General features: G+C 37.8%; 1 protein-coding gene across 2 annotated transcripts; it reads right to left on the minus strand.

Moving 5' to 3' along the window:
* Nucleotides 1-7,719: 7,719 nt before the first annotated feature.
* cntnap5b (contactin associated protein family member 5b) lies at nucleotides 7,720-78,548 on the minus strand. Of its 2 annotated transcripts, none has more exons than XM_065244624.2 (24): nucleotides 78,154-78,548; nucleotides 58,749-58,859; nucleotides 53,030-53,223; nucleotides 49,634-49,781; nucleotides 43,199-43,402; nucleotides 41,185-41,369; nucleotides 40,413-40,556; nucleotides 36,717-36,993; nucleotides 35,847-35,990; nucleotides 32,429-32,600; nucleotides 26,712-26,818; nucleotides 24,060-24,179; nucleotides 22,868-23,068; nucleotides 19,157-19,313; nucleotides 18,831-18,958; nucleotides 18,549-18,719; nucleotides 15,098-15,316; nucleotides 14,655-14,894; nucleotides 13,552-13,776; nucleotides 11,427-11,560; nucleotides 11,130-11,217; nucleotides 10,624-10,827; nucleotides 10,488-10,541; nucleotides 7,720-10,401 (listed from the first exon to the last, which is right to left on the minus strand). In XM_065244624.2, exons 1-24 carry the CDS (start codon nucleotides 78,245-78,247, stop codon nucleotides 10,199-10,201), a joined length of 3,924 nt encoding a protein of 1,307 aa, XP_065100696.1. In that variant the 5' UTR covers nucleotides 78,248-78,548; the 3' UTR covers nucleotides 7,720-10,198. The 2 variants fall into 2 exon arrangements, with proteins under 2 accessions (XP_065100696.1, XP_065100695.1); XM_065244623.2 differs by having other exon boundaries at nucleotides 10,488-10,550.
* Nucleotides 78,549-144,179: the final 65,631 nt, after the last annotated feature.

Below are 144,179 nucleotides of genomic sequence, written 5' to 3' on the forward strand. Positions count from 1 at the left end.
TCTTTTTTTTTTTATAAAAAAGTTAATACCTGTGGAATGGCTTGAGGGTTACACTGCAAAAAATTACTTTCCTACTTAGTATTTTTGTCTTGTTTTCAGTAAAAAAAAAAAAAAAAAAATCTTAAATTAAGATGTATTTTCTTGATGAGCAAAATGACCTAGGAAAATAAGTCTAATTTTTAGACAAAAAAATATAAAAATTTAAGCATATTTGTGCTTAAAACAGGCAAAAAAAGCCAATGGAATAAAAAAATTCTTAAATTAAGTATTTATGAAAAAAGTAAACTTATTTAAAGAAATTTTTCTTATTCCATTGGCAGATGTTTTGCTTGTTTTAAGCACTAATTTACTTAAAGTTTATATTTTTTTGTCTAAATTAGACTTACACTGCAAAAAAAGATTTTCAAGAAGAAAAACTCTTAGTATTTTTGTCTTATTGTCAGTAAAAATATCTAAAAATTCTAAAATTAAGATGCTTTTTCTTGATAAGCAAAACGACACAAGAAAATAAGTCTAGTATTTAGACCAAAAATATAAATTTTAAGTGATTTTGTGCACAAAACAAGCAAAAAATAAAAATAAAATCTGCCAATGGGGTAAGAAAATTTATCTTGATTTTTTTCTTGAATTTAGTGTTTAAGAAAAATTTTCAAGATTTTTTGCTTACCCCATTGGCAGAATTTTTTTTTTTTTTTTTTTTTTTGCTTGTTTAATGCACAAAAAAAAATCACTTAAATTTGATATTTTTGGTCTAAAAGCTAGACTTGTTTTTCTTGGATCTATTTGCTCATAATACTGAAAACAAGACAAAAATACAGAGATTTTTTTTCTTGAAAATCATTTTTTGCAGTGTATTTTCCTAGATCATTTTGCTCATCAAGAAAATCCATCTTAATTTAATCCATATTAAATAAATTTATTTTTATTGAAAACAAGACAAAAATATAAGAAAGAAAGTATTTTTTGCAGTGTAGTAAATTATGAATTTTCATATATGTATTTTTCAACAAAATATTTTATCCAAGTAGTAAAAAGCATATTTAAAGCATCAGATGGCAGCTGGACTACTATGTAGTCAAATACATGTACATATTTTTAAAGTAGTTTCATTATCATCAGGGTCGGCATTACTTATAAGCAAATTTAAGTGATTTTGTGCATAGAACAAGCAAAAATCTGCTGATGGGGTAAGCAAAATTTTTTTTACACTACATTAAAAAAAATTGCTTACCCCATTGGCAGATTTTTTTTGCTTGTTTTATGCACACAATCACTTAAATTTGATATTTTTGCTCTAAAAACTAGACTTATTTTTTGGGTCGTTTTGCTCATCAAGAAAAAGCATCTTAATTTAAGAATTTTTTTTTTAGATATTTTTCATGGAAACAAGACAAAAATACTAAGAATTTTTTTTCTCGAAAAGAATTTTTTGCATTGTAGGGCCTCAGGCTTGGAGGCGGGGCCTCCATAACCGCTAAAAACATGTGCGCTAGTCCACCAATCACTACTGACAGCAATAGACAAAGTTATAAGGCGAGTTCGACTTTATGCCAGGGGACTTTAACGTAGGCGGATGACATCAAAGTAACGCGAAAACGATTGATAAGCAGACTACTCTGGTATGATTTATCAAATAATCACTTTTGTGGTACTTGCCTGTCGGTTTTTGCAGCGCCGCGGTTGAAGAAACCTAGCATATATGTTGAACAACATTCAAAACTCTGCAGCTGACTGATTGCACATGATGCAGGTATTTAAAATTATTGTAACATATTGTAAAAATCAACTTGGCTTTGTTTATGATTGTTATGGTTATCTGATGAGATGAATATATGAAAATGTAGCTGGATTCTGGTCCAATGAAAAGCAGAGATCAGCGAAATGTTCTGTTGCTTTTTGTGATAGTTGCTGGTTGGGACAAAAATACGAAAACAGCTTTTATCATTTGCTGAATATGCCATGCCTGCTTAGTACACTCTGTTACATGTAATGAAGTCTAGAATCAACAAAATGTCAAGTGGGTTTAGGATCTGCATCCAATTATTGCTATCTTTGCATATCTTTTGCCAAATTGCCTGTACCTGTTTTCTCAAATGAAAGCCTTCGAAACGCTAAAAGCACATTAGCAGATGCCAAACTATTACTTAGTCTCTCGCTGTAAACAGAATGATTTTTCACTTGTTTTACTATCATTATGATAAGTACGATGACCCCAATGTCATTTTATATGTAAACAGAACAGCTTTTGCTGTTTGGAAGAGGCAGCTGTCAGCGTAACACAAGAGAGACTCCAAAACAGATAATGAACTTGATTATAAATATATTTATACAGCTTCAGGCAAATGTGCTTGTTCTCATGTGGTTCTGCATAAGTGAGTGTAAATCGTTTTCATGTTTCAGAAGTGAAAAAGATTATTAAGAGGTCTTGTGGTTTTCGACTGGAAGATAAATCAATTTAAATCATTAAGTTAAAGACTTATCTCATGTTGACATTACAAGCGATACGTAGCATTCATTTTAATGAAGAACTGGCGACTTCTGGCGACACAAGTGACAGTGACTGTTGGCGGACAGGAATGGGGCGTGTCCAGTAATGCGACAAAGTTGTGAACACTTCAACTTTATGCAAATGACGACCGACTTTCGTGAGCGACTATCATTGAGAGTAAAGCAGTGGAGGTCAACTGTCCAACGTTTTCCGGAGTATAAGTCGCATTTATCAAAAATGCGCCATAAAGAAGAAGTAACATATACTGTATAAGTCGCAGTGGACTATACGTCGCATTTATTTAGAAAATTATTTCACAAAATCAAGAACAGACATTTAATCTGGAAAGGCAAGTTATTCAACTAAACAATGGCACACAGGCTGAATAGATGTCTGTAAGTTAACGTAACATTATCAGTTATTTACACGATACACAATAGCATACAGAACATACCTGAGAGGTTGAAAAGGTTAAATTAACCGAACAAGCCAATGAGCATCAACTTCGCAGGCTCTTCATTCCACATAACTGAATTCATTGAATTACATAAATACAGAAGCAGCATATAGCGGACTCTCGCGGCTGTAGATGGTAATGATGTCTCTTGGTTCATAAATGTCAAAATTAATTCATACAGACTTACAAGTCGCCCCTGACTTTAAGTCAAAGGACCAGCCAAAGTATAAAAAATGTACTTATAGTCCGGATAATACGGTATCTCACGAAGTGGCAAATTTGTATGAATTCGTACGACCGTATTTGTACATTTTTGTACGATTTGCCTTTGCCCTGTGACTTTGGGTTTAGGGGCGGGGTTTCGTAGCCTGGTCCAACCAGACTCTCGTACATTCATTTCATTTGTATAGAGAGTCTGGCCAAGCTCCATTGAAAAGCGTTACTTCCATTAAGGAGGGTCCATTGTTGAAGTTTAAAACTATTGGATCTGCCAAGAGTCACTCAGGATCTGCCAAAGCCAATCGCTAACGTGTGGTTGTGACGTATATCATGCACCGAAACCGTCCGGAAATAACAAGTACAAATAATCAGACCAACAAAACTTTGCAAACCTGGTTCCTGCTCCGGCTTTAACTTCTGTATATTCGGCAGTTTTGCAACAGCGGACCGAATAGCTTTTCTCACGTCTTTCTCCGCTGCCATTACTGAACTACAACTCAAACTGACGCACGACCTCAACGTCATCGTTCTTAGCCACCCCCATCTGTTCGCTGATTGGTCCTGCAGATTTTTGCAGGAGAAAACGAAACTCTACAGAGCAGTCCCAGACGTACTGCTGAAGCGAAATGAAAATTAAACGGAAGCACGTAGGAGGGCGGAGCCAGGCTAGGGGTTTCGAACTTGTTCTTTATAATTGTACAATAATTGTACGTTTTGCGCGATTAACTTTGTATGAATTCATACGAATTAGCCAACTTGTAAAATATGCATGAATTACGTCAAGAAATGTCATTAATACTGTGGACTGCTTTTTTCATCTATGATGTCCATCTCACTTCGGACTGTGCCTGATGCACCATGATTGCCATTGTTATGGTTTCGTCTTTAATCAGCTCGCGCCCTGATTCGGTATCATTTTGTTTCACTGTGACAATTTACAGCGTGCGTTTCTCCTTGAGGTTCCCCCACACAACAGGATTTCTGATCGTAAATATTCAACATGCTGAATATTTCCGATTTGCGATCGGAGCACATCCGACAGGCTTCCGAGTAGGGCTGCATAACGATTAATCCCGATTAATCGTTTGCAGAATAAAAGTTTTTGTTTACATCATATATGCGTGTGTACTGTGTATAATAATTATGTATAAATAAATATACACACATGCATGTATAATTTTAAGGAAAAAATATTTATAGATTAAATATTTATATATAATATAAATTATATATAAATATAAAAATTTTTATACACATGTAAATACGCCTTAAATACCTACATGCAAGTGTATTTATTTATGCATAATTATTATACACAGTACACACGCATATATGATGTAAACAAAAACTTTTATCCTGCAAACGATTAATCGGGATTAATCGTTATGCAGCCCTACTTCCGAGCAGATTCAGATGTTCTTAATACACCGCGCACTACAAGAAAATCTAATAAGATAATCAATTCAACCACAAAGATGATCAGGATTTTACACAGGATTGTCATAAGGGGTGAAATCTGCCCAAATTCAGCCTGATTATCTTGTGATGTGTACAACAGTGACTGGTTGACAGAAAGCAAGAAATTCCCATTATAAACTATATATTTGTCTACTTTCAGGAGCAATTCGATTTTTTTTTGATAACGCAAATGGTTGAAAAGTTACTGTAAAATTATTGTGACGACATGTCTGGTTTAATAGGGTTAGAACATGACAACACCAAAGAATGCACATATTGGCTTATATATTTTTTAAATGTTTTTGGCTTTGGACCTGCCAGCAGTGATGTGTGGATGTTTACACTGCATATTCCCATTTAAGAGAGAGAGAGAGAAAATGTACAACCACATTCATCAGCGAGTTGGAGAAAATATTAATTTCGGATCCTGAAATCGCACAGGAAGTAAAAATGATTTAATGAAAATGGTGACACGACTCTCGCCTTATCTTCCCCAAACAGGTCGAAAAGTGGAAATACAGTGTCCTGGATTTTGCTTTCTGTTAGTTGATACACTCAACCTTTTGTCCTACAACTTGTTAAATGGTCGCTGTTGACACCATATATCTTTCCGTCTGTCTTTGTGCATTAGGGACTCTCTACGTTACCTCTCTGCATTTACCTGCTCTTTATTTTCCATGACAGGCGGATACCTGATACAGTCTCCAAAGTGCTGTCAGCACACGGGGTATTATGGATGAATGTTCAATTCCCCTCCAAAAGCTTTTAACAGACCTTGAATTATCTTCCGGTTTCTTTCGAATTCAGTGTTGGAACACACAATGAATTCCAATGAAGCTTGGGTTGCATTTGTTGCCTGTAAAGAAAATTTGATCAAGATTGTTGCCCTCAGTCTCACTTTCATTTAAAGACTAAGTGCGATAAGCAAAGCCAAACTTAGATTTTTAAAAGAGACTCAAGGTGTAACCCCTTCTCTTCTGAGTTTTTGTTCCAACAAAAAACTTGTAATCAACGAAACACGATTGCGTAGCCCCGCCCACAGTGAAAGCTCATTGGCCTAAGGGGGCTTGCACACTAAAGCCTTTACGCCTGCGGTCACCTTGTGTTTTCAATGGAAGTGCGCGTTTTTCAAAAACGCTAGCAGCTAACGTTTATTTTCTGCGCTGCACTGCAAAAAAATATTTTTAAGAAAAAAATTACTTGTTTTCAGTTAAAATATCTAAAGATTTCAAAATTAAGCTGCTTTTTTTTCTTCAAAATAAGACTTTTTAGACCAAAATATCAAATTTAAGTGATTTTGTGCATAAAAAAAGCAAAAAAAATCTGCTAATGGGGTAAGCAAATTTTTCTTGAATTTAGTGTTTAAGAAAAATGTTCAAGATTTTTTGCTTACCCCATTGGCAGAATTTTTTGCTTGTTTTATGCACAGAATCACTTTAATTTGATGTTTTTGGTCTAAAAACTAGACTTATTTTCTTGGGTCGTTTTGCTCATCAAGAAAAAGCATCTTAATTTAAGAATTTTTTTGATATTTTTACTGAAAACAAGACAAAAATAATAAGAAGTTTTTTCTTGAAAATCATTTTTTTGCGGTGTACTGTGTAAATGCAACAGAAACAGTATGTTTATAAATTCAATGACATGTGAACAATTTACAAGCGTTTTTATTTAAGAAAATATCCAATATTAATTAATGCCATTAAATGATTTGTGTGATTGTTGCGCCTCCCAAGCTAATTGGCATAAATGTGGACGCTAATATAGTTAACGTTATTATGTGAACGGCTCTTTACTTTAACTCACCCTAAGTAATCTAACTCCAACATTTTTGTCATTTCGAAAACAATTTCACAGCCATTCAACATTTGACACTCGCCTAATGAAAGTGAGCCCATGAGGACAAAACTCTTTGTTAGTTCTTGTCAAGACCAGGACAGATTTGAGATGCATGTCAAAATCTGTTTCAACATATCTATTCCTATATCATAAATATTCTGAGGAGGAAAAGAAAAGAGACACAGAAATATAGGACATGAAGCTATAAAAATGTCTCTGTTTATTATTATTATTATTATTTTTATTAAATATACAATTATGTACAATACACCTGTACATTTCTAATCATAGAAAACAAGCTCCTAATAAATCATAAGAAAACTGTATATTATATCAACAAGTTTTGACTCATAACACAGTTTAAAGGCAACCGAACTTCGTCTGGTTTTTGTTTTGATTTCGTCCTTGTTCAATCTACCGAGGCAATGCAACTGTCCAGATAACAGTGTGACATATTCGCTGTGGGAAAAGCTTTCTGGCAGGCTGGACGTTCATGGTATCTGAGATAGAGAGCAGCGCACCTCACACGTCGGCAGCTTTATGCACCCTGTGAGTTTCATCTTAAAGGGACACTACTTTTTTGAAAACATGCTCATTTTCCAGCTCCCCTAGAGTTAAACATTTGATTTTTACCTTTTTGGAATCCAGTCAGCCGATCTCCGGGTCTGGCGCTAGCACTTTTAGCATAGCTTAGCATAGTCCATTGAATCTGATTAGACCATTAGCATTGCGCTAAAAAAATAACTAAAGATTTTGGATATTTTTCCTATTTAAAACTTGACGCGTCTGTAGTTACATCGTGTACTAAGACAGACAGAAAATTAAAAGTTGCGATTTTCTAAGCAGATATGGCTAGGAACTATACTCTCGTTCTGGCGTAATAATCAAGGACTTTGCTGATGTAAAATGGCTGCAGGAGGCGCAATGATATTACGCAGCAGCCAAAAATATTCCCCTAAGTACCTTTCAATAGCAGGGGACTATTTTTGGGCAGTGCGTAATATCACTACACCTGCGGCAGCCATTTTACATCAACAAAGTCCTTGATTATTACGTCTGTTTGTGAGTATAGTTCCTAGTCATATCTGGCTAGAAAATCACAACTTTTAATTTTCTGTCAGTCTTAATTCACGATGTAACTACAGAAGAGTCAAGTTTTAAATAGGAAAAATATCGATTTTTTTGTGCAATGCTAATGGTCTAATCAGATTCAATGGATTGTGCTAAGCTATGCTAAAAGTGCTAGCGCTAGACCCGGAGATCAGCTGAATAGATTCCAAAACGTTAATAATTAAATGTTTAACTCTAGGGGAGCATATTTTCAAAAAGTGGAGTGTTCCCAAAATAACCTTGGTTAATTTTCGTAAGGGTCATGACTGGATTTGTGAACTCACACTTTGTAGAAACGTCAACAACTGATGTTTCTTAAATATCCCATGAAATCAACGGCATAAGGTTTTGTGCATTTTAATCCATGTGTGGACTGATATACACACATATAAAATTAAACCAAAAACACTGATGACTCATCCTGCACTACACTGCATTTCGTCCAATCAAATCCTCCTTATATTATGATGCCCATTATTCAACTTCACTGGCCATTTTTAGTTTATCAAACACAATTTCATATTTTATAATGCATTGACAAACCATACTTATCTATTTCAGTCTGTACTGTGCTTTAAGAGACAAACATCATATCTCCAACTCCTCAGAGCTGTTGAAGTTGTTGGGAATAAGCTTCCTTGGCTTTGCGTCATTTTCAGAAGTATTAATATCTGAGCTGAGAGATTCACTACCTCTGTAATCTATTGAGAGAAACCGGTCGTTCCAGCTGGTGTTTATCTACGCCGAGATGGATTTAGCTGTACACCGGACTCGGTTCTGAGCCCAGGGCTGTTTGAAAGAGGATCCATCATCTCCGTGCCACTGCAGGAGTGACATTTACATAGATCACGGCTAGATAAATATCTAGCATTACTGATTCTTTGTCCCGACTCCACTGGAAATGACAAACGAGGGGGTTGGGTGGGGCGATGATTAGATAACGCCTTAAAGCTTCACACTGGGTATCATCGGAGGGATCTGTACATCTTGACCCTTTCACGTGCTATTCTGGTTTTTTTTTTTATTTTATCACGTTCAGTCCGGGAACCAATTATGTTTGGATTACATCTCTTGCCGGTATGTCAGCAAAGAGGAAATCATAATATGATCTAAGATGCATTTGAGGATCACACGGGAAAGGCCTTGCAACTTTTAACAGGATGTGAATGATATTTCGACTCCATTACTCGTGCAGAACGCAGTAAAGCATTAAAACCAGGAGCCAGCCAGAATAAATTCCCATTATTACAGTCTACAAGCGTATTGCGGGATGCTTGCACATTGCAACCCGATATTCATCGGTGATTAAACAAAAAACCTTGTTTTCATTTCTGCTCAGCCTGTGGTATACAGCAGTAAAATATGACACAAATGTAATTTACTGTATTGTTTTCTGGAATCATAGGGACATTATATTAGAGCCGTTGTGTAAATAGGATGTATTGTTGCATTTGCAACCTATTTACAACGTTTCTATCAACCAAGATTATAGGTTGACAGAAATGTTGCTTCTGCAGAAGACAAGGATATGCGCACATAGACCCTGATATTGAGTTTTTTTATATCATTAATGCCTACACGTTCAATAAACAAAGATATCCATGAGCGAGTTTAAATTCGATATAAAATCAAAAAAGATGTTATTTACTTAATAAATGTAGCTGGTTTCATTGAGTTATTATGATACATCAGTGCAAAAAATGGTGCGTCTTAAAACTGGCGAAAATAACATTACAATAACAAATCTCAATAGATTAAATAGACCCGCTCTACGTTACGTTTCACCGAATAAATCATCTATAATACTCATCTATATAATAAATGTCATCACTTCATTTAAAATTAGCTCACATTACAAAAACGAAAGACGTTGTGAATGCCATTTCATGTTGTCTTCAAATAAGGCAACATGAATGCGATAAAAAAAGAGGACGTGAAGGAGGCTCACTGGTAACATCACCCTCTTTATTTGCATCAGTACATCGAGTTCGCACTTCGTGTAGGATTAATAAAACACCAAAGCCGGTCGGATTTTCACGGCCCGCATACCGAGCGTTTGTTTGTCTGCCAGAGTGACTCGCTTGTCCGCGCAAACGCCTCTGTAATCTCTTTGTTGTGTGGTTAAATAATTAGCCCTAGAAGCAAAAGAGAGTCGCTCCAAACGTTTGTTTCTCCATCGTCAGCGGAGGGCTGAAGGCCATGTTTGTGTAAAGCTCCAGAGCTTTGAAGCCACCTGATCTTTTAACTCTGCCGAGTAAGACTCCGTTGAGGACGAAGCGAATCCGTTTATTTCCACCATAATCCCGCTTGCTTGTCGCAGATATCCGTCATCGTTTTTATGCGGCAATGTTATCCGGTCCTTGCCTCTGTTGCACGGGGGGTGTATTAGTTTCAGTACCAACATTCCCGATCCTCAATTCTGACCACCCGCCCTGCCTGGGAGCCTATTAAGGGCACTAATATCTGTAATAGTAATATCTATTCCCTGAATCCTGGATGCTATGAGAGTGGTTGGGAAGGTGAAGGGCACTGGCTGTGTCCACTTGGCTCAGTCGATTCCCACTTGCTGTCCGCAGAGTTGGCGTCACAGGCAGGGTCAGAGCGACTCAAGTGAAGTTTGATGTCACAGGTCAGATGAAATACTCTTTCCTGCTGTCTCTCATGGCGCTGTGTAAATCCAGCTCGGCCCGGTACCTGTGTTCTGGCCTGGGTTGGTGATCTTTCTCCTTGACCGTAGCCATCTGCCGGGTACGGTCGTGTCGATGGCGGTAGAGGAAGCGGGTCATCACGGCCACGGCGCAGAGGGTAATGAGAACTACTGCTGCTATCAAACCTGTCAAAGACAGAATAAATATTTGTTGATATAAATACTTATAAATGTGCTTTTAGGGCCCTTGAGGAGAAGGGTGCAGCTCGTACCTCCGATTACAGCCGAGTCATTTTGTCCAGCGTTTGGAAGATTTTTTCCAGTGTCTGCATGATCTGACAATAAAAAAAAGAGATTTCAAAATGGCCAATATCACCTCAAATTATTTTTTTAAAACTCTAAACCAACCTGATAAAGATCTGGATGAAGATTTATCCGCCAGCTCGCCACAGTTCGACTCGACCAGATTACCGAGGACGCTGACTAATGAGCTTCCTCGATTCAGAATGGCTGCCTTGAGGGGAGCCAAATGATTAAATTGAACCGACGAAAGACAGCCAATGAAACCTCTCGATCCGGCTTGAAGCACTTCCTCATCTAGACCAGCTCTGCCTATGGAGGAACAAGAAGATGGTACCTTAAATATGACAATTTTCTTAAAAATTGCAATTTAGTTATTAGTCGATAATATTTACCTTTATGTTTGCGCATCTGGCAGATGCTTTTATTCTCAATTACTTATTTATTTAATAATATTATTCCCCTATATATTGCAATTCAGTGTCAGCGTGCCCAAACTAAGGATTATTGACTATCAAACCATCTCAAGGTGGTCTAGCCTGTCGAATTAGCCAGTTAAGAAGGGATTTTTAACACCTACGGCTTTAATCTTGGAGTTTAATTAAACTGCCTACCTGTGACTTTCCCCAATGTCAAAGATCTTATCGTGACCAACTCTTTGTCCGTTGACAGGCTGTATTTTACACTGGTATCTCTATCAATCTGAGAAGAACAAGAAGGAGAAAGAGAGAGAGAGAGATGCATCAAGTTCAATATACTTTACTGTTGCGTGATTCTTCAAATACATTTTGTTGGCGTGGGGTGCAAATCTTTTTTATGCTTTTGATTTATAATACATTCTTGACACTGCGACTGCACAAATATTCGATGTTGATACACAAAACGAAGAATTGGATTTCTTCCCTGCTCACCTGAACATACATGTCCTTTCCCTCTCTATGGATCTGCACTCGATGGAGCTGTCCGTTGGCCAGGTTAACAGACGCTGGCGTGAAGACGTCCGGTTGTTTCTCCCTGTTCAGCCGATACCAGATCTGCAAACTCCCTGCCGGACCCAACGAGACGTGAGACGGACAGGCAATGTGCGACATGAGTGACAGAATCAAATAGCAAACACTCTCGGACGCCTAATTACGTTCCTCGCTGATGAGGGTAATTGCAGGCTTGACCGCTGTTGTGAAATATGACAATCGCATGAAAAGATGCTCCTCTCCAATCATCAACAACACCATTATCATCATCGCTGCGGTTATCACCCACAGCTTTAACGTAATCAAAGAACAGCCCTGATTGGCTGGGACCAGACTGTGATTTTCACGCACATGTCATTACGGGATGAAAATGTCAAAGGAAATTTAGGCATTCTGTATATTTCGTTCACAAGTTCAGGGTCACTTACTGTTAGATTTTTCAAAAAAAAATTTTTCCATCTATACTGTCTGTCTGTCAAAGTGTCTGTCCGTCTATCTATCTGTCTATCCGTCTATCCGTCTATCCGTCTATCTATCTATCTATCTATCTATCTATCTATCTATCTATCTATCTATCTATCTATCTATCTATCTATACCTTTCTGTCTGTATGTCTGTCTTTTTGGTCTGTCTGTCCATCCATACGTCCGTCCATCCATACATCCACCCATCCATCCATCCATCCATCTCTGTCTGTCTGTCTGTCTGTTTTTGTCTTTATATCCATCTGTCTGTCTGTTTGTCTGTCCGTATGTCTGTCTGTCTGTCTGTCTGTCTGTCCATCCATCCATATATCTATCTATCCATCCATCCATCTATCTCTGTCTGTTTTTGTCTTTATATCCATCTGTCTGTCCGTCTGTCTGTCTGTCTGTCTGTCCATCCATCTATCTATCAACAGTCTGTCTCTGTCTGTCCATCTGTCCATCTATCTATCTATCTATCTATCTATCTATCTATCTATCTATCTATCTATCTATCTATCTATCTATCTATCTATCTATCTATCTATCTATCTATCTATCTATCTATCTATCTTTGCCTTTCCATCTGTCTGTCTGTCCATCCATCCATCCATCTATCTATCTCTACCTTTCTGTCTTTCTGTTTTTGTCTTTATGTCCATCTGTCTGTCTGTTCGTCCATCCATCTATCTACAGTGTCTGTCTGTCATCTGTCTATCTATCTATCTCTGCATTTCTGTCTGTCTGTCCACCCATCCATCTATCTCTGTCTGTCTGTCTGTCTGTTTTTGTCTTTATGTCCATCTGTCTGTCTGTTTGTCTGTCCGTCTGTCTGTCTATCTACAGTGTCTGTCTGTCAATCTGTCTATCTATCTACAGTGTCTTTTTGTCTGTCCATTCATTCATCCATCCATCTATCTCTGCCTTTCTGTCTGTCTGTCCGTCCGCCCGTGCATCCGTCCATCCATCCATCTCTGTCTGTCTGTCTGTCTGTCTGTTTTTGTCTTTATGTCCATCTGTCTGTATGTTCATCCGTCTGTCTGTCTATCTATCTACAGTGTCTGTCTGTCCAGCTGTCTATCTATCTACAGTGTCTGGCTGTCCATCTGTCTATCTATCTACAGTATCTGTCTGTCTGTTCATCACTCCATATATCCATCCATCCATCCATCCATCCATCCATCCATCCATCCATCCATACATCCATACATCCATACATCTATCTATCTCCGTATGTCTATCTATCAACAGTCTGTCTCTATTTGTCTGTCTGTCAATCTGTCAATCTATCTGCAGTGTCTGTCTGTCCGTCCATCTATCTATCAACAGTGTCTGTCCGTCCATCCGTCTGTCCATCCATCCATCCATTCATCCATCTCCATATGTCTATCTATTTACAGTCTGCCTCTATCTGTCTGTCTGTCTGTCTATCTATCTACAGGATCTGTCTGTCTAATAGACATAATTCCTAAAGCTAGCCCTTATTTTACAGGAAAATATAAGAATATCTTTTTCATTCATGAAATCTAACCTATACAGGTAAGATCCACCCATATATTTATGCTTGAGATTTACATAAAAGAGAAAAATTATTTAGATACCGTTGTGTGCCAGAATAACAGCCATGTACTGCTGATGGTAGGTGTTGACGGTCAGAAGCATGGCGGGCGTCTGAGTCGTGAGGAAACTGAAGGCGACGCTCTCTCGCGAGTTGCTGTTCTGGGCGTAGATTGCAGAGGACTGCCGACTGTGGTTGCGCATCACGGAGAAAGGCTCCTGGAAGGTGTAGGTCACAGATGAGCCGCTTTCAAAGGACACGGAAACTTCTGCAAGGGAGAAAAACACAAAAGCGGGTGAGCACCGCCGGGCAGATCCGAGACAGCGATTGGCCTTGTTTTCTTTTCCCATTTGCATAGTAATGGGGTGTCGAACGCCAAGGACGCGAAATGGCCAGAGTCCAAAACTGAGGAAATGATTTAACTTTAAATGAATGCATAATTATGCTTGGACTTAAACTGACCCCTAGGCATCACGCGGTATTCATTTACTCATAATATTATCTGAACAGAAACACCATCCCTCTGGAGTCCAATAAAGCGAAGCCAAGTACACGCTCTCATTCACCGAGAATTGAATGGTTTGCTGTCTGGCATATCAGAGGATCAAATGTGATAAAGGGTGTATTGACGGAAGAAGGATTTAGCATTGAGCGTGATGGACATGGAGGGTCCGCTGGGATTGGTCAGGTTGAAGCTTATTGAGAAGAATTCATCCAAACAACAGTGGCTAGCGGCCACGGAGAAAGAAATGGCAGAATCGCTCTCGATATCTCATATTTTATCCTGCTCGGCTTTGATCAGGTGCGAATATAAGCCTGACGCTGTCTTCATAAATCAAGGCTACCAAGCTCTTAAACTTCTTGCTGGAACGCTCTTTGATATACCAGAGAGGCACGGTGAGTTAGCAAAGTTTAAATTGCTTTTGATGAGATACTGGACCTTTATCCCATACAATCGACAATAAGAAATTCTAAAAACGTGAAAAAAAAACAAAAGCACAACAATTTGATGAATAAGAAAAATGCCCCATGGTAACCAAAGCCAATCTGATCGTTCCTTATAAGCATGTGGGAAATAATTCCCCTTACTTAACAAAAATCTGTCTGACCAATAAAAAAACAACAAAGACATTTGTAATAATGTACCTTTCTTGCAGTTGGGTCCTCCGTAGGCCGAATGTGTGCAGTCACAAACGTAGCCGCTGCTTTTCTCTATACACTTTCCTCTGTTATGACACAAGCTGTTTTGGCTGCTGCAGTGTCCCGGGCAGCCTGAACTGACACCTGGAGTCATTTTAGCCCGTTCCTCGAGGTCAAGGGTCATCCCATTGATGTTAAATGACCTTATACATCCCAGAAACCCTCTTTGTCTTGAGGACGTGCCTCCTGGGGGTTAAATACAAAATATCTTCATACTTGACGAAATAACAAACCCCCCAAAGCATTTCTAAAACTAAGAAATAACTGCAAATCAATATTCTAATAATTTGCATACAAATCTTATTAACAACAACATCTGGGTGGCATTACACAGGTATTATTTCTCCGCTACCCACTGGCACAGAGCTGTCACTCGTGGATGTGCCTACCAATAAACAGCTGGCTGTTGAGCTGAAGGTGGGTGTGGCCTTCAAAAGGGGCTTCCAGGAAGCGCAAGGGCAGCTGGTCTACTTGCAGCGACGCCTCCTTCACGTTCCTCTCCGCTCGTACGTAATGCCACTGCTTGTCGTTCAGCGGCACGTGAGACTTTACCGTCAAGACCACAGGACCGTTTCCGACGTCAAACGTGAAGGTTACCACAGAGGGCGCTGTGGAATCGTATTGCAAAAGGAAAGAAGAACGTCCAAATGCAAAAAGTTTATTTAAGTGCTTTCATTTATTAGCGAACAAATATAGCGCTATTTCTAATATAATCATATTAACTAAATGTAACATATTAAAAACATTGTGAATAATGATAAAAATTCATAGGAATGCACAAATACAACATTTCAGTTCCGGTTCAATATTCGATTACTTACAAAGACATCTGCCGATACTAATAAGATACTGATAGTTTTGCTTTTAGTCCTCGTTTCAAATTATTACGTTAGAAGTGCATACAAACTTTAATTCTGTTGTCATTGTCACACAATTCAAAATGATCACATTGGCTGTTTCAAACTATTTGCCGATGTCCGAAAGTAAGAAAAATACCCATGACGATAACTATTATAGGCCAATATATCGGTGCCGATATATCCTTAATAATTAATAATAATTGGAATTAAACTTAATAATAAATATTAAATAATAATTTGAAATCCGACATCAAACGTGAAGGTCACCACAAAGGACACTGTGGGAATCGTATTGCAAAGGGAAAGAAGAACGTCAAAAAAGACCAAATGCAAAAGGAAAAAATTACTAGCAAATAAATGTAGTGCTATTTCTAATATATTCATGAGGATTTTGCTAGCTATATGTAACAACATTGTGAATAATGATAAAAATTCATAGGAATGCATCGATACATTATTTCAGTGCCTGTATGATATTTGATTACTTACAAAGACATCTGCCGATACTAATAGATACCGATAGTTTTGTTTTTATTTCTTGTTTCAAATTATTAAGTGCATACAAACTGCAATTCTGTTGTCATTGTCACACAATTCAAAATGATCACATTAGCTGTTTCAAACTATTTGCCGATGTCCAAAAGTACCCATGCTGTTAACAATTATAGGCCGATATATCGGTGCCGATATATGCTTCATAATTAATAATAATTGGAATTAAACTTAATAATAAATATTAAATAATAATTAGAAATTACTTTTGTTTCTTGTAAACAATTTTGTAAATATAAACAAAAATATAATATTTTCCTGGAAATTGTGTGTGACGCGCCAACACATTTTTGTGGACCATTTTAACCAATAAACTGACACACTTAGTATCATTTCACATACAACAACATCTGAACAGTCCTCTTCCTCCATACTTGTAAACATTGGAGTGGAAGTTTAGCGTATGTACGTCAGGCGTGACCTTTCGAAGTAAATACGTAATACATAAGGTCGCGCTGGTGCCTCACACGGCTAGTGCAGGAAAAGAAGTTGTGGTCTAAAAGCAGGGCTTAAAAACGAAAAAAATTATCAATCGTTTCACTCCGAGCAGAATCGATATTTTAACGTTTCCGTTTTTGCGTTCCTCATTGAACATTTACGTTCCGAAAACGGTTTACTTAGAAAAAATACCGGTTAATAACGTTATTTTAATTCAGGCTATACTTTAACAAAAGCATGCATACAGACTAATTTTCACACAAAAATAATAACATAACACATGATATAACTAAACTTCAACATTTCATTAATTGTTAAAACCACAAAAGAAATACCTGCATTCATTTTAAGTATAAACAGCTGAAAAAAACGACCCGTTTTCAACCATGTCTTTTACTGGTTGAAACCGCAGCATACTCTGCTGGATGTTTATGTTAAATGTGCCTCTGTAAGTTACCTCAGTGATTCCCGGCTACTGTACTTCTCCCCCACATCCTTCAATATTGCAGACAGACTTGTTAAGACTAACGAATAATAACAAAAAGGAATTTCTTGGTGGAGACCCATCTAAAAAGTAATTGACAGTGGTATAAGTCCCGTGGCTTTTTTGAGTTACAGTTTGCATCTTCATATTTCCAAGCAAGTTTTAACTTAAACATACCTCTGAACATTTGATGGGTAGCTTTGTGGTTATTTAAGACAAATGCTATCGGGCCGGAGACTCGATGACTGCTGCGCGGGCATTTCACTCACGCTATGTGTCAAAGTCACATGTTGTACTGTTCAAATCATGATTGGTCACTGATAAGTACAATATTAAAGAAAACGATAAAATAACGTTATTAACTGGTTAATGGTCATTTTAAATAAACGTTTCTGTTCAGAACGATTAAAATTGATTTCGTTTTAGTTTTCGTTTTTGTTCCTGTTAAAATTTCGTTCGTTTCCGGTTTTCGTTTTCGTTCCTTGAACCGGTTCAGAGCCCTGTCTAAAAGTGCATATTTTTTATTTTTCTTGCCAAAAATGACAATCTTTTTGCTAGATAAGACTCTTATGCCTTGGATGGGATCATTTAGTGGCCTTTAAAACCGAAATTTTAAATTGCATTGAAACTGTAAACTGTTGATGTCTATTAAAGTCTATTAAATTGAGAAAAATCTGGAATGTTTTTCTCAGAAAACTTTCTTCTCGACTGAACAAAGAAAGACATAAACATCTTGGGTGACATGGGGGTGAGTAAATTATCAAGAAGTGGAGTAATCCTTTAAGTTAAATCTTGCTGTTTGAATTAAAAAATAAGTTAAAGTCCAGCACATGTAACTCTGCCCTATGTGATTGTGAAGGTGAGTCGAGCCCTTTCAATTTTCATGTTTACGGTGTAATCATCTCTTTTATATGCACGAGCCGTGTACAGGGAACATTTGATGGAAAAATAGCCTTTGTAATTGCTGAAAAAAAATGAAAAGATGAAGGCAGGCAGAGGGATGAAGATGAACGGCCTCGCTGAACCGTGTACAGTAATTACACAGCAGACGATTTCAGAGGCGACCGAATACAGCGGCACTGTTGAGTAAAACTGCTTTTTTAAATGAAATTGGCTGCATCCTTCTACTGTTTTTGAGTGAAAACTAATGCTGTGCTATTAAATAGGAGCACGCTTTATGATTTTATTTGCACACTTAGGCATTAACTAGGCGTATGGTCTGAGCGAATGAATCTGAATGATGTGTTGGGTCTGGATTCACACTTAAGGGGCAATTTACTAAAATGAATTACATTGCATTGTTTTAGCATCAGAATCATTTACGCAATTGAGGTTCATGTTCATGGCACACAATTGTTTGAAATTTGTTAAAGGAAATTGTGTTAGTGTAGCTCATCCGGTAGTGCATTATGTTAGGAGCACAAAAGTAAATGGAACACACATGTAAGTTGTTTTGAATGAAGGTGTCTGCCGAATTCATAAATGTAATGTAATGTAGGTGCGTACCACTGAGCTCCAGTCTGATGAAGTCTTTCACGCCCAGGTTCTCCAGGAGGACTCCTGAAGGTGCCGTTGTTTTGAAATAGAGCGAGATGTCGGCGCTCAGCTCGGCCTGGAGCGTCGGGAAGTGCAGGTATGAGGACTCCTGGTAGAAGGAGGCAGAATTCCACAGGAACCCTGAGATCACAGGAGATTCAATTAAATGAAATCTGAATCTTCTTATCTCAATATTTAATGATCACTCTGGATTTAGGAGTCTCATGACTCTAGGCTTAAAGCCTTACGTACTATCACCGTAGCATTGGAGAGATCCCACCCTGTAGATCGCTTCTGACCCCGTACGATTTGTGTCGCCCACCAAGATCTCGGTCACTGGTAAGTGTTCTTTGTAGGACAGAATTCCTGTGTCATTTTCCCTGTTGAGAAAAAAACAACAGCTGTTTTAATACCGGGTTTATGTGGCTGGTCACCTGCCACCATGGTTTTTCTTAACACAAACATTTGCTAAGATGATATCGATAGAAAATAAGTGTAAACATAGGATCACAATAACTAAAAACTGAAAGCGCACGGATGCTTGAAAATAAGATTGACCCATACGAGAATGTGTGTACCATGAGCTACGGTCAGCGTCGCAATTGCAGAAATGGTTCATGTCGATGCAGTTCTCATCCAGACTGCAGGCGCATTGCTGGACCCCGGGGAGAAATCCACCCCAGTACGTCCTTCTCTCGCCTGCCCGATCCAGCCACCAGGACAAGGGCGTCCCATCTGAAGCAAATAACAACATATTTCTTCATTTGCCAATGAAGGTGACATACACCACAACTCAAGTACAGAAGATATTCAAATATCGATCCATCATGATATTTACTATTGTAATGCAACAACTCATATTGGGTAATGAGTCAATATTAGAGATTCATAAAAGATAGACAGATAGACTTACAAACAGACAGATAAATAGCAATCAGACACAAACAGACAGACAGACATGTAGACAGATGGGGCACAGGTAGATGGTTAGGTGGTTAGCAGAGAGACACGTAGACAGTTAGATAGACAGACAGACAGACAGACATATAGATCAAAGACAGACAGTTGGGGGACAAGTAGATAGTTGGGTACATAGCAGACAAACAGACAGACAGAAACAGCCAGACAGATAAACAGATAGAAAGACAGGTAGACAGACAGATAGAACAGACATATGAGGATGGACAGACAGACAGATAGCAGACAGACTTAGAGAGAAGACAGAAAGAAAGACAGGTAGACAGACGGGGGACAAGTAGATAGTAAGGTAGATAGCAGACAGACAGATAGATAGACAGAAAGACAAAGACAGCGAGACAGACAGTTAGACAAATGGGGACAAGTAGATGGGTAGATAGCAGACAGGCAGGCAGATAGATAGATAGACAGACAGACAGACAGATATATAGCAGACAGAAAGACAAAGACAGACAGTTGGGGGACAAGTACATAGCAGACAGACAGACAGATAGCAGACAGACTTAAAGAGAAGACAGGCAGAAAGACAGGTAGACAGATGGGGGACAAGTAGATAGTTAGGTAGATAGCAGACAGACAGATAGATAGCCAGACAGATAGCAGACAGAAAGACAAAGACAGCGAGACAGACAGTTAGACAAATGGGGACAAGAAGATGGGTAGATAGCAGGCAGGCAGGCAGATAGACAGACAGACAGACAGACAGACAGACAGACAGACAGATATATAGCAGACAGAAAGACAAAGACAGACAGTTGTGGGACAAGTACATAGCAGACAGACAGACAGACAGACAGACAGACAGATAGATAGCAGACAGACTTAAAGAGAAGACAGGCAGAAAGACAGGTAGACAGACGGGGGACAAGTAGATAGTTAGGTAGATAGCAGACAGACAGATAGATAGCCAGACAGATAGCAGACAGAAAGACAAAGACAGCGAGACAGACAGTTAGACAAATGGGGACAAGAAGATGGGTAGATAGCAGGCAGGCAGGCAGATAGACAGACAGACAGACAGACAGACAGACAGTTATATAGCAGACAGAAAGACAAAGACAGACAGTTGTGGGACAAGTACATAGCAGACAGACAGACAGACAGACAGACAGATAGATAGCAGACAGACTTAAAGAGAAGACAGGCAGAAAGACAGGTAGACAGACGGGGGACAAGTAGATAGTTAGGTAGATAGCAGACAGACAGATAGATAGCCAGACAGATAGCAGACAGAAAGACAAAGACAGCAAAACAGACAGTTAGACAGATGGGGACAAGTAGATGGGTAGATAGCAGACAGACAGGCAGGCAAGCAGATATATATATATGGATGGATGGATGGATGGATGGATGGATGGATAGATAGACAGACAGCAGGTGGACAGACAGACAGATAGATAGCAGACAGATGGACAGACAGACTTAGAGAGAAGACAGACAGACAGACAGGTAGATGGGGAATGGATGGATGGATAGATAGATTGAAATTGATAGATAGACAAACAGACAGACAGATAGACAGACAGACAATAGACAGATAGAGAGGTAGACAGACATACAGGTAGATAAGGAGATATATAGATAACAGACAGATATACACAAGCAGATAGCAGGTAGACAGACAGACAAAGAGAGTGATGGATGGACAGACAGACAGACATATAGATAGAAAACACACAGACAGGTAGGCAGATAGCAGACAGACATACAAAAACAGAGAGACAGACAGTTAGACAGATGGGGACAAGTAGATGGGTAGATAGCAGACAAACAGACAGATAGATAGATAGATAGATAGATAGATAGATAGATAGATAGATAGACAGACAGACAGCAGATGGACAGACAGACATATAGATAGCAGACAGATGGACAGACAGAGAGAAGACAGACAGGCAGACAGGTAGATGGGGAATGGGTGGATGGATGCATAGATTGAAATTGATAGATAGACAAACAGACAGAAAGACAGTCAGACAGACAATAGACAGATAGAGAGGTAGACAGACATACAGGTAGATAGGGAGATATATAGATAGCAGAAAGATATACACAAGCAGATAGCAGGTAGACAGACAGACAAAGAGAGTGATGGATGGACAGACAGACATATAGATAAAAAACACACAGACAGGTAGGCAGTTAGCAGACAGACATACACAAACAGATAGCAGGTAGACAGACAAACAGACTGATAGCTGACAGACAGGCAGACCTTTACACTACAGTACTTAGAATCTAAAATGTTAAAAAATACATTTGAGAACATTAAAAAAAGCTAAATGTATGATTTTGGCAGTGTACAATGTTAGATTTGGCATTTGGCTTTTCTCAGAGGTTAACACAAGTGAAAAGACATTCCCAGCAGATTCAGAGACTCTTCTACTCATACATTTAGCATTTACTGCACATCTTGTATTACTGCAGAGGAAATCTGGACAATTGTATTTTTGCGCTAAAGACACCAAAGTGCTACAATCTGGACCCTAGCTCAAATCTCATTATGCAAATTCTCTGTACCCGGCACGAGCTGATGAGCAATTTCAAGCAACGCCTAGTTCATAAATGTCACAGTTTTCCATCAATTAATATTTTAATTGGATTGTGGTCAAGTCAGATGATAGATCTGAATTAAGACCACTTAAGGTTTATCATCCAATGAGGTGGGGCGTTTTAATCGAAAACACAGGCTCGAAGGACACAGATAGACTCTTCAGATACTGAACACTGATGAGTGAAGCTTTTCTTGCAAGGAAAGAATTATCGGGAAATATCAAGCAGCACTTTATATTACGTTAGGTCATTGAACATTATTGGATTACATTATATCCTGCCTAACAAATCATTGCTTAAAGGTGCACTGTGAAACTTTCAGCAGGATCTCTTTGCAGAAATGCAATATAATATACATAACTCTATTATCAATACCTTACATAATGAATTATTACATTTTTATCTAAATATAACGCGTTTCCCCTTACATGTAAGTCACCATTTTGCACCACAATGTTTCTACAGTAGCCCTAAATGGACAAACTACTCTACAGAGCGCATTTTGTCACTACGTTGTCTCAGACGACAACATGTTTGTCCTGTGGCGTGGCTACCGTAGCTTCTCTATGCGTTTCGAAAGGGAGGGGTGAGCTGGATTGAGCAGCTGGTTGCAATTCGCAATCTCACAGCTAGATGCCGCTAAAATCTACACACAGCACCTTTAAAGTCTCAGTAAACAGGAAGTCGCGATCGACTTTACTTCTGTATTGTGATGTATTTATGAGCAAATACATAAAGTAAATGTAAGTAATACCAACCCCATGTGTTGAAGAGGCGGGACTTTCTACACAGATACATCACTTCCTGTTGGCACTGTTCAGACCTGGCCACGAGCGTGCGGAGCTGCTCCAGAGTCGCGCTGTAGTTTAGCGTCCTCACGTGAGGCTTCTGGGGCGACGACCCTTGAACTCGTACCATCTCTGTGCTGTTGTGCTTAACTACGGTCCAAACCTTGTCATCTACAAACCAAACCCACACAAACATGCATTTATATGGGAACATGCAATAGGTGAATAATTGCAATTAGCTTTAAAAAAAAAAAAAGGTGTGTAACAATACTCCCAAACCCATGTGAAAGTTGATTCTCGGCACGCACCGGCATGCAAACTCCCCAAAACTGGGTTTATATTTACCCACCCTGTGTTGGCATGTGCCAGGTGTTCAAGTACTCTACATCATGGGGCACGGCTTACTAAAGTTTGTGTGCCAGTTCAAATGTGTGTAAAGAGGAGAGCAATGCTTTATTACAATTCTGCAGAACATATTTCAAGAAAAAAGTCACATGTATAACAGCCTGACAAAACAGACCCAGCCCTGGTTTCCCTGTACCGTCTTTCTCCACCACGGGGACACGGACAGCGCTGGCAGAGAGCGCAACATCCATCAGCGATCGGACAAGTTCATGGTCTGATTAATGATTCGGCCTTCGCGAGGACTCGAGCGAATTTCCCTCTGGCCAAAACTTCCTTTGAACAATTCAACAACCCTGTGCCTTCAAGAACTCTCAAACCACAAATAATAAGAAAATATAGACTCGCAGGTCCTGCGTGTGGTTTCCACGCCATTAGCGGCGCCAAATGGAACTGCGGAAATAATGACAGCTTTCCAGACAGGTTTCCCATAAGTTTCTACTGCTCATGCCATGTTTTGAAAGAGCCAAAGTGTTGAGGCTTTTTTTGCACATGAAGGTGGAAAAAAATAATTCTAGGTGATAAAATGCCCAAGTGAAAAATCTGTTGATTGTTTACTTCCTAAAATGAGTGAAAATATATCTATGTGTGACCCTGTCTGTGAAATCCAGGCTAAAGTCTCATAATCGAATAAAGAAATTTGTAGCATCAAAGTTTGATTTCGATCAACGACATGATTCAATATTAAAGATATCAAGGTTATATTTCACTGAATGTTCTTTACATTATGTAGGATGATTATTTTCCAATGAGGTCTCACCGGTTATGTTGCAGTAAACGACGGTGGATTTAAGCGGTCCACTTCCATCAGGATCGATGGAGAAGAAGCCCGAGGCACTTCCTGTAAGCCTGTGGGCTTCACAGGAGGGTTCAAAGATGGCTGATGGAAAAAAGCAACAAGCATGTCAAGTGAGTTCATGTTCAGCCTCATCCTATGGTAAATAAAAATGAGTTTGTAGAACACACCGTTTTATTTGCTTCACGTTTTTAAAAGAATGACTATGATTACAATAAAAACAGTACTTTTTATTTCTCATAAAATGTACATACACAAATTTCCTGCATTCATTCTTCTGTGAGATAAACCGATAAACAAGCCTGTGAAATTGTACAAAGACTATAACAAAAAAATTATACTATAATTTTAAGTTTAAAGAATTTAAGATAAAGAATTTAAAATTTAAAGTCTTAGACTTAAACATTTGATAGTTAATTTATTCATTTATTTCCATTTCTTTCTTTTGCTACCACACACATATATTTATGCTTTATTTGTTAAAATTAAATAAATCCTGTCAGGATCCTGCCAGATCCTTGTTTGTATTTAGATCTAGTTCAACATGGCAGGGTTCTGACAGTACAATGTTTCATGTGGCAGATACGTGGTTTTAGTATTGGTTTATTCTGACCACGCATTTTCCGGGTCTTGTCACTTTTTCCCCGATCCCTTACTTGTGATTCTTTTCAGGTGTGTGTCATTTAGTTTTCCCTATTTGAAGTCCTTGTGTTTGGTGTCTTGTACGGGTTCGTTTTGTCCTGTGTGAGTACGTTGTCATAAAGATCTAGTCCAGTTTATGTTTGATCATCGTGAAGTTTTGTGTAGTTTAGTGTATTTAGTGTTTACTCTGTTTTGTTTGCCCCCTCGTGGGTTTTGTTTTCCTGTTTTTACCCTGTTTCGTCAATAAAGTCCTGTATTGTCTATTCACGTCTGCACTTGGGTTCATTCATCGTCCGATTCCTAACACATCCGTTATATTAGTTAAACTTGGCGTAGTGATATGGAACTGTAATGTGGTATACAGACCCGGAACTACTTCTTAGGTGTGCGTTTACTAAAAAATAATGCACACCCGTAGAACACTTGTCAATCAATCAGAATGAAGCATTTAACAGCCCTGTGGTATAAATGTATTTATATAATTAGCATTACTAAAGGAATATTCCACTTTTATTAAAAAAATTTAATGTCTTGAAACACCATAGTTTTTCAATATTTTACTATGTTCTTACCTCAACTTAGACGAATTAATACATACCTATCTTTATTCAATGCGTACACTTATCTTTGTACAGCGCGTCATGAATGTGTTAGCATTTAGCCTAGCCCCATTCATTCCTTAGGATCCAAACAGGGATGAATTTAGAAGCCACCAAACACTTTCATATTTTCCCTATTTAAAGACATGAATAGTTACACTAGTAAGTGTGGTGGCACAAAATAAAATGTGGCAATTTTTAAACGGATAAAAATGAGCGCTTAGTTTGCAGCACTTCGACATCGGGCGCAGTATTATTGACGGTAAGTTTGAGCAAGAGGGGGAGTAGTCAGAGTGATGATGTTACTGAGCGCCAAGGTCAAAGTGCTGCAAACTAAGTGCTCTTCGGCCATACAATATAGTTCTCATTTTTATCTGCTTTAAAAATCGCCACGTTTTATATTGTGCCACCATACTTACTCGTGTAACTACTCATGTAACAGTCTTTAAATAGAGAAAACATGGAAGTGTTTGGTGGCTTCTAAATTCATCCCTGTTTGGATCCTAAGGAATGAATTGGGCTAGGCTAAATGCTAACACATTCACAACGGGTGAATGATTAAGTGTACGCATTGAAAAAGAAAGGCATGTATAAATTTGTCTAATCTGAGGTAAAAACATAGTATAATAATGAAAAATGGTGGTGTTTTCCTTGAATAGACTTTTTTAGACCTCAACAGTTTCAATGCATTTTAAAATTGCAATCTCAACGAAGCTTCAAATGGCTCTAAATGATCCCAACCGAGGGATAAGGGTAATTTTCGGCAATAAAAATTAAAATGTGTACTTTCTTGTCTTGCACTAGCCGTGTGACGCACCAGCGTGACCTTACGTATATTACATAATCACGTCGAAAGGTCATGCATGACAAATGCCGACTACCACTCCAGTGTTTAAAAAAGTGGAGAAAGAGGACCGTTCCGACATTGTTGCATGTGGAATGATACCAATTAATGTCTATGTGTCAGTTTATTGTTTAAAGTGGTCCGCAGGTGTGCATTTCACATATGTGACGCGTGACCTTTCGACGTGATTATGCAATATGTAAGGTCATGCTGGTGCGTCACGGCTAGTGCAAGACGAGAAGTTGTGTTTTAAAAGTACATATTTTTTGCAGAAAATCACAATTGTTTCACTAGATAAGACCCTTTATGCCTCGTTTGGGATCTTTTAGAGCCCTTTGAAGCTCCGTTGAAACTGCAATTTTAAACTGCATTGAAACTGCAAACTGGTTGGGGTCCAATTAAATCTATTAAATTAAGAAAATCTTGGAATATTTTCCTCAAAAAACTTCTTTTTTGCAAGTTTGTAGCTATTAAAAACGTAAACGATGTTCTCAAGCACTGTTTTTGATGTAATTGCGACCGTTTGCTTACAGTTATGACAGGTGGCTCCCGTGTACCCGGTTCCCGAGCAGTCGCAGAAGAACGTGTTCCAGGACTGAGAGCATTCCCCCTCATGTTCGCAGTAGCTGGGAAGACATCTGAGGAAAAAATACGACCCAGAAACTTCACCGTACTTACAGAGACGGAGGCAAATAAATTACAGAATTACACAAATCACGTAAAATGGCACACAGCGACATACGGTACAATATCAAGCCGTAATCCGTTCTGTGCTCAGGGGGGAATGTGAAGTAAGGACGTGGCATCAATCAATAAGCACAAGTGACTATTAGGAAATAGATGGGTGAGTCTGAAAGCTCACGAAGAAGGATGCATCAATTCTGCGACGGGCTGAATACGCACTCAAGGATGAGAACGCTACTGAAAGATTGAGATTGTGATGAAGACCGGAACCGAAAACTCTTTCTCTATTTCTTCCAAACATCTAGCTTTTTGTCAAGCAGGTACAGTGACTGTTGAAATGATTGACGACTTTGTGTATGCGCCGTTGAGGTTATTAACCGTCTACAAATTCAATTTCTCATAACAAATGGGGTATTTATTGTTTAATCTCTCTCATCGTCAGGTAAACACGTAAAAAAGTTTAATGAATCCTTAGCGGCAAACAAATGACTTCAAAAGGGAACCACAGATGATTTTCTTTTTCCAGAAACACATGCACGGATGCTTTCGAAAATAAGAAACTATTTAATGCGAGGCATATGCTAAATACCTGCATGTAAAAATGCTAATTGAAACCGCAACACGGTGGGCTCCCTTGCTAAAACCATCTGGGTATGCATTTAGCTGTAAAATGACAACCTCGAAACGTTGTCGAATCGGAAAGGTGCGTTAATGTTGAAATAGTGCCTGTCACTAGAGAAAATGTAATCATTAAAACGACTTGTCATATGCTGTACAAAAACGAACTTGGAGGAAGTTTACGATGCGTGATGCAACCTTGATTTATTTAGAAAAGAGGGCGAACAAAAGATCAGGATAATGAGAAGTAGAAAACACAGCTGTCAGACGCCGTCACGACAAATAACTCATCTTCACGTAGCGTGAGATGAGAAAAACGAGTAGGGGAATGACAGTCGCCTCGCATCGTGAACCCCAGGATTGCAAGCGTGTCTGAAATCCGACGAAGGTCGACACTAAATCGAATGAAACAGCCCCACCCCCCAAAAAACGTTTGAATACTTCTTTAATTGTGTCATTTCTGCAACGTTAAGCACTAGAGGGCATTATTTTGGAAAAAGGTTAAGAGGTACATAATCTAAGAAGCTGGTGGTGCGATATCGCAAATCTTCATTCAACCAGAGAGCGGTGTGTGATTAAACATTCACTTTCTCCTTCTCATTTCAGGGCATGCTTAATTCTGAGCAGCAGGGCATTGTGGGTAAAAATGACTCATATGTTTGGATCCATCCACAAATGGGTTCACACCCACAGGCGCTATCCAGGGCAACGGGAGGAGGATTGTTGGCGGGAGAAGTGGCGCCTTGGCCTAGTGGCCGCTGTCCAAATCTCCATCGATCTTCCTGGACGTATCAAACCGCAGTCAGCTGGTGAGCACAGGGACTTGGGGCTCAGCTATAGGTTAGACAATGCGATAAAGAGACGAGCAGACAGAACAATAGCGAGATCCCCACCAGATATGAAGCGAGGAAGATAGGTAAGGCTAGGTCTCCAGGAATGATTTAGGACGGCGATCAAAGGTCACTAGAGCGAGGACTTGTTCTAGAGGACAGCCAAAATACACGAAAGGCATCGGCTGTCTTCATTTACGGCGGTTGATAAGCTTTATTGAACCGAAAACAGAAGCCCGCATTTTACAGCTTTGGTGCTCAACCCGTGCCTTGCGAGCCTCATGTGGCTCACTAATGACACCGTGACGGATCGCAGGCTCATTTCGCGCCCAAATCGTTTTTTAACACGTTTTTGCCTCAGATTGATAGTCATAATGACAGTGTTTTGTACCATTAAAGTGCCTCGACCCCGAGCTCTGCTAAAAGACCAATCGGAATAAACGTCACTACATAGCTGCGAATAGAAAGTAACCATCATGCTTTAACTTAAGACGCTGCTTATCAACCAATCAAAAATGACTAGTTAGCCATGGCTAAATTTCATTTCGACACAGGTAGGAAGAAACCCTTGGGTGACATCACACTGTACTGTTAAATACGGTATAGGGGTTTCGGTAATGGTCCCGTCTGTACAATTAAGTTAAGGTTGGTTTGGTTCTGGTCAAAAGAGCGTCTGAAATACTGTTTGACAAGCAGGCATCAGACCGAGAGGGTTGTGGAGATGCGCCTGGAAATGACTTTTCCCCCTGGAGCGTTCACAGCACGTTGGCACAGCTACAATCACAATTCATCCACACGCCGGCTCTGCCAGCAGTCATCTGCCCGGGTGCCAGGCATGAGAATTTGCCCTGTGAGGAATGCGCCGCACGCTGCCAGAAAGATCTGCAGAGACGGGACTGACGGAGATAAAATTTACAATCTCTCTCACTGCCTGCCTCTCTCTCTCTCTCTCTCTCTCTCTCTCTCTCTCTCCTCTTCTATGTCGTTAACTCTCTCATCCACACAAGGCTGTTTTACTTGACTTTTACCTCAACAGTCTTTCTGTTTATTTGTTTAATGCTCTTACTCTAATCTGATTATAGCTCCGTGTCATTTTTGCTTGTTTTAGTTTATTTGTTTTTCTCTTTTATTTATTGTTTGTTTATTTTTAATTTTATTTAAGCTTTTTTAGTTTCTTTTGTTTATTCTTTTTTGTTTGCTCTTTCTTTTGTCTGCATATTTTATTTCATTTGCTTGTATTCCTTCCTTCTTTCTTTCTTTATTTCCTTCTTTCCCTCACCCTTTCTTACTGTTTCTCTTTCTTCCCTTTTTCTTTCTTTCCCTGATTTGTTCTTTCTTTCTTTCTTTCTTTCTTTCTTTCTTTCTTTCTTTCTTTCTTTTATCACTCGTTTGTTCTTTGATTTTTCCTATATTTTTCTTTCTTTCCTTCCTTCCTTTTTTCTTTCTTTATTTCCTTCTTTCTCTCAACCTTTCTTACTGTTTCCCATTCTTTCTTTCTTTCTTTCTTTCTTTCTTTCTTTCTTTCTTTCTTTCACTCATTTGTTCTTTCATTCTTTCTTTTATCACTCGTTTGTTTATTGATTCCTCCTTTCTTTTTCTTTCTTTTCTACTTTTTTTCACCCATTTGTTCTTTCATTCCTTTTTCCTTCCTTTCTTTTTCTTTCTTTCTTTCTTTCTTTCTTTCGCTGATTTGGTCTTTCATTCTTTCTTTCTTTCTTTCTTTTATCACTTGTTTGTTCTTTGATTTTTCCTATATTTTTCTTTCTTCCCTTCCTTCCTTTTTTCTTTGTTTATTTCCTTCTTTCTCTCAACCTTTCTTGCTGTTTCCCATTCTTTCGTTCTTTCTTTCACTCATTTGTTCTTTCATTCTTTCTTTTATCACTCGTTTGTTTTTTGATTCCTCCTTTCTTTTTCTTTCTTTTCTACTTTCTTTCACCCATTTGTTCTTTCATTCCTTTTTCCTTCCTTTCTTTTTCTTTCTTTCTTTCTTTCTTTCTTTCTTTCACTGATTTGGTCTTTCATTCTTTCTTTCTTTCTTTCTTTTATCACTCATTTGTTCTTTGATTTTTCCTATCTTTTTCTTTCTTTTTTCCTTCCTTCCTTTTTTCTTTCCTTATTTCCTTCTTTCTCTCAACCTTTCTTACTGTTTCCCATTCTTTCTTTCTATCTTTCTTTCTTTCTTTCTTTCTTTCTTTCACTCATTTGTTCTTTCATTCTTTCTTTTATCACTTAGTTTGTTTTTTGATTCCTCCTTTCTTTTTCTTTCTTTCTTTCTTTCTTTCACTGATTTGGTCTTTCATTATTTCTTTTATCACTTGGTTTTTCTTTTTTTCATTCTTTCGTTTTCTTTCTCTTTTCTGTCTCTCAGCCTTTCTTTCTGTTTATTATTCTTTCTTTCTTTCTTTCTTTCTTTCTTTCTTTCTTTCTTTCATTCTTTATTGCTTTCTTTTCTGTCTCTTAACCTCTTTTGCTTTTTTTGTTTGTGTGTTCTCTCGTTCTTTTCTTTTGTTCATTCTTTTTCTTTCTCTTATCCTATCTTTTTCTTCCACTCATTTGTTCTTTCGTTATTTCTTTTATCACTTGTTTGTTCTGTGAATCTTCCTGTCTTGCTTGTTCATTATGTTTCTTCTCTCATCGTTTCTTGCTTTCTTTCACTCATTTATTCTTTCAATCCTTCTTTTATCACCCGTTTGTTCTTTGATTCTTCCTGTCTTTTTCTTTTGCTTTCATTATGTTTCTTTCTCTCCTCCTTTCTTTCACTCATTTGTTCTTTCTCGCTTCCCTTTTTTCATTCTGTTTCTTTCATTCTTTCTGTCTTTTTTCTGTCTTTTTTCTGTCTCTCAACCTTTCTTTCTGTTTATTATCTTTTCTTTCTTTGATTCTTTATTTTTTCTGTCTCTTAACCTTTCTTTCTGTATTAGCCTTTGTTTCTTTCATTCTTTATTTCTTTCTTTATTTTTTCTGTCTCTTAACCCTTTTTCTGTTTATCATCTTTTTTTCTTTCTTTCATTTTTCACTTGTTTGTTTGTTCTCTCATTCTTTTTCTTTTGTTCATTCTTTTTCTTTCTCTTATTCTATATTTCCCTCACTAATTTGTTATTTCGTTCTTTCACTCTTCCTTTCTTTTTATTCATTCTTTGTCTTTCTTTCTTATCTTCTATCTTTTTTCACTTCATTTTATTTTTGTTTGCTTTTTTCTCTCATTCTTTTTTCTTTTGTTCATTCTTTTCTTTTCTTTTCTCTCTCTTTCTTCAACTCATTTGTTCTTTTGTTCTTATTTTCTTATTTTGTTAATTCTTTTTCTTTCTTTCTCTGTTTCTTCTCCCCCTCTTCTTCGCATCCCTTTCTTTGTCTAACCAGCTTTCTTTTTTCTCTTGCACTGTAATTCTAACCTGTTTTCATCCACCCTGTTTATCTCCCACTCGTGTGCACATGTGCCATAAAGCAGACTGTGAAAAACAGGCCAGGCTGCCAAGGGATGGAGAGATAATGGAGAAACTGTCTCATCTGCTCATTCCCTCTATCCATTCAAATATGTCATTACATCGTTCGTGGCAAAAACAAAGGGTGATGCACAAGAACACATACAGTATCAAGAGCGAGCCATGCAGTGCACACACATACGCAAATACAAATGTCAAAAGCAAAAATGTACTTTAATTACCAACAAAAAGTGTGATCTCACTTATTCCAATTTGCAAATCACTTCTAATTTATTGCACTCTTTTAAACAGTGAACAAATGTGCTGCAAAGGTTACGTCCTTGTTAGTTGCTCTTTAAAACTTTGCCCACGGCTTTTGCGCTCGCTTGCCCAAATTATACCAGCGTTAAACAAACTTTAGCTGTATGTGGTTTGTTTGTTATTCACAGAAACATCACAACATCTTCCAGCCCTCCTGGGCAAGGTGTGAAACATTTTTCCACATTTGAAGTTTCATGCAGAAAAGGTGAATGCCAATTAGCTTGCAAATCACCGCTGTGGATTTTAACATGGCGCTCGCCCGTGTTATGAAACTGTGCTTGTTTGTTGTCTCATTATCTCAAAATGGGCGAACTGGAATCATTTATTTAAAAACGCGGTCATCATTAGCATATCAAAAAGAATGGATACACACCGGTCGCGAATGCCGCAGATGTCAAACTGGATCTTGCTGTAGTTTCCCAGCAGGCCTTGCTGTACCAGGTACAAGTTGATAGGATGGTTGTTCACGACAATAGAACGTATGCAGCCTTGATAGGTCACTGTTGGATTCCGACATCCCTGATTGGCTAACGTTGGTGGGCAACCTGTTAAACACATTTATTTAAATACAGTTACATTTGTATAAAAGTTTTTGTATACATTTATTCATTAAACCGAAAACCACAATGTAAAGAGCAAGGATTTGAAGGTATATTTATCTTCTCACTGATAATATTTTGGCTATATATCAGGTGTATTTATTTTCTCAGCGATTATGTTTTGGCTATATAATCTCCATCTGTCATAATAAGTGCTATATCAGTCAAGATAAGCTGACGTTGGAAATGTTTTATAAAAAAAAGGCAAATGTAGATGCAGAACACACCTGGCTGCCATCTGCTTTGTCACTGATTAAGCAATAATTAAGGCAACCACTGCTTGAGAATGAGTACATCATTAAAAAACAAAGCCTATTTTAGACTTTAACTTTATTATAAATAAGACCCTCCCATATTTTCTCCGCCTCAAATTAGTCCCTGCCTCTATACAATTGCTACAGCCCCGACCATAAATATGAATATGCCAATTAGTCCCTGCCTCTACTTAATCGCAGAAGACAGGACCATAGATATATATGTACATAGATGCTACATTCGGCAGTTTGAGACACATATAGCTGCAAAGTCCAGTTTCTCTCAATCGTACCAGCTCAGACCATAGATGTGTATGTACATAGATGCTACATGCGGCAGTTTTAGACACATATAGCTGCTAAGTCCAGTTTCACACAATTGCACCAGCTTAAACCATAGATGTATATGTACATAGAGGCTACATTCAACAGATTTAGCAAATACGCAACATTCAGCCGTTTTAGACACATATAGCTGCTTAGTCCAGTTTCACTCAATCGCACGAGCTCAGAACATAGACAAATATGTACATAGATGCTACATTCAGCAATTTTAGACACATATAGCTGCTAAGTCCGGTTTCACGCAATCACACTAGCTCGGACCATAGATATATATGTACATAGATGCTACATGCGGCAGTTTTAGACACATATAGCTGCTAAGTCCAGTTTCTCTCAATCGTGCCAGCTCATACCATAGATGTATATGTACATAGATGCTACATTCAGCAGTTTGAGACACATATAACTACTAAGTCCAGTTTCACACAATTGTACCAGCTTAAACCATATATAAATATATGTACATAGAGGCTACATTCAACAGATTTAGCAAAGACGGAACATTCAGCCGTTTTAGACACATATAGCTGCTTAGTCCAGTTTCACTCAATCGCACGAGCTCAGACCATATAAAAATATGTACATAGATGCTACATTCAGCAATTTTAGACACATATAGCTGCTAAGTCCGGTTTCACTCAATCACACTAGCTCGGACCATAGACATATATGTACATAGTTGCTACATTCAGCAGTTTGAGACACATATAATTGCTAAGTCCGGTTTCACTCAATCATACCAGCTCGGACCTTACATATACATGTACATAGATGCTACATTTGGCAGTTTTAGACACAAATAGCTGCTGAGTCCAGTTTCACTCAATCGTACCAGCCCGGACCATAGATATATTACATAAATGCTACATTTGGCAGTTTTAGACACATATAGCTGGTAAGTCCAGTTTCACTCAATCATGCAAGATTAAACCATAGATATGTATGTAAAGGCTACATTCAACAGATTTCACATAGATGCAACATTCAGCCGTTTTAGACACATATAGCTGCTAAATCTGGTTTCACTCAATCGCACCAGCTCAGACCATAAAAATATATGTACATAGATGCAACATTCTGCAGCTTTAGACACATATAGCTGCTAAATCCAGTTTCACTCAATCGCACCAGCTCAGACCATGGAAATATATGTACATAGATGCAACATTCGGCAGCTTTAGACACATATAGCTGCTAAATCCAGTTTCACTCAATCGCACCAGCTCAGACCAATATGTACATAGATGCAACAATCGACAGCTTTAGACACAGCTGCTTAGTCCGGTTTCACTCAATCGCACCAGCCTGGACCATAGATATATATGTACATAGATGCTACATTGTGCAGTTTTAGACACACATAGCTGATAAATCCGGTTACACTCAATCGCACCAGCTCAGACTATAGATATATATGTACATAGATGCTACATTCTGCAGTTTTAGACACATATAGCTGCTAAATCCGGCTTTACTCAATCGCACCAGCTCAGACTATATATATATGTATGACCATAGATTCAACATTCAACAGTTTTAGACACATATAGCTGCTAAATCCAGTTTCACTCAATCGCACCAGCTCAGACTATAGATATATATATGTACATAGATGTTACATTCAGCGGTTTTAGCCGTATAGCTGCTAAATCCGGTTTCCCTCAATGGCACCAGCTCAGACCATAGATATATATGTACATAGATGCTACATTCGACAGTTTTAGACACATATAGCTGCTAAGTCCGGTTTCACTCAATCGCACCAGCTTGGACCATAGAAATATATGTACATAGATGCTACATTCAGCTGTTTTAGACATATAGCTGCTAAATCCGGTTTCCCTCAATGGCACCAGCTCAGACCATAGATATATATGTACATAGATGCTACATTCGGCAGTTTTAGACACATATATTGGCTAAGTCCGTTTTCACTCAATCGGACCGTAGAAATATATGTACATAGATGCTATATTCAGCCGTTTTAGACACATTGCTGCAAAAAGTCCGGTGTTATAATGCACAATGCAAAGATTTTAAGGAGTGAATGGAGAGATGGACGTGTGCTTAGTTGTATAGATTTTGCATTTAGGTTTTATATTTATATAAATTTAGCAAATCATTAGCCATACATTTATATAATTTTAAATTTCGATACGATTGTGGGGTAAAAAAATGAACATGATTTCCATCTAGGTCAACAAATAATCTTTTTCCTCACATATTGTATTGTGTATGGTTGTGTACGTGACTAACACAATTTGAAACTCATTTAAGTATCTTTATATCGCTCTCAAGGAAACTACAACAAAGCACAAAAGTACATAGGTGGATTCATTTGATAACTCCTGTACGTATCACTAAATCTCTGTAAAAACTCTTTGAGTAGGAACATAACAACACTTTATTATATTTGCTACACATCCTATAGTATAAAACAATGACTGTGATTACAAAAGCTTAATTAAGAACCAATACAGTGGATGTGGTGATTAACAGCCCCCACAATTCAGTCTTACATAAATGACGCTCATCACCTTCTGTCACTGCCTCATTTCCAACCAACGCATTTAATTATAAAACGATCACCCACCTCCAATTAACACGCTCTTCCCGGGCTGCGCGCTCTCTTTCAGCTGCATGGTGGACGCCGCCTCATCGTCCACAGAGAGAGACACCTGCAGTCCACCCACGCTAATGGACACCGCGTGCCATTGGCCGTCACTCAGAGCCTGACCTGTCGGAGGCAGACACAGAAGTGTGTTACATCTCAGAGCCTGTGCATTAATCACGGCAGGTGATTGGCAGATCTGGGGTTTGCGCGTTGGAGCTCGACGAGTTAATCTGCATATGTCAACCCGCCGGAGAAGCCTCCATTCCCCCCGAGAGAGAGACGTGCGGATTCGGTTTGGCGTCGGCGATGGCAACCTGCCAGGCAACCGCATCCGAAATGCCGTCAACTTGCCGGTGCACCTGCCAGGGAGTGTTTTACAACTAAAAATCCTGTTTAAATATTCAGTGAATGTTTTATTGTGGGGAATGTGTGAATTTTGTTCACAGGCTGTTTGGAGAAGTGCATAACATTCCTTCCATATTCACCGTTTTACAAATATGAGCTCATTAGATTTACTGTAGAGTAGACAAAAGGCCTCCTTACATTGCATTGTAGAGTATTTAATAATAACCTTATAAATAAATGATGAATTTACATAAAAAAATTATATTTTCAGACAATATAATCTTACTTGAAAGGGACTTATTTCGCCATCTGGAAAATGTATATTTCACAATCTTGGAAAACAGTGGCAACCTTTACCGACACAATGCAACAAAGTTGAACACAGCTGTAGCATAAGATTGAATCTGATAAGAGTAAAGATGGAGTATCAGGCTCTTGTAATCTTTTTCCTACGAGATCAGCAAAACCTACCTAGACCCACATAAACAGACAAACACATCTTACCAATGACTATGTCCGAGCTTTGCAGTGCCGATCTGTGGTGCGTAAGTCTCAGTTGCCCATTAACAAGAATCAACAAGAGCCTCTCGGTTTCTCTCCTTAACCAGGTCGACAGTAACATCCCCTCCCTGTTCCACGTCCGGAACTGGAACGTCACGGACAACTCTTCCGCAGTTCCGTCCGTCACACCGTCCACGGGAAGTGACAGGAAACTGCTGCTGGAGCTCAGGAAGGTGGCGGAAACCAGCTGTGGCTCTGAGCAGGTAAAGGTCACATTTCCCTGAAATTGAAAATTGAAGTTGGCGTGGATGTTACACAATGCAATATAATATAAATCTTTTGGGTTAAGAACAATTTTTTTTTTAAAAAAAGGTCTCTACGTTTTTAACCCCACCCAATCTAAATCCAGGGAAACTTTAATGCATTTGACAGGTTTTGCCCACAGGTAAGCAGACTAAAACAATATACAAACACAAAAAATCAATTGTAAGGTCTTCAATGGAAACAGGATAGCGTTCAGCATTTAGACCTATAGTCCGATAGTGCCGGACTGTATAGTGGACAGTTAGTTCATTGATCTGTGCTCTTGCGTGGTCTCCATCTAACCGACTCCAGACTGTCGGACCGCCGCACGAAGACCACTGGAGGACAAAAACACGTTTAGGGTTTAAGGTGAGGTGGCATTGGAGAGCTTGTAGGAAAGAGTAGCTCCACAGATATTTGCACACCTACAAAGCTTGCAGTGAGACCCTTGGCCCCATCTGGGAGAAAGTATAGACACCACATATTGCGGCTAAATACAGTCGTGACTCCTTTTCTGAGTGGTTAATCTATCTATTGAAAAATTGTCTCGGAAAATTAAAGTAGGGAACCCGAAACCGGTCAAACCGTGGACATGAACATATCTTACACTAAATCTCTGATCCTGGTTAAAACAAACCTATTAAGATTCATTTCGTGCAATCTCACAGACATAAAAACATCGTAGACTTCTTGACCCCGGTAATGCCAGATGCGGCATATGCCACATTGCATATCTGACTCACTATGATGCCGCTAGTTACACCAGAGACACAATGCCTCATTGCCTAGACCTAATTGAGCCCCAAAGGCCCCTTAGGAGCCCCCGCATTCACCTCGCCGAAAAACTACTGCATAATTGAGGGAGAGAGAGCATGAGGCGATGTCCGCTGTGAAATTCTCAGAGGGTGGCGGGACTAAGTGGAATTTGGGCCTCTTCGTTATTAGTAGAGCGCTCTCTCGCCAAACTCCTTTCTTGTCCATTAAAAGACGCTATATCCAGCATGTGGGCCGGATTAATGGCGGAAGTGATTAGCTGCGCTTTGGTGTAGTCGACTGCAATGATACGACACACGATGACAAGCCATTAAACATCATCGCGGCTGGGAATGGACGGTAACAATGAGACCGTAAGAATGCTTTATTTAGAAATGATTGTCATTACCCAAGACAGTGAACTTTGAAAATGCAATACAATAAAGTCGAACTATAAGGTTTGTACTAAGAACATCATATTGGTCTTATTGCAAATAACAATTATAAACAAAAACTGACAGTGGATGAAAAAGTTGGATTGCCCGGGCCACAATGAAAACTCATTGGTCTAAAATGCAAAATGCACTAGGACTTTTTTTTCCCGAACATTGGTGTCTCATATCACATTGCTGCTTCTGCACTAATACTGTTTAAATGGACTTTAAACAAAGCAATATTTTGATTTTTGAATGTTAAAATACCTCCTACAAGATGTCAGGTAGGAGCCGATTTGAGTTTCAGACCCATCTCTCTCATTAAAATCTCTTTCATTTCGAAATGACTGTAATTTGGTCCCCAGACCCTTCGCGCGGTAGCGAATCCTTTTACGAGGCATTCGTCAGCAAATCACTAATGAGGCGTAATCCAAGTCCTAGAAAACGGACTGCTCACCTTGTAAAAGATATTTTAATGATCAGGTTCTCTGCTTTGTTGGAATAATGTGGACAAAACCACAATTCACTCTTGCAAAAAGCTCCCTCGTGTCATATTTTATCGACGATGAACTCCCCCACCAAAAGAAAACCGCTGTGCTTTGTTTTTTCTCATGCGGAGAACTGAGCTAAAATGCATTTCTTAAAAAGCACAAGGAACTAACAATGCTTGTGCAAACAGTGACTTTCTTACTTAGAATTTTTGTCCTGTTTTTAGTAAAAATATAAAAAAAATCTTAAATTAAGATGTATTTTCTTTATGAGCAAAATGACCTTGGAAAATAAGTCTAGTTTTTGACAAAAAAGTAAATTAGTACCAATCCCCTAAGGTGACATTGGAGTAAAAAAAATCTAAAGTTTAGTTTCATGTGCTCTCGTGAAACTTTCATGTGCTCACGCAAAACCTTCATGTGCAGAATTTTTTTTTTACGTTTAGTTTTGCTTGCTCACGTGAAACTATCGCGCTCACGTGAAAGCGAAAGTTTCATGTGCTAACCCGAAACTAAACGCGGTAATTTCATGTGCGCACATGATAGTTTCATGTGAGCACGGGATAGTTTCACGTGCGCACAAGAAACTAAACTTTGTTTAATTTTTGCTCCGTGTTCCCTTAGGGGCTCCGTAAAATTAGTGCTTAAAACAAGCAAAACTGTCAAAGGAATAAGAAATAAATTCTTGAAATAAGTTTACTTTTTTCATAAACACTTAATTCAATACATTTTTCTTATTCCATTGTCAGATTTTTTTTGCTTGTTTTAAGCACAAATTTACTTAAATTTTATATTTTTTGTCTAAGAACTAGACTTATTTTCTTGGGTCGTTTAGCTCATTAAGAAAATACATCTTAATTTAAGAATGTTTAGAAATTCTTACTGAAAACAAGACAAAAATACTAAGTAACAAAGTCATTTCTTACAGTGCGGAAAGGTTAAGATGTGAAATTGGTATATTTTCCATCATACACTGCAAAAAATGACTTTCTTACTTAGTATTTTGTCTTTTTTACAGTAGAAATATCAAAAAATTCTTAAATCAAGATTATCTTATGAGCAAAATGACCTAAGATAAGTCTAGTTTTTAGACATAAAATATAAACTTTAACTAAATTAGTGCTTTAAACAAGCAAAAAATCTGACAATGGAATAATTAAAATATTCTTGAAATATTAGTTTTTTCATAAACACTTAATTCAAGAATTTTTTTCTTATTCCATTGGCAGATTTTTTTTTTGCTTGTTTTAAGCACAAATTTGCTTAAATTTAAAAAAATTTTGTCTAAAAACTAGACTTATTTTCTTAGGTCATTTTGCTCATCAAGAAAATACAACTTAATTAAGAATTTTTAGATTTTTTACTGAAAACAAGACAAAAATACTAAGTAAGAAAGCCATTTCTTGCAGTGCGGAAAGGTTAAGATTTAAAATTGGTCTTTTTTTCATCATACACTGCAAAAAATTACTTTTTTACTTAGTATTTTTGGCAGATATTTTTGCTTGTTTTAAACACAAATTCACTTATATTATTATTTTTTTCTCTAAAAACTATACTTTTTTTAGGTCATTTTGCTTATCAAGAAAAAGCATCTTAATTAAAACATTTCTATTAAAAACAAGACAAAAACAAGACAAAAATACTAAGAAAGTAATTTTTTGCAGTTTATATGCCTGCAACAACTAAAGCATCAAAAATAACCATAAGATAAATATTCTCACCACACTGTAGATTTGAGGTTTGCGTCGCTTGGCCAAGTCAATGATGTTGACTCCATTGTAATAAAGGTTTTCCATACATCCATGGAAGTTCTTCCTTAAAAACGTGCCTGGCTTTCCAGGTAGAGGGATGCCTCCGAAGCTGAGCTTTGTGAAATGAATGGGACAGAACAGCATGGGAAAGGTTTTAAAACACAGCGATATGCTTTGCATCTAAGTTTTTTAAAATGAGTTGATTCTGCAATGCTACCAATCTTTAAACCAACATGTTACAGGTAGACAAGACAAATGGCGGCCAATGACTTCTTTATCGAGGGCACACGATGCCAAGCCCGTCAAACATGCATTTACCCCATCATGGGTGGCTCGTCACGTCAAAAATACAGTATATGTTCGGCGCGTCATGTGAACTTATGCATCACGCGTCATGTCAAAATACGTTCCTGCTTCAGACGCTACGAAGGGGTTTATGATAAAAGAGACGCTGGGGTTTGCCAGATACTCATGTGGAATCAGAGTTTAGTGTTAAGTTAGTGTCTTGCGAGTATTTCGTGAACGTGAGCATCTACTTATTCATAAATCCGTTCAACACGTGTGCAGCAGGCACGTATTTCGACATGACACGTGATGCACATAGGTTCACATGACGCACCGGACACCTATTTTAACATTAGGAGCCACACACATGGCACTCCGAATACATATTTTGAATTCCCGCCACATTACATTATACAGTAATGCAATACATTATAAAAGTAAACAAAAACATTCTCACCTCGTAATCGACCTCCAGCGAATCGTCGAGGCCACCTGTCCTTACTCGTCTGGTTAGTTTGTCTACTGTGAAGTTAAGTTGTTTGTTAAATCGCTCGATCAGAACGGTGTGCCAGTGCTGGTCGTCCAGTAGGCTACCCAGAAACACAGAAACATGGCCACTCCTAGCATGGGTCTTAGCATCGTCTAGAGAGAGGAATATTAATTGAAATAAAATTAATGTTGGACAATAACATGTATTTCCTCATGTTTAGCTTCTTTACACTAAAAATTCCAAGATCTCTTTTATAAGAGCCATTATAAACCCAACCCCCAAGTCATTACCGCAATGCGAAGAAAATGACACTTAAATCGTTAAGTATTGTATACACCATAGTTATATTTGTTTTACGATCTTCATTTATGCTGATGTAAACCTAATACTCCAGTAGTACTATAAAAAGTAATCAGTAAATAAATAATTACTGAGAATCGCATAAACTTAAAAACTAAATGCATTATGCAAATGAGAATTTAGGGGTAATTGTCATTAAAATGTCCCAATGCAAAGGCCGTATTTATGCAAATGATTAAGGAAAACATTGTCCTGATGAACAGCATCAGCATAATCGCATCTCGGTGTACTTGAGCAATCAGAGCTCGCCGCATGCTTAACGTAAAATACGGCAAATTCCTTCTGACTGCTGGTGCTAATTGAAGACGAGACTCTGGGACTTTAAAGCAGCCCTCACGACGGCCCGCTACACTTCTGTGCGATAATGTTGTGGATTCAACCTCTTAAATGAATCAAATCTTTGTTTCCCATCCACCTCCCATTTGATTGCAGTAAGATGTCGCGTTTCATCTTGCGGCAATGACTGAACAGCTCTACAAAAACCAAACATGTGGAACAATCTAAACACTGTGAATCTCACAAGGGTCTCAAGTGCATTTATAGTTAAAGCATTTGCCCTAAATAGTACTGTATGTGAGAATTAGTGCATCTCAAATGCATTGCAAGAAAAACGGTACATGACGGTAACCTTTAAAAAGGTCCTAATATGTAGAATTTTACGTACATTTGAGGTACCAATATGTATCTACGAAGTTCTAAAATACCAGATGAATTTTTTGTACCTGTGACATTTTTTGTACCTATTTTTTGATTTTGTATTTATGCTAATTTTATGCAATAAAAAACAAACATTTGCACCATTTTTATGAAAGTTAAGACTGAATGGACCTGAAAATGTCAAATGGTGTAACCGGCAATTGCGCCAAAGAATGAGAAATATTAAATATTTGATCCACCTTGATGGCATGTAAACGTAATCATAAAGAAATAATTTTATTAGTTATTTGTAAATGTAAATTTGAATGCGTTTTTGTAATATTTGTCCTGACATATGCTGAAAACAGCTCTGTTTTCTAAATAATCTTTGACAAAATGATGTAAAAATGTAAGTAAAAAAATCATATTACACTAAACTAAATGATTATATTTTATTCCACATTTTTTTTACGAATATATTTATATTTTCATGTAAAAAAAATACTAGTTACACCAAGTGACACAAACTGGTTACACCACATTGACATTTTTGCAGTTATTCCCCAAATTAAGAGTTTCGTTGCAAACTGAGATAAATCCGTTTTTTAACATTTTTGTCAAAACATGTTTATTATGTTATCATGTTATTATTTTGTTTTATGGTGCTACTTAGCTGTATTTTTTAAGTTATGAAGGTTTAAATCAAAACAAACCAACTGCAGTTGAATTGATATCAATTGGAATGCACAACAAAAAAAACAAGATTTCTGAAAAATAAAAAAAACGGAGTTATCTCGTTTTGCAACAAAACTCTTAAAATATATTTTTTCAAAATGAAATAAAACCAGAAATTTTTAACTTGGTCCTCAAAAAAGTAAATCAGCAAATATATTTTGAAATTTTAACCCTATGACATTTAATTGAACCATACGGACACAAAATAACTAACATCACGTCATAGACTTATATGCAAACTTTCCCTTACCCAGATTAATGTGTAAGGCCAGTCTGCCCTTGTGTAGCTCCAGTGTGATGTAATCGCCCCGTTGCCCTTCGCCATGAACAAGAACCCCATCCGCACGCTGACTCTTGAACCGCAGCGAGATTACATCTTTTACCGTGCTGGTGGATTTCTGATTGAAGCGGTACAGCAGAGAGCTCCTGCCATTGAAGTCGGCAACGTCTGACTCTGAGCACGGAAAAACCAAATCTTAATCATTAAGAGAAATACTAGAGATTATACATTTAATTGTAATCTAACAATAATACAAGTAGATGCAATATTGCACTTGAATTTCGAAGGCGACGTAAAACAAAACTGACCTTATTTGCCTTTCCCTTAAAAACTTTCTCTGATATTATTAAGTCACATTGAAGTCTGACTATATAGTATTTATATATTTTTATCAGTATGTGTGTTCGAACCGAGCGGCAACCTTCCGATATCTCTGGTGAAGCCAATACGCAAGTGACTTAAACTGCAATTCCTTGACTGGCCGCTAGAGGCAGGCTCCAAAAAGGGAGTCAATTCCCATAGACCACCATGTTAAACCGCCCAACTTTACATTAGAAAATAATATGTTTACAGCCTGGCACAAAAAGAGTTTTCGGTCTATATAGCTGATTTTTCCCCTCATGACATCTTTTTTTTAACTCATCCTTTTAAATTATGTTAAGCCGTAAAGTTGTGCATAATTAAGGGCGTGGCCACTTGAGTGATGGGACAACTGCCACTGCTGTCACTACCGTAGAGCTAGGCGGGCAGCTTCACCCACGTCCCACCTCTTTACCCATTTTCGGTTACTAGCAAGTGATGCGCAGCCAAGATGGCGACTGCAGGCTCCGCCCACTTTTGTCTACAAAAAGATCTTCAAAAGCCTATGGGTAATGTCACGGACACTACGTCCATACTTCTTACAGTCTATGGTTCGAACCCATGATCCTTTGCACTGCTAACACAATGCAATACCAGTGAACTACAAAGGACATTTTTGTGATTTCATTAACCACCTAAATAGCAAGATACCTTAGCAAACAGCATTTTACTATTATCATAGCCAAACATAATTGGAATTTAGACATCCTATCTTATCCTCATAGATCAAAAATCCATCTTTATGTAATATCCTACTTAGCATTCACTCAGAAAGATGCTTGGTAAGCTCACAATGTCTGATCTAGGGTCCCTTATGTCTATTTTTCTGTATTGTTAAAGGCTCTACATTTTGGTGCCACCTAGAATCGTTTAAAGGATATATCACATGTTTAAGTGCTATAATTGGGTCCCTATTGCTTGTATCAACCTAGAAAATGTGAAAAAGATCAACCCAGAAACTTAGTTTTGGTAAATCATTCATGTTGAAAAATAGGTCATTGAAATTTGGCTCCCCTTGTGATGTCAGAATGAGATAATACTGGGGCACTGCCATTTAGTGTAGAGATCAGCTCATTTGCATTTAAAAGGACACACCCCAAAACGGCACGCATACAAAGTGGCAATTTTAACATGTTATAATAAATTATCTATATGGTATTTTAAGCTAAAACTTCACATATTTACTCTGGGCACACCAACGATTTATTTGACATCTTCTTGTGAAATGTCCCCTTTAAACTTTTCCCTCTAGTTACAGTCCAGTTCAGGACCTAAGCAGTGGAATTCATTTTATCCTTAAAAGGTTTGCTCCAAAAATATGCCCGTTTTGAAGCAAGCCTTCAGAACAAATACCATCTCAAGTAATAAAAGGCAGAAATGTGGATTTTGACCCGGGCGCAGAGGTCAGACAGTACATTTCTCTTTCTTTCTTTCTCCATCTCCCCTCTCCAGACGGAACGGGCGCGTAGCCACGCTGAGCGCGAGAGACTGAGGCTAACTAGCCGTGACAGGCAAAGCCGAGTGAAGAGCTCAGAGCCGTCTGCTGAGGACCAACGCAGAGGGTCCGAGAACACAAGCAACTGCAATGAGGCCGAGTGAGATAAAGTGGAAAAAATTCAAAGAACCTGGAGTGCCAAGACAAACTTTATTTAAAGTCACATGCTTTTTGGACAACATAGGCCAAATCATCCCAGAACATCATGATCACCTTGAGAAAAACTTAATAAACTAGACAAGACAGGTTTGGGAAAAAGCTAAACATATGCATGCTGTATTACATAATCCTTCCTGAAGGGAAAGAACAAACATTGCAAAGTTCAAATTCTCTACTGCGGGTGAACTCCGCCAGACTTTTTGTAAAACACAACACACAGATGAATACGCTGTTTTATGAATTGTTTATGAAATTACTGCAGAATAAATAACGTTCTAACCTTTCGGTTTACCTTGCTGCTACGCCAACGCGAAATCCACAGAAAGCTCTTAAAACTTAAAGGGATAGTTCACCCATGAAAAAATGAAATTGTGTCACCATATACTCCCCCTCATGTTGTTACAAACCTGTATAAATGTCTTTGTTCTTATGACCACAAAGGAAGATATTTTGAGGAAGGTTTAAAGTGATCATGAGCCCCATTCACTTCCATAGTATTAATTTTTAACTACTATGGAAGTCAATGGGGCTTTAAACAAAAAAATTATACAGGTTTGTAACAACATGAGTGGAAGTAAATGATGACACAGTTTTCATTTTTGGGTGAACTATCCCTTTAAGTTTCTTGGTCAAATTTGTACACGCTCCCAATACTTGCGTTTGCTTCTTAAAGTGTTGAAATGAAATTTAAAGGGATAGTTCACCCAAAAAAGAAAATGATGCCTTCATTTGCTCACACTCATGTTGTTACAAACCTGCATAAATGTCTTTGTTCTGCTGAACACAAGTGAAGATATTTAGAAAAAAGTTTGTAACCAGATCTGGGGCACCATTGGATTTAATTGTATTTTTTCTGCTATAGAAGTCAATGGGGCTTTATACAAAGAAATGTATACAGATGTGTAACAACATTAGGGTGAGTAAATGATGACACAATTTTCATATTTTCATGGGTGAACTATCCCTTTAAGATTCATTGTTAAATTTCAACACGCTCCCCATACTTGTGTTTGCTTCTTAAAGTCTTGAAATCGAATTTAAAGGGATAGTTCACCCAAAAAAGAAAATGATGCCATCATTTGCTCACACTCATGTTGTTACAAACCTGCATAAATGTCTTTGTTCTGCTGAACACAAGTGAAGATATTTAGAAAAAAGTTTGTAACAAGATTTGGGGCACCATTGGATTTAATAGTATTTTTTCTGCTATAGAAGTCAATGGGGCTTTATACAAAGAAATGTATACAGGTTTGTAACAACATTAGGATGAGTAAATTATGACACAATTTTCATTTTTGGGTGAACTACCCCTTTAAATTTCATTGTTAAATTTCTACACGCTCCCCATACTTGTGTTTGCTTCTTAAAGTCTTGAAATCAAATTTAAAGGGATAGTTCACTAAAAATGAAAATTATGCCATAATTTACTCACCCTTGTGTTGTTACAAACCTGTATAAATTTCTTTGTTCTGATGACCACAAAGGAAGATATTTTGAGGAATGTTTGATTCGATCATGAGCCCCATTCACTTCCATATTATAATTTTTTGTACTATGGAAGACAATGGGGCTTTATACAAAGAAATTTATACAGGTTTGTAACAACATGAGGGTGAGTAAATGATGACACGGTTTTCATTTTTGGGTGAACTATCCCTTTAAATTTCATTGTTAAATTTCTACACACTCCCCATACTTGTGTTTGCTTCCTAAAGTCTTGAAATCAAATTTAAAGGGGTAGTTCACCAAAAAATGAAAATCGTGTCATCATTTACTCCCCCTCATGTTGTTATAAAACCTGTATAAATTAATTTGTTCTTATGACCACAAAAGAAGATATTTTGAGGAATGTTTGAAACAAAAGCGATCATGAGCCCCATTCACTTCCATAGTATAATTTTTTCTGCTATGTAAGCCAATGGGGCTTTATACAAAGACATTTATACAGTACAGGTTTGTAACAACATGAGGGTGAGTAAATGATTTCACAGTTTTGATTTTTGAGTAAACTATCGCTTTAAGTTTTTATTGTTAATTTTCTACACGCTTCCTATACTTGTGTTTGTTTCTTAGAGCTTTGAACTCAAATTTAAAGGGATAGTTTACCCAAAAATCATTTACTCACCCTCGTGTTGTTACAAACCTGCATACATTTCTTTGTTCTTCTGAACACAAGTGAAGATATTTAGAAAATTTTTGTAACCAGATCTGGGGCACCATTGGCTTCAATAGTATTATTTTTTTCTGCTATGGAAGTCAATGGTGCCCCTGATCTGCTTTGTTACAAATATTTTTCTAAATATTTTCATTTGTGTTCAGCAGAACAAAGAAATGTATACAGGTTTGTAACAACATGAGAGTGAATAAATGACAACAGAATTAAAATGTTTGGGTGAACTATTCCTTTAAAGACGGGATGCATGATCTCTGAAAGCCAGTGTTGACTTTTGAAATCACCTACACAAACACGCCCCTAGCCCAATAGAACCTGGACATTCTTTTAATAGATCCGCCAATATATATGCAACCCAGGCAACGATGTTGGTTAGTAGAAACGCCCCTTACTGCTGATTGGCTACAAGTGTGTTTTGGTACTCAGCCCGACTCCCTTTTCCAAAGTGTTTTTCAAAAATCATGCACCCCGCCTTTAACCCTATTTACTATCCTCACACACATTTCTAATCATACTGTGCACAGTTCATCTGTGCCTTTTTTTTCATTTCAGCTACCAATAAGACTGCAATGAGAAGTCCTGTCTGCTCTATTAAACACATAATACTACATTTTAAAAAGATTTAGCACAAAATGTGAAAATTTGGGCAGATTTGCTCCTTTACACACACAAACAAACAAACAAAGCTAGCCACAAACCCAGAAGCTGATCTCACTTTATCTACAGGTCTCTTGGTGGTATCCCCGCAGCAGTGCACAATGTGAATTAATGGCTCGCACTCGGGGACGCACGCACACAATGATCTATACACTCGCATGCTTCAGCTACACACTCCCCATTTCGGACAGACGCACGCAAACTGTTTATTCCACGAAGCCGCGGCCTTAAATTGCAGTTAGCAGCAAAGGCACTTGACAGATTTAAAACTAATTGACTTCAGGAGCATTCAGCAGTGCATGAATAAGGCCAATGCACCACCGAGGACGTTCAAGCTAGCCTGAGAGAAAGAGAGAGAGAGAGCATGCACTGCCGTGAATATGTGTGTGCGTGAGCTTCCTACATTTCAGACGTGTTTGAATGCTCTTTATCCCGTTAGGGACGCCAAGTATTTTCACTTTTATGTTTCTTTCTTTCGTTGACGTTTAGGTCACCAGATACGTTCATATCACACTTTGTGCTAAAACCGGGCGCACAGCTTGAAGCCATTAGGTATACAAAGAGTATGAGCGCCGGGCTAATTATAAATGTAATTACCCAACGCTAATTCACTGCCCGATTCACCCGCCGCTCCTTCGGAATGTGCTTGTGCCCTCGCCGCTAATGCTAATGCTAACCTGTCAACGCTCTGACTTTGAGAAAGCGCTAGCGTCTGGGGTTATCAAACTCTATTACTGAAAACTGTGTGGTCAGCACCCACTTATCATGTTTGATCAACGCGGTAAACCGAGTCGCCCCCAGCGGTGTCACATTCCGCCCTATCTCTCCAAATTAGCGTCTACAGAATAAACACAGCGGCGATAGGTCGGCGAGTCAAGCTTTGAATCGACAATGGACGTGGCTAGCGCGCAGACTGCAAATGCGGTCGACCTGAGGAGAGATGGGGAGAAAGAAACAATGAGGGTGATAAAAAAAGAGAAAACAAGCACAGGCAGAGCCGCTGTTATAAATATTTCAGGAGCGAGGCATGTGTACCCTTGAGGTAACCGATTGATTGTTACGCTGTACTTTGATACAAGGCAAAGTCTAAACCAACTGCAGTAAAAACACTGTGAATTAGCAGCATCTTAAAAAACACACGAAGCACTAGAGTATTTCTCGCCTGCTGGCTTTGGCAATAAAGCATGCTGTTAAGCATGTTGTGGTGTCAGACGCCAAGAGATTGATGCACAGCTTAAAGGTATCGGTCACATTCAGGGTCGTTGCTCGAATTCATGGGACCCAGGTCATTTTATAGGTGGCCTTGGACTATTGTGACGTGAGGTCAATCTGTGACATTTACAGCCTGTCTTAGCTTGACGTCTTTCTTTCGCTTAACTCGTACAGTGTGTAGTTTACTTAATTTTAACTTAACTGCGTACGAAAAAGATTTGAATGGAAATGAATGGAACCCAAAATCCAGTGTGCCAATGCCTTTGAATTTTTAAGGATTAATCTACCATAATTCTTAATCAAGTCACAACTCCAGGAAGATCATTCATCTCACAAAAACGGTACTTACTGTATGCACAACCGTAGACCTCGATTCTGAGGCCTATCCATCCCCCGGGACTCCAGTCCAACGGCACGAACCGTAGGAACCGTGTTCTGATGGAGTGCGAAAGCTTATGGTGAACAATCCCATCTGAATTTGTGTTTCCTGGGAACGTCTGCAGTGGTAAATTAAAAGGACAAAAAAGAAAAACAAAATTGTTTACAATCCTGTGCAAATAATGTTTTACATGATTTATGCATTTACCAGATGCTTTCGCTTTAATTCAAAGCGACTTGCAGTGCATTGTAAGGTATAACTACTTTACTGTATGTGTTCCCGTTTATCAAATTAGGTAAATTCAATTCAATTTTATTTATATAGCGCTTTTCACCATTGTTTAATTGTTTCAAAGCAGCTTTACATTAATAGAAGCAGAAGAAAACACGAAAAAATCATAAAACATAAGCAGCAGAATACAGCGGTTAAGATTTACCGTACTAGCGAGCGTAGTAATAATGTAACGTATGTAAGAGGGTGCTAAGTTAAGCCAATGTGAGCAGACTCCCCAGGGGTTGAAAAAACCCCTAGGAGAAAAGTCCTAAGAGGGAAAAACCTTGGGAGAGAGCCAGACATAGCTGATTCTACAGAGGATATATTATATAATAGGTATGATTTTTTACAATTTTATGAGGATTAAAACATAATCTACACTCACCTAAAAGATTATTAGGAACACCAAACTAATACTGTGTTTGACCCCCTTTCGCCTTCAGAACCGCCTTAATTCTACATGGCATTGAATCAACAAGGTGCTGAAAGCATTTTATAGAAATGTCGGCCAATATTGATAGGATAGCATCTTGCAGTTGATGGAGATTTTTGGGAAGCACTTCCAGGGCATGAAGCTCCCGTTCCACCACATCCCAAAGATGCTCTATTGGGTTGAGATCTGGTGACTGTGGGGGCCATTTTAGTATAGTGAACTCATTGTCATGTTCAAGAAACCAATTTGAAATGATTCAAGCTTTGTGACATGGTGCATTATCCTGCTGGAAGTAGCCATCAGAGGATGAATACATGGTGGTCATAAAGGGATGGACATGGTCAGAAACAATGCTCAGGTAGGCCAAGGCATTTAAACGATGCCCAATTGGCACTAAGGGCCTAGAGTGTGCCAAGAAAACATCCCCCACACCATTACACCACCACCACCAGCCTGCACAGTGGTAACAAGCCATGATGTCCCATTCTGTTTACGCCAAATTCTGACTCTACCATCTGAATGTCTCAACAGAAATTTCCAGTCTTCAACTGTCTAATTTTGGTGAGCTCGTGCAAATTGTAGCCTCTTTTTCCTATTTGTAGTGGAGATAAGTGGTCCCCGCTGGGGTCTTCTGCTGTTATTGCCCATTCGCCTCAAGGTTGTGCGTGTTGTGGCTTCACAAATGCTTTGCTGCATACCTCGGTTGTAACGAGTGGTTATTTCAGTCAAAGTTGCTCTTCTATCAGCTTGAATCAGTCGGCCCATTCTCCTCTGACCTCTAGCATCAACAAGGCATTTTCGCCCACAGGACTGCCGCATACTGGATGTTTTTCCCTTTTCACACCATTCTTTGTAAACCCTAGAAATGATTGTGCGTGAAAATCCCAGTAACTGAGCAGATTGTGAAAATACTCAGTCCGGCCCGTCTGGCACCAACAACCATGCCACGCTCAAAATTCAAAATCACCTTTCTTTCCCATTCTGACATTCAGTTTAGAGTTCAGGAGATTTTCTTGACCAGGACCACACCCCTAAATGCATTGAAGCAACTGCCATGTGATTGGTTGATTAGATAATTGCATTAATGAGAAATTGAACAGGTGTTCCTAATCCTTTAGGTAAGTGTATATGTTTACATAAACGGATAAGTAGATTAGATGGGGCATCCTAGCTACAGGAACTGTCTTGTTTGTGAACTTTGTGCATGAACAAAGTACTTGCAGCTAGCCTTTCATTTATGCTACAGTTGTAACCATTAGCTGTGTACAGTTTTAGCTCTCCTTACCAGGGGGTCAAGGTTTGGTTAGTTAGCATGGGCAGTGAGCCTGCTGACACATCCATTAACTATAACATTATCCAGGCAAAATGCATCTTTCTTAATTGATGGTGCACAAAATTAGCCATGACATAAAAATGACAAACATTTCATTACAATACAGCACATATTGTGCCACAGCCTGATATTTTGGAAGGCTTAGAGCGTGAAATTAACTTATATTTGTCACAGTTTAATGTCTTAGCTCAGGAGAGTCGCAAGTGTGGGTCTTGGGGCCGTGCGCGTTCTTGTGTTACCATTAGACAATCTGGATTTTAAAGACTTCAATTTATCGCAGCTAATGGGTAATGCAAATATAAACCAGTATTAGAGTTTACCTCACATACACTCCTCTAAAAGAGAAGTTCTTCAATTGTCTGTAAATTGAGCTGAAATCTAAAATTTGAAAAAACCAACACGAAAAGGTTAGCAGGGAGCCGCAGGCTGCATGGGTTTCTTAAAGCTGGCCTCAAAGCGCCGCAGCTAATCCAAACATCCAGGTTTAGAATAGCTTGGGGTGATCCCCGCAGCCATGCCACCTAACAGAAAAACAGGCAGGACTGAGGGGTGCCTGGAGCTCTTAAAAAACGTTCCACGTCTTTTAATCTTCCACCTCATTAAAATGCTTTGCACCTTCAAAGACCTCCATTAAACTATTTTCTCAAACTAATCAGCACCCTTTCTTCCCCGCCGGGTGGAAGATAAAAGAGGCGAACATTGAACAATCAGCATACAAAAAATAGAAATAAAAAGTTGGTTGGTTTAGCGCTCATGGTTTCTTTAGCAGACGCAGATGAGATCAGCCTTAAATAAGAAAGCAGAGGAATGATTGACCTTCCAAATAACTAGTATTGATTCAGGGAAAGCAGACGAGGCCGTGTTTGCTGTGAGCGTTCGGCAACGCAGCCGACGTCTCCGCTAAAACAATCGATTTCAAAGTCGTCATTGAAAAGAAACGTAATTTAAGGATGACCATTGAGGTCAGGAGACCATGAAATAAGTTTTGCCATGGATATAAAACACACGTCAGTCAAGACCGGATGCGTATTTAATCTTAGTTTAAGCGATTAAATGAAATTGGAGTCGGTCATTAAAATATTTAAAACTATTTCATGGGTGGCTCACGTTGGAAGGGGAACCAGGTGCGAAAAGTGTCCGAAAGCATGGGAGGGGATAATTGAATTTTATCCTTTTGGTTAAAGACACAGAAGCTTAATGGCAGTGCAGGTCATAAAAGCCCCCCCATCCGCATTATCCGAAAAGCTTTCATTGTAGCTTATTTTCGGTGGAGTGCTAATGCATTATAAATATAGTAAGAGTTTGGATTATTTATAAGAGTACTCACCCCTACATTGTCCTCCTGTCTGAACTGCTTCCAAGCTCTTCCCGTGTCGCTGTAAAGCAGCATGTAGCTCGTCACCCAATCAGGGCTTCCGAAACGACCTTGGGTTGCCACAGCTGTGACCTCGACCCTTTCCCGCAGATCCACCTGTAGCCAACGTTGTCTGTCTGTCCGTTCTGGACCCCAGCCGCCTCCTCCTACCATGCGCAAAAACACATGGTTTAGGGCTCGTTCTTACTGTTAGGCAACCTATTTGAAGACTAATCAAATAACTGCATTATTTTTATCAATCTGTTAGTTTTGTTTAAAGCCGACCCTTCGTTTGGATGTTATTTAAAAAATGTGTTCTACTTGAATCGAGTAGCGCCACCTTATTAACCAAAGCGAAACTTTTAATTAAAGACAGAAAAGGTATAAAGCAGCCAGAATCGTCCTCGAATGCCAAGTGTGCTTCTTTAAAGCCTGTCTGCGCACACTAATTAGCCAAGGAAATGTAACTTACATTGGCACCGTATCTGTTAACATCACAGTACGAATAAATGGGAATTCCAGTGCTGGTGCAAAACACACAAGGATGATTTTCTGGCATAAGCACGCTGAGTCTCGATGGATGTCAAGCAGTACAGTGAATCACGCTCTTGACCTGTAAGTCAACCGAATTACTATCGAATCAGCCTTTGAATGCCGAGATACATTTTTTAATACTTAGTAACAAATCGGTGTACTACATTATTTATTTATGTCATTCGAGAATCTGGTTAATCTACACACAGGTTGGGCAGGGACAACATGGCCTAACCTGGGATATGCTTTGGTCTGTAAGAGCCCACCAAGCAATAGCCATCATTTTACCATCTAGGTTAACTATAGCCCTGAAATAGTCTGGCTATGAATAACCATCGTCTAGCCAAAATGTCGTTTTTGCTGTATATTATTCATTTAGGTGTCTATACCATGGTAAGAATTTGATAATAAAACATTACCATAATATAAAGTATATATAAGTACCACAGTACTACCATAGTACATTTCTGGAGTGTTTTATCTGTGTACTCTTTTTTTTTTGTAAAAAGACCATCAATGAGTCACAAAACACCTTATAAAACCGTGGAAACAGCTCCAGTAAAAGCTAATGTTAGATATATTTTCCCATTTGTTGTTAATAATGTTCAGAAAATAATTGAAGAGCTTAGATGCAAAACCCTCTAAGTGCGTCCAACATGTTTTCTTGTAAATTAGCTTTATTATCAGTCTCTTAATGGATTGTGACAAAAAAAAAAAAAACTGGTATTTGTGAATTCGGGATTAAGTGGATTTGAAGCAAAAGTATTTGATGGATGTATAATATGTGTATTTTTGACAGAGGTGGCATTTAGCGCCTCTTGCATCTGAGCTCAATTATTCGGTCAAGCAATACAAATGTAAAAACAGGTCACATGTGCATATACAGTCTTGTTCAAAATAATAGCAGTACAATGTGACTAACCAGAATAATCAAGGTTTTTAGTATATTTTTTATTGCTACGTGGCAAACAAGTTACCAGTAGGTTCAGTAGATTCTCAGAAAACAAACAAGACCCAGCATTCATGATATGCACGCTCTTAAGGCTGTGCAATTGGGAAATTAGTTGAAAGGGGTGTGTTCAAAAAAATAGCAGTGTCTACCTTTGACTAGGGATGTCCCGATCCGATCACGTGATCGGAAATCGGCCCCGATCACGTGGTTTCAGACTCGATCGGAATCGGACGTTACCTCCCGATCAGGACTCGGATACATATGCAGGGTTTAAAATCCATTAAGTTCTCGCTCTGCTCCGCGCCAGTGTACGCGCTGCGCTTGTGCGTGTGAACTGAAGAGAATAGGCTTGTTCGACTTCATCTGGCTGCCGGTTCTTGTGGTGCTGCATGACGTCAAAGTTCCACGAGAGCGATTTAAAAGCAAACTCCTCCGTATGATTTCGCGGATCACTCTCGCGGTAGTTTGACGTCTCTCGGCTGTCGATTGTTGCGGCGCCGCATGAAGTCGAACAAGCCTATTGACGTGCTTTCATTCATAGGCTTCACACTCGTGCGTGCAAGGAACCCACGACAAAACCGCGTTTTTACCGCTCATTTAAACGACGCGTTGATCGTTATTGTCAACATGTGCTCAGACGCAGTTCCGCGTCTCACTCAGAACCTCAAGAACGCGCATTCGCGCAGGATCATTTGACATTACTGTAGAGATGAGAGAGAGAGAGAGAGAGAGAGAGAGAGAAAGAGAGGTAAGAATGGTGCCCATGTCGAAAAAACTTAATAGAAGTCTAGAAACAAAGTATTAAAGTATGTATAGCCATGTCACTCATCTCATTACAAAATGTTAACTAGATAACTCGATACAACTGATTGTATAGTTTAATAAAATAATGTATTTTGATTATACAAATGAATCACGACCTAACTGTAGGTATTTTTTAACTAACTGCTGACCAGCTTAGGGAATCTCTATGGCTAATTTATAAGATATATTGCTGAATCAGTATGTTGTTTTTCTTGTTAATTGAGTCTTTTTGGGTAGCCTATCTTATGCCTAGAATGAGTCAAGGAGGTTAAGTCTTATAACTTCATTCAAAGTTTGATCAATTGTGCATAATGACATGTGCACCAAATGCATATAGGGTGTCAGACTCATAGATTTGCATAATTTAAAGTTCAGGTTTTAAAGTTTGGGTCAACATGTGGTACAGCTTTAAAACTGAAACTTATAAAATCCTATCAGAGATACAAAATGTCATTGAAACACACCCAGTGGCTTTGCTGTCATCAGGATTAAACATGTTACCCATCGAACCCTCCCTCCCAGAGCCTCCCTACAAAACAAACCCCAATTTAACCCCTGAACATATATACTCTATAGTCATTATTTTTTAACACATCTGTAGTTATGCGCTGGAACATAAGGAACATCCTGGACTGGTTCTGTTTTTCGCTCTTCTTTATTCTTTTTTTTTTAATGTATTATAGAAGTATCGGATCGGGACTCGGTATCGGCAGATACTCAAAATCAAATGACTCGGACTCGGACTCGAGGGCAAAAAAACCTGATCGGGACATCCCTACCTTTGACTGTACAAACTCAAAACTATTTTGTACAAACATTTTTTTTTTCTGGGATTTAGCAATCCTGTGAATCACTAAACTAATATTTAGTTGTATGACCACAGTTTTTTAAAACTGCTTGACATCTGTGTGGCATGGAGTCAACCAACTTGTGGCACCTCTCAGCTGTTATTCCACTCCATGATTCTTTAACAATTCATTCACATTTCTTGGTTTTGCTTCAGAAACAGCATTTTTGATATCACCCCACAAGTTCTCAATTGGATTAAGGTCTGGAGATTGGGCTGGTCACTCCATAACATTAATTTTGTTGGTTTGGAACCAAGAGTTTGCCCGTTTACTGGTGTGTTTTGGGTCATTGTCTTGTTGAAACAACCATTTCAAGGGCATGTCCTCTCCAGCATAGGGCAACATGACCTCTTCAAGTATTTTAACATATGCAAACTGATCCATGATCCCTGGTATGCGATAAATAGGCCCAACACCATAGTAGGAGAAACATGCCCATATCATGATGCTTGCACCTCCATGCTTCACTGTCTTCACTGTGTACTGTGGCTTGAATTCAGAGTTTGGGGGTCGTCTCACAAACTGCCTGTGGCCCTTGGACCCAAAAAGAACAATTTTACTCTCATCAGTCCACAAAATGTTCCTCCATTTCTCTTTAGGCCAGTTGATGTATTCTTTGGCAAATTGTAACCTCTTCTGCACATGCCTTTTTTTTAACAGAGGGACTTTGCGGGGGATTCTTGAAAATAGATTAGCTTCACACAGACGTCTTCTAAGTGTCACAGTACTTACAGGTAACTCCAGACTGTAAGTAATGAGATGAGTGACATGGCTATACATACTTTAATACTTTGTTTCTAGACTTCTATTAAGTTTTTTCGACATGGGCACCATTCTTACCTCTCTTTCTCTCTCTCTCTCTCTCTCTCTCTCTCTCTCTCTCTCTCATCTCTACAGTAATGTCAAATGATCCTGCGCGAATGCGCGTTCTTGAGGTTCTGAGTGAGACGCGGAACTGCGTCTGAGCACATGTTGACAATAACGATCAACGCGTCGTTTAAATGAGCGGTAAAAACGCGGTTTTGTCGTGGGTTCCTTGCACGCACGAGTGTGAAGCCTATGAATGAAAGCACGTCAATAGGCTTGTTCGACTTCATGCGGCGCCGCAACAATCGACAGCCGAGAGACGTCAAACTACCGCGAGAGTGATCCGCGAAATCATACGGAGGAGTTTGCTTTTAAATCGCTCTCGTGGAACTTTGACGTCATGCAGCACCACAAGAACCGGCAGCCAGATGAAGTCGAACAAGCCTATTCTCTTCAGTTCACACGCACAAGCGCAGCGCGTACACTGGCGCGGAGCAGAGCGAGAACTTAATGGATTTTAAACCCTGCATATGTATCCGAGTCCTGATCGGGAGGTAACGTCCGATTCCGATCGAGTCTGAAACCACGTGATCGGGGCCGATTTCCGATCACGTGATCGGATCGGGACATCCCTAGTTTTCCCCTCTCCAATCAACTTTTTAATCAAAGTACGCTGTTCTTCTGAACAATGTCTTGAACGACCCATTTTCCTCCGCTTTCAAATGCATGTTCAACAAGTGTTGGCTTCATCCTTAAATAGGGGCCACCTGATTCACACCTGTTTCTTCACAAAATTGATGACCTCAGTTATTGAATACCACACTGCTATTTTTTTGAACACACCCCTTTCAACTAATTCAACTAATTGCCCAATTGCACAGCCTTAAGAGCGTGCATATCATGAATGCTGGGTCTTGTTTGTTTTCTGAGAATCTACTGAACCTACTGGTAACTTGTTTGCCACGTAGCAATAAAAAATATACTAAAAACCTTGATTATTCTGGTTAGTCACATTGTACTGCTATTATTTTGAACAAGACTGTATATTTTATATTGCATGCACGTATTTTACACATATTTTGACCCTTACATTCAGAAATTATTTGTTTTATAAGATATAATTAACTGTTACGAAACAAACCTGCAGTGGGTTAAACAATGGGAAGTTATTGCAAATCTGTCCAATAAAGGGCACCTATTTTGCAAAATCAACTTTTACAAGATGTTTGGACATAATGTGTGTTGTCAGCGTGTGAACACAACCACCCTATGAAAAAAAATCCACCCATTCCTTGTTTTTGTAATCCCTGTTTAACCAAAGCAGTCTCATTAGCCATGCCGTTTTGATTCTTTTATCAATATGAGGTCACATTGATAAAGCCCTGCCCACTTACAGTACTGCATTACCACAGTTTCTACCCTCAGCGAGTTACTCTGTCCATCTCAAACTGTATTAATCAGATCTATTTTAACTGAAAACGCTCACTGTCTTTTTGAAAGAGAGTGAGGAGCTGTAGCTCATTTGCATTTAAAGGTACAGACATTAAAATAGTTTTTTTTTTTTGGACATGCTATAATAAATGATCTGTGGGGTATTTTGAGCTGAAACGTCACAGACACATTTTGGGCACACCTGAGACTTGTATTACATCTTGTAAAAAGTCCATAATAGGTGGCCTTTAAGGTAGAAAATTCCTCCTTAAATTAACAGGCACACAGTTCCGCAATTTAAAGTATGGCTGCTTACCGTCTTTTCTGTTAAGTTTGGCTAAATACGGCGACTGGCTGTCAGAGGAGGATGTTGAGCCCTGGAACGATGTGGGGGGAAGAGGCGAGACGAGCGGCCCGTTGCAGTGATCTAAAACAGAAAATGATGATTAGCCAATCAGATTATGAACAGTCCTGCTATGGGGGTCAAGCTGGAAGACCAGCTAAAACCAGCTGACCCACCAGCTGTGCCATGTTGGGAGGACAAGCTTAAACGAGGTACTTTCATCTAAAACCAAACAAGTTTCCAGCCTGGTCAAGCTTGTGAGTCATCTGGTCTTCCAGCCTAACCAGCTACCACAAGATAAAAACCTCTTTAAAACCAGCCTAGCAGGCTGGGAGACAAGCTAAAACCATCCAGACAAACTTTTCTGATCTTTTCAGTAGAAAATTTACAGACTGATCTCACATAAGTCGTGTTATAGTCACCAAAATTTGATGGCACGAAATTCAGCTTTTTTCCGTGCCTCGCACAAATTTCTATAAATAGTTTTTCGTGTGTGTTGCATGACTTTCTTTGTCGTTTCGTTGTATGTATTGTTTTCTCATTGTATTTCATATTTGCTCACCATTGTCGCTTGAGGTTGTGGTTAGAACAAGCGTGCCGCACAAGCCCTGAAAAGTGAAGCCAAAACGTCTCGATCGCCCCCTAGTGTCTGGTTCCTATAGGTCATAAAGCCCGCCTCCCCATGTTATTCAATGGGACTTGAGACCAACTTAAAAATTAGAAAGCTTTTTTTCCAAAGCTGGTTTCTGTCATTTACTGTAGTTTTTATCACGCTGATGTACATTCAAATGTTGGTTTTTGAAATAGGTTTGTGTTAAGTTATTTAATGATATAAAAACGGTGGTGTCACGTCATAATTGACAGCTGTGATATCGTGTGATATGCGCTTTCCACGAGTACAAGGGCGGGGTCTGGATTTCGCGGCTTCACTTCCTGCTCACTACTGCGCATGACTGGTCCCGAAATCGCTACTGCGCAGACTCAAGACCCAAGATGTCAACGCCATATCGGGACACTGGCGGCTTCACTTTTCACCAATGGAAGAGAGCGAACAGGCGTCGTCCTCTTTTTTTTCAGGCTATGGGTTAGAATCACTTTAATTTTTGAAAACCCAGACATCAACTCTAACTCCAACTCCAGGCGAGAATAGTTTTAAAAGCAGAAGAAAAACATGTAGAAACCATTACATAATAGTACATCCTAACCCAAACCCCAAATCTAACCCCAAGCGACAATGATTTAAAAATAGGGGGAAAAGGAAGAAAACAATAAAATGTTACGAAAAAGAAAGTCGTGCCACGGAAACGAAAAACTTTGTGCGAGTGTCACGAAAAAGACATTCGTGCTCAAGGCACGTAAAAAAGCTGAATTTTGTGCCATGGACACGAATAAATTGATAACATTTTGCGTGAATATTGCAGAGCCCCTAAGGGGACATGGAGCAAAAAATAAATAAAGTTTAGTTTCATGTGCGCAAGTGAAACTATCGCGTGCTCACGTGAAAATTTCGCGTGGGCACGTGAAACTATTGTGTGTGCATGTGTAACTATTGCGTGCACACGTGAAACCTTTGCTTTTCACGCGAGCACGCAAAACTAAACTTAAAAAAAAATTCTGCACATGAAGGTTTCGTTTGAGCACATGACAGTTTCACGTGAGCACATGAAACTAAACGTTTTTACTCCAATGTGTCACCTTAGGGGCTCGGTAGAATAAAACACGACTTTCCGTGAGAGCATATTGAAAATGTATTAAAGCACATGCAAAAGACTTAAATCGCAAGTGATGGAAGCTGTTTTGAAAACAATAAGAAAACCAACATTGTTTGTGCAACATTGTTTACGTTACTAATAGACGTAATGTGACCAGTAAGATTTACATTGCTTAATGGAAATAACCAAAATAATGTTTTCTTTAATGTACACAACGTTCTGGATGATGTCATGTTGGCTGCAGGGGAAGGAATGTCAACCAGTAGCCAAAAATGTTTACGTGCTGCAAAAAAGGTTCAAGAAGTGATACCTTAAAAAGTAACACATTACAACAAAAGCGCTTTTCACAAATTTGCATTCTGTCAAAGCAGCTTTACAGCAAATACATATAAGTACAGACAGTAGAGACAAGGAAAAAGAAGCGTATGAAATATTAAACAGTAACTCTGTACGCACAGTATAAGTAAGACCAAAACTTGGTGTGCAAACAATCCAGTCGATTCCCCAAAAGTTAAAATCTCATATATTATTATATTTATACATAGAAATATGCACATAATATTGTAAATATGTATTTATGCTTCATGTTTACTTTAAATGTTAATCTTGGATAAAGTTAATGATTAATGGACCAGCATGGAAGCAGTCTGTGGTACTTGTAACGGTAAACTTAATTTACAAATAGACTATGAGACTTAAATCCTCTGATTAACATATAGACAGACAGAGAGAGAGAGAGAGAGAGAGAGAGAGAGAGAGAGAGAGAGAGAGAGCATGTGTCAATGGCTCTCCGAGTCTCGCTTGAGTGTTTGTGGAAGCTGAACTGATTTCTCAGCTAATTAACCTTTGAAAAGCTTTCTGAATGAGCCTGACATCTAATACTATCACTCACAGCATCCAAATGTATTCCTCAGAGACAGGAAGATAAAAGAGAGAGAGAGAGAGAGAGAGAGAGAGAGAGAGAGACATAAGGATGAGAAACACATGAAACTGTAAGCGTCGGGTAAGGTCACAGGAAGGAGAGAGGCCAGGAGCAAAATCTGGCCCCTTCATCCCCATTACCACGGTTTTGAGGGAGGTCGGACATCTCTGAGCAAATAAGCCATAAATGAAACGTCTTCCTCGGGCTCTGCCGTATATTTAGTTTGGGAAAAATCCCTAATGAGAAGCCCTCCAAAGCAGACGAATCCTTTTAAAACCCCACCCCATGATGCATTTTTCAACAGTGTGTCTGTCGCTATCCAGCCATCTTCTCCTCTCCAAGCGAGTAAAGCCAGCAAATTGAGCAAGTGATGTTACTGAAACTCATAAATATGAATGATGGAGATGACTGACAGGGAATTTCTATCCGTGCCAAGCGATTCTTGGCGGTGATGGGCGTGCGGAGCGAAAAGCACCGAGCTGGTGGTGCTGATGTCCACTGGCTGAGACGTCTAGATTAGATTTTCCTTAAGCGGAAGGGAGGCGAGATAAAGTTAGGGACTGCTTAACACCTGATGCTTTAAGGGTAAATGCCTGAGATAGAAATTGATACGGTGCTTCATTCAGTGCTTGACAGATATATGCATTTTAAAAGTGTAACAGCAAATTCATTTATATCAATTTGGACTCGACTGCGTGAAATTGTGTGTGGAGGAGCATCACTTCTCAGACATTTGCAAAAAAATTTATTCGTTTTTAAGAAATAATTCAACAAAATCTCTCATAATTTAAATGTTATAATTTCATGCCATCGCTGATGTATATGACTATTGTTTTTGGTTGAATACAAACTAATACTTTTTATATTAAAATGCGCCATCTTCCTATATGTGGGTCAACAATGTGAATCTCCAGAAAGAATAAAAACCAATGTTGATATCGATATGCCTCCATATTTTATCCTTGTGCTTTGGTATTTAACAAATTTGACTGTCTTTCGCTGCAAAAGCCTCTAATGGTGCATTCACACCAGCAGCGGTAGAGGCGGCAAAAACGCGTTATTCGCACGTAGTTGGATGCTTGAACATTTGAGTTTACTCGCTTCATTCACGCGTGAAATTCTAGTAAATCGAGAAATTCATGTTAAAATTTGCGTCATGGGAGGGGCTTCTGCGACTCCGCTGAGACTCCGCTCGCTTCCTGAACTACAGCAAAATCCTGATTGGTTAACGTGGTGCGAAAATCCGCTAAGGTTTAGATTTTTCAACTTGCGCGTTTCCCGCGGCCCGTTCAAGTCGCGCGAAACGCGCCACAGGATACCTAATTACGTCTTTGCATTCACTTAACATGTAAATCACTCGCGCTTGCTACCTCTACCACGTCTGGTGTGAACCCTGCATAAGTGGATGCAAGCATTTTTGGCCAAAACCTCCACTTCTTTAGACAAAACAATTGCAAAATCACTAAAGATGCAAACTACTGTAGAAACAATGCTAATGATCAAAGTCAGAATGAAGAAACTGAAGCACACATTAGGGGACGCTGTGTTCCATGAGACTGCCCCATTCGGATTGTATTAAGATCCAAGTACTCACAAGGGACCCCATTTTGAATGTGATCCACGGTTGTTTGTGCATTATCTCAGTTTTGACAGAGATGGCATTTACAGTAGACGGTCTTTGCATCTGAACTCTTTAAATATTAACCCACTGTAGTCGTTTGGATTACTTTCATGATGTGCTTTCTAAAACACCATGTTGAGGTCCATAGAGTAGATAAAATGAGGGCAATTTAATATATTCATGTAAAATCATGTGTTATTCATGTGTCCCCAGCAGAATAAGGAAAGACATATACATCTAGGATGGCATTAGGGGGAGTAAAGTGAGTGATTTTCATATTTTGAAGAACTGTTCCTTTAAAGGAAAACACCACCATGTTCTTACCTCAACTTAGACAAATTAATACATACCCATCTTTTTTCAATGCATGCACTTAATCTTTGTACAGCGCCTCGTGAATGTGTTAGCATTTAGCCTAGCCCCATTCATTCCTTAGGATCCAAACAGGAATGAATTTAGAAGCCACCAAACACTTCCATGTTTTCCCTATTTAAAGGGATAGTTCGGCCAAAAACGATATTAAACCCATGATTTACTCACTACCAAGCTGTCCGAGTTGCATATGTCCATCGTTTTTCAGACAAACACATTTTCGGATATTTTAGAAAATATTTTAGATCTTTCTGTTGATTAAATGTAATGTTATGGGGTCCAGCAATAGTCCACGACCTTCAAGTCCAAAAAAGTGCGTCCATCCTTCACAAATTAAATCCAAACGGCTCCAGGATGATAAACAAAGGTCTTCTGAGGGTAATCCGTGCGGTGTTGTTGTAGAAATATCCATATTTAAAATGTTATTAACGTAATTAACTACCTTCCGGTTTCGCCGCCATCTTAGACTCAGGAGAGAGTATTAGCGTAGTGTACGCACTTTTCTTAGTGACGTATGACAAATTCGGAGGGCGGGGGACAGAGCAGCAACAGAGAAACCGCTGTATGCTGCATAAGCGCTCATCCTGAATGCGGATGACTCTAAGATGGCGGCGCTACCGGAAGGTATTTATTTTCGTTAATAAAGTTTTAAGTATGGATATTTTTACAACAACACCGCGCGGATTACCCTCAGAAGACCTTTGTTTATCATCCTGGAGCCGTTTGGATTTAATTTGTGAAGGATGGACGCACTTTTTTTGGACTTGAAGGTCGTGGACTATTGCTGGACCCCGTAACATTACATTTAATCAACAGAAAGATCTAAAATATTTTCTAAAATATCCGAAAATGTGTTTGTCTGAAAAACGATGGACATATGCAACTCGGACAGCTTGGGGGTGAGTAAATCATGGGTTTAATATCGTTTTTGGCCGAACTATCCCTTTAAAGACTGTTACATGAGTAGTTACATGAGTAAGTATGGTGGCACAAAATAAAACGTGGCGATATTTTAAGTGGATAAAAAATGAGAACTATATTGTATGGCGGAAGAGCACTTAGTTTGCAGCACTTTGACCTTGGCACACAGTAAAACCATCATTTCTGACTCCTCACCACAGAATTAAAGAAGATATAATGTAGTAATATGTGCTCAGGAGATTGTGATTGGCTGTTAATTGTGTGGTGTGCAGCGTACTGGAGAGAAAGATTGTTTATGTGCGCTAGTAAAATAAAGCCAGAAATGTTCTAATCTGTATCATGACAGAGTATTATCATTTCATAAAAATAAAAAAAACAATGAGACCTTTTTGATTTTTGCGATTATTTTGCGACAAAATAATTTATGCAGGATCGCAAAATAATGCGTTATTTTGTTGATTTGGCGCAATCGCGTTAATGGAAAAAAACTGGATTTTTCTTAAACTAAAAAACAACAACATTTCTTTGTTGTTTGAAACAGGAAACAGAAGCACCATTGACTTCCATTGTAGGAAAATTACTACTATGAAAATCAATGGTGCTCCAAAATGGTTTGGATAAAAACATTGCTCAAAATATTTTCATTTAAAAAAATTAATACAGGTTTGTAACAACATGAGAGTGAGTAAACGATGACAGAATTTTCATTTTGGGGCGAACTATCCCTTTAAGTCTCATGCTTTGTGAAAATGTCTCTCCAGAGTTGTTTTTCTAACATAACAGATTTAAGACAACACATCCACCGGTCTTAAAATATTTACATAATTTACATACAGTGCAAATCATTATGCCAAAAATAATAATTGTAATCAAATACAATAAGCTGATTAGTGTTTACATGATTGGCTAATCATGATAATATTAATCTCAGTTTAGCTCATTAATTAGTGAAAGCTGAGTGTTTTCACATATGCTTGTAATTAATAAAACTGTTTAATGAATCAAGAGCAGCTTTGTTTACACACACACACAACACATACGAATAGCAATTTATGAGAAACACAAAACCCGGCGATGTTTGCGGACGCACACACGGCTGCTTGTTGAACTGTATAAAACATTGTTTTTCTTTATTTGACAAACACTCGGCACGTAATTGTTTCTACCGGGATCAGATGGATTGTGTATGAATACGATGACAGGCCGATGGGATGGGAAAGATTAAATTTTTATGTTTACCTTGGAAATTGTGCTAGTCAGCACTGCATTTTCTACTGACATATGCATGCTGTGAAATTGATGTTTATGGGTAGAAAAAAAAACTTAGCGGCGGAGGTATTAGCTTGTTTTGCTTGCTAGACAATCAGACGACGCAAACTGTTAGTATTGTGAGAAAAACGGAAGAAAAACACAACATGTGTGCCAAGCTGTATTCTCGACTGTTAAGTAAATGGTCGGTATTGAAACACATACAATTGTTAGCCGACGCAGGAATCCACGAAATTGCAGACGGCAGTTCGGAGCCAAACCCCCTTCCTTTGCGATATTTTACGCTTTATTGAATCTAAAAGTGGTCAGGTGCGAACGCAGTACGACAGTCTATTTTTCCCGAGCCCAGCTGTGCTTTTAAGAGTCTCCACCTTTAATGGAATTCCCTGGATGTTGCTGTGTACCCGAGCTGTGTGACTGAACATACGATTTAATGTAGTTCTCAAAAAGCTTTTCTCACATTGAAATGGGTCTGGTACCTCCAACAAACTTTTTCAACGGACGCATAAAGAGAAAGCAATAAGGGGGGAAAAGTCAAATAGGAAATGTTGAATGCCCGGACACCAACATGCTGTTGAACGTGTGAAACACTAATTTAAATCCTGTCTGGGACTTTGCACGCTCCCGGAGTGTCCTAGATCTTTTGTACACGGTACACAGCTTTTCCTTTGAGGATTACTGCATTTATTTGGCTTTTTGGAACCAAGGTATGTACTTTGTAAGTTGCTTTGGATAAAAGTGCCTGACAAATAAAAGACACTTGATATTTAGGAATCTTAAATCGTGCATGATTGACAAGCAACAATCTTGACATTTTAGGAAGTTTAGTTGTAGATTAGCTAATAAAAATTGTTAACCCACTGTATACGCAATGCTTTCTCACAGCAATTCGTATGTATGGGCTGAGGTGGCTTTTGCCCCATGTCGTTGGGGTATTCGGTGGGGTTTTTTTTCATTTATGATAAAATACACACCAATTCTTGTGCGATCAAGCTGGGATACGACAGCACTCCACGTTCTGAAATGTCCCATTTACAATATCACTCGAAACCTGGTGCCCTCTCTCGCAGCATTCTGGGTAATTAAACTCGGGCCACGTTTTTTGCCCCCTCTTCAAGTCTGGCATTTAGCGCTGACCTGATTTTCGTAGTGGTTGCCCATGGCAGCGACGGCTGATGTAATAGAGGAAAATGAAAGTGAGGCTATTATTTAAAGCTGACAGCGACACAGACGCTACTCACTTCCTCTGTGAAACACGGCGCTCACCTCGGCAGGTGAAACACAGTGAGACGAGTCTCGAATGGATGTAATTTATTTCACAGAATGTCAAACTGGCTTTGTTAAGTTTTGAATTCATATGTTCTGTTTGTTTAAAGAAATGTTGACCTAAAATAAAGATCCAGACATGATTTACTCACTGTAATGGCATTCAAACATATGCTTCATTTTGTTTCTGTGGAACACAAAAGAGAATTTTTTGGGAACGTTTACAGTATTTCAAGACCGTAACCATAACTTGAAAATTGGGGTGACCAAAACATTCACATATACACTCACCTAAAGGATTATTAGGAACACCTGTTCAATTTCTCATTAATGCAATGATCAAATCAACCAATCACATGGCAGTTGCTTCAATGCATTTAGGGGTGTGGTCCTAGTCAAGACAATCTCCTGAACTCCAAACTGAATGTCGGGTTGGGAAAGAAAGGTGATTTAAGCAATTTTGAGCGTGGCATGGTTGTTGGTGCCAGACGGGCCGGTCTGAGTATTTCACAATCTGTGCAGTTACTGGGATTTTCACGCACAACCATTTCTAGGGTTTACAAAGAAAGGTGTGAAACGGGAAAAACATCCAGTATGCGACAGTCCTGTGGGTGAAAATGCCTTGTTGATGCTAGAGGTCAGAGGAGAATGGGCCGACTGATTCAAGCTGATAGAAGAGCAACTTTGACTGAAATAACTACCCGTTACAACCGAGGTATGCAGCAAAGCATTTGTGAAGCCACAACACGCACAACCTTGAGGCGGATGGGCTACAACAACAGAAGACCCCAACAGGTACCACTCATCTCCACTACAAGAAAAAGAGGCTACAATTTGCACGAGCTCACCAAAATAGGACAGTTGAAGACTGGAAAAATGTTGCCTGGTCTGATGAGTCTCGTTTTCTGTTGAGACATTCAGATGGTAGAGTCAAAATTTGGCGTAAACAGAATGAGAACATGGATCCATCATGCCTTGTTACCACTGTGTAGGCTGGTGGTGTAATGGTGTGGGGGGAATGTTTTTTTCTTGGCACACTTTAGCCCACTTAGTGCCAATTGGGCATCGTTTAAATGCCCCAGCCTACCTGAGCATTGTTTCTGACCATGTCCATCCCTTTATGACCACCATATACACATCCTCTGATGGCTACTTCCAGCAGGATAATGCACCATGTCACAAAGCTCAAATCATTTCAAACTGGTTTCTTGAACATGACAATGAGTTCACTGTACTAAAATGGCCCCCACAGTCAGCAGATCTCAACCCAATAGAGCATCTTTGGGATGTGGTGGAACGGGAGCTTCGTGCCCTGGATGTGCATCCCACAAATCTCCATCAACTGCAGGATGCTATCCTATCAATATGGGCCAACATTTCTAAAGAATGCTTTCAGAACCTTCTTGAATCAATGCCATGTAGAATTAAGGCAGTTCTGAAGGCGAAAGGGGGTCAAACACATTATTAGTATGGTGTTTCTAATAATCCTTTAGGTGAGTATATATATATATATATATATATATATATATATATATATATATATATATATATATATATATATATATATATATATATATATATATATAAATCAAATATTGAGGGGGATAATTTGGCCATTTTCCCCCTCAGTGCTATTGTGGTTATGGCCCTGCAGCATTCGTTTAAGTCTTTCCCTGCCAATGAAGAGTTTTTCGGCAATCCGTATTGCCGCTATTATCCACCAGGTGGTGCTCTTACCCAACTTACAAAACCCGAAAGTATCCCCATAGGCCAAACAGTTCAAACTCTGCTTTGCTAATTGCTCTGGATCTCAAAACAAAAGTCAATTATCATCTGCCAAATGCATAAAATGTAAAAATGTAAATGTGGTTTGTGTATGTCTTAAAACATATACAATTAAAATAAAGGTACTAAACAGGTTTCTCTGCAATGTGGCCACACGTTTTAGGCTCCCCCCAAAAAAACTTTGTCTCGGAGGTTCCTAAAAGAAACATTTCTTTTCAAGGTTCTGTTGATGTTAAAGGTCTCTTATGGAGCCATACAGCCATCTATCCTCTTATTTTTTACTGTAAACGGTATGCTGTGTGGGAAAAATATTCTCACCGAGTTCCTCCAGAGGTTCTCCTCCGGTCAAAACATGCACTGTTTAAAAGAGTCGAGCTGAGAAACGCAGTAAGATCTTGATTGATCGTGAGTCACCTGAGGGACGTTTAAATGCAGGTCATGACCAGAGCTCATCCATGTATTGACTCGCTAAAACCTCCTCCCATTCCATGCAGTAGCACAAAAACAAGATGGGTTTTAAGTGATTAGCAACTTAAACTTTACACAAAGCTATGATATTGAAATACGGCACATATCATATACTGTAGCTCAAGCCGTACAGGCTTACGTTTCTGCTTTTGACAATCTAGATTGCTCGAAACTAGCTTGGAGAGTCTCCTCAACATCTCCCGTCACAATTGCGCAGAAGAAAAATAAAACAACACAGGCTTCAAAAGACACGAGACTGGATTGACATGAGACTAAAAAAGACGAGTTATGTTTAAAGGTAATGATTCTTTCATCTATTACTATTTTTTTATATATTATTACAAGTTTAACACAAAAATACTGCTTAGTTCAAATAAACTATAGCACAATATTTTACATTTTTAAACACAGTAATCTTAGACCAACAATGTGCCTTTACCCGCGAAGGCCTCTGATTGTCGATTACTTACATATAAAACAACCCACAACCCTGGCAAGCATCAAAGCCCCAGAGAAATGTTTACAGGTCCTCTATTGTGTACTGCAAACAAAGATCACAGTAACAAACACAAATGTTGTTTCGCGACAAGTGTGGGACAACAACAGAAGTTTCTGGAATATTTGTGAACATCATTAACAGCTTGTTAGGGCTTTGTTGTGCTTCGGGTGATACTTACGAAGTTGCGTAACATATGTTTGGCAAACTAAACGCCCACTAATGCAGACAACATCTCATTAGAGAAAAATGCATTAAGAAAATGTGTTTCTCAAAGTACGGGAAGAAAACATCAGTCTATTAAAACACCTGGCTTCAGGGTTGTAAATAGCTGCGTTATGAGAACTTTGAATAAATCTGTCAATCATCTATTCGCAAGTAACCTGGTTGCCTTACAATTTTGAGTTCATTCAACTTAAAAATATTATTTGACACAACCATTTTTACACTTTTTTGAGTCAACAAATATTTTTAAGTTGAATGAACTCAACATTTTAAGGCAACCATGTAACTTACTTTTTTTAAAAGTTAAACAAACAAATATTTTTTACAGTGTAATTTATTTTTACTAAGTGTCTTAAGCCCAGGATAAACCACACATTTTTTTGGTCATTACCTTACTACATTTGCAATGATCAAAACATAGCGATGATTAAAACATACACTGAGTTTGAACTGTTTGACCTGATAGGTTGCTCCCAGTTTTACAAGTTGGGTAGGAGGGTCATCTGGTGGATAATAGCGGAAACATGGATTGCCGGAAAAACTTGTCATTGGCAGTGAAGCGTTTTCTTTTAATTGACGAGTTAACTCGTCAATGGCGGGGAAAGAGTTAATAGATAATAAAATCTATGCATGTTAATGTCCAGATTTTACAGCTCTGCCAGATATTTACATTTAGAACTAAGAGGAACATTATTGCCATTGTGAAGGTAAAATAAAATTTCATGTGTCAGCCTCCATCAACGCACTATAAAGTTAAAAAAGTTATTTAAAAATCTTTCCAAAAAAATAAGCAATTTAAAAATACCAGATATGAGTTCAGAATATAAATAGTAAAACGTACGTATACATAAACAGTATTTATAAAGTAATTTTATACATGAACAGTATGTATAAAATTGCAAGGGTGCCAAAAGTCGCAAAACTTTGACCAATTTAACAATATTACATATAAACTCTGTCGTGCTTAACTCTCTCCCCGCCATTGCCAGGTTATTTCGTCAATTACGAGAAAACATTTTGCATGAAAAAATGTGTTCCTGATTTTTATGTTAATCTGTAAAACCGCGATGGTGATCCACTAGATCCACTTCCCCAATTTATAAAAAAACTGAAGCAAAAAAAACGATTTATTAATTTTAAACTCCGTGTATGTTTTGATAATCATTCTGAATCTGATCTCTAACAAAATTCCTTCACAAAAATGTTGTTTGTTTGAAAACAGAGGGTCTGTTCTATCATTTGATACATTTGTATGTTTATATATTTTTTGAAGAAACTTTTGTGAAAATCACAAAAAAAGCTGCCGTGCAACAAAAAAAAAGGCTGGCGGTGAATTTGATAAAATTGCAACGGTGTCAAGGGGACACATGTGTAAATAAACAGTACACTGCAAAAAAAATATTATTTTCTTGTTTTCAGTAAAGATATCTAAAAATTCTTAAATTAAGATGCTTTTCTTGATGAGCAAAATGATCCAATAAAATAAGTCTAGTTTTTAAACCAAAAATATCAAATTTAAGTGATTTGGTGCATAAAACAAGCAAACAAATCTGCCAATGGGGTGAGCAAATTTTTCTTGAATTTTTCTTGAATTTAGTGTTTAACAAAAATGTTCAAGATTTTTTTGCATACCCCATTGGCAGATTTTTTTTGCTTGTTTTATGCACAAAACCACTAAAATTTGATATTTTTGGTCTAAAAACTAGACTTATTTAGTAATTATTTAGTATCTTAATTTAAGAATTTTTTTATATTTTTTACTGAAAACAAGACAAAAGTACTAAGAATTTTTTTTTCTTGAAAATCCTTTTATTGCAGTGTACCAACGCTATCTCATGGCAATTCATACATATTTTACGAGATGGCTAATTTGCATGAATTTGTACGATCACATTCGTACATTTTTGTACGATTTTCCTTTCCCCCTCTGACATTGGGGTTGGGGTGCGGTTTCTTTATTGTTTTTTTTTTTTATGATAATCGTACGTTTTTGTAAAATATGTGCGAATTCTCGTGAGATCAGCCTGACAGTGCAATGTAATGTGATGTATAAAGCTGCGAAGGTTCCAAGGGTGCAAATGTCTGAATAAACATACAATATAAGAAATAAAACACATAAATAAAGAGTGTTACATAAGTAAACATGTGATGTATAAAACTGCGAGGGTGCCAAGGGGACAAATGTAAATAAACATAGAAATTAACAGTGTAATGCATGAAACTCCAATGGTGCTAAAGCGTCACCTGTGCAAAGGTGCAGTTAAGTGCAAAATTGGCATGGGTGCATAGTTGGCACCAACGACAGTGTGCCCTTATGCCAACTCTGCACTTAACTTGAAAATCTAACTGGCTGATAGGAACGTTTTCCAGGACCAACAAAGATGAAATCCACAAACATGTCCAACTTGGTAAAATTGCCTTGGACCCTGGGAGTCTATATACTGTATATAAAAGCAGCCCCTCAACTTTTCATAAATTTTAATAAAGCTACTTATATTAAACAGCATTAGATAGCGAATGCAATGCATACAGCATCACAAAATGAACATTTATTACTTTTTAATATGTTTATCACAATTTTACCAGACTTCTAACATTGCATGAAAGCCTTGAGGGCATAACAACTTACTTATCTTCTGATTACCGCTTTACAATTTCCAATGTAATTTGCCGCTTATTGAAAACCGAGATATTCCATGGATCATACAGAGACGGACTAAGATTCATGTTAAGTATCATTTTCTGTCTGTTGTCCCATCGTCCCACGCATCTTTCAAAATAGGTTTTCTGGCATTTACAAAGCGTCTTAAAATACCCAGCGGCGTTGTCGTGATAAACACTTCACTGCAGCCAGAACAACAGACGGGGATGCGCGAGCGAAGGCCGGTCACGAGCGGGTCTGGAGTTTGGAGGGGGGAAGTTGTTTGTCTTTAACTTTTAAGGTCAGCCGCAAACAACGGCTATGGATCCGCCTCTTGTTTGGGGGCGAAATTACAGCTGACACATGTGCTGACAAGATAGAGGCAATTATTGAGTTAGACAATGATCTACTGTACGCTGCAAGCACAGCTATTTTCTTTCCTAGACAGGGACACAGATAGAGAGATAGATAGAGAGCGAGTGAACGAGAGATAAAGAAGACAGAGAGGAGTCAGAAAGCCAAAAGTGATGCCCTTACTCTCCGTGAACCAGCTAGGACATTACAACATCTTTTGTATTTTACCTTGATACACCATGACATGAGGGCATATGTACATGAAAAATAAGGTTTTTTACCAAAAGTATCTAACCAATTCTGAAAGCTGCACTTACCCAACTATGGAAAAAACTTTTAATAAAAAAAACATAACGATTAATCAGGGCTGCATAACGATAAATCGCAACTAAACGTTTTCAAAATAAAAGTTTTTGATTACATCATATATTTGTGTGCACTGTGTATAATAATTCTGTATATATAAATGAACACACATGCATGCATAATTTTAAGTATTTATATTTAAATATAATATAAATTATATATAGACTGTTTCAGCGGTCACAACATAAACAAGCCGCTGTCGCGGTCCGCACGTAACTTCCGGTAAACTCCGCTAATAAAAAATAACAACAAATTCTTTAAACATAGTTTATTTATATAACAAGCAAACAAAACAACACATAGATTACCTAGGAAACCAAAACATTTGTTATTTTCGACGAGGCATTTGTTCAACAGTTTAGCAACCAGTCAGACCATTAAAAAAACGAAACCGGAAGTAAGATTCGGATCCAGACGTGTATCACGTGCGTCCGATGAAACCATCTATATATATATATAAATATAAAAATCTATAAACACATGTAAATATTTCTTAAACATATACATGCATGTGTGTGTATTTATATAATTAGTATACACAGAACACACAAATATATGATGTAAACAAAAAAATTTATTTTGAAAACGTTTAGTTGCGATTTATCGTTATGCAGTCCTTCAATAGTTGGTGGCTTAAATGTCAGTGTGAGGTCCCTGTTTATGTTTATAAAAAGTTTTTTTCATAGTTCGGTAAGTACAGCTTTCAGAATTGTCCAATGCAATTTCATGGCAATTCGTACGTATTTTACAAGGTGGCTTATTCGTATTAGTTCATACAACCACATTCGTAGTGTAGGTTTTTGTACGATTTGCTTTTGCATGTTGGGTTTAAGGGTGGGGTTTCGTTGTTTTTCTTCATATGTACGAAATTAACTTCGTATAAATTTAGACTAATTAATGAATTAAATATTAATGTTCTTTAAATAGCTATGACTTCTCCATTTGTTGGGTTAGGGGTGGGGTTTCATTCTTGTTTTTTATGATAATCGTACGTTTTCGTACGATTCACTTCGTATGAATTTATTAATTTGCCAACTTGTAAAAAAAAATGACGAATTCTCGTGAGATCAGGCCGAATTGTTTCAATAAACTAAACTGTTCTTCGAAGAGCCATCCCTCCTCCATTTTTAAATCATTGTAGCTTGGGATTAGGGTTAGATTCGGGGTTTGCATTAGGGTGTAATTTTTTACATTGCTTTCTACGTGTTTTTCTTCCGCTTTTAAAACTATTCTCGCCTGGAGTTGGGATTTGGGTTAGGAAGTCGCAGAAAGTGATTCTAACCCTATCCCCAAGTGACAATGGTCAAAAAATAGAAAAAAACGAGAAAACAAAATATAAAATGACACGTTAAAGAAAGTCGTGCCACAGACACGAACAGCCATTGATAGAAATTCGTGCTGGGAAGGACAAAAAAGACTTTAGTCTCCAGAGACACGAAAAACAGCGGAAAATCGTGTCATCAAACACAAATAAATTAATCAAAACTTTCGTTACTATAACACGACTTGCCGTGAGATTGTGTTGGCTGATTCTTGCCATACTTCCGTTGCCTGAATGTGCGCGTCATCATTGTGTACAAACAGTAAAAGGGTCTATAAATGCGTACACAAAAATGAAAATAAACTAAATATTAATGTTTTTTGAAGAGCTGTCCTTTCTCCATTTGTTGGGTTAGGGTTGAGGTTTCGTTATAGGTTTTTATGATAATTGCACGTTTTTGTACGATTCACTTTGTATACATTTATACGAATTAGCCAACTCGTAAAATAAGTACGAATTCTCATGAGATCGAGCGTCGCATCCATAATGTTGATTCCTTTTCAAAAGTGCGCACACTAAAATGAAAATAAACTAAATGTAAATTGTTCTTTGAAAAGCCGTCTTTTCTCCATTTGTTGGGTTAGGGGTGTGGTAATTATTATAGTTTTTTATGATAAACGTACGTTTTTTACGATTCACTTCGTATTTAGACGAATTAGCTAACTTGTTAAAATAAGTAAGATTTCTCGTAGGATTAGGCTGAGTTGTTACATTAATAACAGAGAAATGTCACATCCATAACATTGTTTCTTCCTCATAAATGCGTACGCTAAAAAAAACAAAACAAAAAAACTAAATATTAATGTTTTTTGAAGAGCCATCCTTTCTCCATTTGTTAGGTTAGGGTTGAGGTTTCGTTATAGGTTTTTATGATAATAGTACGTTTTTGTACGATTCACTTTGTATAAATTTATACGAATTAGCCAACTCGTAAAATAAGTACGAATTCTCATGAGATCGAGCGTCGCATCCATAATGTTGATTCCTTTTCAAAAGTGTGCACACTAAAATGAAACTAAATGTAAATTGTTCTTTGAAAAGCCGTCTTTTCTCCATTTGTTGGGTTAGGGGTGGGGTTTCATTATTGTTGTTTATGATAATCGTACGTTTTGTACAATTTACTTCGTATGAATTTAGACAAATTAGCTAACTCGTAAAATAAGTATAAATCTCGTAGGATCAGGCTGAATTGTTACACACATAATGGAGAAATGTCACATCCATAACTTTGTTTCTTCCTCATAACAAATTTTTTTTAAATAAATAAAATGTTTGTTCTTTGAAGAGCGGTCCCTTTATCCATTTGTTGGGTATTATTGTTCCTTGTTTGTGCATTTTAATTCACAGAATTCCTTAAAAAATATGTTGTCTCCCCAAAAACTTGTTGTTTTTGTCACATCTATAACCTATGTATATTTTTGATTATAAAATTGAAAAATATAAACAGATGGTTCAATATATTGATAATAAGCAAGAGAAAAACAATGCTTGCATCATGAGACACATTCACATGCCTCACCCTTGAAAACACTACACAAAACGCTACACAAGGTCAAAGAAAATACGACCACCACATCGCATTAAACTCGCAATGAATTTCGATAATGTGTTATTCAATTTCAATGTAACATCTGGTTCCTGAAGCAAAACCGTTAGAGATTGAGGACCACTGCTCTGCGACCTCTTTCTTTTACTGATTTAAGAGCAGAAGATTCCCAACTGAGTTCTCCAAGTCTGGACCTTACAGATCAGGTAATTAAATGGAGTAATTGACTTGCACGGCCGACCGCTGTCAGGCACTTTCGATCAAAGCAGAAAAGAAAAACTAGGCCACCGACAACAGACTCCCTCTCAAAGAGACTCGGGCTCTCATTAAATGTAATAGACTGCCATGCATCTATTTCACGAGCGCATACGTCTTCAAATCATATTCGTGACACTGTAAATAAAGTATACGGAGGCGTGTTTATTTTCGGCGCCTGTTTCTAGGCCTTGTTCCAGTTGCGAATTTCATTACGAGGCAGACATCTATCTATTTGCAATCTGCTGTATGAAGCGTTTGTTAATTATAATTTGTGCAACCTAATGGTTTATGAGAACGGCGCGGTTAGTGCGGATATTAATATTGGCAAACTGCTCGCGCTTAACCGCAGATGGTTTCACGCCCGCGACATCTCACAGCCTTCTGTTACGTCTCTAATCTATAATTATTATCTAACGTTAACATTTATTTTGCGAGAAAGGCGCCACTAATTACGCGTTACTCTACTTCCTGCTTCAAATGAGCCAATCAAAATTGAACTTCAGTAGGAAAGAGCCATCTGATTGGCTCAGTTTGTTAATATATGTTTAAAAATGCATTGCATGGATAAGAAATGATCAAAATGGGCTTTTGCAAACAAATAATGGAAAAAAGTTTTGCTTTTACCAAATTATCTTTTTAATGGATGCATAAAGTCAGTTTGTCTCAAGTTTATGCCTTAGACAAGTAACCATAAATGTAGTTATTAACTAGTTAACCAAATAACTATCGCGTTATCATTTAAAACCCAACAAGCTTGCAAAACGACTTTTATCATCATAACATTAACATCTGACTCAAAACATCGCATTTTAATCCACCAAGCACTATTTGGAGGCTGTGTTTAGACACATATGCAAATGAATCCTCCATCAGGGACTTGCATATTTTTGTTTGACAACCCTTGTTCTGTGTTATCTTTAATATTGTCTGCAGTAAGGTCATGAAATTAAATGAAATCAAACTTTGATGCTCCTTAGATTATAAGACTTGGATTGAGAGGGTAACAGATGGGTTCATCAAAAGTTTGTTTGCAGAAACTAAAGTTTTTCTTTAAACACAAACGTGTGCACTTGAGTTTAAATTTGTCTAATTGACATCCTAAAAAATAAAATCCTCCTATAAAGTGCTCTTGATGTCAAGCCTAGGGCCCTTGAACAGGTTACGACTCCTTGTCAAAGGCAGTGCTGATCTAGAGAAACGACGCCTCCTAGCGGACGTATACCTGTACTGCAAATTGAAACGATATGCATGCTTACATTGTATTGATCAATAAATCATTTATTTATTTATTTATTTAGAAAATCCCATAAATCATTTTCTCGTCAAGCACTTGTTTTGGAGTGCATGAGATATAAAACAAAAAAAGTGCAACATTGACTTGTTGTCTAGACAGTTACATGTCACCCTGTCTGATCTCTTACCACCTTGGACGTATGTGTTTATTTAACCCAATGCATTGCTCACAGTGATGCATAAACAGCTCAACACACAAATGCATTAAACATACTGCTATTTTGGGATATATATATAATAATAATAATAAAGCTCCAATTGAATCATTTATGCAAGTTTATGCACCTTTCATTTGTATATTTGTTATTTGATAAAAATTTACAATAGACACTATTGCTGTCATTAGCAAAAACATTATAAATGTAAAACTGTTTTTGAGAATAAAACATTGCAAATGTTCCGATTTTTTGAAACTTTAAGAAAATATCTGTGTGTTTTGTCTTGTGTAAATGTTTAATAAATATTTAGCAAAAACAAAATATCTAAATGTAAGTATTTTTATTCATTGGTATATTAATTACGTGCACTGTAAATATACTCACAGTTATTGGCTGCCAGTGTGGTTGGTAACGCGCACAGGAGCGCGAGCGCTTGAAGTCTCAGGACGTCTATCATCATCCTCATCATCAGCATCATCTCGCCAAAGCGCAATAAAGCTGTACTATATTCCCAGCCAGCGTAAAATAGTTCCAGAAGCGGTTCGGGTTCGGGTCCAGCGGCTGTCTTAGCCCGTGCTAGTGTTTCCAATGATGGAACGAGTGAGACACTCCCCCCATAGTTTCATCAGCCTCTTCCCTGCAGATTCTCTCCTTACTAACTTTTCTTCCGTCCCAATGTTTTTACATGCGTATTCCGAAGCGTTCAGATGCAACTGAAGAGACGTTCGCGTTTGGCGAGTTATTACCGCGAGCCAACAGTCGCGCCGTGAGGAGGTTGCGCGCTGTGAGCCGAGTGATAGGATCTGTGGAGAGCAGATCAGTTTTGAGAGAGGGAGAGAGAGAGAGAGAGAGAGAGAGAGAGAGAGAGAGAGAGAGAGAGAGAGAGAGAGAGAGAGAGAGATCAGGTGGGTACGCGAGCAGATTTCAGCACCACAGATGTGGACAGCGCCTTTTGACGCGCACTTGCGCTCCGTCTGCGCACATTACAGCGAGGTTCAACACGTTGATTAGATCTTTTATGAAACTCTTATGATTAAAAATCACAAGGGTCTTTATCAAATCAGACTAAACAGCAGACTTGACCAAACGTTTGTATTTAAATTTCATTCCTGTCTTGGAAAAACAAGTGAGATAAGGACTGCAGATGTAAATTAGCCTATGGCTAACTTTGGCACAATGCATGGAATGGTAACATTTATGTTGGAAATGGTACATTGTCCTTAATAAATAACAAACAAATCATTCAATTTATATTTATGCTGTAGCAGACACTTTTGTCATGTCAAACCATGCAGTATATATTCTAGTGGAAGTTGGCAACACCACACTTTAAAAATAAACAATCCTAAGGTTCATTTCTTTCTTACCTCTGCACAACCTTCATCCACTGCAAATAAGAGAAAGCCTAAGACTAAAAACAGTAGACACAGCTGATTAAAATCACTTTAAAAGGGGAAGCCAAGTTAGCTCTAAGAATAGGACTTAACATTATTTGCAAATTATACACTTGATTTGATATTTTATGAAATGAAATGAAATTCTATGAGCTACGTGTCCAAATATGTTTCGAAGCCCTTGTTTGTATCTAAAAACAAACATTTCAAGATTAATATCACTCCTGTATGCTCCAGAACGAAAATGCTAATGTGATGCATTCTCTCTGACATCAAAGAATTAGAGTCGGATAACTGAGGTAATTATTCCCCGTATCATCCAAAATACCCAAGACGAGTGCACTGTAATCCATCACAATAAAATAAGCAGAAAAACCTTCCAACTGATTAAAGGCACAGAGTCATAATGTGTAAAAATTACTAGACTTAAGATCAAGAAGCATCCAACTACACACACTCATTCATATAAATACATAAACAGTATAATAACAGCTACGCCTAGTTCCTAATGCATTTGATCAAGGCAAAGATAATCTTTTGGCCGGTCATAGGGCACAATGGCATGTGTTTGAGACTGGATTATAGAATGCAGACTACGGGGATTAAAACATTAATCCCAGAGGTCATTTGGACAGGGACACCATCTATGTTGAAAAATAAAAGATAGTTGTGATCTATTCTATTATTAAGGGCTGTCACAATGATTAAATAATCGTCTTATCGCAATTGTTTGACCTCATCGCGATGATTTCAAATCACCGCAATGATTGCACAACTCTCTAAAAAACTGAAGGGGGTGCTGTAGCTCCTGTATAAACAAGACTGTATTAGATGGTGTTCCTTAACTGACAGTGTAATGCGATACATTGCAAAACCATTCAATACAATGGAAAAAACAGCATTTAAAGGAATAGTCTACTCTTTTGCCATATTAAACTATGTTATTACCTCAACTTAGATGAATTAATACATACCTATCTTTTTTCAATGCGTGCACTGTACAGCATGTCCTGAATGTGTTAGCATTTAGCCTAGCCCCATTCATTCCTATGGTACCAAACAGGGAAGCCACCAAACACTTCCGTGTTTTCCATATTTAAAGACTGTTACATGAGGAGTTATACCAGTAAGTATGGTGCCACAAAATAAAACTTTTTTTGGTACCATAGGAATGAATGGGGCTAGGCTAAATGCTAACACATTCACAACACGCTGTACAGTGCACACATTGAAAAAAGATAGATATGTATTAATTCATCTAGGTTGAGGTAATAACATAGTTTAATATGGCAAAAGGGTAGACTATTCCTTTAAAGAAATGCTGCGAAACTTTGATAAGTAATATGAATTATTTATCATTAAATAATTACTTTTAAATATGTGTTATATTTATTAATATTCTACACAGTCTCACGGAGGTTCGTGATATAGTCACGTAAATTTTTGATTCTTTTTTTCGTGATATTATTATGAATTTCCATGAATAAATTATGACAATTAATTGCCTGTTTTTGACTTTTGCTGTTTATGATTATTAATTGTCTATTTTATTGTTTTGACAATTAATTTGCAAACATTTTGTTTGTTCATGAAATAATTTTTATACATTGTTGTGATTATTTAAATTAAATCTTTTGCAAGGTTTAGCTAGCAGTGAATATTACAACCCAGTCTTACGAAATTTTTATAATTTTATTATTTTCGTGATATTATCACGAATTTCCGCGTTTTTTCGCGATCGTATAACAAATTTCTGTTTTCGTGTGATTATTACGTATTGGCTACTCAACTGCTTTTTCCTATTTTCAAACTATTTTCCTTTTTGGTGTTTGCATTAGAATGTCACTTTGTGTATTGGTTTATACTATTTTTTCTGATTTTTTTATATGTCGCCTGGCATTAGGGTTGAAATTGGGTTTGGGTAAGGATGTCATATTATGTAAATCTAACCCTAAACCAAAGCGACAATGGTTTGAAAATAGGAAAAAGCAGTTGAGTAACCAATACGTGATAATCACACGAAAACAGAAATTCGTTATGTAATCACGAAAAAACGCGGAAATCAAAAATTTACGTGACTATATAATGAAATTTCATGTAATATTCCCTGCTAGGTAAACCTCGCAAAAGATATCATTTAAATAATCACAACAATGTATAAACCTCGCAAACATTAACGTGACTATATAACGAAATTTCATGTAATATTCACTGCTAGTAAACCTCCCAAAAGATTTAATTTAAATAATCACAGCAATGCATAAACCTCGCAAACATTTACGTGAACATATAACGAAATTTTATGAGACTGGGTTGTAATATTCACTGCTAGGTAAACCTCGCAAAAAAAATAATTTAAATAACCACAACAATGTAAACAAATTATTTCATGAACAAACTAAATGTATAAGAATTAAATGTCAAAGCAATAAAATAGACAATTAATCATCATAAACAGGCAATTAATTGTCATAATCGTTATAGTTGATTATGCAATTAACTGTCAGCCAAATTTCACAATCGTGAAAATTAAATCTGTTAAGGTCATGTTTCTCTTGCTATTTACGAAATAGTTGAAACTTTAAAAGGTAAAACACAATTTTGTGTGTTGCATTTGCATTTTTCTTTTAGGCTAAATAGCCTTCAACATACTTTGTTTAAAGTCGTTTTCTTGTAAATTGAGAAAAATATGGACGGTGCCATATGGCAACTGTGTAGCACAATGAAACTGTGGTAAATTTTTATAGATAACAGCCTATTACTGCAGTTAATTGTTCATTTGCAAGTGTTTATGGTGTAATTATTTAGGCATAAACCACAGACTTGTGCTTTTATGTGTTTTGAAAAATAATCCCTCTACAGCCTCTCTGAGGATAAACTAGGCTCTTAAGTTTAAGGAATTGTAGCGGTTCGGAATGTACAGAGACCAATTTGCAAAAGAAGCATGAATTTATTGTGGTACACGATGTGGTTGTCATTCCGGCAATCTAACACCTTACTGGATACATAAGGTCATAATAATGTAGCGCTATTACATTGACATTTAAGACATTTATTTTCCTTGACACTCAATTCTGAAGGGAATCTGCATTTGAACAGGCACGCTTCCGGAATACTTAATCGTTCACGAGCTCCTCATTGGCAATGCATCCTGATCTCCCCTCGCTGCATATCCATTTCCTGTCTCATCGTTTTTAAAGTCCCGGCGTGCTGTGCTCTGATCACGCTGTTAGACTTACAGATTAGAGGCTTTTAATTTACTCTTCCCCGCCGGCTCCTCGTGTCTCACGTCCGTGGTCAAGGTTCTCGCCTTGCTCTCGAGCTCTGCAGCGTTTGCATTTCATTTGGTTAACCTCACTTTAATAGGCTGGGTGAGGACAGATTGGACTGGTGTCATGCAGTCGCGTGAGGCTGACATTCGTGTTGGAGAGACACTTTAAATAAATGAGTTGCTTGTAGCTTGGCAAGCTCCGGTTTCTAAAGTTGCTAAACTACAGTCAAGCTTTCGGTTGAATTAAGGTAAAGTGAAACTACAAAGTATAGTTAAACTACAGTCCAGCTATATGTGTGTATAAAATGTTTAAACTGCAATTAAGCTGATTTTAAAATACAGTCAAATTTCTTGTTAATTTAACTACAGTCACGCTACTTTGTAATGAGTTGTCCAAACATGAGGTAGAGCTGGATCTATGTGCAGATAAAACCTTTATTTAATCCAAACATGAAGCTTAATCCATGGCATGAAACAAGGAACATGATCAGGAACATGAAACAACCCGTGGAACAAACAATAACCAACCAAAGACAATGACAACATGAGAGCTGTTTATATAGATAAAGAACCAATCAGAACATGCCACATAAGGGAAACAAGAGACAACATGGCAAGACAGTTAAGCTACTTGTTTATTTACAGTGATTAAACTACCAGGTACCCGTTTATTTAAAGTTACCGTCAAGCTGCTAGTTGATTTAAAGTCAAGCTACAAGTTTATATAAAGTGATTAAACTACAGTCAAGGTACTTCTTAATATCAAGTGATTAAACAAACAAGTTGCCTGACTGTAGTGTAATCAGTTTATATAAACTAGTAGCTTGACTCTGTTTAATTAACAAACAACTTGACTGTAGTTTATAATAAAGAGTAGCTTGACTCATTTAATCACTTTATAACAACAAGTAGCTTGACTGTAGTTTGACTACTTTAAATAAAGAAGTACCTTGACTGTAGTTTGACTACAGTACTTTAAAATTAACAAGTAGCTTGGCTGTAGTTTAATCACTTTATATAAACTAGTAGCTTGACTCTGTTAAATGAACAAAGAGCCTGACTGTAGTTTGACTACTTTATAATAAAGAGTAGCTTGACTAGTTTAATCACTTTATAATAACAAGTAGCTTGACTGTAGTTTTACTCCTTTAAAATTTACAAGTAGCTTGGCTGAAGTTTATCTACTTTAAATAAACAAGTAGCTTGTCTGTTGTTAAAATTAACAAGCAGCTTGGTTGAAGTTTATCTACTTTAAATGAACAAGTAGCTTGACTGTAGTTAAAACTAGCAAGTGGCTTGGCTGTAGGTTATCTACTTTAAATAAACAAGTAGCTTGGCTTTAGTTAAAATTAACAAGTAGCTTGGCTGTAGGTTATCTACTTTAAATAAACAAGTAGCCTGACTGTAGTTTAATCACTTTATATAAACTAGTAGCTTGGCTGAAGTTTATCTACTTTAAATAAACAAGTAGCTTGACTGTAGTTAAAACTAACAAGTAGCTTGGCTGTAGGTTATCTACTTTAAATAAACAAGTAGCTTGACTGTAGTTAAAACTAACAAGTAGCTTGGCTGTAGGTTATCTACTTTAAATAAACAAGTATCTTGGCTTTAGATAAAATTAACAAGTAGCTTGGCTGTAGGTTATCTACTTTAAATAAACAAGTAGCCTGGCTGTAGTTTAATCACTTTATATAAACTAGTAGCTTGACTGCAGTTTATCTACTTTAAATAAACAAGTAGCTTGACTGTAGTTTGACTACTTTAACATTAACAAGTAGCTTGACGGTAACTTCTTTAATTAAACAAGTAGCTTAACAATATTTTGACTACTTTAAAATGACTAAGTAACTTGGCTGTAGTTTATCTACTTTAAATAAACAAGTAGCCTGACTGTAGATTAATCACTTTATATAAACTAATGGCTTGACTGTAGTTTAATAACTTTATATATACTACTAGCTTGACTGTAGTTTAATCACTTTATATTAACAAGTAGCTTGACTGTAGTTTGACTTCTTTAAACTACAGTCAAGCTACTTGTTTATTTAAAGTAGTTATCTTCAAACTACTTGTTTATTTAAAGTAGTCAAACTACAGTCAAGCTACTCGTTAATATGAAGTGATTAAAGTACAGTCAAGCTACTTGTTAATATAAAGTGATTAAACTACAGTCAAGCTACTAGTTTACTGTATATAAAGTTATTAAACTACAGTCAAGATACTTGTTTATTTAAAGTAGATAAACTACAGTGAAGCTGCCTGTTAATTTAAATGGTCAAACTAGTCAAGCTTTTTGATTATTTAAAGTACTATTTGTTTATTTGTAGCAGCTAAACTACAGTCAAGCTACTCGTTAATTTGTCAAGTAACTTGTCAATTAAAAGTTGTCAAACTACAGTCAAGTTACTCGTTTATTACAAATGGTTACAGTCAAGATACTTGTTCATTTAACAACATTAAAGCTATCTGTTGCACAAGTACAGTAGTTGGATACACAACAAGATGTTAACAAAAAGAGCCAATTACACCAAAACTAGTTAAAGTAGTCAAACTACAGTCAGCTACTTGTTAATATAAAGTAATTAAACTACAACTAAGCTACTTGTTCATTTTAAAGTAGTCAAACTACAGTCAAGCTACTCGTTTATTTAAAATGGTTACAGTGAAGCTACTTGTTTATTTAAAGTAGGTAAACAACATTAAAGCTACCTGTTGCACAAGTACAGTAGTTGGATACACAACAAGATGTTAACATAGCCAAAACTAGTTAAGCGGCTTAATTATTACACCCAAACAAACCAATTTCAAATCAATTTAATATTCTAATACTACACACAGGAAACACGTCTGAACGTATCACTAAGAAGGCCAAACTAATTTACTGTTTGAGAAGAATCAAACTTTTCAAAGAAAGAAAAACCGGACTATTTAAATAAACAGATTTACTATAATGAATCCTTACTTTGAAAACGCTACTGATCAATGTGTTTAAGATAGTGGTGTTGCTAATTTTAGTTATTCACTAACACTGGTTATGAAATAAGTCAAGAAGCAGAGAGTCAACCTTTCTGAGAGAGAAGATTAAAGATGGGAATAAAAAAGAAACTAGAGGGAATGCAAGAAAGAGACGGGGTACAAAAGCAGCCTTGAATTCCAGAAAAGGTGAAGCCACCCACAAACGAAAAGGAAGAACAACCATAAATAAATAATGCCATTATTTATTAATTACATATTCTGGATGATGTTTCCTCTTTTCATGTTGCACATTTTTTAGCTCTCTTTCGGTTCGTCCTCCCTTTTTGTGTGCGCTTTTCAGCTCCCTGCGTTCTTGGTTTTCCTCTGTCATTAAAAATTAAGAGGTTCAATACACATGTCCAGGTTTTCATTATCGTCGAACTTGATGAAGGTTCACGCATCGATTTTAATACGCCAGCCAATTTGGCTCCTGTATATCTTGTATCTACTTCAAATAATGAAAACATATCACGGCCGAGAGCCGATGCAGGACACAAAACAGAGGAGCTAATAAGAGACAAACTTGTCTCATTTAAGATTCGTTAAAAATGCATCTCGACTGCCCTACAGAGCGACGATTTCAGGTTAAAGGCCAAAACTTTGGCTCTGTTCATTCACATCCAATAACAAATGCATTACATACAAGTATAAACAAACTTTAAAGCAATTTCTAATCTGAAACCACATTCAGTAAAAATCGAAAATACATGGTCTCATCAAATCTGTAGCCTTAATGTCTCAAGAATAACGGTTTAAACACCATGCAACTACAACATCCGCAGGGAATCACCGCCGAACTTCACCCACACCACGTTGAACCAAGAACCCAACACAGTCACTGTACTTTGAAACCTGATAGACTTTCCTCATTCATCTGTAGAGTCCAACAGCAGATGGATATTGACAGCTGGCTGACATCCAGTCAAAGCGAGCTGTGTGGGTCCACCCGTCACATTCGCTCTCCTATAGATATCAATCTGGCTCCTACGTCTGACTGCGTCGGTTCTTTACATCCATGTCGAAGTCTATTAGCCTTATGACTCGGACTTTAATTATCAGGTACTTACAGGCTGCCCTGTAAGTTATTGGTTAGGCATCGCATAACAAATTAGACAATAACGTTTTGCTTACTTTTAAAATTACATTTTGATAATGGATACAAATGATAGATATTATTTTTCAGCAACAGCAACATGACAACACAATGCATGTCAATTCATATGTAATTTTACGAGGTTGCCAAATCATTTGCATTCGTATGATTGACTCTGCGTTCACACCAGACGCGAATGAAGCTAATAAATCATGCAATTTGTGCATAGTTGGAAGCTTGAACATTTTGAGTTAACCCCATTGATTTGCATGTAAAATGTGTGTCATTTGCTCATAAAAATGTATATAATTCTCGAGAGAAATTCATATGGATTATGTTTAATTTGCCAGCTTTAGCTTGGTTGTAGTCTTAATATGTATATATATACAAATTGAGAAAAGGGCGTTTTTTTACAACTTATCAGATTGTCCGACCTCCTTACTCACTTTCTTTCAAGCAAGATCCTTTTAATTCCTGTTTCTATAAACGTACAAAGATGTGTCGTACAGCTCCGGGTTTCCACATACAGCGACAATGAGTTTGTCCTCCATTGTTCTTTTGTATTTTTGCCTCAGCGGGGTACATTGTTATCACGTCACTACTAGAGCAAGCTACTGATCCGAGCGTGTATCCGCCAAAGTTCAGATTTTTCAACTTGCGCGATTCGTGCAAATAACGCTAAGCTTTGTTTATACTTGCGCTTTGGTCCGCAACGCGAGCCTTCACTGATCGAGCGCGCGTCTCAACAAACGGACGAGGTGTTTATAGCTGACGCGCTCGCTGTTGCACTTTTTTTTAAACCGTCAGGGGGCGACGCGAGCAGTAAAGTAAAAACAAACACAAAGAAGAGGATAGAAGAAGTCGTCCGCTGGAACAACCCTGGTGCTCCTAACATTAGAGCTTAATATATAAATATGAGAACATGAATAAAACAACAATCTCTTAAATACGTCTTTATTAAAAATAAACGGACAGAATCGCCTCGAGTTCGATCATTGTCAGATGTGGAGCCGCGCATGAGGTTACAAAAATTGCAGTGCACACCACCACGTGAAATGGGGTCTCACGCACCCAACGCACATGACCGCCCACTCCGCGTTGACATCATTCTTGCTGCACGCACCAACACGCCTGTGCAGATGCGTCGAGTATAAACATAGCTTTACGCATGTCAAACACCCAAAACACTTAATTCGAGCTGCGTCATTTGCGGAAAGCACGCCGCAGGATGTCTATACAAGATGTCTATACAAATATGTATTTTTTTTAAATAAACGGACAGAATCGCCTCGAGTTCGGTCTTTGTCAGATGTGGAGCCGCGCGCGGTTACAAAAATTGCCGTGCACACATCCACGCAAAATGGGGTCTCACGCACACGACCGCCCACTCCGCATTGACGTCATTTTTGCTGCGCGCACCAACACGCCTGTGCGGACGTGTTGAGTATTAACATAGCTTTACGCATGTCAAACACCCGAAATGCTTAATTCGAGCTGCATCATTTGAGGAAAACGCGCCGCAGGATGTCTATACAGGATGCCTATACAAATATGTCTTTTTTAAAAATAAACGGACAGAATCGCCTCGAGTTCGGTCTTTGTCAGATGTGGAGCCACGCAAAACTTTTATTCTGCTAACGATTAATCACGATTTATTGTTTAGCATCCCCTAGTTCAGATGTGTTTTATTAGGTTGGTAGCTAAGCTTTGCTGTAAGGTGGCCCTACAGAACCTTACATGACACATTTTTTGTGACCCCTTAATCCCTGCAGTCGTATTCCGGCTCTGCAAAACTCAAATTTCCAAGTCTAAGTCAGACTATTGCCGAAAATGGGACGGTACCGAAACGGTCGATCCATCACGGATCACAGGTTTCTACGACAGGCTCCACACGAGGGGTTTTTAAATCACCGGGAGTAAACCCAATGGGGCTTATGGCTGCCTTTCAGACAGACATTACCAACACATACGGGTGCTCATGTTTATTCATCTTGTTGTGCAAGCAGCCTACATGTTTTTATCTCACTAGACGACCAAATCTATGTTAAGACGAGGACCTTTCAGGTCCCGTGCCTGCGTATGCGTCAAAGTGTTTTTAAAGGGCACCTCGGGTCACGCGAAAGAATCGTTCGTGGCTAACCGCCTGGGAAAATAGCCGGCTAGGTGAGGCAACATCTGTTTTCGATGGATTCCGTCCCACCTCGCTGGGAAGCCAGATGGAAAGGAGAAAGATAAGAGGGTGTGCGGAAAAGCGTCTGCGGAGAGGAAGAAAAGCATTCAGTAAGGTGACTAATTGCATCTCTGATGTCTGAATTCAGCTTGTGAAAGTGAATTACACATCTAACAGGCTGTGACTCCAGAGAAGCTTTTTGATTGCTCAAGGTATTACAAATATTTCACAGATTTGATTTCCCTAGAAAGAAGAGCCGGACGTGCTTCTCGTAGATCTAAATTCACTTAATCTTGTTAAGCGAGATGCACTGCGGTTCGGCTGACAAAGCACTTCAACCCTTAATGGAGAATCTCCTTGGTACGAAAACCTCTGGCTTTTGTTTCCCAGAAATCGGCGCTCATTATCTCAATCTCATTACGGTGTGACAGCCAGACATTCCAGCATGGCGGCTTTGTGGTGGGAAATTTACGGAACGCTCCACCCTTTTCCGTCAAAACGCCATTAACCTCTTGCATTAGCGAACCCTGAGCATATGCCGAAATTGATTCACTTTTATGACCAACAATTAAGACGATAATTTCCATTATAAAGCCATTACGAAGAACAACTATAAATGCCTGAGATTTGTGACCTAATAGAGAAATAACCCAGCAGTTCACCGTCATATTGAGTAGACGCCAGTCTCCGTAGGGTTAGCAATATTTATGAATGAAGTGCAAGATGTGAACTCAGGATAAAAGGTGAGCAGGATCGCAATAAGCTCCTTTGCTTGGCATGAATTATTGGGGTTTGACGAAGCCAAGCAGATAGTTTCTGTGGCTATGCTTTATAATGCACATCAGTTAATAAAATATGAATGTTTGAAGGAAACTTGCTGAATCAAAATCCTCACTTCTTGTGGTTTGAAATGTCCTTAACCTGCAGAAAATAATGTCTTTATTATGTCGATTGTTTCTCCTTGACCGCAACGGATGGATAATCTCACATGCGTCCCTTTTACAATTTAAAAGCGATTACTCTTACTTTGGTCAGTTTTGCAGGATACCATCTTATTTCTGTAGTGCTTTCAATTATATCTCATGAAAATTCGTACATATTATTCATACAAGGTAGCAAAATTGTAAAAATGTCTTACGACCACATTTGTGCATTTTTTTACGATTTTCTTTTTACTCTGTGACATTGGGGTTAGGGATGGGTTTTTGTTATTGTTTTTTTTTAATAATAATCATATGTTTTTGTATGATTCACTATGAATTAGTCATCTCGTAAAAGATGTACAAATTCTTGTGAGATCCGGCTGGTGCTTTTTACGCTTTCGCATTGTTGCAAAGCAGTTTTAGATTAATTGCTGAAGATATTAACGAAGGTACCAGAGACTTTAGGAGAAACAAACAAAAAAAAAATTGTGCTGGGCAAAGATTAATCGCAATTAATCGCATACTAGTGATGCACCGATGTATCGGCCGCCGATATTTATCGGCCGATTTTTGATGAATTTGAAACCATCGGCATATCAGCAATAGCACGAGAAAGGCAGATACCGATTGTTTATTAATTAACTGCATAAAGAAATCCATTATATGTAAAAATTGAGTTGATGTTGTTATTAAAATAAATGCTGAATAGCAAAAACCACCTTTGAAGGTTGTCATGCTGTCTTATTATATTTGTTTTAGCTTAATTTGTGCCTCTCTTATTATGTTGGTCAGTTGAATGTTAATTAGATCCAATCCATGTTCAGTAAAAATAATTTGATGCAGAAATAAACTAGCTAATAGACCAACTGTATAGTATTGTATACAAGTGTTTAATATCGGTATCGGCATTGGTATCGGCCCAAAAAAATCCTATCGGTGCATCCCTATCGCATACAAAATAAAAGTGATTTTTAGCATATTATACAAGTGTGTGCTGTGTGTAATTTTTGTGTAGCTATATAAATACACACACATTCATGTATGTATTTAAAAAACATTATATATATATTTAATTTTTTTATTTATTTAATAATTATTTTTTATATATTTATTTATTTATTTATATTTTATATATTCTAAATTATATATGCATTTAAAATATAAAATATATATAAATAAAAAAATCTGAAATTTATATATGTATGTGTGTTTGTGTTTAAATATACGTAATAATTAGATATTAACGAAGGTAGTAGAGACTTCAGGAGAAGCAAAAAAAAATTGTGCTGTGCAAAGATTAATCGTGATTAATTGCATACAAAATAAAAGTGATTTTAAGCATATTATACAAGTGTGTGCTGTGTGTGCCCAGCACTAAAGAAATATAAATAAAAAGCATTGTATTATTGCAATTTTAATTTACCGCAAATATTAGCTATCATTTCTCATCAAAAACTTCCAAGAGCAAAATATCTATATGTAATATTCGCATTTATACAAAATAACTTGCTTGTAAAGCATTGCGTTAGCGTGCAAAAGGTCATGGGTTCGAACACACATACTGATAAAAAAATGTATACCTTGTAAGTCGCTTTGGATAAAAATATTGCTGTAGTTATGCGCTGTTTGCCAGTAACTTACTGTAGATTTAAATGTATGTTATTTAATGGCAACAGTTAAATTTGTTCAACGTTAACAAATCTTTGTCTTTACAGAATAAAGCTATAAATTAACAGCCTCATGCAAAGCATTCTGGGAAATCTTCATCAACCGTTTTCTGTTTTTTCCTTCAGATTTTGGTTCCCAGAATGCTTTGCATGAGGCTGTTATTTTTAATTTTATTCTGTAAAGATAAAGACTTGCTAATGTTCATTTAACGTTGAACAAACGGTTGCAAGTGGTAAACAACATAATCTACAGTAAGTTACTGGCAAACAGCTGCCATTAATACTATCATTTCTACAGCATGCCAAACGCATAAATGTTAATGTAACTTTATGAAAAACACTCGTATAGCTCTATACTATTCTCATATTATCTGCGACAATATGAGATGATGAGAAAAGCTATGAAAGACCACTAAAGATTTTTCCATTTTGTTTTTATGCCTAATGTCTTCGCATCTAATGCCTTTCACAAACTGTATATATTACAGAAGGTCTTGACAGAAGTTTGACCCTTTGTCGTGAACGCGCAACATCCTTGAACCCCGGAGGCACAACATAACCAACGAAACGCATACATCACCTCGTTCAGTGAGTCACACTATTCTTTTGAATGCCTGCTGGCCCTTCACAATATTACCATTTCGCATCACACTACCGGTGTCATAGCTGCTCTCCTCTGGCAATGTAGCGGTCCATCAAATCGGGGCGGGACGCTGCGGTTGTTTATATCAGCTTCCCCTAATATGTTCACACTCTACTTGCTTTTAATTTCCTCTCTTATTAAGCTATATCTTTTTTTCTCCTCTCTGCAGCTGTCGCCGTGGCATTTATGTCTATGTTGGACTTCAATAGGTCAAAGCTCTGTTTATCAGAAGCTCCTTTTCCTAAAAGACTCGCAGACTCGCGTGTCGTCGCCCGGGGGAAGCCCGGGCAGTTTGTCAATAGGCCCATTATGAGACCTGTCGAGGGATATGACAGGGGCCGTTGGCTCTCCCTGTTACTGTCAGGGATCTCGAAAATGCCATAGGTTCCTGCAAGAATTTGAAGCGGGCCTCTTTTCTTGTGTTTGCATAATGATGCTTTAATAAGGGTTTTCCATGCATAAACATCTGGTTTAAAGGGAACATTACACAAGACTTTTTTAAGATGTCAAATTAATGTGTCCCCAGAGTGTGTATGTAATGTTTTACTCAAAATCCCATAGAGATAATGTTGAAATTGCCACTTTGTAGGTCTAAGCAAAATGTGGCGTTTTGGGTGTGTCCTTTAAAATGCAAATGAGCTGATCTCTGCACTAAATGGCAGTGTCGTGATTGGAGGATAGTGCAGATTATGGGGCGGTATTATCCCCTTCTGACATCACAAGGGGAGCCAAATTTCAATGACCTATTTTTTTCACCAGCTTTGCAGAGAATGGTTTGCCAAAACTAAGTTACTGGGTGGTTCTTTATCACATTTTCTAGATTGCTAAAAGCACTGGGGACTGAAAAAAGTCAGATTTTCATGATATGCCCCCTTTAATAGTTCTGCTATTATCATATGTATTATTGCAAATCGTTCAACCTTCTACCTTTTATGACTTTAAATGCATTCGCTCAATGCATTCAGACATTCGCTAATCACTAATGTGCACGTTGCATTATGTTAGCATGTCAAATCTGTTTAAATTAGCAAACAGACTGTCAAATTATAAAAATTTGCGAGCCTGTTCTAGTTCTAGTTAATGTAGTTCATCCTATTAATCATTAAATTTTATTACACAACATATATTGATTGTCTTTTGATGTAAACGTTAGATTAAAGGTCACATTCGTTCTGATCCCATTTTTTAAACCCTTAGGGCCCTATCTTGCACCCAGCGCAATTGACTTTGTCAGTGACGCATGTATCATTCGTATTTTGCACCGGCGCACAGCGGGTTTTTCCCTCCACAGACGCACGTCGGCAAACTATGGAATGAACTTGCGCTCCCTGGGCGGTTCAGCGCAAAAAAAGAGGCGTGTTCCAGCGCAAACCATCCCTGATGATCTACACAGATGCAACAGTTATTTTTGCAAATCATAAATTGTTACACTTAAAAATATTAACACACGAGATAAGGGGAATCATAGTGGTGAACATTGTGGTGATCAGAACTCGATACGTATTTCTGAAGGACGGACTTCATAGAACAAGGAAGACATCTGCTGTGTCAATACAGTGTTTTTTACACGTGTAACATGAACACGTTATATTGTGCACTGTAAACACAATCAAAGCTTCATAAACACAGAAAGAACGAGGCCTTTAACGTTACAATTAATATCATTTACAGCGCAATTCAATATTTCAACCCATCACTTTTCGTTCAAATAAAATGATTCACAATTTTTTACAAGTCCATTAAAATGAGTAAATGCATTAGCCATAAATCCCAAAGAGGGGCTGAGAGAGCCCCAAGTGGCAAGAAATTGCTCACCAGAGCCTCATGAATTACCACTAAAAGATGTTATGATGGAGAAACATTTCCACACGAGACGTGTTAAATTCTTGAATGAAATGGCAGAATGCACCGCTCCGTTTACATAGTCCAACACTGAGGGGTGGCACCATACTGTTAGTACAGTTCAATAGGGAGGACATTGTCATCCATTAGCTAAACAGGGTCAACTTTGTGTATGTCCCTCCCACAAGCATAACCCACCGATTCGGTTATACTGCTGGTTCCCCCTCGCTGCGGCCCACACAGCAGGTGTTTATGGGTAATTGCTATGTTTGACGCTTCAGATTGTTTGTGCTGATGGTGGCGCTTCCTTCTCGGGTATGACTATAATTTTAGGATAAACACTTTGCTACTGTGCATACGTTTTTTTTAAGTGGCACACGCAGCATTGTGGGTATTAAGGGGCTGTGTACTGTATGTGGTACACAAAGACTGTTACAGTATAATTGGCCCAGTTTAAGGGATGGCAGAGTAAATTGAACTTTCTAATGCTTTTTCCTGTAAACATCATGTTGAGGAAAATGTGTCTAACCATTCAGATTGTCAGGGTATACATTTTCAATCAATGCGATTCCTGAATCAAATGCACTGCATTGTCATTTGAGCAACAGTATCTGCGGTTATGGTTGGGAATTCCAACATATTATTTCCCTACAGATTTATTTGGCAAATAAACAGTCCCTAGTTTTATGTTTTGCCCATGCAAATTTCCAAAACATAAATGGTCTCATGACTGTCATGGTACATGCATGCTGCAAGGAATTGCCTGTCTATTCAAAGGCTTTAAATGATCCTGCTTGAATCCACTTGCTCACTCAGAAATCTCTCCATGAGACTCCCAGATGTTATCCTCTAAATGAAACCCCCACTATTTTGTTGAGAGGGGCTTGCATTTCACCCCGTGCCAAAATACAGAGGGTTAAAGCTGCATTAGACCAGCTATCTACACCATACCGCACAAACAAAACATGGATTTCAAAGACCTTCCATCCAGCTGTACTCGGGTTCGGCTTCCAGCTGGGACAATCTGGCGTGCATGCAAAAGCGAGATGAACACCTGAAGGTATAAGTGAAGTTGTAAAGACACCTAGAATACGACAAAAGTATCTGTTCTACTTTCACACTGTTGTTTCTGATGCTTTGTCAAAGAATCCACAGGTAGCAACTGTTGCGTGAGTAAAGTGGGGTAGTTAAAATTAGTCTGAGCGCTGCGATTTCTGTAGCTTCAAATAAACAGGCAACAAGGATTTAGAAAACAATCAAATTTAAAGATAGACAGACAGACAGACAAGCCCTTTTTACAAAGAGATTACGGAATACATGGAAAATGCATCTGGGATTCGGTCCTGGGTTGATTTCAATTTTACCCATACCGTAAAAATCCCACAAATGCACGTGACGTATTCAAAGTCCTGCACTTGGTGGGTTTTATCCACAGCGTCTGACGTTTGCTTAATATCCGTGATTTCTTTCTCGAGAAATAAATTTTGTTTATGATAAGATCATAAGAAGTGCGTAATGCGCTGTTCTGTCATGCTGGTGAATGATATCAGCTTCAGCACGGATAGTGACGAGCTCCCTGATCTCTGCTTCAGTCCAGTTTGCCAAAATTTGTCATCTTGAAAAGGCATCGTCCTTCGAATGAGACGTTAAAACGAGGTCCTGACTCTCTGTGGTCGTTAAAATCCCAGGATGTCTTTCGAAAAAGAGTAGGGGTGTGCCCCGGCATCCTGGCTAAACTTGCCCATTGGCTTGCTATATACTATCCCCATTTATACTAATTGGTTATATTACGCAGTCTCCTCTCCACTAATAAGCCGGTGTTTGGTGTGCGTTCTGGCGCAATATGGCTGACGTCACATAATCCAGGTGGATGCTGCACATTGGTGGTGGTTGAGGAGAATCCCCCTTTAAGTGCTTTGAGTGCTGCAGAAAAGCGCTATATGAATGTAACCAATTATTATAAATTAATTATTATTATTACCTGCATTTAATCTCTGTGTCAAAGAGCTGAACTTTTTGTTGTGATGACACAGGCGTCCTCACTACGGCACGCCACTTAGTTATTTTTACCCTTTTGTTTACACAGAATGCTTTTATGGACATTTTTACTAAAGTGCTGTGTGAATAGAGTGACAAAGAGACAGACAGAGAGACAGAAAGACAAAGACACAAACAGACAGACAGAGAGACAGACAAAGAGAGACAGACAGACATAGACACAAAACAGACAGACATAGACACAAAACAGACAGACAGAGAGACAGACAAAGAGAGAGAGAGACAGACAGACAGACAGACAGAGAGAGAGAGAGAGAGAGAGAGAGAGAGACAGACAAACAGAAACAGACAAACAGAGGCAGACAAACAGACAGACAGGCAGACACAGACCAGCAGACAGACAAACAGACAGAAAGACAGACAAAAAGAGACAGACAGACAGAGACAGACAGAGAGACAGACAGACAAGCAGAGAGGCAGACAGACAGACAGACAGAAAAAAAGACAGACAAACAGAGACAGACAGACAGAAAGAAAGAGACACACACACACACACACACACACACACACACACACACACACACACACAGAGAGAGAGACAGACAAACAGAGGCAGACAGACAGACAGACATACATAAAGACAGATGGACAGACAAACAGAGACAGACGGACAGGCAGACAGACAGACAAAGAGACAGACAGACAGACAAAGACAGAAAGTCAGACAGACAAGTAGAGACAGACAGACAGAGAGACACAGACAGACAGACACACAGAGACATACACACAGAGGGACGGACAGACAGACAGACAGAGACAGAAGGACAGGCAGACAGACGGACAGACAGACAGACAGAGACAGACGGACAGAGAGACACAGACAGACAGACACACAGAGACATACACACAGAGGGACGGACAGACAGACAGACAGACAGAGACAGACGGACAGGCAGACAGAGAGACAGACAGACAGACAGACAGACAGACAGACACACAGAGACATACACACAGAGGGACGGACAGACAGACAGACAGACAGACATACAGACAGAGACAGAAGGACAGGCAGACAGACAGAGAGACAGAGAAAGACAGACAGGCAGGCAGAGAGACAGACAGACAGATAGACAGACGGACGGACAGACAGACAGACAGACAGACAGAGACAGACGGACAGGCAGACAGACAGAGAGACAGAGACAAACAGACAGACAGACAGACGGACAGACAGACAGAGACATACATGCAGAGAGATACATGCAGAGAGAGACAGACACAGACAGACAGACAGACAGACAGACAGACAGAGAGACAGACAGACAGGCTGACGGACAGACAGAGACATAAATACAGAGAGACAGGCAGACAGAGACAGTTTCATGTTTTCAAAGCACTGTAAAAATATACCTGTTCTCCAAATGCGTGTGTAGATAGGACTCGCACATTTACAGTAACTGCCCAGTGATGTCATTCAGAAATGCCAACGCATTTGCCAGACGAGTGTATGTGAATATAAAAAATTGGAATTTTTTATTCCAGATGTGTTGGTCAATAAAATAATTAAGCCGGAATATCAATCATAAGAAATTCTATTGTAAATGCTGACAGTACAACGCAATTTATTTAATGATAATAAAAAAATAGAGATGAGGCTTATATACCTGAATCATTTAGCAATTTATGATCAAAAGACAGGCTTCAGTAAGCAAACTACATTTCCCACAGCTATAAATACATAAAAAAGGTGTAAAAAAGTGCACTGACTGCTTTTCATTTAGTTTGTTTAATTGCGTTCAATTGCATTTTAATCTACCTGTATTTGGAAGAAAAGAAATGTAAAACTGCTCAATGCGTATTTCTTTTCTTTAACAAATTCAATTAAATGCATATTGTCAAAATAACGCATTAAAACAAAGTCAGATGGGTTTGAAACAACGTAATTAAATGTTTTTGTAAACATGCATTAGACATTAATGGCAATGTGCTTTGACATGCTTATAAAGTACTGATTTAATTCAGTCCAATATTATGAAATATTATTGATTAATAATGTATTTGATTTATGGTTTCTTTGGACAGAGATAAAAGCTGCATCGTCTCCCTGCTCTATTTTTATTCCCGACACAAAACAAACCATCCATAAAGGCCCCACCTGTGAAGGAAGTTTCATTAGATTATTTATTTGTTTGTCTGTTAGAGGAAATGAGGAGAAATGGAAGTGACCTTGCCAGCCAAAATGTTTCTCTTTATAGATAAGGCCGGCTGGATATGTTGTCCCTGGGCTATTGTGTTTAATGAAAATGAAGACCCCCAGAACCCCGCAGAGATCTCTGCAGGTGCCAGGCTCTGCTCTATTATTCTCAGACAGAGGGAGAGAAAATGGCAAGGCGTCCGAGGCAAAGGACCATTTTTCACCAGTGGTACGATGTGAATCTTTTTTGTTCGCTTTCTTTCATTCATTCAAAACATGCTCTCGTGATGGAGTGCTGTAACAGTTTGTTTTTACATTTGCAACTGGGTGGTTTTTCACACCATGTGTCAGAAACTTTCAAACAATATTTATCTGCTATAAAAATCTACACCTAACCTAAAGCAATGCACACCGTTTTAAATGTCGCGCATTCATTTAAGAGAGTGATCAGATTAACTCGAAATAATTGTGCAGAATAAATGCCTTTTTTTCAATTCAATTGAAATGTATTACCAATAATGCATTTCACAGCATAAATACATTACAGAACAGCATTCATTTGCATTTTTTGTAGCATGCAATCAAAATCACAAGCATATATTTTAGAAAAAAAGTATATATATATATATATATATATATATATATATATACACCTAAAGGATTATTAGGAGCACCTGTTCAATTTCTCATTAATGCAATTATCTAATCAACCAATCACATGGCAGTTGCTTCAATGCATTTAGGGGTGTGGTCCTGGTCAAGACAATCTCCTGAACTCCAAACTAAATAACAGAATGAGAAAGAAACGTGATTTAAGCAATTTTGAGTGTGGCATGGTTGTTGGTGCCAGATGGACCGGTCTGAATATTTTACAATCTGCACAGTTCTAGGGTTTACAAAGAATGGTGTGAAAGGGAAAAACATCCAATATGTGGCAGTCTTGTGGGCGAAAATGCCTTGTTGATGCTAGAGGTCAGAGGTGAATGGGCCAACTGATTCAAGCTGATAGAAGATCAACTTTGGCTGAAATAACCACTCGTTACAACCGAGGTATGCAGCAAAGCATTTGTGAAGCCACAACACGCACAACCTTGAGGCGCATGGGCTACAACAGCAGAAGACCCACCGGGTACCACTCATCTCCAGTACAAATAGGAAAAAGAGGCTACAATTTGCACAAGCTCACCAAAATTGGACAGTTGAAGACTGGAAAAATTGTGCCTAGTCTCGATTTCTGTTGTGACATTCAGATGGTAGAGTCAGAATTTAGCGTAAACAGAATGAGAACATGAATCCATCATGCCTTGTTACCACTGTGTAGGCTGGTGGTGGTGGTGTAATGGTGTGAGGGATGTTTTCTTGGCACACTTTAGGCCCCTTAGTGCCAATTGGGCATCATTTAAATGCCACGGCCTACCTGAGCATTGTTTCTGACCATGTCCATCCCTTTATGACCACCATGTACTCATCCTCTGATGGCTACTTCCAGCAGGATAATGCACCATGTCACAAAGCTCAAATAATTTCAAATTAGTTTCTTGAACATGACAATGAGTTACTGTACTAAAATGGCCCCCACAGTCACCAGATCTCAACCCAATAGAGCATCTTTGGGATGTGGTGGAATGGGAACTTTGTGCCCTGGATGTGCATCCCACAAATCTCCATCAACTGCAAGATGCTATCCTATCAATATGGGCAAACATTTCTAAAGAATGCTTTCAGCACCTTGTTGAATCAATGCCATGTAGAATTAAGGCAGTTCTGAAGGCGAATGGGGGTCAAACACAGTATTAGTATAGTGTTCCTAATAATCCTTTAGGTGAGTGTATGTATATGTATGTATACAAACTCTTTCCCCACCAGTGTTTTTTTAGTTGCCAGCGAGCGACAGCATTTTTTATGATTTTCACAAAAGTTTAATGCCTTCCAGACAATTTTCTTTTTTAAATATATAAACATAGAATATATCAAATGAAAAAACAGACCCCCTGCATTAAAAAAAAACCTTTTAATCATACCTTTTTTGTTATCTTTTTATCACCTCTCTCAAATATTATGTAAGTTTCTTTAAAAATACCAAATTTTTAGCAAAAGCTAAGATAATCGAGAGCGATCAGATTCAGAATGATCAAAACGTGTTTTTGGATCAGTGGAAGCTTCAGTGTTTTATAAGTTGGGGAAGAGCGCCACCTAGTGGATAATAGCAAAAAATGTGGATTGCCATAAAAACTAGGCTGTTTCTCAATTTCAAGAACGAAAAGAACAGACTTGCGTTCTCGTGGAGATCGGTCTTGCCAAGCGACCTTGGAAGAACAAACTCAGAAGGTCGCGAGAACACAGAACGCACTTGTGAGATTGAGATGTGTGCGATCTTCCTGTTGGTCACGTGACCTACGTCATTATTTTGCCGCAATGATTTCTGGGGCGTAAAGCGATTTCAGCGCGCAAGTCTGCACTCGATGCATCCTCGATATCAAGAACTCATCCGGGTATTTTCATGCGTCCTCCGTACTTGCGTTATTGAGAATTGGAATTGAACTTCGACAGTTAATGATGAAGTAGTGCGTGAACACATGGACGCAAGAACGCTAAAGGACGCAGATTGAGAAACAGCCATCGTCATGCGAAAAGAGTTAATGAAGTATTAAAGAAATGTATTCTACAAACATAACATGTGTATGTTAGTCACGCTCACTATTGTGGCAAATGTAAATCTGTACTGCGGGTCCAATACATTGTACATTGGGAAACAGTCAAGTGTTGTTTTGCCAAGATACAGTAGTTCCTGTTTTTAACATGCAGATACATAGCTGGGTGACTAATTTACATTTATGCATTTGGCAAACGATTTTATCCAAAGTGACTTGGAGTGCATTCAAAGTACACTGTACATTTTTTTCAATGTGTCGCCCTGCGAACGAACCCACAAGCTGTGTTGCTAACGCAACGCTATACTAACTGAGCTAGAGAAATACTGTAATATAAACAGAAGAAAAGCAGTCATTAATATGATTGCAGAGACAATACACAAAAGATGTAAAACTAGATGTAAAATTTTATATCATAGTGATCCTTTACAGTGTCACACAGTCTAAAACATCTGGTCACCTTTAGTTGCTAATTTCTAATTGGTTAACTGATGCCAGTGTCACAGCACTCGCTGTTAAAGAAAGTTTAATCAACTTTACAATTCATTTTAACTTTCTGAAGAGTAAATTATAAAAAAAATCTGATTCATAGCTTACGTTATCTTAACTTTATTTTTATAATTTATAGAAACTCACTCACTAAGAAAGTTGAAATGAATTGTAATTTCAAATTGATTCAACTAAAAAATGTATTTGCAACAAGGAATTTTTACAGTGTATAATCATACCCGCATCACTTGTGTTCCTGCACTGAGCACTTACATTAATCTTTTACCAGCATTAAATTTCACCAACACTGAATCTATATCGAAAAACCTTATCAAGCTGAAGCTACAGCTGATCTGCGTGCAGGAAACCGACACATAATGCTTAGGTTGCAACCGCATCGATCCACATCGAGCAGGGAAAGATCCACACGCACCCATCCGATGATGGTGGCCGATAATCAACCCGCAGGAACACAGTTACCTGAAACTGAGATACTCTGAGACGGTTGAACAACACCACACGGCTACCACGAGTGACACCAAGACTTTCTGAAGGTGAGATGCAAATGATAAGAAATAGACAATATATCATACTGATGCACTTTGATTCTGTTTAAAGAATTAAAGTCATAATAAAATTAAAAACTTACATTTTTAAGAATATTTGGTATTTTTCTTACAAAAGACTTATTTGTGAGCTTCACTGTTTTTAGAAAATTCATGTGCCCTCATAATTTTGAATGAAAAATGCAAATCTCCTCATCTCCTCGAAACGATCTCGCTTTACTTTTGGTCATGGGGAATAACGAGAGGGAGGGGCCCGGGAAAAGATCGCAGCGATTAGCAATTAGCAACAAGGCCTAACTTCCAACAATCCAACCAGTTCTCGATGGACAAATTCTAAATTTTTTCTCATTTCAGAAGCCATTTCACTCGTATATATACCGCAAGGAGAAAAATCTGTTGCTTAACGACTTTAAATCCGTCTTCTTCTATCACAATTTAAAGTGAAAATTTCTACACTACAAAATACAATACTAAATATATGTTGATACACTGTAAGCAATTGCCGTAAATTTACAGCCAATTTTCAACACTAAAATACTGTTTTCATGTTAAACAGTTTAGTACTGTAATTAGCAATGCATTGTGGGCTGCTTAAATTGGAGCAACAAGACAGAGGCCCTCAACAGTAAGTTGATGTTTTAAATTACAGGACAATACAGTATTTTCTCGAAAATGCATGTTGACTGGGGAATTTGGAGCACGGTCAGAAGCAATATTAGTTTTATAAATTGAGGCTAGCCTTTTGCTTTTGGTCAATTTTCTTTTAAAAAATACAGAAGTAATTTGTCAGTAACCCCTGGATGGAATTTCGGGAACCATTATTTGGATTGGAGATTTTCCAGAAGAGGACGTACAATTTAGGTGACGTGCTGCACATTCTCAAGTGTTCTTCATCAAATTGATCGGGTCTTGCATCTACAAATGAAACGGTAATTCAAATCTTATTCATATTGCCAAAAATGCTTGATATCAACTGATAGAAGCTTCTCTTGCTAGGGATTTAAACATGTCATTGAACAGTGAGGCTTAGATTTGAATAGCCAAAACAATATTACTTTTGAGTGGTATTTTGTTTAATTTTGGTAAAGTTAGCCGTAGGCTACTTCTGAATTTGAGAAACAACACTTATTAAAAAATTGACTTTAACCAAACCATAGGATTATTTGAACATCGACTATCCAAGATGGTTTTGGTGAGTTTTATTTTGTTTGTGTCGACTTTTAATGAAAAGTGTTTTACAAACAGTTAACAAGAAAATAAAGCTAATTGTAGTTTGGTTAAAGTTGAAAAGTCAAGGCTTTGCATTTTTCTTTTTAAACGCCAAATTGGTGTGAAAATATTGTCCTTCTGGACTCTTTGTGAATGCAATGTGTGTACTAGTTTGTGGGAGTACTACTACATATGTAAAAAGAGAGGTGTAAATATTTTTTTGGCTCAAAGGAAGCTGCATGTAAGCTACGTGTGACAACATGGAGTTAAAAAGATAAATTGTTACCCTTAAAATTTTGAATGTTAAATCTATTTAGAAGTTTGATTGTAGGTACCTCGTTCACGTCTTGGTTACATTCCACCTAGTGTTTACTAATTATTGTCCTTTTTATAAATTTTCTTCTTAAAAATCTTATTATGGTAAGGATAATGTATTTGTTCCCTTCAGGTATCTGCCACTGCAGCTGACGTTGAGACAACTCTCAGTCTTCCTGCAAGTCCTCGCCTGATACCTGGTAATATACATTTAATTTAGAATCATTGATAGACACATTGTATATTTTATCCATTCATCTTGAGTTTACAAATGTTTACACAAGGTAACAAGTATTTCCATGTTGTTAAGTTTCAAGTGCAACAAGGCAAGTCACAATTAAGGGTTGGATGATCACCTTTAAGGGCTCTGAGGGCATCACACCAACATTTGCAATTGGACTTGCTGCTATGTTTGCAACCTACTACATTTTCAGCCTTCAGTATCAAGATGAGACAGCCTGCCCTCTGGAATTCATTCAGAGGTAAACCCCTTCAATCCCTGCCATCATTATATAGATATATACAATTAAATTAATGTGTTTGTATTTTATGCATAAAATGGAATTAGTACTGTACATTTCAAGCCTCAACACACACACACACACACACACACACACACACACACACACACACACACACACACACACACACACACACACACACACACACACACACACACACACACACACACACACACACACACACACACACACACACACACACACATTCTGGTTTCCATGTTTTGTGGGGACATTCCATAGACGTAATGTATTTTATACCACACAAACTGTATATTCTATTCCCCTTACAGTACCTACCCCAATCCCTAACCCCAACCATCACACAAAACTTTCTGATACTTCACACTCTCAATAAACATCATTCTGTTTGATTTATAAGCATGTTTCCTCATGGGGACATCAAAATGTCCCCACAAGGTCACAAAAACACTGGTATTCCTATCTTTATGGGGACAACTGGTCCCCACAACGTGATAATTACCAGGTACACACACACACACACACACACACAGGGTATAGACTTTATTATAATTCCATTTGATGTCATTAAAGGAATAGTCTACCCTTTTGCCATATTAAACTATGTTATTACCTCAACCTAGACGAATTAATACATACCTATCTTTTTTCAATGCGTGCACTGTACAGCACGTTATGAATGTGTTAGCATTTAGCCTAGCCCCATTCATTCCTATGGTACCAAAAAAAAGTTTTATTTTGTGGCACCATACTTACTGGTATAACTCCTCATGTAACAGTCTTTAAATAAGGAAAACACGGAAGTGTTTGGTGGCTTCCCTGTTTGGTACCATAGGAATGAATGGGGCTAGGCTAAATGCTAACACATTCACAACATGTTGTACAGTGCACGCATTGAAAAAAGATAGGTATGTATTAATTTGTCTAGGTTGAGGTAATAACATAGTTTAATATGGCAAAAGGGTAGACTATTCCTTTAAATCCACTCAATTTGTGCAATGACGAAAGACAAAAAAACAATGAATTGCTTTTGATTTAGGCACTTCATTGATATAAATCAAGAGAGAGGAACAAATGCCAAAATCATCAGACAAGATTGTCTCTAAGAAGAAAGGTGTGATCGTCCAGAAGTCGTCTTCTGCAGTTAAATACACACGTGGCCATGCTACTGAAGAATCTCCTTGACTTTTTATTGGAACTTCATATAGATCGGTGAGTATATAATCTTTCTCTCATTTTTTGACAGTCTGGCATTGCCACAATTATACTGGTATTTTTAACTTTATAAGCATTAGCTTGGAGTTTATACTTTACATCCGTGATTGTTTAGTTTATTTATGAGTATGGTTGTTTTTTGTTCTTTGACAGTGGCAGCACTGGAATAATGCTGCAGAGAGGAACAGCGGCTACTAAAGTGATGATCGTCTCTTCTGGATCCACAAGAACTAAGATGTAAAAACACAAACCTTCCTCACAGGACAATTTTAAGAGGTAACCTGCAAGTCTAGCTTGCAGTGGCACATGTGCCTATACGGTTTCATCCTAAATGTTTTTTATGCTTATTATTGATACATCCTGACAAAATGTTCTACTGTACTATAATAGTTTCAAAATGGCCTTAGGTATGTTTTCAAAAAGTAAACTATAGGTTATGCCCTTCACATTTGGTTAGGATTAGGGGCAGTCTCTGACGAGCAATTTAAGAACGTACGTTTATTGCCATAGTCTAAAGCAAGAAACTACTGTTTCTGTTTACTACTAGAAAGCTTTTTCAACATTGTCCAACAGGATTTATTTTCTTTCCTTTTTTGTATTCATGTTGACATTGACATTTCTCTTTGAAATAAAGGTGTTTGATTTGAAAGTTTTTGTTGCTTATTTTGCATAATATTCACAATAATGCATATCTTAAGCAGTTGTCTTTAGCCCTGGGAATTCATTGGGCAAGTTCATGGGAGACTGATATTTTAAATATCAATGAAGAATTTTTAGAGACTAAATTTATGTTATTTCAAAAATGCTGCATATTTCTGTGATTATTTGGAAATTACAATAATATTGTTTAGGTTGTTACTTTAAACCTAAACAATATTATTTTAGTTTCTAAATAAATCACAGAAAAATGCATTTATTTTTTACTGTATTAGACTGTGAAATTATTTAACAGTGTGACTACAGAAGTATTCTGTATTTCTGGTTTACAGACTACTACCGTAAATTAATTTTACATATGAATACTGTAAAAATAACGGTATACTGCTGGCGTCTCTGCTGCCAGCTCTTTACTGTTAATTATATAAATACAGAACAATACAGTTTTTATGGTTTACAGACTACTACCGTAAAGTCATTTTACGTATAAATACCGTAAAAATAACAGTATACTGCTGGCGTCTCTGCTGCCAGCTCTTTACTGTTATTTTACAGGGAAATTTTTTACAGTGTATGAAAAAATAAGTGAATATTTCACTTCAAAACTATTTTACGGAGCCCCTAAGGGGACATGGAGCAAAAATTAAATAAAGTATAGGTTTGTGTGCGCACGTGAAACTATCGTGTTTAGTTTTGTGTGCGCACGTGAAACTATTGCGTGTGCACATGAAACTATCGCGTTTAGTTTTGCGTGCGCGCGTGAAAATATTGCGTGTGCACGTGAAACTATAGCTTTTAGTTTTGCGTGCACACGTGAACGCGATAGTTTCACGTGTGCACACGATAGGTTCAAGTGCGGACGCAATAGATTCACTAAACTAGTAAATGCTAGTACTAACTTTTAAAAAAAATTCTGTTTCGCGTCAGCACATGAAACTAAACTTTAGATTTTTTTACTCCAATGTCACCTTAGGGGCTCGGTACAATTTCAATTTAGACATTTATTTTTATTTTCGGTGCCGATAGCAATATTTGATAGCTGAACTTATTCCCCGCCAGCCATTCTTTGAAAAGTTGGCCATCACCATTTTTTTGTGATTTTCAAAATGTCTTCCAGGAAAATTTTGTTCTTTAAATATATAAACATAAAAATAATATCAAATGAAAGAACAGACCCTATGCTTTCAAACAAACAATAAACAAACAAAATGGGAAAAATACGTTTCATCCTATCTATATTTTTATCTGCTTATAAACTCTTAAATATGGGTATTTTTCTTAAAAAAATACAAAAATTACAAAAAGCTGAAAGAATTGCATTTTTGTGAAGGAATTTTGTTAGAGATCAGAATCAGAACGAGTATTAAAACATACACAGAGTTTAAAATTAGTAAATAACGTTTCGGCTTCATTTTTTTTTCATAAATTGGGTAAGTGCGTTTTTTTTATGCAAATGCAAATGTTTTTTATGCAAATGTTTTTTCCTAATTGACGAGATAAATTGAAGATTAATTGAAGTGTTAAATACGTCTACTGATACAGATAGTCTGATAGTGAGCCACATTTTTTTTTTTTTGCTGATACCGATTATAGGATGATATATCTGTGCATCAGATATTAGTATTCATAAATGCCCTATCCCTAAAATTTGATTGGCTGCCAGGAACCAACATGGATGCAACTGTGCAATTCTCCGTGGACTGTCTGGTAAACTTTGTGTAATGTCTAAGAGCAAGCCTACTTAATGCACCAAGAAAAAAATAAAGTCGTGTTTACAATGATGTGTGAATAAACAAACATAAAGAAGTAAGAAACAAATAATGTTTTTGTCGCAATGTTTAAAGACAAAAGATTGTATGTCTGAATTCCACACATTATAAGACAACAGAATAATGTAGTAACAATACACATGTTCACACTCGCACAGGTTTCTCAGAGTCATTGAGAAGAACCAAACATGATAAGAGAAAGACAGAGGGCCCCATTATCGAGAACAGAGCGCCGTGCTGCGTTCGTGAAATATTTGTTTTGCTCTATATTTCGGTTGTTTGTCTACATTATTCCGCAACAGATCTCACTCGAAATCACACGGCGCATTTCACAAGCTCATGCATCATAAAGCAAACATCAACATCCAGCGCGTCCTTCACTGCGGCAGAGACAATATTTGTTCTGAGACGTTTCTTCATGTCTCCGGGCTGCCGATGGAGATATCCAAGCTGGTGGTGCAGATAATGACTAAGGAGTGTTTTCCATTCCCTAAACTCACCTGAATTTTATATCGAGCCCCTTCTGTGTAGAATCTTATGATGAAAGTGAATGTCCAAGATGTGTTTTCAGGTACATATACAGAATTTTTTCCCACTTTTTTATTTGCAGAGTCAGATGAGGGAGGCGGTAAATCAAGGTTAGAGAGAAAAAAAGATTTGGACATGGTGTGTCCCACGTTAGCATTTAAGCGATAGCATGTCTGCTAACTGCTACACCAAAGCTCGTTGTTTTTATATTATAGTAGTAAAGGTGACAGGAAATGATTATTATGTCATTTATTCGTGAAATGACATGAAAATAGGATCAGGAAATGTTGCATGTCCAATTTAAAGCCATATCGCCGTTTGCAATGTGCTCTAAGCCACATTTTCTAATTCTTCTGTTGTTTGTGTTTGAACGCACATACGGAAAGTAATGTTAATGCGTGTGTGAAGAAGAAAATAGATGGATATGATCTTACAGTATATTGTATTATACCTGAAAGTCATTTTTCTAGTCAAAAGCCAGATATTCAGACAAACACAGTACTGCAGATTTGGGCCTGGAGCTTCTTGAGGGCATAAATCTTCTTCAGAGTTTTTTCCAAATAGATAACGCTATAATGTAATACTCTCTCACACACACGGAGGATCCTCATAAGTATTCCCTTTAAAGTTTCCCTGCAGCAGGGAAGATATCCTCAAACTGATGAGAGCTTCTTCACGGCTTTACATTTAATCAGGCCAATTCTATACAGGATAAAAGTACTGATGATGATAAAAGTATGATAACTAGATTTTTACAATTTCTGTAACAAATCTATGTGCCGCTTGCCTATGTGATCTGGGTATTGCCAAAGCACTGCAATAGGGCTGCTATGGGGTTTAATCCATTGCTATTGTGTGGTTGCTAAGAGGTTTTTGGTGGTTTTAGTCCATTGCTACAGTATGGTGTTGCTCCCATGTTTCCGTCACCATAATTTTATGCGCATTTTGAAATATCGCATCAAAGTGATTGATGGAAATGGCAAATTTCGAAGTTATTCGCAAAAAGTTTTCCTGCTCACTTGAGGTGGTTTTTGACGTAAGCGAAAAAGAGTAAATACAAATAATAGGAGATGGAAACGCATTTGTCGAATAAATTCTGATGTAGCGAACATTAAATCCACGGGACTGACCATGTAGCTGTTTCTGCTGACATTGTTTTTACCATATATGGGCCTTGACGTCATCTTAATGCCCTTGCTGCTAGTGCCTGCGTCAAAAACTCTGCATTCCTTCTTTTGTGCACCGCATTCAGTTTGGCAATTACAAGCCGCACTGCTAATAAATAAATAACTTGCCCCATCGTGACTTCATGCAATCCTGTTTCCATCTTCCAAGCGTGCCTTTTTTATTTACAGTTGGTTGCTAGGTTACCAATAACACTGTCATTCGCTCGAACAACATGGAAACGCACCTAATTCGCATTTGTTTGTTTTCTTTTTTGGGGAATTTTGAAAAGACTTGATTCACATTTGGGAGGAATCCCAGGTATAGATATGTATATCTAGATACGTCATTAGCAACTGTTTCTATGGGATATGTTACAGTATATGTAAGTCATCCGCCTTATTAGAACAGTCCAACCCAGTTTTGCCAAGTTGGCGGTTTCCTGCGGAATCAGAGTACTTTACACCTGTAGCCTGGGAAAACCCAGACAACTTCCGGCAAATTTAGATTTGCTCTGCAAAGAAGCCATTCAAGCCCATTTCTAATGCAGAGGAATCAAAAACGTTGGGGCGGGCTGTACACAATGACGACAGTGCAGCGACAATGAAGCAGATTTTGTACATTACAAAGATGGATGCCGCCGTGGAACATCACGCGTTCGAATCAGCTATTGCGTCTGTTTTAAGCGATCAAAACTTTTCCTTTTCGTTAAAAAACGAGCAAAGAACAACACCCAAAGCCTTCATATCTAAAAAATAAAGATGTTATCGGTGTCTTACCGACTGGATCCGGCAAAAGTCTGATATAGCTCTGCATACGTCATCTCCTTCATCGCTGTGATTGGTTTTAGGTCTATCCAATTGGACACAGAGGCATTTGAGAGACGTCCGTTGGTGACGCCCATTTGGAAATGATTTGTCTATGAAGCTTTGCCAGACCATAACTCAGTTACTACTGAGAATGGTCTGGTTTTATACAGGCTATTAAAGGAATATTCCATTTTCTTAAAAGAAAAATCCAGATAATTTACTCACCACCATGTCATCCAAAATGTTAATGTCTTCCTTTGTTCAGTCGAGAAGAAATTATGTTTTTTGATGAAAACATTGAAGGATTTTTCTCATTTTAATGGACTTTAATAGAGCCCAACATTTAATACTTAACTCAACACATAACAGTTTTTTTCAACGGAGTTTCAAAGGACTCTAAACGATCCCAAACGAGGCATAAGGGTCTTATCTAGCAAAACAATTGTCATTTTTGAAAATAAAAATAACAAATATACACTTTTAAAGCACAACTTCTCGTTTAAATCTGGTCGTGATGCGCCAACGTGACCCCACGCAATACGTCATGACGTCAAGAGGTCACAGAGGACGAACGCGAAACTCCGCCCCAGTGTTTACAAGTGTTGAGAACGAGGACCGTTCCTACGTTGTTGTATGTCAACTGATACTAATTAATGTTTTTGTGTCAGTTTATTGTGTGACGAGAAGTTGTGCTTTAAACATTTATATTTGTTATTTTTATTGTCAAAAATGACAATCGTTTCGATCCTCGTTTGGGATCGTTTAGAGTCCTTTGAAACTCCGTTGAAAAAAACTTTTAAGTGTTGAGTTAAGTATTAAATGTTGGGCTCTATTAAAGTCCATTAAAATGAGAAAAATCCCACTGCGCAAAGTGACGTCGGAATTACGTCTTTTTCATGTAATTTTTGGACGTCCGAATCCGGTCCATAAAAGGGGTTGTTTTGTAACGCCAGGCGACGTCTTTTTTTCGACGTGTTCTGCACGTCTAAAAATTTTGACAACCGTAGGACCACCGTGTAAGGAATAGAGACATGAAAAAAGCGAAAAGACATGATTGCCTCTGCACTTCACCCATCCACCGCACCGAAACCTTTCAGACATTTCCTGCCAGCTGTGGGATTCGAACTCCCGATCTCCGGGTTACAAACAAGTCTCTCTAACCACTCGGCCAATTGCATTAATATCATGAACAATTTAATATGGGAATATTTTCATGTTAAATTGCTAGTATGGTCATATAGTTTTAATATAACGAACTACACATTTAATTACATATTTTTAATGGTACATTTAGATTAATTTTGTACGTAATTCAAGAAAGCAGAAAAAAACAGTACTGTAATAATAATATAGACTATTCGTATGTATTAATCATGTTGGTACAATAATGCTGATATTTGTAAATAAACACATTTTTATAGGCCTAATCATGTAATATAGACATAGACCTGTCATAGACGTCCAAATGACGTCCAAAAATTACCCAGTTTAAACGTCAAATGTTGCCCAAAAATATGACGTCCAAATGACGTCCAAAAAATTACCCAGTTTGAACGTCCAATGTTGCCCGTCAATATGACGTCCAAATAGGGTCATGGTGGGACGTCCAAAAAATTGACCTAGTTTGGACTTCGAATACATGTCCAGAATTGGTCATGGACCGACGGACCCAATATAGACTTGATCTGCACGTCTATCCGACGTCCTGTGTTTAGTGGGATCCTGCAATGTTTTCCTCAAAAAACATAATTTCTTCTCGACTGAACAAAGAAAGACATCAACACTTTGGATGACATGGTGGTGAGTAAATTATCTGGATTTTTCTTTTAAGAAAATTGAATATTCCTTTAAACCTGTTGACATCTCGTGGATTAAATGTGGAAGGGTTTTGTTTATCTGCAGTTAATATTCAGGGAAAATGATATTATTTATGAAAGTAACATTTTGGTAATTGGGCAAATGTAATAGATTCTGTATAGATCAGATTTTTATGCAAACCTGGCAACCCTGCCAACCCGGAGAGCATGCAAGCTGACTGTGTGCTGACAACCGTACTTAGCAACTGTAAATTTATTAAATGTTACGTGCTGCTGTGTAAACCCAAACATTTGCTTATCCAATACACCAAGAGAAAAGCGTTACCCAACACAGCATTAAAAAATAGTATTTTTTAAATTTGTAATATTGAGTACAAAAAATGAAAATGTTTTCCAAAGGCGACATATGCATCAGGACCGTTCTAAAATGACGGACGCATCTACACAGTATGTTGCTATGCAGTTGCTGGAGTGTTAACTGCTTTAAGTACATTTTCTGCTCTCTAGATATGACTCAAATCAGTAAAATTCAAAAAAGAAAAAAAAACTTTTTTTAGCTCAGACTGCAGAGTCTGAATGGCCCCTGAGGATTTAAGTGATAAAACTAGTGTTAAGTGATTTTTATTTGTCACTTTAGGTCTTGGACTGCTGTTCTCACTTTGCAGTACCTCAGATTAAGACGTAAAGCCTGCAGGAAGAATCTGAGGTTTAGAAGCTTCTCTGTCCCAAAAACAGATCCGTGGGCTGACACGTCTCTTGGCTCGGGACCTGTAGGGTTTCTAAGTGCTGAGCAGACAAGAGTTTATCAGCTTACGCCTTGTAAGCAGAGAATAACTGGCCCAATTATCCCGGCGTTATTCATTTACCGAAAGTAGATTCCACATCCTTGGCCTGCCGGCTACATTCGGCATGTTCAAAGGATGATTTTGAATCACCTTTTCATTTTTTTCCTTTGATTCATTTAACTGAGGGACACAGATGTTATGCCTCCTGCTAGGTGCGTAATGCTTTTTGCGGCAGCGTAATGCTAAAACAAACAAGGTGTATAAAAACATAATGAGTTTTATTTACCGTCTCAGAGATGCGTTGGATGGGAACGAGCACGGAGGCGCATGGGGCTCCGTCTGGGCGCTACAGATTGATTAAACCGTCCTTTTAATTGACTTATTGATATTCATTCGATTAAATGTCTCTTCTCCTTTTGGGACAAGATGCGAAACGGATTAGTTGATTCAATCTTTAGCAGTTCTTTGAACACTGAATCAACACAGACGCCTTGATGTCGTTCCAATCCCGTATGACTTTTCTTCTTCTGCGGTGCATGAAAGACATGTTTTGAAGAATGCTGTTTTCCATACAATAGACGTTTTTGGTGTCTTGGGCCTGTCAAGCTCCAAATAGGCCAAGGAAAGTTCTCCATACTCCAATTTTAGATTTAAGGTGCCGATCAAACGCTGTAAAAAAAGTTAAACTTATAAAAATAAATTACCTATTGCCTTAAAATTTTGAGTTAATTAAACTTAAAAATATTAGTTGACAAAGAGTTAACTCATATTTTTATGTTGAATTAACTAAAAAATTAAAAAGGCAACAAGGTAACTTACTTTGGGGTGGTTTCCCGGACAGGGCTTTCCTAGCCCTAAATTAAAATGCATGTTTTAGTTGCTTTAATTTCAAAACATTTGCACTGACATATTTTAACATGTATCAGTGCCATTGTCTCAATATTGTATGTAAGGTTTGTTTCTAAAAACTACTTAAATGTCCTTATATAATTAAGGCCTAGTCCAGGATTTAGGGCCGGCCCATGCAACAGGCAATACAGGGGATCGCCTGGGGCCCCACGACGAGACGAGGGCCCTCCATGCATAAAAAAATATTTTGTCATTGCACAAATCACATGGACGCGATAAGCAAGCAACGCGTGCTGCATGTGTAGGGACCTCATTGATTAACTCATTCCCCGCCAGCCATTTTTTTGAAAAGTTGCCTGCGATCATTTTTTTGTGATTTTCTCAAAAGTTTCACAAAATGCCTTCCAGGAAAATTGTCTTACTTAATATATAAACATACAAATATATCAAATGAAAAAACAAACCCTCTGCTTTCAAAACAACAAACAAACAAACATTCATTCTATCTATATTTTATTTCTCTGCTTTTAAACTTAAAAATATGGGATATTTTTCTTAAAAAATAATTTTTTAGCAAAAAGCTGAAATATTTTCGTTTTTGTGAAAGAATTTTGTTAGAGATCAGATTCAGAACGATTATCAAAACGTAAATGGAGTTTAAAATTAGTAAATAACATTTTGGCTTTATTTTTTTTCATAAATTGGGTAAGTGAAATTGCAGATTAACATAAAAATTCTTCAGAAACACGTTTTTTTATGCAAATGTTTTCTCTTAATTGACGAGATAACTCGTCAATGGCGGGGAAAGAGTTAAAATAGGGATCACAAAGACATATAAATAAATTCTCCAAACAACAATTGACAGTAAAATAACTAAATAATAAATAAAAACATTACAAAATAAGAACATAGTGGGCTAATTTGCATAATGTAAATGACGCGCTTGCGGAGTTGTGTCTCATTGCGCATGCTTGGAAATTAAATTATTGGGGATTATGGGTAATGTAGTATTGTATAACAACGTTATGTTTACATTAAATCTTTAATAAAGTTACAAACTTTAAAAGACTGATTTTAGTGAGGTTGTGGTGGTAGCTTTGACAAACTATAGCATTAAAACGATACCTTTCAGGGGATGAAGAGAAAAAGAGAAAAGCAGAAGAAGAAAAGCAATCACAAAGTAAAGGTATGTTCTGCTTTACATTGTTTAATGCGTATGCCAATTTAAAGGTTCAGTGTGTAATTTTTAGAAGGATCTCTTGACAGAAATGCAAAATTATATACAAAACTATATTATCAGTGGTGTATAAAAACCTTTCATAATGAACCGTTATGTTTTTATTACCTTAGAATGAGACCTATCTACATACATCGAGGGTCCCCTTACGTGGAAGTCGCCATTTTGTGTTGCCATGTTTCTACAGAAGCCCTTAACGGACAAAACCTTTTTTATTAAGTTGTCTACGATGATGACGTTTTTCCGGTGGCGGCTACCGTAGCTTCTCTATGCATCTCAAAAGCGAGAGGTGAGCAGTGAACTGAGCCGTTGGTTGCAATTCGCAACCTCACCACTAGATGCCGCTAAAATTTACACACTGCACCTTTAAAAACATAAAAAATTTCTATCACCATTTATAAATTAACCCACATGAAAAAAAGACTATTATACTATATAATTTACTGTAGTAAAATACTTAAAAATATACAATAATATGGTTCAAAAACAGTATACAGAATACATACAGAACCCCCTACTTATTCGTGATACTTATATTGATACATACAGTACTGTAGTTATGTTGCACAACAGTTTCTGAACTATATCAATATTGCTTAATATGTTGCACTTAATAAAAACTTCTACATTTAAATATATAAATAGTCATGTTTGTGTGTTTTAATTTCACTTGTCAAATTGTAGTGCTATAAAAAATTTACACCACTGGGGCTCATTTTCATGATGGCGCCGAGGGCCCCATAGGGACCGGCCCTGCCTGGATTAATCTGAACCCTGTCCGGACAACCGCCCCTTTAAGTTGATAAAGCTTTGTGCTTATTCAAACTTGACAGCCAATGACATTTCGCCTTATTGATATTAAACTTTAGCAAATTAATGTCAATATTTCTGAATATTTTTCTTTTTCAAAAGTAATTCGGATTTCAAACAACATGACAGGTTAGTAAATGATGACTCAATCGATTTTATTTTTGTAAATGAACTGTCTCTAAAAGTTTTCGGCAAAATGATTTTTATCGAATTTGTTTATGACTTCATTAATCATAATAGCAACAACATCATTTTCATCTCGCCCAGCTGTGGCATTTTCCTTCTCCTTTCGACAATTACACAATGATTTGTTCTTTTAAAAAATGAATTTTCTTATTAATCTTCATACTCTACAGCATGTGGCAGATTCCAGAGAAACTGGAGCTAAGAACATTCCAGTTTAAACTGCCTCCATTATTACGCCCGGGAACTGAATCGTTTGTACTGTAATGATGACACAAGTAATTTATGGGAAAGTAATTTTTTTAATGCATTTACAGCGTACAAGCTCCAAGCGTTTAATTTTAGTCCGTGTAAAAGCCCTTGCCGCATATAAAATCCCAATTTACTTTCTAAACTGCTGTGTTAATTCTTCAAATATAAAAAAATACATTTTCTCTTCTTCTCCTGAAAGAATACTGATTGGTGGATGTACAATTTCCGACACTCTCCGCGCCGTGGGTCTTTATCCCAGTCATATCTTTATCCTTCCCGCGGGGTTCAGTTCGGTCCGCTCTAAAGACTTCTCCGTATTGAGAGGAGGTCTGCGCTTGCAAGCTTTATTTTTGAGGGGTTATTTCGGCCTGCTTACCCGCGGCTCCCAGCAGGCCTTTCTTCTTTTCTGATTGCTCCACTGCTGACAATGAGAGTCTGACTATCCTCATGCTGACAAAATACATATCAGTCCAAACTATCAAACAAAACCAACCCTGGCCTTTTTTCCCCATTGCAAGTCAATCCAGTTTTCCTCTCGATTTAGCACTTCAAAAGCCATCCCGAATTGCTCAGCGGGAGATTTTCTGATGAGTTAAACAGAACGAGCAAGAAAAAGACGTGAGCGATTTATTTAGTTATCATATTTGTTCCAGTCAGGGTTATAATCTTAAAACTAAGACGAAAAGCACTGATTTGAAAATGTTCTCGGGAACTGAAGTATTTAATAAAGCCAAATAAAATACCAAAAAAATACCATAAAGAACTAAAATATATATATTTTTTTTTAATAAAATGGTAGCTAAAAATTTGAATTTAAATTAAAGGTGCAGTGTGTAAATTTCAGCAGCATCTAGTGGTGAGGTTGCGAATTGCAGCCAACGGCTCAGTCCACTGCTCACCCCTCACTTTTAAAACGCATAGAGAAGCTACGGTAGCCGCCATCGGAAAAACATGTCATCGTTGAAGACAACTTAGTAAAAAAAGTTTGTCCATTAAGGGCTTCTGTAGAAACATGGAGGCACAAAATGGCGACTTCCACGTAAAGGACCCTCGATGTATGTACTGTAGATAAAAACGTCTCATTCATGGTGCATAACACAAGCAAAAAAATCTGCCAATGGAGTAAGCAAAAAATCTAAAGTTAAGAAAAATTCTAGAAAAATTTGCTTACCCCATTGGCAGATTTGTTTGCTTGATTTATGCACAAAATCACTTAAATTTGATATTTTTGGTCTAAAAACTACACATATTTTCTTGGGCCGTTTTGCTCATCAAGAAAAAGCATCCTAATTTAAGAATTTTTAGATATTTTTACTGAAAACAAGACAGAAATACTAAGATTTTTTTTCCAGTCAGGGTTATAATCTTAAAACTAAGACGAAAAGCACTGATTTGAAAATGTTCTCGGGAACTGAAGTATTTAATAAAACCAAATAAAATACCAAAAAAATATACCATAAAGAACTAAAATATGTTTTTTTTTTTTATAAAATGGTAGCTAAAAATTTGAATTAAAATTAAAGGTGCAGTGTGTAAATTTCAGTAGAATCTAGTGGTGAGGTTGCGAATTGCAACCAACGGTTCAGTCCACTGCTCACCCCTCACTTTTGAAACGCATAGAGAAGCTTTGGTAGCCGCCACCGGAAAAACATGTCATCGTTAAAGACAACTTAGTAAAAAAAGTTTGTCCATTAAGGGCTTCTGTAGAAACATGGGGGAACAAAATGGCGACTTCCATTCTAAGGTAATAAAAACATAATTGTTCATTATAAAAAGGTCTTTATGCACCCCCAATGATATATTTTTGTATATTATATTGCATTTCTGTCAAGAGATTCTTCTAAAAATTACACACTGCTCCTTTAACTCTTTCACCGCCATTGACGAGATATCTCGTCAATTAAGAGAAAACGCTTCCCCGCCACTGACGAGATTTTCCATCTTTCCGCAATACCGCTATTCCGCTACTTTTTAAACCCGGAAGTATTGCCCTATGGCCAGCGGCTGCATGTCCGTGTCTGTTTTAAAGATTGCTCTGAATGGGATCTCTATGAAAAGTCACCCACAAAAATTGAATTATCTCTGCTTTTTGCTCAAAATGTGGTGTTTTTGCAGAAACCTACCCATATTCAAAAGCTGATTACAAAAGAACCACTGAAGGTAGGATGAAACGTTTTTTTTTTTTTTGTTTGAAAGCAGAGGGTCTGTTCTTTCATTTGGTATATTGTATGTTTATATATTTAAAGAAGTAAATTTTCTGGACGGCATTAAACTTTGGTGAAAATCATGAAAAACGCTGGCGCTGGCTGGCAACTGTTTAAAAAAACGCTGGCAGTGAAAGAGTTAAAGGGGCCATGGCATGAAAATCTGACTTTTTATGTGTAAGTGCTATACTTTGGTTCCTAGTGCTTCTATCAACCTAGAAAATGTAAAAAAGATCAACCCAGCAACTTAGTTTCGGTAAACCATTCTCTACAAGCACGTAAAAATAGGCCATTGAAATGTGTCTCTCCTTATGATGTCATAAGGAGCTCTTATTATAATAATACTGCCGCTTAATCTGCACTATCCAACCACGGCACAGCGATTTAGTGCAGAGAGAAAGAGAAAGAGAAAGAGAGAGAGAAAATAATTCACAGCACACTTGAGTTTTAATTGCATCAAACCACCATCATTGCGATCAGTGTTTGCACTTCGTCCGCTCGTTTGCATTTTAAAGGACACGCCCAAAACGGCACATTTTTGCACACACCTTCAAACTACAACGTGGCAATTTTAACATGCTATAATAAATTATCTAAATGGTATTTTAAGCTAAAACTTCACATATTTTCTCTGGGGACACCAAAGATTTATTTGACATCTTAAAAAAATATTGTGACATGGCCCCTTTAAAAATAAAATGTTCAGAAATGTCTTTTTGTACACAACTGAAGTTCCCTCAGTTGTGTTTGACATATGTTGAACAAGTACCAACCAGGAAAAATACAAAATAATACAAAAAGCATGTTTCACATACTGTCCCAGTTTATACTAGCGTTCGTTTACAAAATGGTAGGACGCAGACAGTTTTTGTAATGACATCATCCTTCAAGCCTGTAGCCGCGAGAAGGGTTTGGCACTACCAGTAGTCCGTGGTATCTTCTGTGAATGATGTTTACCTCAAAAAGGACACAAAGTGATCGAACAGAGCCTAGGAGCTCTTATTATAAATTATTTTAAGTTTGTTTATTGTAAGACATGTTAGTGATGAAGAGAGTTTGTGCGGTCTTCAAATCAAAACGGTACCATCTGCACAGCTCCACACTTTTTATTTTTAAAGTCACTTTTAACGGTTGTAATTGATCTTCATCTCATATAGCTGCTCAAATGAGAAGCAACGCTTTATATTCTCATTCAGGTCTGGTTTTTATGTAAAAAGAATTGCTAAATGTTTCCTCAGGCAGTCGAAATTAAGGTAATTACCTCAGAAGAACGTAACTGCATGCGTATTTAGCATCCCTGAATATCTGTCGAACAAAGAGTTATATTTAGACTATTATGCAGAGCGGTTTTTGCAGCTGTATAACACAACCTATATATATATATATAAATTGCTGATACATTTCCCCCCTCTAGAACCGGTTAATTAAAATAATTCAATAAATTAACAATCTTGAGGCACCTGGCACATAGATCCACAGAAAACGAAGAGCGACGCTCAAAGCACCAAGTGCTCCTGGGAAATCAGATTCGCTCGCAACAATTAGTCAGCGACTGACAAACCGAACGCCAGTCACGCCCACAGCGACGCGGTGCTCGCAAGATACCGCTGCATTTGTTAAATACTTTGACCTAGATCCAAAATGCTTGACATATCTGGGTACAAACCAAAACTTTTTGTGCTTGACTGTATATTTCATAATAAATCTGCAAACTCTACAATGCAGAGGTTCTGCTTTCCCCCCAAGTGTTTTTTCCAAAATTTGACTTGTTTGGCATCTTCTGTCTGCTTCTGTCGTAATCAGACACGAAAAGATCTACAAGTCAAATAAAAGCTAAGATTGCACGTTTCTGTACTTCAAAAATAGAAGTGAGACGCTTGAAACGTCTGTCTCTCGGTGGATCTGCTCTCTTCTCTCCTTCACCATCGAGCTCTCACATTCCCTCCTTCTCGCTCTCACACGTCTTCCTGACAGTCCTTCAAAATCAATGGTGTCAGACAGATGCGAACGAAGGTGTCTATAAAGGCCAGAAGTTCTTTACTTTTATACTGCATGACCTTTCAATTTTTGCTTTCGTATTGGAACCGTTCCATGTTCGCTAAACCCAAGGGAACCAAGAGGGAAAGGACTCGGCGACATAATGCAACGATTTAAGTTGTCGGATGTAGCGTAGTAAGGTCCCGGGGTCTCATTAACTGGAGAGCCGGAGTTCATTTCCTAACCATTTAGCGAATGCAGTTCATCCAAAGCGACTTGCTGTAAGTTAATTGCTGGATGAATCAGTCCCGCAGGAGGACAACTTGGGTTAAGTGCCTTGCTCGAGAGCCCAATGCTGATGGAAAACTACTTTGATTTTAGTAACTCTGGACCTGGTTTCTAGACACCCATGGCTTGATGCTAAACTTGCAACCGGCCTCGCAGTAGCCAAGTTTGTTTACCATTCATGCTACATGTTATAAACAAGGTGTTCAACAAAATAAGTTTTACCAATCAGAAAGAGGAGGGTGGATTCATTTATATTAATTAGGTGACAACAGTCATCATTACATAAAAAATGGTGACCAATTGAAAAATGGGAGGGGTTGTTTTCATAAATATTAATTAGGTGACAACATTCAAACAGTTGTCATTGCATAAAAAATGTTGAGCGATTGGAAAAGGGGGATGGGGTTGGTTTCAGGAATATTTTGACAACATCTGTACATTCATCTCTACATACAAAATATTGAGCTATTGGAAAAGGGGAGGGGTTCTTTTCGTGAATATTAATTAGATTACACAACATTCGTACAGTTGTCATAGCATCAAAAAAATGTTGAGTGATTGGAAAGGGGATGGGTTGGTTTCAGGAATATTCATTAACAACATTCGTACAGTCATAATTACATACAAAATAATAATCCATTGGAAAAGGGGAGGGGGTTGTTTTCATGAATATTAATTTGGTGACAACATTCATACAGTTGTCATTGCATAAAAAAAATGTTGAGCGATTGGAAAAGGGAATGGGTTGGTTTCAAGAATATTCATTGGCAACATTTGTACAGTCATCATTACATACAAAATAATAATCCATTGGAAAAGGGGAGGGGGTTGTTTTCATGAATTTTAATTAGGTGACAACATTCATACAGTTGTCATTGCATAAATAATGTTAAGTAATCAGAAAAGGGGACGGGTTGGTTTCACGACTATTAATTGACAACATTCATCCAGTCATAATTACTTACAAAATAATAAGCCATTGGAAAATAGGAGGAGACTGGTTTCATGAATATTAATTAGGTGACAACATTCATACAGTTGTCATTGCATAAAAAAATGTTAAGCAATCGGAAAAGGGTATGGTGTTGGTTTCAGGAAAATTCATAACAACATTCGTATAGTCATCATTGGATACAAAATACTGTGCCATTGGAAAGGGGGAGGGGTTGGTTTCATGAATATAAATTAGGTGACACCACATTTATACAGTTGTCATAACATGACAATTTTGAGGGATCGGAAAAATGGATGGTGTTGGTTAAGGGAAATATTAATTTAAAGCATTCATACAGTCAGCATTACATTCAAAATACTGAGCCAGGTTTCACAACATTCATACAGTTGTCATTGCATAAAAATGTAAATCGATCGGAAAGAGAATTGAGTTTGGTTTCAGTAATATTCATGACAACATTCATACAGTCATCATTGGATCTAAAATAATGAGCCACTGGAAAGGGGGAGGGGTTGTTTTATGAATATTAATTAGGTGACAACATTTATACAGTTGTCATTGTATAAAAAATTTTAAGTGATTGGAAAAAGGGGTGGGGTTGGTTTCAGGAATATTCATGACAACATTCTACAGTCATCATTGGATCTAAAATAATGAGCCACTGGAAAGGGGGAGGGGTTGTTTTATGAATATTAATTAGGTAACAACATTCATACAGTTGTCACTGCATACAAATTTTTCTGTAATCGGAAAGAGGATGGGTTGGTTTCAGGAATATTTTTGACAACATTCGTACAGTTATCTCTAACATACAAAATATTAAGCTATTGGAAAAGGGGAGGGGGTTGTTTTCATGAATATTAATCAGGTGACACCACATTCGTACAGTTGTCATTGCATAAAAAATTTGAGTGATCAGAAAAGGGAATGGTGTTGATTTCAGGAATATTAATTGACAACATTCATACAGTCATCATTGCATACAAAATATTAAGTCATTGGAAAAGGGAAGGGGGTTGATTTCACGAATATAAATTAGGTTACACCACATTCGTACAGTCGTCATAGCATAAAAAAAATTTGAGCCATTGGAAAAGCAGTGGGGAAGTTGTTTTTTATGAATATTAAATAGGTGACACAACATTCGTACAGTTATCATTGCATAAAAAATGTTGAGTGATTGGAAAAGGGGATGGGGTTGGTTTCACAACTATTAATAAACAACATTTGTATAGTCATTTCTACATACAAAATATTAAGCCATTGGAAAAGGGGAAGGGTTGTTTTTATGAATATAAATTAGGTAACACCACATTCTTACAATTGTCATAGCATAAAAAAATGTGGAGTGATCGGAAAAAGGGGATGGGTTGGTATCAGAAATATTAATTGACAACATTCGTACAGTCATTACATACTAAATATTAAGCCATTGGAAAAGGGGAGGCGGTCGGTTTAATGAATATTAATTAGGTGACACAACATTCATAGAGTTGTCATAGCTGAGAAAATGTTAAGCAAACATAAAAGGGGATGGGGTTGGTTTCACGACTTTAATTAACAACATTCGTACAGTGATCATTACATACAAAATATTAAGCCAGGGGAGGGGGTTGGTTTCATGAATATTAATTAGGTGACAACATTCATACAGTTGTCAGTGCATAAAAAATGTTAACTGATCAGAAAAGGGGATGGGGTTGGTTTCAGGACTATTAATTTACAACATTCATCCAGTCATAATACAAAATACTGAGCAATTGAAAAGGTAAGGGGGTTGTTTTCATGAATATTAATTAGGTGACAACATTCATACAGTTGTCATTGCATAAAAATGTTGAGCGATCAAAAAGGGGGAGAAGGTTGGTTTTATGAATATTAATTAGGTGACACCACATTCATACAGTTGTCATTGAATAAAAATGTTAAGCGATTGGAAAAGGGGATGGGTTTGGTTTCAGGAATATTTATTGACAACATTCATACAGTCATCTCTACATACAAAGTATTAAACCATTGGAAAAGTGGATTGGGTTGTTTTCATGAATATGAATTAGGTGACACCACATTCATACAGTTGTCATTGCATAAAAATGTTGAGCGATCAAAAAAGGGGAGGGGGTTGTTTTCATGAATATTAATTAGCTGACACCACATTCATACACATTCATACAGTTGTCATTGCATTGAATGTGAGCGATCAAAAAAGGGGAGGGGGTTGTTTTCATGAATATTAATTAGGTGACAACAGTCATACAGTTGTCACTGCATAAAAATGTTGAGCGATCAATAAAGGGGATAGGGTTGGTTTCATGACTATTAATTGACAACATTCATCCAGTCATAATTATATACAAAATTAGCCATTGGAAAATTGTAGGGGGCTGGTTTCATGAATATTAATTAGGTGACAGCATTCATACAGTAGTCATTGCATAAAAAATATTAAGCTATTGGAAAAGGGGAGGGAGTTGGTTTCATGAATATTAATTAGGTGACACCACATTTATACAGTTGTCATAGCATAAAACATTTTGAGCGATTGGAAAAAGGGATGAGGTTGGTTTCAGGAATATTTTTGACAACATTCGTACAGTCATCTCTAACATACTAAATATAAGGCTATTGGAAAAGGGGAGGGGGTTGTTTTCATGAATATTAATTAGATAGCACCACATTCGTACAGTTGTCATAACATAAAAAAATGTTGAGCGATTGGAAAAAGGGATGGGGTTGGTTTCAGGAATATTTTTGACAACATTCGTACAGTCATCTCTAACATACTAAATATTAAGCTATTGGAAAAGGGGAGGGGGTTGTTTTCATGAATATTAATTAGATAACACCACATTCATACAGTTGTCATTGCATAAAAAAGGTATATTAATTGACAACATTCATACAATCATCATTGCATACAAAATATTAAGCTATTGGAAACAGGGTGGCGGTTGGTTTTATAAATATTAATAAAGTGACAAAATATTCATACAGTTTTGCACCCATATAGTTTTGAAAAGTTTTTAAGTAATATTCACAAGCAAAAAATGCACAATAACACCAAGGACATGCATTGCAAAAAAGTACATTTTGTGCTTAATTTTGCCTTCAAGGTCCAGCGGGAATGTTCTATGGAGAAACAAGATCGGTAAACCGCTCTGGCCACGAGAGGTTTGAAAACAACAGTTTTTTTATATCATTCTTGGAGATTACACAACACAGACTATCACACAGTGGCTGAAGGACAATATGGGATAAGACAGGGTCAAATAGACGAGAAAGGAGATGAAGGACAGAGATTGGTGTTATAGATGTCACACCGAAGTGTGAGGTACGTGTGTGAGTGTTGTGTGTATGTCTGTGCGACGGTCTGAAAAATGTTCTTCTCGAGAGTGCCGAGTGATAGAGACTGAGATGTCTGACACCCCACAAGCACACTCACTTGGCTACTTTCAACACAGAGTCAAGCCAAAGCGTCCACGCAACTTTTATTCAGCCATCTGGGATGTACAAAAAACATTTTCAGAAAATACGATGCTTTCTTGAACTCGCCACAGCAACGTTTAGCACAACATATGTCCGACAGTGCAGCATATTTTTGTTTTTATGGTTGTGAATATTCTCAATACGTTAGTCTGTAGGACTCATATCATCGAAATGCATTTCCTTTTTATACATAAAAATGCGTAGTAAATATTTTTTGTATTATTTGTATGGATTTTTCTGATCTAAATCAAATCAGACATGGCGTCCAACCACTGCAAGGTTCACACACTATAGAAAAATTATCACCCAAGCTACTCCGCCTGTATATCGCCAAAACGTACTTAACGTCAACAATAGTTGTTTTGGCAAGAATTCAAAGGCTGCCTAGATAAATGTTAAATAAATGAGCCTCTCTTGCTTCCCAGCCAAAACAACACTCAACGTCTAAGACGTTTAGATGTCCAAGATATCTCGCTTCCCACACAAGCAGAAACCCATCTTTACATTAGCCGTGAGTCATCGCCAGGTTCTTCCTTACTGGTACAGCGTCTGATTGGGTGAGATTGACGAAATTGCAAGGACAAGATTGCCCAGTAATGGCTTCGTGAAATGTGAGTTGCGGCTCGTTCGCGTCTTCATCTCTTTCTGTGGCCTCTGCATCCTCTTCGCTCTCATCAAAGCACTAAATGCATTTGATGAATCCATCTTGGTCTAGAACTGATGGGTTCTGTTTGAGCAGGTGGTTTTGCTCAGCGGTTCTCAGGACTTCTGCCAGTAATCGTAGCCCGCACGCAATAAATACGTCTGATTTAGAGGGCATTACGGTAGAAGACGTGAGAACAAACATGTAATATATCACGTGTGAGTCCGTGGAGATCTGGAGTGTAATGAAGGGGAGAGAGCCTGGTAATAGCTTGCAGTAAAGTGAGATTGGGATGGTGTGTGTATGTGTGTGTGTGTTTGTGTGTGTGGGGTATAGAATGCGTTTGTGATATGTTGGCTACTCTCACGGAAGTCAGACGCTCGATATGTCGAGTGGTGAGCTGTATTTGAAGATCCATGGGTGTGGGTCTATGGCAGATAGCTTTGCAGCGGTATATGCTAACCTGTGCACTGTGTTTGGCAGTGAAGTAAGTGTGTGTGCATGAGACCATGTGTGTGTTTGGGAGCATGTGTATATTGTATATATGTATGCATGTAACATTGGTATATAAAATGTAGATCAAGAATTTAAAGAAGCTTTCAACCTTCTTTCTTCACCCCCCTGAGCTTCAACCACATTACTTGAAGTGATACTTCAGTCAAATATCAAAATTACCCTGTGATGTACCCTCAAGCAACCTGAGATACACATGTCCATCATCTTTCAGACGAACACATTTTACTTTAATAAATGTCCTTGCTTTTCCAAGCGTATGATGGGACAAAACAGGGATCAGGGAACAACTTCAGACTTTGAAGCCCAAAAAAGTGCATTTATCATTCACAGAAGTAATCTACATGACTCCAAAGGGTTAATAAAGGTCTTCTGCGGGTAATCAATGTGATATTGTACGTTCACATTATGGCGACTTTGTCGCTGTGTGTCACTCGCCACTTTCAAAAAAGTTGTTAGGGGGCGTGTCTTAATCTGGTTGTCAAACAAATAAGTAACGTCCACTCCAGTAACTGGCAAGAGACGGATGACGTGAACTACACTGCTTCATTCTCATTTAGTAGTCGATCCAGAAAGTCGCTCATCACTTGCCAAACGTTAAACATTTCTCAACTTTGTTGCGCGACTGGACGCCGAGCTTCTATTGAAATCAACGAGACCGTGTCGCTCTGCTAATGCTAGTCGCTGCTAATGTGAATGCGGCTTAAGAACATCCATATCTGAAACTTTATAAACTATAAAAACTAGCTTCCGGTAACGACGCCATCTTGGACTCATGCAGTCACTGCGCAACGTACCCATGGCAACAAGCGCTCACTATGCCTCTCGCGTTAGTCCAAGATTGCGCCATTACCAGTAGCTCAGACAATTTTTATGAAATGCGTATAAATAGCACGCAGTGTGAAAAAAAGTGCAATACATACGGCAAATTTCAATTTTGCGTGCATATGATACACCAATACGGCACATCTTTTCGTGTCATTTTATTTATTGCTTTCTCTTTTGTTTCTGTTTTTTTTTTAATTGTTGCTTGGGTTTGGGGTTAGAACAGTGGTGGCCGGTGACTTCTTTTTTCGAGGGCGCGAAGTTTGTTACAAAATGTAATATTTAGCCTGTATTGTGTGCGGTTCGTCATTTCAAAATAGGTATGCTGCGCGTCGATTGAACGCATCACATGTCTTGTCAAAATATGTGCCTGCTGCAGATGCGTCTAAAGGGTTTATGATAAAAGAGATGATCGCGTTTGCCAGATACTCGTATAATCTCATGTGTAATCAGAGTTTACTGTTAAGGGAGTGTCTTGCGTGTATTTTGTGGACGTGAGCGTCTCTTTTATCATAAACGGTTTTGACACGTGTGCAGCAGGCACAAATTTTGAAAACACAAGCAACACACATGACACTCCAAATACATTATTTTGAATTTGCGCCCCTCGGATGAGCAGTCACAAGCTGCCACTAGGTTAGAACATACAAACCCCAATTCTAACCCCAACTCCAAGCGATCATGGTTTACAAATAGACACAACAACGGAGAAACCTATATATTAATTGACACCCTAAAGCAAATCCCAAATCTAACCCCAAAACGACAATGGTTTAAAAAAACAGTAAAAATTAAGTAATCCCACAAAATAAAACAACGGAACGTTAATGGAAAGGACTGGCGTATCATAAGCACACGAAATTGAAAATAGGCGTATTAGTTGCACGACTTTTCACACTGTGTGCTATTTATACGCATTTTATGAGAATGGGTTGGAAATTTATTAAATAAATAAACTTTTCAGTTTGGGCGGCCCGCCTAAGCTGGGAAACCCTACAGTCTTAACTAGATCGTTAAAAAAAATAGTGGGAAATAATCAGTTTTTAAAATCTTCACGCTATCTATCATCATTCGCCAGACGCTCTACAACATCTGCTTCAGTTTGTGTTTATTAACCCTTTAGTTTCACTTCATCACACAGCTATTCCCGTTAGAGGTAAAAAAAAACATTTAATTCATTAATAATCTAGTATGTGTTCATTTTCCGTCATAGTTTCTTCAAAATTAAGTTTTATTTGAGTGTTTTAAATAAAAATATTTTAATTTTCATCATAATGCATACGCCCCGCCCAACCCTACCACCTTAACTAACAAAGTTTTTGCGAGAATCCATGCATAAAGGTTAAAATATGAATATTTTTCCTTTATTAACCCATTGGAGCCATGTGGATTACCTCTTTGAAGGATGAATGCACTTTTCGTTCCATGAACCCTGTTTACTACCATTATAAAGCTTGGAAGAGCAAGGGCATTTACTAAAATAACTCCAAATGTGTCTGTCTGAAAGATGATTGACATGTATATCGGATTGCTTGATGGTCCGTAAATCATGAGGTAATTTTGTTATTTGCCTTTAAGAAAAAAATGTAAACAAAACATCTCATTCAAGAAGCTTATAAGGCCGTCATTTCTAGTTGATTTTCGTTTTAGTTGTTTAACTTAATCGCTTAGACAGCAGGCTCTAAAAGGCCACAAATGTCCAAGTTACGATAGAAGCCTTTAAATCAACCTCCCTTCACGCCTTGAACTCCAAATTGCTCCGACAATCTTATCTCTCCAAACACCCAACTGTTGAAGAAAGTACAAGCACAAACTTCTCCAAGTTTTTCACAAGCTTATATATATTGTAAACCTTCGCTGCTCATCTGATAGCTTTATAGAGCTGAATTTATTTCATGTAATGTTGAGGACTGGCGCTGCCCCCACAATTCGATTAAAGTTTTACATACCGAGACGGTCGACATCAATTCCAGTTGTACAATAAAACAGCGCACCTTGGCAGCTATTTTCCCTCCCTCCAATCAGTTGCGGTGTGGAAGAATGGTTTATTTCAACAGCGTTCTTCCTTGTTTCTCATGTTATCCACTATAATTGTCTTAATCAACAAGCCAAGGTTTAGTGAATCATCTTATTTCAATGCTCAACAAGCTCTTGCACATATAGTTGATATACTGTAAATATGCTAAGGACTTCATTTTGATCACATTCACACATGGTTGTGAATAAAGAAAGAATGTTGTACTGCTGTATGCTTTCTATATGAACCAAGGACTCCTTGTTTGAATCACATAAGGACTAATTTAGCCCTCTTGCGTTTTCCCAAAGTGAAAGAAAGGTGGAGAGTAAAGGGATGTTAGATGTAAGTGGTTTTAAGACCGACGTCATTCTCAAAGTGTACCAAACATCTCCTCCATCTTAAGCGGCACGTCAAACCCATGAGGGATAGGCGCTCGTGCGCTTTGACGTTTGATGGGCTGAGGCTGCAGAGCAATTCACCATTCCTGACAGAGTTAATGGAGGGAGAGTGGCAGGGAAATGATGTGAAATTAAAGACAGATTTACTTCTAAGTAGGTACGAGGGCTTTGACAAGTGCTGGCGGTTGGTTCACACCACTTCTAGCTTTTAAGCGGAGGAACAGAACACAGCAGCTCTGTGAAGATTCATAAACCGAGAGACGGTAATTTGGGCGCAGATGCAAAAGAGTGCAGTGTGTCAAAATGTGCGTGAAGTTTTGAAATAAACACAACCAGGTTGTCAAGTGCTGTGGTTGGAGTTGCAGACAAACTAATGTATTTGTCTATTTGTCTATCATTTATCTAACTGTCTGTTCATCTGCCTGTCCATCTATCATTCTGTCTATCTATCTGTCTGTTCAACTATTTGTCTGTCTATCTACCTATCATCTATCTATCCAGCCATCTGTCTGTCCATCTGTTTATCTGTCTGTCTATCTGTTTATCTATCTGCCTGGCTGTCTATCTATCTATCTATCTATCTATCTATCTATCTATCTATCTATCTATCTATCTATCTATCTATCTATCTATCTATCTATCTATCTATCTATCCAGCCATCTGTCTGTCTGTCTGTCTATTTGTCTGTCTGTCTATTTGTCTGTCTATCTGCCTGTCTTTCTGTATGTCCATTTGTCTATCTGTCTGTCTATCTATTTGATCCTTCTTTTTGTCTGTCTGCATATCCATCTATCTGTTTATTTGTCTGTATGTCTATCTATCTATATTTCCAGCCATCTTTCTGTCTGTTTGTCTTTCTTTTCGTCTGTCTGTCCGTCTATCTATCTGGCTATCTGGCTGTCTTTCTGTACTATATGTCCTTTCGTCTATCTGTATGTCTATTTATCTGTCTGTCTGTCTGTCTGTCTCCATCTATCTGTTTATTTGTCTGTCTGTCTGTCTGTCTGTCTGTCTGTCTGTCTGTCTGTCTGTCTGTCTGTCTATCTATCTATCTATCTATCTATCTATCTATCTATCTATCTATCTATCTATCCAGCAGTCTTTCTGTCTGTCTATCTATTCGTCTTTCTATCTGTCCGTCTGTCTGTCCATCTATCCGTCTGTCTATTTATCTATCTGTCCATCTGTCAATCTGTCTGTCTGTATATCCATCTATGTGTTTATTTGTCTGATTATCTATCTATTTTTCCAGCCGTCTTTCTGTCTTTTTGTTTGTCGGTCTATCTGTCAATGTATCTATCTGTTTATCTGTATGTCCATCCGTTCGTCTGTCCATCCGTTTATCTATCTGCCTGGCTGTCTATCTATCTGTACATCTTTCAATATGTCTGTATGTCTGTACATCTGTCAGTCAGTCTATCTGTCGGTCTGTCTGTCCATATATCAGTCTGTCTGTCCATATGTATGTCTGTCTGTCTGTCTATCTGTCCATCTGTCTGTCCATCTATCTAAAGGTCTATTTGCCTGTCTTTCTGTATGTTTATTCCTCTATTTGTCTGTCTATTTATCTATCTGTCCATCTTTGTATCCAGCAGTCTTTCTGTCTGTCTGTCCATATATCCGTTCATCTGCCTGTCTTTCTGTATGTCCATTCGTCCAGTCATCTATCTATCTATCTATCTATCTATTCGTCTTTCTATCTGCCTGTCTGTCTGTCCATCTATCCGTCTATCTATCTGTCTGTCTGTCTGTCTGTCCGTATGTCCGCCCGTCCATCTATCTGTCTGTCTGTCCATCCATCCATCCGTCTATCTGTCTGCCTGTATATCCATTTATCTGTTTATTTGTCTATCTGTCTGTCTATCTATCCATAAATTAATAAATGTAAATGTACTTGTTGAATATGATCAACAAATAATCTCGCTTCTTACTGTAAGCCATCATAATGCAACCAACCTTACAGTAATAATTACAGACATAGCTGTCACAGATACTTCATATCAAATTATATGGATGTCAATAAGAGAATATAAACCTCCATGTACCATGAGGATTAAGATAGATCGCTGACCGCCGCTTTGATCTGTGGCTCGAGTCAGACTCGCTGCCTGAATCAGTCCATTTATAGCCAACATTTGAAGGAAATGTATTTTGAAAAGCAAGTATTTCAGGTTCGAATGACCTCAATGCAAACTGCTAAATAATTTTTTTTCAGTCTAATCTCACAACTTTATTTGTAGGAATTTTATAATTACACATCCAAAGTCCTTGAACTTAAATTTCATATTTTGTCCTTAAATGTCCTGCAGCAGATTGAGGCAACAGATAAAGGTGTCTATCTTGCCATTAGTTGTGTCTTGGTTATATCTGGGGTCTTTTATTTTTTCGAAGGCTGGGCAGACATATTTAGAGGCCATTTGGAGAAGATTTAGACATGCTTACAATGGACCGATGGCCTTACCATATTGTAAAGAAATATTAGCAAAATATGCGTTGCAATAAACACAATGCTAACCAACCTGGAAACCAAATCTAAGCTAACCAAGGAATAATAACAAAAATTCAAAGGCAGTTGGTGTGTTGGCTTTGAAGAGAGTCCAGTATCTAGTGTTTTGACAAGGTAACGCCTCATTTTTATGAAAAGCTATGCCATGACCTCCACGGTTGTCAGATTTCTCCATCACAGCAAGCAGCTGTAGCCGTCTCTTTACATTTCTCCTGGATCCCACCACCAAAATACAGCATTTGGAGCAAAACGTCAAAAGAAAATATTGAGCTTAGGGGGAGAGCGAGAGAAAGAGTGCGAATAAGGAACATTGAACAGGGAGGCTGTTTCAATTTCATTTATCAGACATCATTTCCCTGCTCCACTGACTCAACAAATTCGGTCTGTCGGCTCAGTGTCACCCCCGGGTCCCTCTGCCCTCCGAACGCCCGCCCGGCGACGCTCCATTGGTTAATGACTTCCTAATAAAGATCAAAACCCTGCCCACCACCAGCATGCAGCGGTTCTTATTCGCACACATGGACCTGACAGGTAGGGCGAATGATAAACCTAATAAGCTTGGCTCATGAATATTAATTAAGCCCAGTAGTGCTTGTTTAAAAGCAAGTTAGGCATAGTAGACTGGTACCACTTAACTCTCCTTAGTCATTTACATTGACGCATTAAGCAAGGCGCTTTTATCCCAAGTGAAGTCATTGTGACTTAAGAAAAATGCATAAAATGATGATTACGATTGTTTACAAATATGCTTGGCCGCACATTTTTCTCCATTATTCGAACAATATGATTATTTTTGGTTTGTCTGTTTCAAATTAAACCAAACATGAGCATTGGCCCAGACATAAGCTCACCTCCTGATCCTCCTGGTGACGGGCACGAGGCCCTGGCATCCTCGCCGACGGCCCCAAAGCATTAATTCATCTCCAGGATGCCATTGACTCCAGGTGCATCTAATTTCACACTGCCGGCATTTTGCTGAATGGAGACAACGGCAACGGATTCAATTCCTGAATGTTTTGGCGTGATGGAAAATTAATGGATCAGGTGAAAGTGTTGGTACGAATTGACTTTTTTTCATACACGCGGAGCCAAAAGTGGGCGGGAGAAAGACGGAAACCGAGAGACTGTTGTCTGTGGATGATAAAATACAGCAGAATGTGAAAATATAAGCCTCAAATGGGGTTTGAAAGGTAATAAGTTTGCTCTCTCGCTGTCTTTCTCATTCTTGCTCGGAGCTCACAGACTCGAAAACAACCGAGGTTCAACCCCGCTTGATTTTTTCCGTTGTATTGGAAAAGAAAAGCCCAGGAGTTACTGCCTTCACTTGACCTCGCTGGTAACTCGCACAAAGAAACACTTCTGCGGTATCTGTTAAAAATCTGTCGAAAGCCACTTTTTGATTACTATGGAAACCAACAGACCAAATTCTGTACAAGAGCCTTGGGTGCAGACCTGAGCACATTTGACCGCAGAGTTCGAGTTGTTTGGTCTCAATGCCGTTTGCTAAATTTGGGGGATTCATTTACAAGAAACCTCAATTCTCAAAAAATCAATTGAACGCACTACAGAAATTCTGTTGGATTTAATGGTTTTAATGGGAATTGTATTGGTTGTAATGGAAACTATAAGGGGGTTCTTCTCAATATGCTTCCTCGTCTCCTCGCTCCTACATCCTAAGGGGTTGTGCACACCAAAACTTTTAAACGTGGCTGAAAATGCCTGGACAATGCCGAGTGCCAGCTTTCTTCAGCTAAGCGCTTTGTTAGCTCTGATACGTCAGCTGTGAGACGTTTGGTTGCTGTGGTACTTGTACTGCCCCTCCTCCATTGTGATTGGACGGCCGCATGAGAACTGACATTGACGAGCGGAGCTTTTTACCTAAAGTTGAATATTTTTTCAACTTTTGGCGCTCAGCGCTGAGCGCGGAAAAACCGCCGGGCGCCAGTTTTCAGCGTGGAAGAAAACCGCTAGGTGCTGGCTTATTTGAAAAACGCTGAGCTTCCATTGGAAACAATTGAAAACATGTGCCGGCCGCGGGCGTAAAAGTTTTGGTCTGCACGCCCCCTAAGATCAGTAAACCGATCGAGCTTCGCCATCTTGTAGGACATCTTAATTCTTTAATTACACTTCGAGGAGGCGAGGGGTTAAGAGGCTTCCTGAGGAGTCATGAGCGAAGATACGCAAGTGAAGGTAGCTATCCGCTCAGAGAAAGCACATGAAGTGACCAGGTGTAAAACGGTAAATAAATGAATACCAAACTTGTTAACAATTCTCACAAATGCAGGGTGTCTGAAAGAACGGCTGCAAAGTGGAACAGATATTTTTGTTTGTCCAGGTGTCCTAATTCAGATCACAAGCTTTTGTAAAGATTTAACCCAGTATAAATATTTACACACAAAGCCACGCACACACACCAGTGCACAGAAACTGATCGATTCAACACTTGGGGCCTTATCATACACTTAGCGCAATGCGCGAAGCAAGTGTCTTTTGCTAGTTTCAAACCGGCGCAATGATCATTTTCACGTTTAGCGCCACGTTGTTTAAATAGCCAATGCATTTGCACCCAATTTTGAGCCCATGGGCGTTCTGGTCTGATAACGAGGTGTGTTCAGGCACATTGTTGTAGCTTTGCTATTTTGAGGAAACTAAAATAGACTACGCCATTCACCAACAAAAAGCTGGTCTAAAGTCAATGCCGCAATATTGTTTTTGTTATTTAAAGAGCGCATTAGTAATATGCGCCTATAAACGGGACGACAACGCGGGTTTGCTTATCACACACATGGATGCGCAGCAGAACACAACCCTTTTTATAATATGAAAGATTAAAGGATTAAAATGTAAAAGATTATTATTGAGTCTCTTGGAAATAAATGAGGACCAATTATGAGACGTTAGAAGGCATAAAGAGTTGCTTCACCTGTAGCCTGGTAAGTAATTAAATGTTTTGCTTTAAATCTATTTTTAAATGTTTTTTTAAATGCTACCCCATGGATTTCTTGTGTATGATGACTTAGTTTGTACTTGTTTATATGGAGAGATGAGAAACATTTTTAAGTAATGCTTTTAAAAACTCATGGCGCTGTCTGAGTGCTGAAACGGCTCTCCGCACGTTTGTAAATTCTTTATCTCCTGTTTGTTACAAAGTATTTTTAGAGTACAAACCTTTTCTTACATACTTGTAAATTATTTTTTAATGATATTGGATAGCCGTACATTTAAAGCAATTAAAAGCCTGCTATTTTTACTTCCATGACTAAAAGAAAACGGCTTTTAAAGGTTTTAATCCAAAAAAGAACCATTTCAATACGAATGAAAACAACACAATTATTTAACATAAATCTTAAACTGGGGATCTTCTTCCTCCGCTTAGTTTTTCAGTTTACAAAGTCCGTCATCTAAATAGGGATTAGACATAGCGCCAGAGCAACTGGCTTTTAAAGGAGATGAGAGATAAGACTCTCATTGGTTTGTTGCACGTTACGTCCAAAACACACCAATTACTCATTACAAGAATAGGAACAACCTTTTTCAACCAGAAACATACATTTAAATCTACAGTAAGTTACTGGCAACCAGCTGCATAACTACAGCAAAATTTTAACAGTGTAGGTACTGTAAGAGCGAAACAGATGTACTCTGACAAACAAGACAGGTGACAGATAAAACGGGTTAAACAATCTTCCATTTGAGACTTTGTAAAGCGTTGCCTTTATCAAAACTGTCGTGTTGTCCATCCCAGCACAGTTTGATTTGTGCTTTATGAAGTCTGGATCAAACAGAATCAGTGTGTGAATCTGAGCGTTTCAGCGCTGTTGGAGGCGGCCTGATCGCCAGAAATTCAGGATGAGAAAATCTCTCGCTGTTTGTATCGCTTCGTCTTGTTTGTTTCTGTATGCGTAATGGTTTGCGTTGACTGCTGGTGCTGTAGAAATGTAATCCATGTGCATAGACAGAAAGACACAGAGATGAAGCATGAGACTGCTGGTTTGTTCCCAGAAGGCCGCGGGGCCATGTGTCGCAGCCACGGTGTCGCCAAACCTCTATCTGACATACGAGACCCAACAGCTCTCTCTTACAGATCTGTATACACAGACACACTTAAACCCAAAGTACAGTACATCCAGCAGAGCAGTAATTAAATAATAGATTTACATTATGTGAAGACCGAGTGCTCACTTGCACAAAACTAACCATGATGCTTAGATTGTCTGGTTGATATTACCAATGCCTCAATCTGTGCTCTGATTTGCAGAAAGGTCAGAAAAATGTATAAATATAATCTTAAAGTTATTTAATGACCAAACTATCCAAGCTATGCTATCTACATTAACTCATTCCCCACCAGCCTTTTTTAAAAAAGTTGCCTGCCAGCATTTTTTGTGATAAATATATAAACATACAAATATATCAAGTGAAAGAACAAACCCTCTGCTTTCAAACAAAACGGGAAAAAAAAAGGTTTCATCCTATCGTCATTTGTTTTCTTTCTATAAACTCTTAAATATGGGTAGGTTTCTTCAAAAATACCAAATTTTAAGCAAAAGGAAATTTAAGCTGAAATTATTGCATTTTTGTAAATGAATTTTGTTAGAGATCAGATTCAGAGCGATCATCTCTTAATTGACGAGGTAACTCATCTGTAGGGACCTACATGTATCGTGTACCAAAGTAATGTAAGGGGTAAAACATTTAACTGTACCTTTAAAGGTACACATAGGTCCTTAAAGGAATATTCCACTTGTCATCCAAGATGTTTATGTCTTTCTTTGTTCAGTCGAGAAGAAATTAAGTTTTTTTTTGTTGTTGTTAAAGAAAACACTACAGTGTTTTCCTTCATATTATGGACCACTAGTATTGCTGGCAGCTGTTTGCCAGTAACTTACTGTAGATTTAAATTTATGTTATTTACTGGCAACAGTTTGTTGAAAGTTAAATAAAGCAATAAGCCCCAAGAAGCAGTGGGGCTTCGCTTCGCGTCGTGCCTAACAACGCCCCTTAGCTGTTTTGCGGGGCTTATTGCTTTTATAAAACGGTTACTTCATATGCATAACAGGATTTCATAAAATAAAACACAAATAAGTAGTAATTATATTAGTACAAATATTACTCTTCTGCCAAACAGAGCGTAGTTCTCAACCAACACAGACCCAGCAAAGACACAATGAAAATATGATTTAAGACTGTGGTGTTTATTTTATAAAACAACATTCATCTAATTTAAACATTAACATTTATATCGTGCAACTGTTGAAGTGATGATCAAATATGCATGGAAGCATGCTTAACTCTTTCCCTGTCTGCTTTTTTTTAAGTTGCCACCCAGTTTTAGTTTAATGCCTTACAGAAAAATGATCTTCTTTAGATAAACATAAAATATCAAATTAAAGAACAGACTTAAACAAAAAACCTCATGGAGCTAATTCCATTTTTGTGAATAACTTTTGTAAGAGATCAGATTCAGAGCCTGATCAAAACTTACACGATGCTTTAAGTGTTTAAGTGTTTAAGTTGGGTAAGATCGTCACCCAGTGGATAGTGGAGATATGAATTTGAGGTAGCAACTCCTCAGGGAGCGTTTTCTCTTCATTGACGAGATGACTCAACAATATTTATTTTACATTTATCTGGATATCGCCATTAATTGTGCAATCTTAGACAAATTAAAAATATGATTAAAGACTGTGATGTTTATTTTCATAATTCAGTACGCAGCAACAGTGTCGCAGTGATACTTATGTAATGCGGTCTGAACCATGGGGTTACCGGGTTATTTAATCACGGCTTAGAACGCGTTTCAACCAATCAGAATGAAGATCCAGAACTGCCCGTTTTATAATGAACATTAAACATTAACAAGTCTTTAGCTTTACAGAATAAAACAAAAATAACAGCCTCATGCAAAGCATTCTGGGAACTTAAATTTGCAGGGGAAAAAGGAAAAGGTTGTTGAGGATTTCTGGTTCCCAGAATGCTGTGGATGAGGCTGTTATTTTAGTTTTATTCTGTAAAGGTAAAGACTTGTTAATGTTTAATGTTCATTTAACTGTGAACAAATAAATAATTTAAATCTACAGTAAGTAACTGGCAACCAGATGCATAATTACAGCTATTTTTTACAGTGCACGGGTATATTTGTATCAACAGCCAACAATACAATGTACGGGTCAAAATTGTTCAGCTTTCAGATCTCAATTTCAAACAACTGACCCTGGTTTTGTGGTCCAGTGTCAAATTTGGTTGAGCTGTTCCTTTAATGATTTTATTTGGGATTAAAAAAAAGAGTTTTAAATCAAATGTCCTATACGAAAACATCCTGAGGTCACATGCAGCTTGTAAGTACTACATGTGTTTAGTTAAATACCTAATTTTCCAGTTACATAACAGTAAAAACGGTACCTGACTGTTTCATTAGACCTTTGTTTTTCGCTCTTGTGATTTCAGCCCTGAAGGGAACAGCGGTTTGGATCTACATAATGAACTCGTAGCTTCAGAGAGTACATCTGTGAAATGACTCTTAAAAATGTTACATTGTTCACAGTTAACAGACTGTGGCGCGTACCTTCCCCTCCGAAACTACAGCTTTAATTCCTTAATCAGCCGGGCCAAATGAATTTCGAAAAACGTGCTTTTCTACAAAAGGACAACTTTGCCAATTTGCATAATAGGTTTGGCATTATCAGTACCGTGAGCTCTAAATGAAGAAGAAGAAGAACGAAAATAACGTCTTACTTCAAGACCTGTGCAGGTTTGACCGAAAATGCCCAGCAGAAATGGGCACTTTGTTTTTTTTGGCTGTGATGTCACAAATATTAGCTCATGCATATTAATTAGGCCATGCAGAAATATAATAAAAAGTGATCTTTTACTGTTTTGATAAACAGTTCGTGATGTATTGATCTAAAGATCATGTGTGTATTATTTTCAAATCCAAGCTGTGATGTAATCAATAAGATTATTATTAGTAATGTGCAAAAATCATTCGAGTCAAGGGATCATGCACTTCCACGCCTGTGCCCAAATGTAATATACATGTAAAATAAAGTGATTTATAAGAAATATAAGAAATACACCACACTATAAGATATTTGATGTTAATATTAACAGTATTATTTTAGCTAAAATAAAATATTTAAACAAAAATCTGAATTGGACTGAGTTTATGGGTTTCCAAAAATCGTCTTTATTAAGCCTGAATCTTCTGCATGAAAAATTTCTGAATGGAAAGCACGCAGCACACACATATTTTCATAATGTCATTTTGGATATATGCATTGTAAACACGTTAATTTCCAGTGCTGAATGGTACCAATCTCCCGTGGCACACGCATCGCATATTTCTCCAACAAATGCATGCAAAACATCTTAAATTAATGATAATAGTCACATACGCCAGCTACAGAATAGTATATTAAAGCAAATGCGATTGCATGTGATTTCTTTAAAAATGCCTTTGCGGTGTATAATGCCGCTTTTGAGAACTACGGTAATTGCGTTTTTCTTCTTTTTGCCTCTGTATTTGCGTCATGAGAAATGCATTATGAACAAAGTGAATAGCATTAAACCAGGATGAAATAATAAGAATACACACGTCTCTTAATGTAGGTCATCTTTTTTTTTTTTTATCAGGCTCGGCTTCTGTTTTCGCAGTATAATTGAGCCTCCTTATGAATAGATTAATAATTCAAGGCGGCCGGATGAATAATTGATGATGTTAAAATGCTCCTACTTGAGGAAATGTGTTTGATTTTAACTCGTCTTTTTAAGATATGACAGAGATCGTTTCGTCTTTGAATCAAGTTTTGAGTGTTTTTTATATTGTGTTGTTCTGTTCCACTTTAACGTCATAATACAGTAGATGTTGATTTTAAAGTTTGATGCTTGGGGTCAGAGGTCACTATGCAAATAAGCAGCTATTGATATTTAGATTTTCAAAGGACAGTTTTGATCTTGTGTCGAGAGCAAACCGATGCCGATATCTGGCGTTTGCGCTTTTATGTGCCGGCTTTTTGAGCTTTCGGCTCTCATTCAACGCCGACCTTGACGGGGTGAAATATGATTTACTTTAGTGCTGCTGCTGTTTACCATTGAATTAACTAACGAAACGGATGAAAATGAATTGAATTTAGTCGTTCGCAGCTTGGTACTGAAAAAGCTCATGTGAATGATTTTAAATGCATTCATAAAAATGTCTTTTGTCTTTTCCCGTGACCCTGTCTGTGAAATCCAAGTCTTACCATCTAATGATTTGTACAATCATAGTTAGATTTCACATTGATTTCAATCTTTAATATTGACTGAGATATCTTTGTTATATTTTCACTGAATGTTCCTTATATTATGTACAGTCAAAATTACACAAAATGAAAAAAAAATTGTGAAGAAATTATGTTTTTTTGAGGAAAACATTCCAGGATTTTTCTCATTTTAATGGACTTTAATAGAGCCCAACATTTAATACTTAACTCAACACATAACAGTTTTTTTCAACGGAGTTTCAAAGGACTCTAAATGATCCCAAACGAGGCATAAGGGTCTTATCTAGTGAAATTATTGTCATTTTTGACAATGAAAATAACAAATATACACTTTTAAAGCACAACTTCTCGTTTAAATCCGGTCGTGATGCGTGAACGTCAAGAGGTCACAGAGGACGAACGCGAAACTACGCCCCAGTGTTTACAAGTGTTGAGAATGAGGACCGTTCCAACGTTGTTGTATGTCAACTGATACTTATTAATGTATTTGTGTCAGTTTATTGTTTACAATGGTCCGCAAATGTGCGTTTTATATATGTAACACGTGACCTCCCTACGTCACTACGCATTTACGTTAGGTCACGCTGGACCGGATTTAGACGAGAAGTTGTGCTTTAAAAGTGTATATTTGTTATTTTTATTGTCAAAAATGACAATCGTTTGGGATCGTTTATAGTCCTTTGAAACTCCGTTTAAAAAAAAATGTTACGTGCTGAGTTAAGTGTTAAATGTTGGGCTCTATTAAAGTCCATTAAAATGAGAAAAATCCTGCAATGTTTTCCTCAAAAAACATAATTTCTTCTCGACTGAACAAAGAAAGACATCAACATTTTGGATGACATGGTGGTGAGTAAATTATCTGGATTTTTCTTTTAAGAAAATTGACTATTCCTTTAAGGTCCGTGTTGGTATCAGATCGGATTGTTCTCCCCGACTTCTACAATATTCGATTCGGCCATTTTCACCAATATCTACGGTGGCCCTGAAGTGCAAACCACAACAACAAATTACTAAACAACAACAACAAATTAAAAAACACCACAACAAATTAAAAAATACTACAGCAAATTTAAAAAACACTACAGCAAATTAAAAAACACTACAACAAATTAAAAAACACCACAACAAATAAAAAACACTGCAACAAATTAAAAAATAACAACAAATTAAAAAACACTACAGCAAATTAAAAAACACTACAACAAAATAAAAAACAAATACAAAATAAAAAACACAACAGCAAGTTAAAAAACATTACAACAAAATAAAAAACACTACAACAAAATAAAAAACAACTACAAAATAAAAAACACTACAACAAAATAAAAAACAACTACAAAATAAAAAACACTACAACAAATTGAAAAACACAACTACAAATTAAAAAACACAACAACAAATTAAAAACACAACTACAAATTAAAAAACACAACTACATTAACCTACCGGAAGAGGTAGGTACCAGTGGGCAACATGAGACATCGCTGATTGGACGACACTGCAGTTCGGCTTTTGAACCGGAAGATATTCTTTCTATGGCGCATTTTTTCAAACATGAATGTTACAGATGACCCAAACGTAGCAGCTGCTGGGGCCGGCTAAGGGTATGGTCTGGAAACCGCAAACGATAGTAGTAAGCTAACGTTACATCCACAAGCAACGTAAGCATTACACTATTCTTATTAACTTACTCGAAGGTTGTTGGGTGTCTCCGATAGTAGATATTTTTTTAAGCCTTTTGCCACAGCCGCTGCAAAAGTTCGGGGACGGCTCAACCAGTTCTTTTCCGCAGTTTGGGCAAAACATTTTGCTGTCCTTCCTCCTCTCCAAACCATGCGCTACAGGAAGAATAACTTCCAGTTCAAAAGCCGAACTGCAGTGTCGTCCAATCAGCGATGTCTCATGTTGCCCACTGGTACCTACCTCTTCCGGTAGGTTAATGTAGTTGTGTTTTTTATTTGTAGTTGTGTTTTTTATTTGTAGTTGTGTTTTTAATTTGTTGTTGTGTTTTTAATTTGTTGTTGTGTTTTTTAATTTGTAGTTGTGTTTTTTAATTTGTTGTAGTGTTTTTAATTTTGTAGTTGTTTTTTATTTTGTTGTAGTGTTTTTTAATTTGTTGTAGTGTTTTTTTAACTTGCTGTTGTGCTTTTTATTTTGTTATGGTTTTTTATTTTGTTGTAGTGTTTTTTAATTTGTAGTTGTGTTTTTAATTTGTTGTAGTGTTTTTTAATTTTTAGTTGTGTTTTTTAATTTGCTGTAGTGTTTTTTTTTAACTTGCTGTTGTGTTTTTTATTTTGTATTTGTTTTTTATTTTGTTGTAGTGTTTTTTAATTTGCTGTAGCGGTTTTTAATTAGCTGTAGTGTTTTTTAATTTGTTGTCGTTTTTTAAATTGTTGCAGTGTTTTTTAATTTGTTGTGCTGTTTTTTAATTTGTTGTGCTGTTTTTTAATTTGTTGTTGTTGTTTAGTAATTTGTTGTTGTGGTTTGCACTTCAGGGCCACCGTAAATATCGGACTAATATCGATACAGAATATCGGATCGGCCCACCTCTACTCATTATGGACATCATCTGTTGCACCTGTGTAATTAAATTTGCGCCTTTTTAGTAATAACCTACAGATATTACAAATCCCATCTACGCTTTTTTGGAATTGCTCTCTAGCGCTAATTTGCCCCATTTAGTCATTCTGGCCCTTAATTTGTTACGTTAAAGTAAAAAAAAGTAAAAATCATGTCAATATGACTTTATTTGTACATTGGCCAGTTGTTTGCTTGCTTGTTGGTGGTCTTACAGCATTGTGTTGTGCTGTGTTTTATTCAGTGCTCCCCAAACATTTCATAACATCCAGCATTGTTGTTTTACCTGCTTTGTTGCGGCCACAAGGGTTTTTGCTGGAACCGTTGCAGTGTTAATGTAGACCAGACCGGGCAGCCACAGGCCAACATTGCATATTTTTTTTTTAGAGGTTTTCTCTTTTCCGTAATTCTTAGTTGGTAGATTCGTGTCTCATTTTAGTGCATTTTAACTTACAGATGCTTAAAGCATTTTTGCTTTCTTTTGTGTCTAACGTGAACGTTCCTGCATTTTGATCTCGAATCCGTGTGTGCAGGTAAATGGTTGTCTTGTTCCCGTGAAAAGCTATGGGCTTTCTTTTTAATGGTTACAATTGGGAACGCTGGTGAGATCCTTTAATAGTGCAGTTTAAATCTGTCAAGCTGTGCTTGAAGAAGTTTATACACTGGTTTAGTTGAGAACAAACGTCTGAAACAAGTTTCAAGTTAACTTATTAAGTTATGCACATTGATTGTTGACATTTAAGTGGTAGAGCATTGCGTTAGCGGTTCATAAGGTCATGCGTTCGAACCCAGAAAAAACACATACTCATAAAAATGTATACCTTGTAGTGCATTTTGGATAAAAGCAAAATGCGTACATGTAAATGATTGGTTTTCATAAAAAAAAAATTTATGCACTTTTTTCATGTAGCCTAGATGAGTTTTTGTAAGATGTGTTCACCCCATGACCAAAGTGTCATTTATCTTTATGCAAAAACACTATCTTGTTACTTTATGCAAATAAAAAAGAATTTAAATGTCACGGTAAGATTTGAGCCACATTCCGCATTGATTTTAGGGCGGGGCGAGGGGAGTGTCCGCATTATGACCTCCTTAATATTCATGAGGACTGTTGGCTTAGAGAAGCAATTATAACAGAGGCTAACAGGGTTCAGCTTTAGACGTGCGTCTTCGACCTTCATGTGCCAGTCTCATCCCTCATTTGCTATTTAAATACACCCATTTATCACCGTCCTGATGTCACGGTTGTCAGAGATGCAGGTGCGTTACCGATAAGACACATGAAGAGGGGCTTCGTTCCTAGAGATTAACACATTACGTCATTTTAGTCAAACTGTTGTATTTCACATTCTCATCTTTGTCGGTGCTTCAGTTTCTCCATCTCTTTTCTAGCTGTCATGAGTTGAATGTTTTTATGCTGATTTTTTGGTAATCTGAGCAGTGAGGTGTAATGCAATTCAGCTGCCAAGTGACAGTAAATCATGTATTTTTGGCTCTTGGTTTAAAAAAAAAATAAATCATCTACATGAATGCAATGTTCATTCTTTCCTTATTAAAAAACATGGGTGGCACATGGTCATAAAGATTTTAGGAGTATGCATGAATGTATGAATTAAATTTTGATTGGACAAGCCACATTTTGCACTTTCTATATTAATTTGCCATGTTGTTGTTCATTTGGTATATAGAGAACAGTTTGGTGTAAAAAGGTTATGGGTTGGATTACAGAAATACTGAAATGTAT

This window comes from Paramisgurnus dabryanus, chromosome 24 (genome assembly GCF_030506205.2).
Source record: "Paramisgurnus dabryanus chromosome 24, PD_genome_1.1, whole genome shotgun sequence".
NCBI lineage: Eukaryota > Metazoa > Chordata > Actinopteri > Cypriniformes > Cobitidae > Paramisgurnus > Paramisgurnus dabryanus.

Bases quoted from the DNA above. Each gene is read 5' to 3' on its own strand.
- cntnap5b (XM_065244623.2), bottom strand. From the start codon at position 78,247: ATGATGCTGATGATGAGGATGATGATAGACGTCCTGAGACTTCAAGCG. The intron at 35,991-36,716 runs GTAAGATGTGTT...TGCCTCCGACAG, and splicing joins AAGCTCGGACATAGTCATTG to GTCAGGCTCTGAGTGACGGC. The intron at 15,317-18,548 runs GTACGCACCTAC...ACGATTCCACAG, and splicing joins CATCAGACTGGAGCTCAGTG to CGCCCTCTGTGGTAACCTTC.